Source organism: Hakea prostrata, chromosome 1, assembly GCF_041222555.1.
Source record: "Hakea prostrata isolate BN-2017 chromosome 1, UWA_Hpros_2, whole genome shotgun sequence".
Taxonomy (NCBI): domain Eukaryota; kingdom Viridiplantae; phylum Streptophyta; class Magnoliopsida; order Proteales; family Proteaceae; genus Hakea; species Hakea prostrata.
In genome coordinates this window covers 30,216,826-30,361,004 of record NC_142600.1, presented here as the reverse complement: position 1 = coordinate 30,361,004, position 144,179 = coordinate 30,216,826, and the positions used below count along the sequence as shown (strand labels likewise).

General features: G+C 39.0%; 7 protein-coding genes, 1 long non-coding RNA gene and 1 other non-coding gene across 15 annotated transcripts in view; 2 read left to right on the top strand and 7 right to left on the bottom strand.

Moving 5' to 3' along the window:
• The window catches only part of LOC149028708 (uncharacterized), a 13,835-nt gene extending 13,392 nt beyond the window's left edge, over window positions 1-443 (bottom strand). For all 5 annotated transcript variants that reach the window (XR_016170416.1, XR_016170417.1, XR_016170420.1 and 2 more), the window contains exon 1: window positions 90-443. This is a non-coding gene — a long non-coding RNA (uncharacterized LOC149028708). The remainder of the gene's footprint in view (window positions 1-89) is intronic.
• Window positions 444-8,729: 8,286 nt separating this feature from the next.
• Window positions 8,730-10,214, bottom strand: LOC149028707 (stem-specific protein TSJT1-like). The gene is made up of 5 exons (XM_089138718.1): window positions 9,941-10,214; window positions 9,605-9,845; window positions 9,342-9,462; window positions 9,108-9,217; window positions 8,730-8,994 (listed from the first exon to the last, which is right to left on the bottom strand). Exons 1-5 carry the CDS (start codon window positions 10,141-10,143, stop codon window positions 8,959-8,961), a joined length of 711 nt encoding a protein of 236 aa, XP_088994844.1. The 5' UTR covers window positions 10,144-10,214; the 3' UTR covers window positions 8,730-8,958.
• A 26,258-nt stretch (window positions 10,215-36,472) lies between these two features.
• On the bottom strand, window positions 36,473-48,775 carry CAX11 (cation exchanger 11). The gene is given in 3 exon segments (XM_089138714.1): window positions 36,473-37,882; window positions 47,694-47,741; window positions 47,744-48,775. Coding segments are annotated over 3 exon segments (1,680 nt in total). The 5' UTR covers window positions 48,611-48,775; the 3' UTR covers window positions 36,473-37,117.
• A 2,048-nt stretch (window positions 48,776-50,823) lies between these two features.
• Window positions 50,824-59,481, bottom strand: LOC149028705 (signal peptidase complex subunit 3B-like). Of its 2 annotated transcripts, XM_089138710.1 has the most exons (7): window positions 59,157-59,481; window positions 58,984-59,031; window positions 54,778-54,840; window positions 53,992-54,045; window positions 51,588-51,674; window positions 51,321-51,451; window positions 50,824-51,240 (listed from the first exon to the last, which is right to left on the bottom strand). In XM_089138710.1, exons 1-6 carry the CDS (start codon window positions 59,280-59,282, stop codon window positions 51,326-51,328), a joined length of 504 nt encoding a protein of 167 aa, XP_088994836.1. In that variant the 5' UTR covers window positions 59,283-59,481; the 3' UTR covers window positions 50,824-51,240; window positions 51,321-51,325. The 2 variants fall into 2 exon arrangements, with proteins under 2 accessions (XP_088994836.1, XP_088994834.1); XM_089138708.1 differs by having other exon boundaries at window positions 50,824-51,451.
• Window positions 59,482-60,632: 1,151 nt separating this feature from the next.
• LOC149028704 (uncharacterized) lies at window positions 60,633-61,340 on the top strand. The gene has a single exon (XM_089159349.1). It carries the CDS (start codon window positions 60,633-60,635, stop codon window positions 61,338-61,340), a length of 708 nt encoding a protein of 235 aa, XP_089015475.1.
• Window positions 61,341-74,992: 13,652 nt separating this feature from the next.
• On the bottom strand, window positions 74,993-82,669 carry LOC149028703 (disease resistance protein Roq1-like). Of its 2 annotated transcripts, XM_089138698.1 has the most exons (7): window positions 81,713-82,669; window positions 80,338-81,466; window positions 79,937-80,221; window positions 78,898-79,785; window positions 77,421-78,760; window positions 77,082-77,168; window positions 74,993-75,420 (listed from the first exon to the last, which is right to left on the bottom strand). In XM_089138698.1, the coding sequence occupies exons 1-5, from the start codon at window positions 82,171-82,173 to the stop codon at window positions 78,125-78,127; spliced, it is 3,399 nt and encodes a 1,132-aa protein (XP_088994824.1). In that variant the 5' UTR covers window positions 82,174-82,669; the 3' UTR covers window positions 74,993-75,420; window positions 77,082-77,168; window positions 77,421-78,124. The 2 variants fall into 2 exon arrangements, with proteins under 2 accessions (XP_088994824.1, XP_088994830.1); XM_089138704.1 differs by having other exon boundaries at window positions 77,082-78,760; window positions 78,907-79,785; window positions 81,713-82,668.
• A 31,062-nt stretch (window positions 82,670-113,731) lies between these two features.
• LOC149028702 (uncharacterized) lies at window positions 113,732-115,480 on the top strand. The gene is made up of 2 exons (XM_089159142.1): window positions 113,732-114,037; window positions 115,199-115,480. Exons 1-2 carry the CDS (start codon window positions 113,732-113,734, stop codon window positions 115,478-115,480), a joined length of 588 nt encoding a protein of 195 aa, XP_089015268.1.
• Window positions 115,481-125,540: 10,060 nt separating this feature from the next.
• NIP7;1 (NOD26-like intrinsic protein 7;1) lies at window positions 125,541-130,313 on the bottom strand. The gene is made up of 6 exons (XM_089159038.1): window positions 130,006-130,313; window positions 127,122-127,314; window positions 126,789-127,013; window positions 126,499-126,693; window positions 126,295-126,356; window positions 125,541-125,772 (listed from the first exon to the last, which is right to left on the bottom strand). Exons 1-6 carry the CDS (start codon window positions 130,311-130,313, stop codon window positions 125,541-125,543), a joined length of 1,215 nt encoding a protein of 404 aa, XP_089015164.1.
• An 11,583-nt stretch (window positions 130,314-141,896) lies between these two features.
• On the bottom strand, window positions 141,897-141,981 carry TRNAM-CAU (transfer RNA methionine (anticodon CAU)). The gene is given in 2 exon segments: window positions 141,897-141,932; window positions 141,944-141,981. It is a non-coding gene; the product is annotated as a tRNA-Met (tRNA).
• Window positions 141,982-144,179: the final 2,198 nt, after the last annotated feature.

Sequence of the window (144,179 nt, the reverse complement as noted above, 5' to 3'; positions counted from 1 at the left end):
AAAAGAAGTTCAGATCTTCGAATATTCAGAGATAAATAAACAATCAATAAACCGACATAAGAGAAAGAGAAAAAGAGAACGATCGATACCTGATGCAAAAAGGCAGAGAGCGGAGACGACGAACAAGAAACCCTAAATCGCAGAGAGCGAATCCAGAAAATAAATTTGAAGAGAGTAGAAAAGAGAGAAAGAGAGATAAGATAGCTCCATTCGGTGCTAGTCGTCCTGTTTGTCCAGGGAAGAACCTCGGTATGGTCTCTGTAAGCTTGCGAGTGTCGAAGCTGATCCAAAATCTCAAGTGGATTTCTCACTCGGAAAGTCCTATCGATCTCTCTGAGTTCTGAAGCTGTCGTGTGAAATGAAAAACAAACTAACTTGAGAAGCTGAAAATGAAAATCGAAACTGAAAATAGTGAAAAATTGGAGCCGGATTGGACGGGAGGAGTGAGGGAAAAGCCGGCGGTAAAAGGGATGACAAAATCTACGGTTTTTCGGGCGAATTTCGTTCGAATTTTTTTTAATTTCTCCCTCTTCTCTCTCTTCTCCAGAGCTTCTCTCTCATTTTTTGCACTTTTCACTATATTTTCGTCCGATCTTCGACATCTTCGGGTACATCTTGCTTCCTTGTTGCCGGATATCACGTTGTTTCTGTCGATCAGTAGCCGTTTCGCACAGATCTGAGAGTTTTTTCAGGTAACCATTCTTATCCAAGTAATTTTTCACAAAATGCATGCTATATGATGTTGGATGATTTTGAAATTAATATATGTTGAATACCATGTGGCGATCTACGATTTCACGGAGTCGGATTTTTTTTCTTTCTGCAAAGTATTTTATTTTTTTATTTTTGTGGGTAAAAAATGATATTTTGATTATCTTGTATGATTACTTTTTAAGTGATACAGTGGTTGTATGATGATAGAAAAAACATATGTGGAACTCCGTGAGCTGATCTACGGACTCACGGAGTCGAAATATTTTTTGACCCAAAAATAAGTTATTTTATTTTTCAAAAAATATCCTGATATTAATAAAAATATCAATAATTATGAAAAATGCAAAAAATAGGGGGAAATGGGGGGAAATGTTTTGAAAATTATGGAATAATTATATAAGTATTTTTCAACTGTTGGTTGTGTTGCCCATGTGGCTTCATCGTCGGTTTTGATATGGGCAGCTATTTTTATAATTATATCATACATGCAATATTCATAATTTCATATATGATTGTTTATATGTGTATAAACAATTATAATGATGTTGTTATTTGTTAATGTTATTTGAATGCAACAATCATCATGTTTGCCGGTGGGAGTCGAGGGGAACTGGGTCTTCCTGTGGTGGACGGGGACAAGGGACAGGGTGGGACAGGTCGGGGACAACCCGAGAGATCGGCAGAGGAGGGAGGACTCGACCCAAGATGGCAATATTGTACGGCTATTGATGGAGACAAAAATAAACCGAGTGTAATTTTTGTCACAAAAGAATATACTCAGGTGGCATCGAGGGTTCAAGGGTCACATCACTCGGGAGTTCAAAGGATGTGACTAAATGCACAGAGGTCCATCCGGATGTAATCAAGTTACTCGTGGATTTACAAAAACAAAAGGGGAAGAAGAAAGATGATCGGAGGAAAGTCAACAGAGCACTAGATGATGCAAGCATGGGGACCGTCATCATATGTGGATGATTCAGGATGATGATAGGGATGTTGATCCCGTTGATGTGGACAGAGATCGGGGAGGAGAGGGATATGCGGCGGGCCATGGCAGAGAGCAGACGATTGCACCATCAGGAGTAGGATATGGCCGTAGCTAGAGCTACAGAGCTGGTCCATCTAGGCCTACAGGGGCTAGACCTTCCGATTCTGGGGGAGGGGTGGTGTATTTGGCATGTTTGGCAGACACGTAGTCGGCGGGCCCCTCATACATCAGGTTCGGACCGCTCGGTGCCACTACCACGGCAACCATTTGATTATCCACGCCGTCCAGACCCAACCATGGAGCAGGATCCTGATAAATTTAGGAGAAAAGGGGCCAAGCAGCCCAAGATATCTGATGCATGGAAAGGTATGGCAAAGAAGGTAAAGAAAGCAATGTCAAAGTGGATTTATTACAATCACATCCCAACAAACACAAGACAGGTCCATACTATACGAATATGATTGATACTATTGCAGCGGCAGGCCCTGGATATAGTGGTCCCAACCCTACAAAGTTGATGACCACCCTCCTTCAAGAGGAGAAGCAAGAGCTGCAGGAGTATATTGATAGTATGAAATCCTTTTGGGATACTTATGGATGCACCATCATGTCTGATGGATGGATCAGCCCGACGAGAAAGTCCATCATTAACTTCATGGTATACTGTGATTGGAGAACTGTCTTCTTGAAATTAGTGGATGCTACTGGTCATACGAAAGACCACAGATATATCATGGGTCTCCTGCAGGATGTGATCAACCAGGTTGGTAGGAAAAATGTGGTGCAAATTGTCACCGACAATGGCTCCAACTATAAGAAGGCCGGTGAAGTGTTGATGGCTTCACCTGATTATAACCTTATGTGGACACCTTGTGCCGCACATTCAATTGACCTAATGTCGAAGGACATTGGAAAAATCAGCATTGTCCACAACACCGTTGAGAGTGCAAGACAGGTAACCAACTTCATCTACAATCATAACGTTGCTTTGGCAATGATGCGGAGATCATGTGGAGGTGAGTTGGTGCAACCTGGTCCGACAAGATTTGAGACAAATTTCGTTGCCTTGAGCAGCATGCAAGATAAGAAGTCGGGCCTCGATCCATGTTTGCATCGCAGGAGTGGTTTGATTGGGTCGGATCCAAGTAAGATAACTATCTACTATTTCATCTTATAAATTATTATATTTATATTATGAGTTTATGATTATCTTGTATGATATTTATTGTCTATTGACTTAATGAGTTTGTGATAATTCAAAGACGACCAATGGGCGCCAAGACACAATATCATCCGATGATTTCTGAGATGTGTTACTATAGTGTTGCAATCATAGATCCTATAGTAAAGGTCTTGCGTATGGTGGACTCTTCCTTGAGGGGACCCACTATGCCCCACTTGTATGCATCCCTTGAGCGTATGAAGGATGCTATAAAGGCAGCAAACCCTAGAGGACATCGGGCTTTCTTAGATATTGTCGATGCACGATGGACAGCTCATCTGATGCATCCTCTTCATAGGGCCGGTAAGTAAATATTCTGGGTTGTTGATTTGTAGTTGTAGACTTGTAGTCTTGTAGACTTGTGGGCTTGTAGCATTGTAGGTATTGGTACTTTGGTAGTTGGTACTAATTTTAAGCTTTTTTAATTATGCAGCATATTTTCTAAACCCTAAGTATCAATATAGTCAACATTTAGGGTTGGACACAAACCTATTGGATGCCCTGATACAGGTGATAATGAAGTTGGAGCCAGATGAGATGGTCCAATCATTTTGCCACAATGAGGTGAGACATTGGGAATTTCAAACGATTAGTGAGTTGTATTAATTGTTTAAATAATTTAGATAACCAATCAATACTAATGATTGTATTATTGCAGATCAAATTGTTTAGAGATGCATTTGGGTCTTTTAGTGGAGTCAGAGTGCAAGCGGAGAAACCATGGATCCAGGTTAGATACTTATATAGTTAGATCCTTAGGGCTTAGATGCATAAATGTTTTGAGTCTTTTGACTTTTGAGTTTCTAACTTAATGTTTTTGTGATAATGCAGCTGAATGGTGGTATCTCTATGGCAATAGTGCATCAAACTTGCGAAGATTGGCAATCAAGATCTTGTCTCAGACTTGCTCTGCCTCTGGATGTGAGAGGAATTGAAGTACATTCAGCATGATCCACTCCCAGAGGAGGAACCGGTTGGGAAGCCAGCGTCTAAATGACCTCGTATTTATTCACTATAATATGAGGTTGAAGCTGCAATATGCCAGGGAGCAGGCTCAGAATGAAAGGCAATACATCAATCTCGATGATATATTTGATGTTGCCGAAGATGACCAAGATCCCCTCACTCAGTGGATGTTGGACAGGGGTGAGCCGGTATTGGACCAACCTGGAGGGAGGCCTGACCCAGAACTAGCTCAAGCTGCAGGGGTTAATGTGGGTGAGTATATGGCCATTGAAGAGGGTCAGGCACATGCAGAGGCAGCTGCCACTGCTGATGAGGATTGGATGATGGCACCAGGCACGGAGGAGCCGCAGGACGACAATCCCGATGACACACTCTCGCCTAGTCAGACTGGTGGAGATGATGATGGTGGTGGTGGTGGTGGTGGTGGAGGCGGTGGGGAGAGCGTATACATGTTCCACTACCGGAGACACAAAGCAGCCCCCACCCAGATACACTGGGGAGAGTCATTTTGATCATGCCACTCAGGATTATGATCATGGTGGTGATTATCGATGGTCGTCAATATCCTGATACGAGGCCGAGCCACCATCAGAGGGGAGCTGGCCATGACTATGTTAATCCTTGGGATGCGGCGATTGCGTCAATGGGATCCATGAGCTTGGATGAGTCTGTAGGCTCCACACCAGGTTATTGGCCTACGGGTAATTATGGTGTCCCTCTCCCTCCTTCGGGATGGACGGGATGATATGGGAATTAGTAACCCCTCTAGTTCTTCGGATCATGGGAGCTATGGTGTCCCTCTCCCCTGCTTTCACAATCGAGTCATTCGTACCAACAAGGGCATATGATGGCATGCAAGACGTTCCTTGGCCCTATTCTCACTTCCCTCAAATTGGAATTCTCATGGCAGGGGAAGATGACCGCTATAGAACTGAGCTAATGATTACTTAGACAATTTTCAATATCGTATGAGATGGGATGAGTATGTGAATTTGTTGGGGGGGGGCATCACTGGAGACAGTCTGAGTCAGAGGAGTTCGATCCACCTAGGCACAGTACTTGGTACTGAGAGTTTCAAATTTTATATGGTTGGATGACTTTATGTATTACAGTATTTGTACAATGAATTGTAGACTTTATATGATTTGGTTTTATGAGTTTTTAGGTTTTTAGTTTCGGGGCTTTCGTCCGCGTATAGTAGGACATGGGTCGATTAAGAACATTAGTTTAGGTAATGTTTTAGATCAAAATAACACTACCAATGTGTTTATTGGCCTCAAATTAGGCTACACATCAAATTTCAGGTCAAAATGACCAAAAAAACCCATCGAAACAAGGGTTTGATTTTTCATCGACCCCCTACCAAAAGTCGCCCGACTTTTGGCAAGTGGCGGTGTTTCGTGAACCTCGAACTATGAGTGAACTCTCTTGATATAGTTAAATTCTTCTAGAAAGGTGGGACCTTCAGAGGCTCTCAAAATTGCCATGCATTGATGTTTGCAAACCTAAGGGCATGGAAGCCTTGGTTATACTCTTTTATGACTGGAATAGGGTATTAAGATTAGGGTTTAAGCACAAGGTTAGTTAAAGCATTACACCTTGATTATCTAGTTTAGATTGATAACTATAACATTGTTTCCAGCCAATATTAGTAGACAACACTATGTTTTGCAGTTCATGGACCTTCCCATAAGTTTGGTCACGCCTTTGGATCATAACAATCCAGTATTAGTAGAGACTATTGTGTTAAATTTCAAATCCATTTACACCTTTATGAGGATCAATGGAAGTTTCTTGATTTTTCCACTAAACTTAATGTTAAATAATGGGGTTTCTTCCAAAAAAAATGGAAAGGTTGCCAAAACACAAAATTTTCTTTTGGAGACTGGTAAATGAAGGATTACAAATTAAATCTAGTCTCTAAATGGATGGATATTGATACTAATTGTTATTTCTACAATGCTCATGAAGAGACAATGTGCATGGCATTTGTTGTTCTTGGATAAAATATATTTGGTTTGTAGGACAACTTGGATTACAAAGTAAGTAATTTGCAGCAAACTGAGTGTTGGATCTATATTTGCATATTTGTATCTATATTGTGGGCATTTAATATCTTAATGCTTACTTGTTATTTGGTATGGTTTTCCTGAAACCAAATTATTTTTACCAATCAAAGAACATTGTCACAATTGTTGTTGTCACAATTTAGAAAACAGAAAAACTCACTTCAGTCAACTTATACACTAATGAAATGGTCATGAATCGGCTTCTCTTTGATGTTCTTTTTGTTTTTCAGCAAAAAGAAAAACACACACTACTGTTTTCAATTTTAAAAATAGGCCTAAGTGGATCAACAAATGAACAGAAGAGTGGGTAAAACTCTTAGCATCCATTTCATGGCACCCAAGCTATGAGAAACTACATTTGACACAAGTTCAAATTTTTTTATTAATTAAATTACATATATAATTTAATTTGGAAAAAGGACAGCAATTTCGTTTTGAAAAATCAAAAAGCAATTCACAATACAATAACAAAACAACGGGTTCTATTGCCAGAACATATAATTATGACGGCTCTATGTCATTGAAGCCATTGATTCTGGACGGAAATGACTCTAGTTACTCCAATTCATCTTTCTAGTGCGAACTCCTTTTGTTTATTGCTTTTTTTTTTTTTTTTTGGGGTGTGGTTTGGGGTTTTTGAAGAGGGTAGTTTTCTTTACATGTATGTGTTCATACGTTTATTATTACAGTATGATCTGCTTTCTGAAATCTCTTATGGTCACACATACTAAATAAAAATATGGTCAATGTGTGAAAGTTTTCTGGGTATTGCCGGTTCGCTACCCAGTGAACCATGCGATATGGTGAAATCTAGCCGAAACATCGGCAATATATATGCGAATGGAGGACCTGATGTTCCATGTTCCAGATTTGTTGACTGGTGAGGGCATGAAAGGTGGAGATGTTGTGGTCAACGGAGGAATCATTGGTGTCATTGTTGTTGTTGTTGGAGGGGGAAGAGGAAGAGAAGGACGAGCTGCTAAGGGATGCAGCGTAGGAAAGAATGGAAGCGATGGTAAAGAAGAGGAGAGTGTAGCGGCTGGAGAGGAGGTTCTGGTGCTGCTGCTTGGGGGTGTAAGAGTCCTAGAGAAGAGATGAGGTTGAATCTAGATGGTTGTGAAGTTGAGTAAGGCTTGATAGCATCAGCAATAAAGATGGATCCATCATCCCCTCTCTCTCTCTCTCTCTCTCTCACTCACTCTCTTTCTCCCTGAGTCAATTCAACTCCCAGCGGAGAAATAAATGAACAATGACTCCATCTTGGAGCTTGGAGTTGCAGACAGAAAGAGAAGTGCTTCAAGTTTAAGGAGAGCCCAATTTCCACTTTTAAAGATCGAAGGTCGTCTTTGTTGTTAGCAACGGCGATGCGGCGGTTCTTCTCATGGGATTCGGCTAACCGTGTGAATCAACTGATGATATATTTCTCGAGAAATCGCCGAACATATTGATGGTATCTCGCTAAGGGTGTCAATCGATATGGTTTCGGTAATTCGGTGCGGTATCAACTTTGAATACCGAAAACTAGAACCATACCGTACCGTACCGAATTTACATGATACAGTACGGTTTCAATATTTACAAAAACGGTTTGGTACGGTTTCGGTATTAAATTGGTGTGGGAAAACAATTTAAACACGGTATCTAGTGCGGTACAATTTTGGTACGAATGAACTCACGCCACTTTTGTTATTAGTTCATTATGATCCTAATGAAATTGCAATCAACTAATCGATAGAATTTGATATTGATAGAAATAAAGCAAGTAAATCTAATTAATAGAGACAAAATAAGTAAATCTAAGAAGATGAATGATGAAATGAAAAACTGAAATAGGGAATTAGGAATAAGGTAAAGGTAAAGTGTTTTAATTATAAAATTACAATTTATATCTCTTAATTTGGTACAGTACCAATTCGGTATGGTTTTGGTACATACCGACGGTATGAATACATAAAACCAGAACCGTACCGAATAAATTCGGTTTCGATATGTATCATACTAAATTTCGTTACGGTGCAGGGCGTTTTAGACCGCGAGTGCGTTACGATTAAAGGGTTTCGGTACACAATTGACACCCTTATATCTCGCCAGTTTGCGTTTTGGTCTCGGTTTTGGTTTGCAATGAACCGATCGATGCGAACTGAAACTACCAAAATTCGACAATATTGCTTACCATGAATATAGTACATGGCGTTTTCTATCCCTGATAAATGCCATTATGTCTTTTTTTTTTTGGATTGAAAAAGGTGCCAATATGTCAATATCTGAGTTCACATCCTCTACAATTCTTAATTTCGTCTTTCTTATTTTTTTGAAGCTTAATTTTATAAATTTATTAGATTTAATTCTTAATTGAGTTCTAATCTTGACCTTTGAATAATTAAGTGTCACGTTTCGCAATCCTATATGGAATAAATTATAGAGATGTAAACCCTTGGATCAATCCATCTTTGTTGTTGGTTGAAAAGGCCATAAACCTTATCTTTAGTTATTTTGCTAAAAAGGACAAACCTTTCGTGGTGCAAATTCTCTCAACCCCCAAATTTCCTGTCCTTCCATTTCCCTGTCTCTCACAGCTGGGAGTTAGATCTTCTCCAAGTAGCTTGTCAATATATTCATTCATACATGAGTGTAAAACCCACCTATGCAAGGCCTGTCTGTCTGTCTGTCTGTCTGTTACAGAGCTTCCTTTAAACCTCTTGTATAGCAGATGCATCTGGAATTCTTATTAGGTATATGGGGCTTTAAATTTAATAGGTTCCATCTAAAGCAGGCAAAGGATTTGCTTTATTATCCAAAGCAAGAAATTTACAAACGATGGAAGCAACAAGATGTGAGAGCCTAAGACATGCACTGACATCTATTGATTCTCTACCAAATTAATACAAATTTTGCTGCTACTTGGGAAGTTGTTATGGAGAGGAGTTGTTCGTTATCCGCAGCCAACATCAATCAATCAAGGCTCGCTCTTCCATATTTACAATCCAAAACAGCAATCTTTACTTCATGGCTGCAAGAACTGTTGGGCCTTGGACCTGAAATGTTTTACATACACACAAAACAAAACAGAGCATGAGAACAGGGCCACAGAGAGAAAGAAATCACCCAGATTTTGTCAGAATTTTTTATATCGATTGTTTCGTTTTACCATGAACTTGGCTCCCCAGATCTCTTCTTCACTGGCAGGAATGGCAGTTACCACATTCTTAGGGTGCTCGTAGCTTCTCAGACCACCAGTTGAAGTGGAGAAGAAGCATCCTGTAATCCAAACGATGACATGATGAGATCAAGGAGACCAAACCAGGAATAAAAAGAGCTCTAATTCCAATTTCGAATTTCCAAAGCAAGCTCATAAAAGAGGGCTGAGAAAGATGGTGATTACCGTGAGGGAAAGATGCAAGAGACTTCCCACAAGCACCTTTCAGCAATTCGGCATCGTCGGCAAAGGCGACGTATCCGTCGGCAGTAATTCCCCAAAACAGAGGAACCTTCCCCAATTGGTCCTGTTTGATTTACTCAGAAATCAAATTTTTGTTATCGCTTATTAGCAATAGAAGAAGACAAGAGGTGTTTGTTAAAAAGCCTAAAAGAAGGGGGTGGTGTGGCCTGTGGCCTGTGGCCGATGGCCTATCGGTTATGACTTACAGAGGCGGCGAACAAGGTGGAGGTGCTCTTGTCGAAGAGGATGAAAGCAAAGTTGCCTTCAAGGTGACTGACGACATGGCTGGGTGGGTAAGGAGCTCGATCACGAAGCGTCTTGTAGGCCTCTATCACCAGTACTGATTCGTTAGCTGACTTGGCCAGTCCATATTCTTGCCTCAAGCTTCCCAGGTTATCCAGAACCCCTTCGAACAAGCAGAAGATATCATCCTTCACCGCAAACGATCTGCAATTCCATGACCCACAACCACCGTTATTCCCAAACCCACTCCTCAAATTTTCTACCTAAACCACCAATACATCAATATTAGTATATCATACCTGGGTTGCTGAGCAGACTCGCAGTGGTGAGTGTAAGCTAATTTGACAAGGTCTCCGATCTGTATAGACACACCACTGTTGTTGTTTTCCAAGAAACGGTTCACCAAAGCCTCCGAGGTTATCTTAGGCGATGGTGTCCTGCAACCGGCAGCCACCAACTCATCCGGCGGCGTTACTACGGTGCTGCTGAAGACTCCCAACATGCTTGCTTGCTGATTCAACCTCTGCAACTCTCTAGAAACTGGATATGAGAATGGGATTTGATTCAAAGGCATGAGCCCTTCTACTTATAGGTAAGAAAGCGTATGGCCTACACACATGGGGGACCCATCAGTGTGTCCAGAGGTAATTTCTGAATCTTCCACGACTCCATTTTCTACATTTGTTGGTTACTGGGAAGATAGGAATTTCTCACTGTAGTAGTGTGTGGAGGAGTCCACAAGTTTCCAAGGCATGAATCATGAATCGAGTTGAATCTCCAGTCTTCATTCTTCTTCAGCCTCAACCAAGTTAGATACTTGTGTAGTTTTCTGAGTTTTTCATGTTATTCTCAGGTGATCGATTGGGGGAATGTAGACCTCAATGTCCCTAATCTTGTTAATTAACGCAATGAATCATGCATGCCATATGGTTTTCAAGTGGGGTTGATTAAATGATTATTTTCAAATGGCTTGTACTGTATTTAATTCTCAATCATTGATGTGGAGTGCTTTCGTGAAAAGAAAAAACTAATACCTCATACCATGAAATCAAGAATTTAAAATAAATTCTTTGAAACTAACTGGAAGCGAAATACTATTAAATCAAAAGAGCATCCTTATAATTTTTGCTCATTACTACTAGACAAAATTTTAAGCTGTTTTCTAAAATTTTTACTTGTGCATTTCAAGTATTTTATTAACTACTTATGTTTGAAATATTAATATAAATGGTTAACGTCATTTTTGTAATATTGATTGCAGTTTCCAAATTCCGATTTAATCTTAAAATTATTGCGCAATATTATTTTCATTGGAAGGACATAAACATGAAAAAAAAGTTGGAAAAATTATTTATTAGTCAATACTACGATTGCGTTTACAAAATTAGGAATCCGGATCCTCACACTATCGGGATAGCACAGAGTGCTCCCCGATGGGTTCCCAACCACACAAAACAGTGGGGTCCATGGATGAAATTTTAAATTTTTTTTTGTTTTTTCCAAAAAGTGTTTTTCATCGTGGGTCCCACTGTTTTGTGTGGTCGGGAACCCGTCGAGGTGCACCCGATCGGATCCGGACTCTAATCGCCACCAATTCTTTCAATAATAAAAAATGACTTGTTTTATTGATTAACAAAATCATCCAAAAGAGTGTTCACTGGACATTTTTTATTGTTCAACTCCTGTTTCTCCTCCTTTCCTGGTTATGGTCACATCAGTCACACCTTTGCACCAAGTCGCGTCTTTGTATTCCTTTCCTCTTTGTCCTTTGACAACCACCCATCCCTAACGCGAGACCAACTCCCATGTGATTCCCCAACAATTCACCCCATAGGCCCATATATCCGTATTTCTCGTGACTCCCATGCCCTTACATTCTCCTGTAATGAGAGCATCTGACCCTTTTTGACTACAAAAATAACAAGACTTAATTAAAAACATTATTAAAAGAATTTAGAGATGAGACCTACAGTATGTCTTCCGTAGACCTCCTATTTTTGTGGTTATAAAACGCCCCTGTTAGGAGAGGTGATCCAGATTCTTGTAATTTTATTTCCACCTTACAAATGCCTCTTCACCCTACCCCCCGGCCGGGCAACTTGTCTACTCCTCTCCAAGTTCTTGACAATAGACTCCTTCCTCTTTTTCTTCTTGTGACTGCACCTATCCTTGCCCATTGACAACAATTGAGTCGTCGTGTATTTTGAACAAAGCAATTTGAGCTCATCGATTGAAAAATCGATCAATTGTTTCTCTGTCGATTGTATGGGGTTCAGAACCAAATCTTCCACTTTTTGGAACTGCATTCCTTTGCACCCTCTAGTTCAACCGTGCAAGAGTTTCAGGCAATGGTCCCTTGAGGAGAAGAGATGGCAGTTGGAGAGAGAAAACAAAAGGAAAGTTGGGCAAAATGTCAAATAACTAATGTGAGAAGAGGAGAGAGAAACTATTTAGAGTACTAGTTTTGTAATACCCAAACTCAATTTAGCCAACTCAGTCAAGTTAAAGATTAGTAGCTGTTAAAGGCCCAACCTCCCTAGGGGAATGAAAGAACGTTAAAAAGTAGGGATAATTACTATTGGCCCCCTGTACTTTGATTTTATTACTATTGTATCCCCTGTACTTTTCAAAATTACTAATCCAACCTTCAACTTTGTCTATAATTACTATTGCCCCCCTACCGTTAAGTTCCGTTAGTTAACTGATGATGTGGCATCTTTATATTTTCTCAAAAACCCCAAAATACCCTTATACTTATCTCTTTATTTATTTACCTTTTTGTCAAGTTAGAGTAGTACCCTTAATTCACTGTGGGGAAAACTATAATCCAAATAAAGTTTCTTTAATAAAAATAAATAAAAATTAAAAAAACAAAAAATACCAAATAAAGAAATAATGATTGAATAAAACTCAATAGAACCAGAGGAAGGAAATCATTCAACTCAAATTGACTGAATATCACCTAAAAAATTCAAAATAATGAAGTTTAGTGAAGGTGGGAAACCAAATCGGATTTGAATTTTGTCCATTTCATTAATTCAAAATAAATGAAGTTTAGGGTAAAATTGACATTTAATATGGTTTTATAAATAGGATAGAATCGTCTTTTAGTTTCTTAATTTTAATGAAGGGAAAATTAGACATTAAATATTCAAACTTAACGGCAACTTAACACCGTTATAAGGAAGGGGGACGTTTTCGTAAGCGGGTTTATTGTATAATCACTACAGCAACAGGTATTCCTCATTCCATCACCAAATGCGCCCTTAGTACTACCTTTAGAGGGTTTGACCATATAGGATAGGATCACATCATTTCGTTCGCTAAGTCAACACATGATAACACAACTATTATTTTTTATTTTTCACTCTTTCTTCTCCCCTTCCATGTTTTTGACTGAGCCAAGTTTGTAAAACCAAACTTGAAGAAGCGCTTCTAAGTTGCAGTGGTGTGTTCAAGTGTTGCAATCATACAACGAACCTAGCTATAACCTAAAGTTCAGTTACGGGTTTTGAGGTAATCCCAAATCCTTTTCTTCATTGCATGATATTTGATTCTGAGGATAATATAATTTTTCTTTCCTCCATATCCCTCCACACCAATGGTGGTAGCTAGAGAGATCGATATTATTCTCATGTTCCTCACCTTGTCAAAGTTAAAACTGTAAGATCACATCAAATTGAAATTAAAAAACATCATGCAAGAACTATGAAGGCACTTCAAATCATAAATTTATTCAAATTGAAGATTTTAATTCCTTCTCCTTGGAGAAAGAGGCAACAAGCAATCCATTTGGTCTACTGAGAGCGTCAGATGAGGTGAATAGTAGAGTTTTTGCTGGGAAGTGAAGTTCAATGAATCTTCAAAACTGTGGATGGGAGACATTAGTTTCCTGTGTGCTGACATTAGCATGAAACCTCTTTTTCTGTCAAAGAGACAAATGGACAGGCCTTTTAGGAGGCATGTGCCATTCCATTCATGAGAATCCAAAGTTTGCAACTTGGTATTTATTTTCTATGGTTGCAGAATTTATTTCATGAAATTTTAATATATACTTTTAACCCTAAATCCTTTGAATGATTCATTGTTGAATTCACCACCACTTCACCAAAGATAAGGGAAAAAAAGAAAAGAAAAATAGTGATGTAATGGAAAAGGTTAGATTTAAAATAGCCTCAACCTCTGAATCTTTAGTGCCACTGTGTTTGTTTCTCAGATGGAGTGGGACTCACCGGACGCCCATGGTTTTGGAAGTGGCCCACGGTTTAAGGAACCCTGGTTATAGGAAATCTAAAAGCATCTGCGCCCATGGTTTTGGAGTTCATCACATGTATTAAGCATAAAATCTTAACACCCATAAGAAAATTAGGAAAATGATTCCTAATACAGAAGTTTAGCTGATAATCTAAAGAGGAAATAGGTCAAGGAGTTCAAGGAGGAATGGTAGTTGTTCTTTTAATGGGTTCAGCACCTAACGAGTGTTTGACAATTGTCCTGAGAGAACCAAACTGATAACATTACTGACTTGTCGTTATGTTGTGAGGGACAAAGGTTTGTCACTTGCCCTCTCAAGTGCAAACCCAAAAATTTAAGCTTCTCCTATGATGATTTATATCTTTCTTTTCCTTTTTTTTTTTGAGTGGACATGATGTTGATTTATGATGGATCAGTTTCTCAGGTTCACAAGTAAGCTTCAAGTCACAACCACTGACAACCACAATCTTCTCTATTAGTGTGCTGGTCTGGGCCAGTATCTCAACAAACATATGACAAACACTTGGTGGGAGGGAAAGGGCAATCCTTGTCCTCTCGACCTTGAATATTATATGTGGCTCATGATGTCAATAACAATTATTCTAATAGCAAATTCATATATCTGGTTCACACAACATCGGCACCAAACTTTGACAATCCACACTTTTGATGTGAATGGCCAGAATCTCACTCAAGGGATGAAGTTTATTTGGTGGTTTTGTTGTTGAAATCTGAAAGAAAATGTGCAAAACAAGAACCGAGACTGAGCAAGGAAATACTCCAAGAAGGTGGGGGAAGAGAGTGGGTGGGGACCTTTTTGGTGCTTGAAAGAAAAATCCAACCAACGGTGCTAAAATAACTTATGTGAGCTGAAGAGAGTAACTGTATATGTATGATATATCAGAAAAGTACGATTTCCTCAATACCACTGATATGTGTGGTTTCCTTTACAACATGGTTGGCTCCAATCATGCCAGCGTGTGGTTTCCTTTACAACATGGTTGGCTCCAATCATGCCAGCGAGTAGCCTATTCAGGCTTTACTGTTGGTGATGAGTGTTAGAAAATATGTACTCAAAATGGCACAAAAAGATGGGATGTTGGCACTTTTCCTGGAGACTATACTTGCCCCCACCACTATGTGCAAATGTGCAATTAATGTGTTATATTTTGCTGCTGTAGCTGTTATAGTCTTTGTTCTAAAGTTTCTTTGGGCTTGTCCCAACCCTTAGTCTGGATGACCCTGTCGATTGCATGTACGACAGTTTGGTCACTTTCCGCTCCTTGGTTCGATTCGAACCTTGTGTATTCATGTAAATATGTGTACTTTCTTTAGTTTACTGAATGAAGCATTGTTTACCAAAAAAAAAAAAACAATAGTCTAGCCAAGTAGAAAATTGTTATCAGATTTGTCATATGCTTATAAACTTGAACCAAAGAATACTCATGGAAAACAAAATTTCATTTTGTGTATCAGGGGGTACTTAATTGTTGGCAGAGAGGTATCTATTATGTATATTCATGACTATACATATAGGTACCTTTTTGTAGAGTCACATTCATATACGATCAAAATTGAGGCGTTGGATTGTTTGGCTGCATGAGCTGATGATCCAAATTGATTCGATGTGATTAAATATGCAAAGTGCCAAGTGTGTGCGCAAAAAACACTTAAATAACCAACTGCCAACGCCTCACGCAGCAATAGACTATCCTCACTCGTACATTGCATACACACATTAATGTATCCTATTATCATAAAGTGAGAGACCATACTTGGAGAGTGGAAGAATTAAAGCTTCGATGGATCCTAATAGAGATTCATGAATGTCATTAAAGTAAGCAAATATTTAGAAACTGGGAGAGCCAGAATGGGGGGTTGTCATCTCCCCCTTTCCCACCCTGAACCTATCCTCCTCTCCTGTTCCATGTGACCATGGAAGAACCAGCAATATAACAACTGAAATAAAGGGGAAGAAGAGTGTCAATACCAGTGGTTGAATCCAAAAACATTTGAATCACTTTCCAATTAAGATTTTTGTTATTAATAAAATAAGATACTTCTTTTATTGTCAAAAAGCAACTTAGATTAGGCTCTCCAGATTAAACCATCTGGAGGCAGTAACTGATGATTCTACAATAAAAGGAGCTGGGGTGGACCATCAAGACCAACAAAGAGAGTGCTTCAAAGCACCCTTGGCTAAAATATCCGCATACAGGTAGTTTGATCTATGCACAAAACCAAAAGAGACAAATTAAAAACTATAAACAAACTTTAAGGACTCTTTGTGTCACATCCACCCAGCCGATACCCTATTTGGCATACCCGGGATGTGATCCACAGCCCCGAAGATCCATAGTCCAGGGACCACATCATCCACATCAATGATAACACAATTATGAACAATCAATATTAAACTAACAATTGATAATAAAGAATTCAGAAATGAGTTACCAAAGATAATCAGAGTGCTGAAGTAAATATCTTATCAGATAAGTTAAGAAGGCAGTGGGCGGAATCCACTCCTTCAATCAAGCGGAAAGTGAGGTCAAAATTGGTAAATTACAAATCCCAAGTTATGAAAATAAATATAAAGTTATTACAATTCCTCCAAGTTTAACTTGTCACAAAAGAAGGGGGTGGGTAGCTACGCATAAGTCTCCTCCACAATAAATAAATTTTCTTCAAAAGTGAAGACCTTAGAGATCCAACATGGCTGCTCCCAAACTATCCCAGGGCTAACCCTGATACGCCGAAGGATTTGCTTCGGTACCGTCACTGAAGTCTTCATTGTAGCTAGCCTCCGAATAGTAGTATGAGGTATCCGGGTCCGCCTCAGGGAACATACTATCAGAGTAATCACCTGTAGAGTAATCTAGCAAATATTGCAACAGAAAAGGAATGAGTTCAAAAGAACTCAGCAAGGTAGTTATTCCACAACACATAAGCCACAAGATAATCATAAAATGATGCAGATGATATAAGACATATGATGTGATATGATTCTAACTCTAAGTATGTTGGTCATCTAGGGTAGACATGCTTTAAGCCGTAGCACCATACTTCTTTAGGTAGTCTCAGTCACTCATCACCAGGGGGAATTGGGTCCTGCATCCCTCTAGGACAAATCCATGGTTGGGGTTTCAGTCACCACTCTCTCACATCACCATTTGGTCCAAGTATTGGCGCATGTCAAGGTAAAGCCTAGCCCAATGCAAGTCATCTACTTAATCATACCATGTCAGTTCCAGATACGTCCATTCCTCCCCTCTCGGGACCCTTTCCGGTATCCTTCACACTAGAGTCCCGGATATTACTCACCGGACTCATCAACCCTATTGGTCATTCACAAATAGTAGACGGGAAGCTCTCACGTCCCCCTCACGGATCATTTCACCAGTCTTGAGTGCCCGTGAGCCCAAGTCTAGCCATTTGCAACCCTACCAATAAATAGCCCCTTTGGGTAACCGCAATGCAATTTATGTCCTCTCACGGGGTGGTTATCGGTCTTAAGCGCCCACAAATCCACACTACTACCACGGGTTGTTCGGTCTCAATGCCCTTCCGATTTGGGTCTGATATGATAGGGACATCCTAGCCAAACGCCACTAGACAAGTCCTATGTATGTCATCCAATAACCCGGGAAGGCGTCGATGAACATCTTCGGAGAACATCCCATACTATTCCCTCCGATGTCCAAGGACAGAAGCACCAGTAGGATACTCCTCAATTCACAAGATATAACATCATAATAAACATTCGATTCATGACATTGACGTAATTCATCATATATTGAAATTAATAAACATAATAAGACATTGAAATAAAACTAATGTAAACACAAAGCTAATGTTGAAAGACATATGTAACAAATCTAACATGATAAGAATATGAGATAGAGACTATGTTCATTAGGTTAGAAACACCAAGTCAAAATTTCACATCCTATGTAATTATGTCGATAATTATCCTTACCTTGAATTGGAGAAGAGGATGGTCCAAGGTCACAAGCAAGTGGCCCAAATAGTCTTAAAACCCTAAACAAGCATATATGAAGGGTTAGAGAAGAAATTAGAACAATCGGAGATCGAACGAATCAAAACTAGGCAAAAGTTGCTGACAGCAACTCTGTTGATCGATACATTGGGTCGATAGTATCGACCAACAAGCATCGACCAGAAGAATTTCGGACAGCAAGCTGACTTTTTGGGTTTTGGCCCAAATTTGGTCTTCCGGGTCTTGAATTGATACGAAACTTGGGGAACAGTCTAAGCACAATATAGAGACACTAATTATCAAGGAATTAACATAATCCAATGGTCCATTTAGAAACCCCCAAATTGGCATATCAAGGTCAAGAGTTGTTAATCATGGCATTGGCTATATCTTAATGCAAATTGGGGGAAAAACATAGTGGATTAGGTAGGGAATCACTTAGGAGCAATATTGAAATCATATGCAAGGTATAGATTAGGTTAATCATAGGCTTCATCTCAGTTTCAGTAAATAAAGCAAGTTGGTGAGTAATAAATCATGAAAATGCATGGTTAATGATCAAGAGGTAAGTAAATCATAGCAAGATCGGAGAAAACATCAATGTATAAGGTATATAAGACTCATGGCAAGGTGTTTGCAAGGTTGCAACACCTTGGCCATGGTCCCAACAGTAAAATAAGAGAAAAGATGAGTGAAAAAGTGACTAGGAGAGAGAGTCATACCTTGAGAGTAGAGCAAGAGAGTGGAAGTGAGTGGTTGGCAATGATTAATGGGGAAGATGCTTCACCATTACCAAGGAGGAGTTCTTAAGAGGCTCTTCCACGCTCTCAGATGTTGCAATCGTTGGAATAGGGCTCCAGTCTCGAGGAATAAATAAATAGAATGAAGAATATTCCAGAGAATCTTTAAACCTAGGTTTAGCAACACTGTTGGTCGATACATTGGGTCGATAGTATCGACCAATTCATGTTTCTGCAGAATTTTTCAGAATAGTTCAGCAACTTTAGGTGTGGACTTGGAGGGCTATACAAGGTCAAATTGCATGGGGTTTTCTCTTATAGTTCACTCAAGAGGTCTAGTTTCAGGGAGTACCTTCAGATTTTGCATAGGAGTCCGTTTGATACCTCAACTGTCTCACTCTTCATCAGCGCGCAGATTCTAACTTAACATTGATAATGTGCTCAAGGAAGGAGCAGCATCATCAATGTCCATAGACTAGAGTTCTGACACCACGTCATCAACTAGCAAGACCCATAAGTCCCTTCTACCACCACTTCGGGTCTTCGGACCTACAAACACAACAATGTCCGGGTCGGGTCAAGGCTAGGTAAAAGCTGGATTTTACACTTTGGATATGCTACGAGAAGCCCAATCAAGTGAGCATGACCACTTTTTGAGTGCTAAAATTGCAGACTTGCAATCTCAAATGAGCTGAATCAAGCTTCAGGTGCAACCATTGCTTATTTCCAACATTCCTTTAAAGCTCGCATCAACTACAATTCCTTTCCTTGTCTTCTTACTAGGAGTGGCTCTTGGGTCTATGACCCCCTAGTATCAAACATGAAGTTATCTCTTTCTTCTTTAGTCTCTTCTCTCCGCCTCTTCCCTCCCGCCCCTCTCTCCCCCTACTATCCTTAACAAATTTGTAATATTCCTCTTTCTTAGATCCTCTTCGTTCCATCCCCTCCTCGGGTGAAATCCTCACTGCCATCCAATCTCACAAAGCCGATCGAGGCCCTAGCTTGGATGGCTTTAGTATGAGTTTCTTCCTTGCAGCCTGGGATCTCATTGTGGAAGATCTTGTTTGTGTTATTCGCAATTTTATCCTTAACCCTTCCCAACTCTCTTCCATTAACCAAACTTTCCTTTGTCTTATCCCCAAAAAGCCCATGGCCTTCTCTCTCTCTAACTTCGTCTTTTCTCCCTCTACAACCTTCTTTACAAATTCATCTCTAAGGTCCTCGCTAACCGAATTAAGCTGGTTATGCTCTCGTTGTTGAGTGCCAACAAGTCTGATTTCATCTATGCCGCAGCATCTCGGATAACATCCTCCTTTGTACGGAGATTGTTAGAGGTTTTCATAGAATTACCCATTCTCCGGATGCCCTCTTGAAAGTTGACCTCCACAAAGCCTTCGATTCTATCCATTGGGACTTTATTAGTGAGGTTGTCTCTGCTATGGGTTTCCACCCCTCCTCCTTTGTCCATTGGATCGAAATCTACATCTATACCCCTCACTTCTCCATTATCACCAATTGCTCCCTTGCTAGCTACTTTCCTTATAGGGTAGATATCCGTCAAGGTTGTCCGCTCTCCCCCTATCTTTTCTTCTTGGATCTGGAAGTCCTTTCCCATCTCCTACAATTCAAAATTGATCAACTCCTTATATCCCCCATTTTAAGTGCAAATCTCTTAAGCCTACCCATCTTGCTTTTGTAGATGATCTCATGATTTTCTCCAAGGCTGATTACTCCTCTATCTCATCTATCCTTGCCTCTTTCTCCACCTTTGAGTCCCTCTTTAGTCTTTGGGTTAATCTTGAGAAATCTACCATCTTCCTTTAGGGTGTCTCTGATTTTGTTTGCTCCTCTCTCTTGCAGCTCTTTGGGTTTAAGCTTTTTTCCTGTGGCCTACCTTGGCCTCCCCCTTATTCCTAGCTGACTCACCTACCACCGATGTCACACGCGCCAGTATCGGTCTTTCCCGACAACCTGTGGGTGTGATCTACAGTCGCAAGATCCACAATTTACCCATCAATGACAATAAATACACATAATAATAATTCAAGAGCATGAATAATTCAAATAATTAAATAAAAGGGAATTACATGAGTCCAACTTCCAACAAGGAAATAAATAAGAGTAAAGAATAAAGCAAGGGTGTCCAAAATAGAATCTCAGCGGAAGCAAATAAAATCGAGCTTGATTGTTTCTCTGTTCTCTTTCAAAATCGACGGTCTTTTCCTCTAACTTCTCGATGAATGGGGTCATCCAACCCTCCTTCGTCGACCTCTCAAAATGACGAGCTACCTGAATCCTCCTGCCATCAATAGGAGTTGTAAGCACACTCCAAGCACCCACAAGTGGCTTTGTGGTATACATCGCTACCTCCCACTGGCGTCTCCAAAGTTTCTTCATAGGAGTTATCCCAGTCTTGTGGAAGTTCTCCCGATCCAAAATCATCATCTGCTTAGTTTAACAATAATCCACAAAAGGAATGAGTTCTGGTGAACTCAGTAAAGAAACATATCTCATATACATGTCAACATTATATGGTAAGTAACATATGTAAATGATGATATGCTTAAGTATGGAATGCATCTAGTAACTAACTAAGTCCATAAAGAGCTTTTTTAAGTTTGAAGACATGATTGGGATAGGTAGGGTCTTCAAAGCCCGGAGGTTGTGCAACATACACTTCCTCCATAATGAATCCATTCAAGAATGCACTTTTCACATCCATTTGATACAACTTGAAGTTCTTATGGCATGCAAATGCCAATAACATTCTTATGGATTCTAATCGGGCTATGGGTGCATATGTCTCATCAAAATCAATTCCCTCTTGTTGAGTATATCCTTGGGCAACCAACCTTGCCTTGTTTCTAACAACTTGACCATTTTCATCAAGCTTATTTCTAAATACCCATTTGGTACCTATGATGGTATGGTCTCGAGGTCTTTGGATGAGTTGCCAAACATCATTTCTTTTGAATTGATTTAACTCTTCTTGCATAACCATGATCCAATAATTGTCAGTTAGGGCCTCTTTGGCATTCTTGGGTTCTATAGTTGACAAGAATGCAACATAGTTGCAAAAGTTTTGAGTTCTTAATCTAGTTTGGATTTCTTGACCTAAGTCACCTATGACTTGTTCAAAGGGATGGTCTTTCCAAAGGACTACCTCCTTAGGTAATTCTTGAGAGGGGGTCCCACTATCTTTGGGATCATTTCTAGGTTCTTCTAGGGATATGTTATCCACTTTTTCCCTAATGACTTGTTCAGTTCTCCCATCATCTTCCTCATCAATTAGAGGTTTATATTTGTCCTTAGGTGGAGATACATCACATGTGACATTCATTGATTCTTCCACGACAAAAGTTCTTCTATTTAGCACTCTATATGCTCTACTATTTTGAGAATATCCCAAGAAAACTCCCTCATCAACTTTTTCTTCAAAATTTCCTTTAGAGTCTCTAGTGTTCAATATAGTGCATTTACATCCAAATATTTGGAAGTGATCAACCCTAAGAACTTTGTTGTGATAGAGTTCATATGGTGTCTTGTTTAGGAATTTTCTAATTAAGACATGATTCAATACATAACAAGCGGTGCTTGTGGCTTCCACCCAAAGATACTTAGGCATTGAGAATTCACTAATCATGGTTCTAGCCATTTCTTGGAGTGATCTATTCTTTCTTTCTACTACTCCATTTGATTGGGGAGTTCTAGGAGCGGAGAAGTTATGAGTAATGCCTTCTTTATCACAAAATTCTCCAAAGTAGTTGTTGTCAAATTCCCTTCCATGGTCACTTTGAATGGTGGTTAAGAGGTATCCTTTATGATTTAAAAATTTTCTAACTGGAATAATGAATTCCTCAAAAGCATCATCTTTATGCTTTATAAACAATGTCCATGTATACTTTAAGTAATCATCAACAATGACAAAGGTATAGTATTTGCCACCACGACTAGCTGTGGAAATAGGTCCAAATAAGTCAATATGTAAAAGTTATAGTGGTCTACTAGTGGAGACTATGTTCTTGGACTTATGAGACACTCTAGTTTGTTTTCCCTTTTGGCATGCATCACCAAAATAGTTTTTATCAAACTTTATTTTTGGAAGATTTCTAACTAGATTCTTTGATGCAATGGTTTCAATTTGCTTCATATTTATGTGACCTAGTTTTCTATGCCAAACTAGAGTTTCTTCATGTGACATAAGACAAGTCAATTAAGAGATGATTCATTGAACACACAAGTATAAATGTTGTCTCTCATAATACCTTTAATGATTAGTTTTTCATTCACATCTTTCACATAGCAACAAGAAACATCAAATGTGACTTTATAGCCTATGCTACATAATTGACTTACACTAAGTAAATTATATGATAGTTTATCAACTAGATATACATTAGAAATAGAGGTACCTCCAATATTAACTTAACCAATGCCAACTATCTTTCTTTTGCTATTATCTCCATAGGTGACGCATCCTCCATCATATGATCTAAGCTTTGTGAAGAGCTTTGGATTTGACGTCATATGCTTGGAACAACCACTATCAATGTATCATTCACTTCTTTGAATTGGGTGTTCATCAAGCAAACCTATATAAGAAAGAAGAGATGTGCATTGGTCCCCATGTCTACATGGGTCCAAATTGGTTAGTTCTTATTGGTTCCATGTTGAACCAACTAGGTTGATATCCCTTTGGTCTTTGAAATCTTAGATTACAAATGTCAAATGGTTCTTGGACATGAGGTTTTTGTTTCCTTGTTCCATTGAAGTTTTGACTTCTTTGCCCATTCATCTTGTTTGTATTTTAAAGAAGTTTTCGCTTCTTTTAGGTCTTTGATGATTTGGCATATGTGGCCTAAATGGAAGTTGAGAGATATGCTCATAGGGTGCAAAATAGGGATATGGTCAATTATAACCAAACATCATTTGATTTTAGTTTGGCCAAAATTGATGATGTTGTTGGCTTTGGACATTTTGGTAGTTTTGAGATTTTTGCCACCCATGGTCATAGCGGTTTTGGTTTCCACCATTCCTCTTGAATAAATTTGATTATAATGGTTTGGTCATTTTGTTCCTTTGTTATTCTTTGGTCCATTCTTTTGATTTCCATTTTGCCCTTTTCTTTGAGAATAGTAATTTCCCTTTCCAATCTTCCGTTTGATTGTTTGAGGTTGAGTCTTGTTTCCACATTGAATGTTTCCTGAACATTTGTAGGTGTTGGTGAGGGATTCTTACTAGATATTCCTTTTTCAAATCAAACTTCCTTCCCTTTTCTAGGAGAGGAGGTCTCACCATTGAATCCAAGTCCTTCTTTATCTTGTGGACTCTTTTGGGGGGGGTTTCTAGAAAGATTATCTAGGTTCTTTTGCCCATTTGTGAATTTCACAAGGACATTGTTTAGGTCAATATTTTCCTTATCTATTTTCTTAATGTATTCCCGTAAGTCATTTACTGTGTCATTAAGAGAGGACACTTCACCTTTCAAAACCTTGTTTTTCTTTTCAAGTTTCTTGCTTAAATCATATAAGGTTTGAAAGCTGCTAACTAAGTCTTCCTCATCACTATCATCTATCTCATTTTCATCATGAATAGAGTCAAGACTATCATATATAGAATTTACCTCATGGTCTTGGTCTTCATCCGATTTGGCCATCAAGGCTAAATTGATTTTTTCTTCATCGGATTCCTCCTTTTCTTCCTCGTTGTCTCTTGTAGTATAGGTCACTTCGGCTTTATAAGCTTTCTTCTTTCCTTTGTTAAGACATTCAATTTTGAAGTGCCCCGGTTTCCTACACTCAAAACAAATGACATCTTGAATGTTAGAGGGTGAGGTTCTCCCTTTTGAGAAATTTTTACTTTTAGATTCTTTTGACCCTTGTCCTTTAGGTGGAAATCTTCATTTTCTTCCCTTAAGAAACTTCTTGAACTTTCTTGTGATAAGTGCAATATCACTATCAAAGTCACTTTCATCATCCTTCTTGATGGAGTTTTTGAGAGCGATTGATTTCTTCTTTGGCTTTTTTGAATGAATTTCTTCATATCTCTTATCTTTTTCAAGTTCTGCCTCATGTGCAAGAAGAGATCCCATTAACTCATCAAGGGTGATATTATCTAGATTTCTCACTTCTTGTATTGCAGTTTTCTTGGGTCTCCATGAAGGTGGAAGAGCTCGTATGATTTTTCTTGTCACCAAACCCTTCTCCATCAAAGTATGGAGGCCTAGAGGTATTAAGTCCTTCGGGTCTTGAAGAGAATTGGTTGGATGATGATGCCATGATCTTTCACTCTTCTAGAGATTGATTTCAATCTCAATTACAGCTCCCGCTCTGATACCAATTGTTAATACAACCTAGAGGGAGTTGATTAGGTTGTATCTAGTTGATTATCCCAAATTCTCGATTTAATTACAATTTCAAAGTAAATTAAAGATTTAAATGAAATTTGATACTATCAAACAATTATAATACAAGAATTTAAAGTGGTTCGACTTTACAAGTTTACCTCCACTCATCTCTTGGCCTCAAGAGAGTATTCCACTAATGATTCTTTTTGAATACAATGGGTAGAGAATCAAACCCTTACACTCTTTGTTCCGAGGCAAGAGTACCCTTTACAATCTTTGTTAATCAAATAGGGCAAAAGCACCATTTGCAATCTTTGTTCATGGGTAAGAGCACCCAATGCAAATCCTAATCAACCTAGACTAGGATTAAACAATCAATACAAGTATAAGAGGTGATGGATATTACCTAATAAGGAGTTTGACACTTTACCCCTTGTGTGAGTGTGATGCAATGAATGAATGCTTCAATAAAGACAATGCATCAATGAGAAGTCCCTATAGCCTTCAATAACTCCAAGCTTGACTCCAAGAAGTTTGCTTGATAACTTTGGAATGATCTTCAAAGTTGGGTGGAGTTGGTAAGCTAGTAATCAAGGCAATATCACTTGTGTAATTGCTTTTTCACTTAAGAAGGAGTAGTAGCTTTGTTGGCAAGATTAAAAACCTAAAGTGGGGGTGGTTGGGCTTATAAAGAAGTCCTACAATTGATTGGCCCAACCTCCCAACGGATATAAAAATTTCAGTGAAATTTTACTCTAGACGGTCGTCTGTCTGTCCGACAGTCATCCGTCTCAACAAAACTAGCTGTTAAACTAGCCGTTTGAATTAAGTCAGGGCCAGACGGTTATTCGTTTAGCTTAAGTAGCCCAGATGGAATTCTGTTTGGCCTACTGTGTTATAAAAACAGATAATAAACTAGACGGTCAACCGTCTGGTGCATTTTTGCTTAATCCTATGGGGGCTTGGACTTGGCTTGGGTTTTTGGACTTTTTGGTCAACCCTAAGCTTCATACACCTCACTAACATGTCCTAGGTCAGTCTAGTGACATGAGTTACATATTATACATGAATTTACATATGCGTGTATGCGAGAGTGTCCTAAGCCCTAATTTAACCTAAGTCTTGATCTTCGATTTGATCTTTGACTTGATCTTGTGCAACGGTCTTTGACTTGATCTTGACTTTGGTTCTTAGTCCAAGATAGCTTGACTTGACTGGAGCTTGAGTATCCAGTAAATCTTTGGTCCGGTTGCATTGCATCGAGATCCGCTTAAGTGATGAGTTGGATAATTCACAACTTAAGGGAATCATTAGTACATTGTGTTTGTCATCATCAAAACTGATTGGAGGCCGATGTGGCAAATTCTGACATGGCATTTCCCAACACTTGGTTTGACTAATGAAGATACCATTTTCATTTTGTTTAATTTGCAAACCAAGAAAGAAACTTAATTCACCCATCATACTCATTTCAAACTCATTTCTCATACAAGTACTAAACTCATGACATAAAGATTCATTTGTAACACAAAAAATGATATCACCCACACATATTTGTACAATGATAATGTCGGTTTTCTTATACTTCACAAATAATGTGGTGTCTACCTTACCCATCAAGAATCCCTTTTGGACTAGAAATTTGCTTAATCTTTCATACCAAGCTCATGGAGCTTGTTTAAGTCCATAAAGAACCTTTTTAAGTTTGAAGACATGGTTGTGGTAGATAGGGTCTTCAAAGCCCGGAGGTTGTGCAACATACACTTCCTCCATAATGAATCCATAAAGAATACACTTTTTACATACATTTGATATAACTTGAAATTCTTATGGCATGCAAATGCCAATAGCATTCTTATGGATTCAAATCAAGCTACAAGTGCATAGGTCTCATCAAAGTCAATTCCCTCTTGTTGATTGTACCCTTGGGCAACCAACCTTGCCTTGTTTCTAACTACTTGACCATTCTCATTAAGTTTGTTTCTAAATACCCATTTGGTGCCTATGATGGTATAGTCTCGGGGTCTTTGAATGAGTTCTCAAACATCATTTCTTTCGAATTGATTTAACTCTTCTTGCATGGCCATGATCCAATAACTATCGATTAGGGTCTTTTTTGCATTTTTGGGTTCTATAGTTGACAAGAATGCAACATAATAGTAGAAATTTTGAGTTCTTGATCTAGTTTTGGATTCCTTAACCTAAGTCACCTATGACTTGTTCAAGGGATGGTCTTTCCATGGGACTACCTCCTTAGGTAATTCTTGAAAGGGGTCCCACCATCTTTGGAATGATTTCTAGGTTCTTCTAGAGATAAATTATCCATTTTTTCTCTAATGACATGTTCAATCATCCCATCATCATTCCTCATCAACTAGAATTTTATATTTATCCTTAGGTGGAGATACATCACATGTAACATTCATTGATTCTTCCACAACTAAGGTTCTTTTATTTAACGCTCTATATGCTCTACTATTTTGGGAATATCTTAAGAAAACTCCATCATCAATTTTTTCTTCAAATTTTCCCTTAAGGTCTCTAGTGTTTAATATAGTGCATTTATATCCAAATATTTGGAAGTGATCAACCCTAGGTACTTTGTTGTGATAAAGTTCATATGGTGTCTTATTTAGGGATTTTCTAATTAAAACATGATTCAAGACATAACAAGTGGTGCTTGTGGCTTTTGCCCAAAGATACTTTGGCATTAAAAATTCACTAATCATGGTTCTAGCCATTTCTTAGAGTGATCTATTCTTTCTTTTTACCACTCCATTTGATTGGGGGGGTCTTAAGGGCGGAGAAATTATGAGTTATGCCTTATTTATCACAAAACTCTCCAAAGTAGTTGTTGTTATCAAATTCCCTCCCATGGTCACTTTGAATGGTGGTTATGAGGTATTCTTTCTTGTTTTGAATTTTCCTAACAAGAATGATGAATTCCTCAAAAACATCATCTTTATGCTTTAAAAATAAAGTCCATGTATACCTTGAGTAGTCATCAACAATGACAAAAGTAATAATGTTTACCACCAAGGCTAGCTATGGAAATAGGTCCAAATATGTCCATATGAAGAAGTTCTAGTGGTCTACTAGTGGAAACTATGTTATTGGACTTATGAGAAATTTTGGTTTGTTTTCCCCTTTGGCATGCATCACAAAAATAGTTTTTATCAAACTTTATTTTTGTAAGATTTCTAACTAAATTCTTTGATGCAATGGTCTCAATTAACTTTATATTGATGTAACCTAGTTTTTTATGCCAAATAAGATTTTCTTCATGTGACATAAGACAAGTCATATTAAGAGATGATTCATTGAACACACAAGTATAAATGTTGTCTCTCATAATACCTTTAATGATTAGTTTTTCATTCACATCTTTCACATAGCAACAAGAAACATCAAATGTAACTTTGTAGCCTATATGACATAATTGACTTACGCTAAGCAAGTTATATGATAGTTTATCAACTAAATATACATTAGAGATAGAAGTACCTCTAATGTTAACTTGACCAAAGTCAACTATCTTTCCTTTGCTATTGTCTCCATAGGTGACGCATCCTCCATCATATGATCTAAGCTTTGTAAAGAGCTTTAGATTTGACATCATGTGCTTGGAACAACCGCTATCAACGTACCATTCACTTTTTTAGGTGTTCATCAAACAAACCTATATAAGAAAGAAAAGATATGCATTGGTCCCCACGTCTACATGGGATCCAACTTGGTTAAATCCTATTGGTTCTATGTTGAACCAACTAGGTTGATATCCCTTAGATCTTTGAAATCTTGGATCACAAATGTCAAAAAGTTCTTGGACTTGAGGTTTTTGTTATCTCAGTCCACTGAAGTTTTGATTTCTTTGCTCATTCATTTTGTTTGTGTTTTTATAGAAGTTTTTTGCTTCTTCTAGGTCTTTGATGGTTTAGCATATATGGCATAAATGGAGATTGAGGGATATGCTCATAGGGTGCATAGTAGGGATATGGCCAATTATAACCAAACATCATTTGATTTTGGTTTGGCCAAAATTGATGATATTGTTGACTTTGGACATTTTTGTAATTTTGATGTTTTTGCCACCTATTGTCATAGGGGTGTCAATTTTCAACCTGAATCGTTAAAACCGGACCGAACTGGCCTGTTATAGCCCGAACCAATCCTTAATGGGCCGTGTGGGGGTCCTGTTTCGGTCGTGTGCTTTCAGCCCGTTAGTCTTTTACATAAATAAAATTAAAATATTAAATGTAATTAAATTTTTTTTGTATTGTTTAAATGTAATTAATGATCAATGAATTTCGGTGTTTGAGACGTTGAGACTCGAGTTTGAGTAGTTGAGAGTTGAGAGTTAACACGTTTAACGGTTTAAGTTTTAACATTTTAATTTTCAAATTTCATTTAGTTTTATTATTTTAAAATTTAAAATTCTTAATTGATAACTCTTAACTCTTAAGTCTTAATCTTAATCGTTAACTTTTTAATTTTCAAATTTCATTTAGTTTTATTATTTTAAAATTTAAAAGTCTTAATTGATAACTCTTAACTCTTACAAATTCAATTTCATTGGGTGAAAATTGTGAGGTTGGTCTACACATGATAGAAAATCTAAATTCTTTATTTTTTGAGGGTGGAGGGTGGTTTGGTTCAAGCTAATGCCATCACTTATCGTTCCATCTACTTGGAGTCTTCATCCTCTATCTTTTGTAGTTTTGTGTGTGAGAAACTAGGATTTGGAGTTGAGGAAAAAATAAATTTCAATATTGATTTTTAATTTAGTCCAAACTGAATCCAAACCATTAGGCCAAACCGTTAGTCAACCCGAACCCAAACCGCATCAAACCGAAACCACACCGAAACCGTTATCTTTTAAATGGGCTGGTTTGGGCTGCGGGTTTTTCAGCCCGAACCCGTTAGGCCCGGCCTAAAACCGCTCCAAACCGCACCATTGACACCCCTATATTGTCATAATGGTTTTGGTATCCTCCATTACCTCTTGAATAACCTTGATTTGAATAATTTGGTCCTTTTGTTCTTTGGTTATTCTATGGTCCATTCTTTTGATTCCCATTCTGCCCTTTCCTTTAGGAATAGTAATTTCCTCTTCCAATTTTTCCTCTATTGGTTTGAGGTTGAGTCTTGTTCCCACTTTGAATGTTTCCTTAAACATTTGTGGGTTTTGGTGAGGGATTCTTGCTAAGATGTTTCTTTTTCAAATCTAACTTCCTTCCCCTTTCTAGGAATGGAGGTTTCAACATTGAATCCGAGTCTTTCTTTATATTGTGGACTCTTTTGGAGGGTTCCTTAGAAAATTATCTAGGTTCTTTTGCCCATTTGTTAATGTCACAAGGGCATTGTTAGGTCAATATTTTCCTTTTCTATTTTCTTAATGTAATCTCGTAGGTCATTTAGGGTGTCATTAAGAGAGGACACTTCACCTTTCAAGACATTGTTTTTCTTTTCAAGTTTCTTGCTTAAATTATATGAGTTTTGAAAGCCACTAACTAAGTCTTCCTCATCTATGTGATCTATTTCATTTTCATCATGAATGGAATCAAAACTATCATATATAAAGTTTACATCATGGTCTTGAGCTTCATCCGATTTATCCATCAAGGCTAAGTTGATATTTTCTTCATCGGATTCATCATTTTCTTCCTCATCATCACTTATAGATTCTTTCGAATGACACAGAGAAGAGGGGTGGTAATCTTCAACAAGTTCTTCTAGTGCCTGCACTTCAAAATCACTCGGAATGAACCACACAATAACAAGGGATAAAGAAAAGCAAATAATGGTGGAAGATAGTGCCCTTGTAGTTATTCATGATGTCCAGGATAACTTTTCTAAGAAATGTCATGATAAATCATCCAATGGAACTAACACACACTCGGGCAGTGGCGACATTCCAAGTAGCTTGGATCATGTGGCTCTCTTAAATGATCCGACAGCCCTCTCGTTCCTTGATCAAATCAAAGGGAAAGGAGTATTGCACCCATCCAAGCAACAAATCTTCAACATCCAATCAGTACAAATCTTCAATGGTAGCAAAACCAAAGTGATGGGGAAAGCTCCCAACTCGAGCAGAATTGTCGATGGGAGGTGTAAGTATGGGGGGTGGTGATGAGGAAACTACTAAGGGGTTGGATGAGGGTCGATTTCATGGTTGTAAACACCAGCGCAAGGAGCTCACTGAGGAGCCTCTGTCTCCTCTTGAATCTTTCGTGTGTCCCTCAAATCTCTATTGTTAACTTCATCGGACCTAATTGCTCTCTTTGCGGTTCTCTGGGAAGAAATGAAAGGCTCGATACATTTCCATCTTTGGGTATCTAGAGAACGATCCCTTTGTAATACCAACATCTACTACCCCTCAGGTCTTTCCTTTTCACCATTGCGGTGATTTCTTCGATAGTTGCATTGTTTATTTCATTACTCTTTGGGCAGTGATATATTGTTTATGCAGAAAATATGTTCATCATTTCTCTACTTAGTTTAACTTGAGTTCATGTTTCTTTGCTAATTTTTCTTTACCCACTTTATCACTTTAATTTTAGGCTATTCTACTTGTGTCTTTTGCTCTTCTGGCTTGTTGCCTTTGGATTCTATTGTTTTTATCAGAGGCATGTTGCCCTCTGTTGTTTATTTTCAATTGCAAACTTTATTTCTCTGTTACTTTAATTATTGCAAATTTTATTTTTTTTACTCTCTTGCCTTCTGCCTTTTGGGCCTTTTGCCCTATTATTTGGTTTACTCTATGACTAACACTAACATTTTTCCCTTATCTATCCACTGCCCTTGTTCATTACAATATTTTTAACAATGAAAATTTGCTTGTGGAATATTAGAGGTATCAATGGTAAATTCAAACTCCTATGCCTTAAGAAAACTCTAGAAAAACACAAGCTTGATCTCTTGTTTCTTTGTGAAACCAAGTGTGCCAACCATCAAAATCTGAAGGACTAATAAAAGCATGTTTTTAAAAAGTTCTCTTCTATGAGTTGTTACAATAGTGAGGGCTCTAAAGGCCTCATGGGAGGCATCTGGGTCCTCTTAATTGATTCTATCCACTCTTCCCTCCTTCATATTGATCCCCATTTCATTGCAATTTCTCTCAATACACCAACTCCTTGGATTGTAATTTTCCTGTATGCCCCACCCAATTACTTAGATAGAAAAAGTTTTTTGGGAACAACTTTCCACTTTCTTATCTTTTGTTGATAAACCCTTCATCCTTATTAGTGATTTCAATGAAGTAATCTTTGCAGAAGGAAAAATTGGAGAACATTTTAAACCATCACCCGCTCTCTTAAGTTTCCAAAACATGTGTGTTGATTTCTCCCTTTCTAAACTTGCTGCTCATGGCTCATACTTTACCTGGACTAATAGCAAAGACCACCCCACCTTATCAAGGAAAAAATTGACTTTGTTTTTGCCACACCCTATTGGACAGCCTTATTCCCCTCCTCTAAAGTCACCAAACTCCCTACTAGTTGCTTATATCACAATCCTCTGTTGTCCACTATTGCACCCTCACACACTGGACACAAACTTTTCCACACTTACCAAATTGATTGGCATCTTCACCCAACTTTCACCATTGACATCACGCTTGCTTGGAAAGAATCCAGAAGTGAAAACTTGGGATGTAAACTAGCCAACCTTTCAAGATACCTCTCTTTTTGGAATAGGTCTACCTTTGGCAATGTCTCTAACCTTTTTGATCAGTTAACAACTGTTCTTGATTTACTGGAAGCTGGTCCTATCCCTAATTGGAATTCAATTCATGAGAAGCGAAGCATCCTGTCTTGGGCCCTGTAGGATGAGGAATATTTTTTGTTCCAAAAGTCTAGATCTAAGTATATCTTTGAAGGAGATAGAAACACTCAGTTTTATCATTTGACTACCAAGATCAATTATCACAAAAAAAAGAATTGATTTCGTTGAACACAATGGTCAAAGACTTATAAAACCTCAAGATATTGCCTCAACCTTTGTTGATTTCATGCAAAACCTTTTCTTGTCCTCTAACCCCTTGGACTCATCTTTTATTGAAAACCTATTCCCCCCCCCCCCCCCCACCCACCCTTTGTTGATCTTTCTTCTCTTGATAACCTCACAACCATTCCCTCACTAGAAGAAATAAAAAAAAGGTGGTTTTCTCATTGGGACCTTACAAAGCACCTAAGGCTAATGGTTTCAACGTTTTTTTTTTTTTTCCAACAAAATTGGGACATGATTCACCTAGATCTGTTGAATTTTGTCTCTTCCTTCTTTTCTTCTGCTACTCTACATTGGGGTAAAACTACATCTTACTGGCCTTTATTCCCAAGAAAGACAATGCAACCTTTGTATTTGATTACAGACCTATTAGTCTGTGCAATGTGTCTTACCAAATCCTTGCAAAAATTCTCGCTCTGAGACTTAAACCAATCCTTCCCATCATTATTTCCCCCCTTCAAGGAGCCTTCATCCCCACTCGGCAAATGACAAAAAATATTTTCTTGGCTCATGAAATTTTTCACTCTATGAGCAAAACTAGGGGTAAACTTGGCTATGTGGCTCTCAAATTGGATATGCCAAAAGCCTATGACACGGTGGAATGAAGCATCATAAATGTCCTATTCTTGTTCTTAGGCTTTAATCAACAATGGTGCAAGCTTATTAGTGAACTCATGAGTACTATATCTTGTTCTATCAAACTGAATGGATGCCCATACAATTGGTTCAGTGTTACTAGGGGACTGAAACAAGGCTGCCCTCTTAGCCCCTACCTTTTCCTGCTGATCATGGAAATCCCTTCTAGACTTCTCAATGAATATAGATCCATGAACATGTTCAAAGGAATTAAAATTGCTAGGGTAGCACCGGAAATCTCACATTTGTTTTTTGTTGATGATAGCCGAGCTAACAAAGAGGATATACTAACCATCAAAGCTTCCATTGAACTATTCTCGGATTTAAGAGGGCAACAAATCAATTATGAGAAGAGCAAAGTGTTCTTTAGCCACAATGTGAATAACCAATTGAAGTTGCAAATCCTCTCAACTCTGGGTATACCTGAGATGAAGAAAGATGCAATGTATCTTGGGACCACAATTTTTCAAGGCAGGGCAAGAAAAAAAAAAAATCTTAGCTTCCTTTTAAATAAAATCAAGACTCGCTTTGCCAATTGGAAAGCTTCAAACCTTTCTTTTGTTGGACGAGAAGTTCTTATTAAATCTATTCTTCAGCCCATGTCCCTTTTTCAAATGTAGTGCTTCAAATTCCCTCTCACCTTGTGCAAACAAATTGATTCTCTTTGCCAAAATTTTAGGCTTGGAAATCCGGTCAAAAAGAAGATGGCCCTCATTTCCTACGATAAGTGTCGTAGACCAAAACATCAAGGTGGTCTAGGGTTTCGGAAAATAGAGGATATCAACATAGCTCTCCTACTCAAATAATGCTAGAGGCTAATTAGCAACCTGAATTCTCTGTGGGGTTGATGCGTCCAAGATTTGCTCAGCCGTTAGATCTTCGATGGATGACCCGCAAAGACAATCGTCAGATGTGGCCCGACCGCTGGGGTCGGGAGTCCACCTCCGAAGGCTAAGTCAACGTGACTTAATCACAAAGGCCCCGCTGTGTATAAGCAAGTATATAACCGAATGATGGTCGTTCGTCCTCTCCAGTGGTTGTGCCTTATATAGTGTTTATCGTCGAATCTCCTTCGTTGGATTTACTCGAGCCTTCTTCGGGTGGCCGTTCAATCGTGTTTCTTCGATCGATTGTGCGGGGCGTTATCGAGAAACCGTCCTTTGCTCCCGCGTGTTGCTAACCGTCCGCTGCGTTCGTCCCTCCGGTTTCACGGGTTCGGGAGTTACCGGTAGATACTTCTTTGCAGTTTATCTTTTAAACCCGGCCCGCCGGTGCGTCGGTTTGTTTCTTCCGCCGGGGTCAAGGGTTGAACCAAGGGCAGACCCGGTCCGATTGTGATTTCTCCCATATTAGGGGTAAAACCCGATAGCCAAATACTTCCCACATTGCAGTATTTTTAACCCCAAAGTGAGAAAAAAGGAGGATCTTGGCCCTGGAGAAGCTTATGTAGTATTATCCCAAGTTTGGAAAGTATGGTAAGAAAACAAGTAGGTAATGGTAAGAATACCTCTTTCTGGTTTGACCCCTAGTTGCCCAATACAAAAAGTGTTATCAAAGAACATCCCAACACTGAGATTTGGGCCCTAGACACTACGGTGGCAAAGATGGTAATCAACATTCAAACCAACAGGGAGTATCTTTCCAAGTTTAACCTCTCAAATTCCTTGTGTCATCACTTAGTACTTAACAATTCTAATGATATCTGGGTGTCTCTTCTTTCAACAAATGGCGAGTTCTCTGCCACATTGGTGGGGCTGATAAAAAACAAATACCCCACAACTTAACAACACTTTCACACCTTGGTGGAATTTTTTTTGAAACTACCACTCCATTCGAAATTTAAACATTTCTTTTGGCATCTCGTGAATGTAGGGTTATGAGTTAAATCTATTTTATCTCAATGGATGGAGGTGCACAATATTTGTGAACTGTGCAGAGATAAGGCAGAGATTCTCTGGCATGTATTCATATCATGCAAATGGACAAAGAGAATTTTGGCGGCGGAACCACTAGGACTCAGAACATATTTTTTTTCCCAAGAGTCAATCTTGGATCTGTGCAACACCTTTCTCTTTAACTTTGGTCTTGATGGACAAACAACCCAATGGTTTTTTTTTTATGTATTTGTCATTAGATGTTATTTTATTTGAGGGAAAGGAACTTTGGGTGATGTTCACCAAACATTAACCCAACCCACACTTGGTGTTAATTAATATCAATAAATGGCATAAGGAACTTAACAAAACACCTAAGAAAATTCATACCTTCAATCCACCTCATGCATTACCAAAAGTATGTTTCCATAAATTTCGACATTACTTAACCACAAACCACTCACCCTTACTATTATGTGCAAGGGATTATAACAAAATCATAAATAGTACATGTTGGAGTGTGGGGCTAATAGAAGATGAAAATGTTGAGTTTATTCTTACAGGTACACTAGATTATGGCAAGACCACAAAAACAATGCTAATGACAATCTTGGTAAGAGTTCACCAATGCACAAAGAAGAACCAACATCCCCAGGCAGCTTGGCGCATAGAACCGGAACCTACAATCCAATTAACAACATCATATTGGCCACTTCATTTAATTCTAACACTAGTGGATCTCAAGACTAAATTAACATCCATCACCTTTGTAATATTGAATCCCCAACTCTCCTTAGTATCTTTACCAAGGTTTTAAGTATCGGTATCGAATATCGTATCGGTCAAATGATTTTAAGAGACGTATTGTCCTATATCGAGTATTGTATCACTCTAGCTAATGCATTTTAGTGTAATTCAATGGAGAGATGCATCAAGATGTATCATATCTGTTAAGTCAAATATGGATATGTATCGGCAGGTATCGTATAGTATTGTAGGATACTTTAAACTTTGATCTTTACTAATTTTGCTTTAGAAGCAACCTATAACTATGGACCTAGTAGGACTCTTAACTGTAAGTAACTATTCTACTAGTTATGTAGACATGGACATCCGATGTATTTGTTCCGATAGCTATTAATATCTATTTTCTTTTTCCTATCAACCAAAAGAAAAACCCTACGTAACTCATCTGCACAGACTTGCTTGGACGCTTCATTCATTCTTCCTTTAAAACAATAAGGTCAAATACTAACTTTCAGTATAGTTGAGAACCAAAAAATGTTTTTATAATACATATTATAAAGAATCAAAACTTTTCTTCTTCACTATCAGTCAAAAAAATTTCTAAGAAATGGTTGGCAGAGTATCACCACTAACCCAGAGGGAAGCCACTGAAATTCCATGATCTGCAGAGAGTTCCCCTTCAATTGGACACCTACTTGTCTTAGATATGTATTTACATATCTTCAGTTCACGGATGCAACAGTAACTTTTAGCTCTCTAACCAACATCTATAGCTTTAGTTTCTTGAGGATGTAGGTTTATAGCAACTCAAACTCAATTGTATGCATCAGCATTTCTAGCTTCACTGTACTGGTCACTGTAAAATGGCTTCATCTAATTCATCCTGTAACTTTAGCAATTATCAAGCTAACAAAAATGAAAAGACAGTAGAGTCCAACAAGAAAGAATCCCCAGAACCTTGGCACTCGGAACCTGAAGAACGTGACCACCAACAGAGATCCCATTAGGCTCAGCAGCAAAAACACAAAAGCGATCACAATACTCAAGTGGAACTGGAGCTCATATGCTGTTGGATAGATATTCATTGTTTGCATCACCAGTGCGGTACCCAATCCAACAAGCATGTTAAACATGGGCCCTGCAAAGCACCCAGCCATTGCCATCGCAGGTTGGCCTGCCTTCGCAACCGCCACATCTGCAACGAGGTCTCCCACTGAATTTCCCCAAGCAAGTACTGTAAGTCCAAGAAGTGTTGGAGGCAATTCAAGAATGATTCCCACTGCTGCCAGACAATCAAGAAGTTGCCCTGCTACAGTGGATATCCAAAACACGCTCATCACAAAAGATATTATAACCACTGGCAGCTGCTCAGCTTTTGGGGGTTCCTTTTCCACTGCATAATGCAGTACTGCAAGAGAAGAGCTAGAGAAGAGTACAACAGACCAGAGAGGCAAATGAGTGTTTGGCAGGAGGAATGCAATTTTATGGTCAAGTGGGATGAATGAACTGCAAGTATATAAGATGGCTAATGGACAGAGAGCAATGTTCGCTGAAATGTAGAACCGACTCCATTCTGAAGGTTCTGTCTGTGGGATTGTGAGTTTAAGAAGAACTGAGACTGGAATTTCCCACACACTTGATATCTGCATAAGGATCAAAACAACCGGTAAGGCCATCATTACCAGGTCAGGCATAATAAATAGCAAAGACACTGCAACACAGTAGCACAATTAGGTGTCAATAACATAATCCTAAGCCTATTGTTTCTTCCAGCAAATATTGATAACTAGCATTCCAACATCAGATCATAATTAGTAATAAGCACTGTGTTTAGCAAAACAAAGTAATTTCAGCCCACATACAGAGGAACTGATTGGAAACAAATACCCTCATGGTTTGATGCCCAGAACCCAAGCATGTCCATGCAGTTCATTTTCAGGGAGAGTCCAGAGGAAGTGATTTTTTTTGCCATGTGTTGGTTGAGTTCTACTAGGAGTTCAAACTCTAATGGAGCTTTTTGTTCATGTAATTTTATATTTCTTGTTACCCAAGTAAGGGTATTTATGTAGTAGTGTTCTTCCACTTTATTATAAATAGAGGGTTTGAGATCACACTGATCTATTCAAGCCATTCTACCATAATCTTCTTTCTCAACACCATGTCCTATCGTTCAGTTTCAGCTCAACATCTGTAACTATAATTGCTGTAGTAATGAGCTGCCTCCCTGTGATTAGCAATATATCATAGTTCGAGGTCTCGCCAGATCTCGGCCGAGATTGCATTTTTCTGAGACCTCGAGATGAGATATCATGCAAAACAAGGTCTTGGTTCAGCCCACAAATAATATATATCTTATCTCGGTCAAGATTGAGTTGAAATCGAGCTCAACAGTAATTCTTCCCCCTTTGCTGGTTTTGTTGTTTAGGCCAGATTTTTCAATGGAAAGTTGGTCGGAACTCTACCTAGACTGCATCAAAACAAGCTTTTTTTAGCTCATCTACAACAAAGATCTACCTATTTTGAAGCAAAGTGGGTGTTTCTACCAAACTTTTTTTTTAACTGCTGGTGGTGGTGGGAGGTGGTGCTAGTGGAGCAAGAGCTTGAGAAGCTGCTTGGTCATTGATTTTAATCTTGTACTCTCATAGTGTAACTTCAAATATACCTCAATCGTAATGCCAAATTGTGAACAACTAAACATGTTTGATGTATTTTGACTTAAAACCCTTGTGTTTTCATTTCTACCCAGCAATGGTTGTGTATTTCATGATTTATAAGTCTCCATGTTCATTCCTTCAACATATAAGCTTCAAAGTTAGGGTTGAGTTGGAACTCACATATACGCTATGTAAAGCCACCACTATGTTTAGAAGGCCTAAAACATGGTGCACACCAAATTCCAGCCCAATCTGAGCCCTAATACCCACCGGAGTTGGGTTGAGTTGACCAAGTATTTTATGCTAGATTTTGGCTGAAATCTCGCGCAATCTCAGTTTTTCGAGGGACCAAGATCTCAAACCATGAAAATAATTCCAAGTCCATGAGTGCAAAAGAGCTTGTGCTTGGTGGTTTGTCAATACTCTATAGCATCAGGAAGACCAATAGTGTTCTAAGCGGATTCTCAAACAAAATCTTGAAGAGGTCAAACATAGGGGTGGCAACCCATCACATGATTGACTTCACTCCACACAAAAATGCCCATGTAATCTGAAACCTACCCCATTCTTCATCAAATGCAAGCATTAAACAGTCTGTTTTCCATCCGAGCGATCAATTCTTATCCTAATAGATGTACCCAAGGATTGACACGAATAGATAATGTATATTGTGATCTCTGACAATAAGTATTTAGGCATTTGCATTCAATACTTACCACCATTACAGCTTTACATAAGAGACACAAAATTTACTGTTAGACTAGAATGGAAAGGCCTAACCCAATCCCTAACCTATCAGGTAACTTAAACAAACTAGAAAACTGAAATAGAGTCCAAACAGAGTTCTAATCCAGCACCCTAAACACTAAGAAGAAATCATTTAAATGAACATTGGTTGAACCAATTCAACTTATTAAAAAATAATAATAATAATACCACTAAGTATGAAGCTAAAACCCCTTATCCCATATCAAGCTACAAACCCATAGTTTAGGCGCATAAAAGTAGCCTACCATATTCACTTTGAAAACCTATGTGGGGACTACAAGCTCCCTCGTGTACATCCCTCATGACTTTCTTAGCTTCCTTGGCATCAACACACTTCAAAAGGAAATGATTCTATGGCTTCTGCCGCATTGACGAAGAATTGCATGGCTAATCTCTGGATGGTTCTTCGGTCTGTGGCCGTGGCGTCAGGAGGAAAGGTTCTCTCTTCAAGGTACATCTTGATGTCTTGAAACCATGGCTTACCTTTCCACTTCTCCTTCTTCAATTGCCAAATGGTATGCAGGATCCTCTATCACTTCGAACAAAGACCCAACATAAATAAAACTTGGGACTTATTCCCAAGTAAAGAATCAGTTTTGTGATAATCTGCATCATAAACAACAACAACAACAACAATAAGCCTTGTCCCAACTAAATGGGGTAGACTACATGGATACTTGCCTTCCAATCAGTTTTGTTTGAGGCCATGCTAGATACAAGATCTAAGTTATGCAAATCCTTTCTCACCACTTCTCTTAGGATTATCTTAGGTCTACCCCTAGTTCTTCTAGTTCCTTCAAACTGGATTATATCACTTCTCTGTACAAGGGCATTTATAAGTTTTCATTGAACATGGTCATGCCACCTCAAACGACTTTCCCAAAGCTAATGATTTATGGGAACAACTCCCAGACCAACTCTAATATGATCATTCATTATCGTATCCTTCTTAGTTTTGCCACTCATCCATCTTAGCATCATACTTTCACATAAAGCGCATAACATGGAGACATCTATCGTTATACCCCCTAGATTAAGTGAAACAAGGATGAAGCTAGTTAAGAGTTTTTAGTTGTTGAAATTTTGGAAACCAAGTCTATCCCCATCTGTCATTAATTCTTCTTTCTTTCTTCATTTATCTATTGTTTACGGGTACTTCTTGCAGGCCTAGCTCCCATAGTTTCCTTTTCCTCAAATACATCCTTAACCACAACTTTGGAATTCTATATCAACCTTTCCCCATTTGTCACTGGTCATTATGAACTTGTATAGCCTATGATTGCAGCAATAAATTCCTTCAAACTTCTGTTGCAGTAATGATACATGTGTATCAATGGCATCAAATTCTTCATCTCATCTAAAGGAGGAAGAAGTCTGCGATAGGGTCTCTGAGTTAGGTTACAACGTACAAATAAGAAAATGAAAAAGAACAGCAGTAAGAAAGTAATTTCCTAATCCAACTCTCCAACTAAATAGAATTCAAATGACATAATCAGTCAATTCAAGTTGTATCCTATCTAAGAAAAGAAAGCAAATTGATGTGAACCCAATTTTAAGGTTAGGGTTTCTTGGAAGAATTCCCTAAAATTTAGGGTCTCACCAAAATCCACCAGCAACTAATCTCCAAAGTCAATGGGATGGACCTAAGGTACCAAGGATGCTCCTAAAATTATTATGGGAAGGTTTGGGTAAGATTTGGTATAACAAAACTAAATCGGTTGTAGAATTTGGTTAACAGAGAAATGTGGGATGGGTTTATTAGAACAAACACCACAAAATAGCGAATCGTAAAAGAAACAAAAAAGAAAACACATAGAGATTTAACGTGGTTTACACACCGATGTGGTATGCTACGTCCACAGTGAAGAAGAAGTGTTTTTCCACTATGTAGAAGAAGAACAGAAGGAATTATCACAACCAATCGCCAAGAACGGTGTTACAAGAACTCTCACCCAAAACCCTAATTGAAAATCTCAAATCTCAAAATAATGTGGTAGGGCGAACATAAGATACATATATATAGACTCCAATCGGGTAAACGGGTCAACCTATCGGCCTAAGCCCTTCGCTTCCATTACAGATCCCCGCAAACGGGTCATTCGGGTCACCCACCAAAATATGTCGGTGCGGGTCCATCTTCCAAATCGGGTACAAGAATTCGGGTCAAAACATAACATATGGGGTTAGGGTTTCAAAATAGCATAGGAAGATGAAGGGAAACCTAAACTCAACAAAAAGTGCCCAAGGAAGTATGCGACTGGATCGGAGAGATTTAGATATGATTTTGGGGTGGTTCTAGGTTTAATATCTGAGGGAGGGAAAGATCTTGGGCAATCTTGAACTCTCTTTCATATTCTTTCTTTTCTTTTCTTATTTCTTTCTTTTCTTTCCTTCTCTCTTTTTCTTTCTTGTTTAAGATCTGCCGCAAGTCAGAACAAGGGGAAGGGAGCGTTGCGAGAAGAAATGAGAAGGGTAGAGGAGAGGTGGAGGAGGGGCAGGGAAGGATCGCAGGGGTAGTGGGAGGGTTTTAAGGGCTGTTGGGGGTTGGCAGAGTAGCTGCCAGGGGTGCAACAGAAAGGGTGGGAGGAGGGATTCAGGTGCACGGGCAGGGGAAGGGGACTGGGGTAGGAGTGATGGGTCTAGGAGGGTGTGGAAGGAGGTGGGGGTCTGCTCTACTTATGTGGGGATAGTTGTGATTGTTGATGGCTGCTGGAAATTGGAAGAAGAAGGCTGCAAGTCTTGTTGGAGATGCTGATCTTTGAAGAAGACTCTCAATTCTGACTAAAATGTGGCCCCCTCAACAAAGCCATGAACCTTAACAAATTCGTTTTCAAATAATCAGACTTCCAAAAAAAAAAAAAACAATGACAGACTAGGCTTATTTATAGCCTACTAAAGACTCCAACCTAAGTGGGATTCCTTTATAGGTTAGAATAGGATCTCCCTTACAATTAATCTCAGCAAATCCAAATAAAGACTTAAAACATCTAACATAATCTCCTTGAAAACAGATTCCTCCTAAGACTCTTAAGACTCTAACAATAAGAAAAGGAACTCTTCTCGTAAATAAAGACTTGTAAGAGTCCATCTTTAAAGCAGACTCCTAAGGACTCAAGAATTCATCTTTAAATTAAACAAGACTTCTGACTAATCAAGACTCTTTGAAAACTAAGAAATGAAGTTTCTGAAAATTAATTCCAGCATGTAATTTGGGCTAGAAAGGACCAAACTATCCCTCTGGGAGAATTCGACCAGCCCAATGCTCCACCTTAGAGTAGCCTTGGGGCCCACTCTACGGTTTTGGCCAGGGGGTGAACCCTTGTTCACATCACAACAACTAAAATAGAATTCAAATGACATAATCAGTCAATTCAAGTTGTATTCTATCTTAGAATATAAAAATAGCATCCCAGTACACGAGGGTTTCCCCTACTGCAGGGTCTAGAAGGGGAATGTGTAATTAGCCTTACTCATATCACAGAGACATTGTTTGCATATTTTAAACCCACAATCTAATGTGTGCAATAGTGTAACTTAAATGTTGTCTGAAGGCCCGTCCACCATCTAGGCATATACAAATATAAAAATAACTAACTATTTCCAACCTTATCATGATCAAACACTATGTTGGACTGATTCTGATTAAGTTTGGGTTTCCAAAATCCAGACTCAGTCATGTTGGTCCAACCAGTCAATTGCTATTACATCAACTCCCCACGGTAAAGAACCAAATTCCATTTAGTTAGGAAAAGGACCAAGGAGGGCATCTGAATCAACATGCTACAGAAGGAACGATCTGGCTATTTTCTGAGCTTTATGTTTTGGAAGGTCTTTAGTATGAAGAAAAACCATGGCTCTGTTGCCATGCTTGAAAAAGTAGGCATTCACAGTTCACACACACCTACAATCATGGCTCAGAGTATCTTTCTGAATCCATAGATACCAACTGATACTTATCTTTTTGAAGTGCTGAAACCATATGATATTGATCCAATACCTAAAAAATCGCTATTCATACATGCAAGAATCTTCACCAATTATATATTATCTCAAGAGAATTTGCATCTTTTGATATGATACATATCTTAATATCACTCTTCTGATATGATACCTTATGTCGATGCTTTGAACATTGCCTAAAATGTAATACCTTTTTATCGAACAGCCACACTCAACCAAGAACATCACACATATTCAACAGGAGGATGTCATGTTGTATTGTATCCACAAATCCATAACCAGACTAGGAGAGAAAATACCTATTAGCAACCTTGAGATTAGTGTTATACATCATGCAATTTTGAGGGTGGTTGGTTGTGGCTGTCTGCAATCTCAGCTAAGGAACATAGTCTTCGAGAATAATAGTACAAGTGTACAACTACCTCCACTAATACGTGACTACATAATTGATCACCACATCTTAAGTCTGGAAGATACTGTTATGGTCCCAACCCTTGTCCTCATCCTCATTCTCAATGACTGAAAGTGATCAAAACAAGACGAAAAACAGGCATGGATATCACTGTTAGTTGTCACTGACTTAACCCTGCTCATGCTCTTAGTTTCAAAATTACCTATCTCAAAACCCAGGTGCTATTCTATAATGCACAAAAGAATCCTTAATAATGTAAGTCAGCAAAAAATGTTGGGACACTGATTACTAATATAACTGTATCCTTTGCATGTAAAACACTAAATGGCAGCTCTTTTGCATAACAGGATGTCTATCAGAACAATGTCAAGGTGGAGAATATGGTAGATTAGGTCATGATGACACCATAATAAATCACTAACCTGTGGATTGCTAAATGACCTTTTCTTAAGGAATTGTCACCCCCAGTGGAAAAAGTCTGTAAAAATCCACTGAATGTATGGCCATGACACAGATTCATCACGAAATTGAACTTCTTTTCTTAGGAATCAGTCTAGGGTTGGTTATACATGTGGTGTGCCTCTCCCCTTTGGTTCCATTGGTTTTCTGTGTAATAGATCACTTTTATGAGCTTAAACTACGGTTAATTAGGCTGTATGAATAGATTTGACTGGTTTGAACTAGTGGTTCAATTTAAGCTAATTCACAATATTCTGTTTCTGGATAAAGATTGCACTGTTTTGAGTTGAACTTGGATCTGTTTTGGTAAAGTTCAGTGTCCTAATCAGTTTAAGTTACCTAAGAGGTTAAGGATTGGGTTGGGTGTTTCCTTTCCCCTCACAAGGACCTCAGTTTTCCCTCCTTTGATTTTGAAGAGACCCTTGTAGGTGACCCAATTTAGTTGAGATAAGGCGAAGATATACAAGGTTGTGATAGGGTAAGCATTGAAAAATGACAGAATTTAGCATTTTGTAAACTGCTACCAGTGGAGACAAGGATACCATTGTTGTGTGATCATCTTCTTCTTACCTCATGGGATTTCTTCGAGTTGCTGAAATTTCCTGCAAGTTCAAGAAGATTCTCCATTAATCAAACGGCCTCCAACGTATTTCTGCCATTTCAGCAAGCAAGACACCTGCCCAAAGTTCTTCTAACCTCTCATCTGGCCCGACTCTCCCCTTTGTTTGTTTCCTGCCTCCCGCGCGCCCCTCATCAAACTTCCCCAAATCAGGCTCAAATAACCATCTCCATCCCATGACCTTCGATAAAATGTTGGTCCGATTCTGTCCAGAAAAAACCCTGAAGTTCCTATTCCACCTCTAACCATCTACTTCTATAACTCCAGAACTATTCTAATCAAGCTATCAGAGTTGTACCAAACTTTGACAACATCATTACCTAGCCATAAGTTTACATGATGCAGTTTTATATTTTGGTAGATCAACTAGAAACCAAAATTCAGGATCTGGGAAGAATTGGTAAGTTACAAAGTTGGGTCAAGTCAAGAAATGGTTTCAGGTCAAAAATGAGCATAAAGTTTGATACAACCTATATTTTTAACCTACATTCTTCTCTTGTACTTAATTGTAATTTCAATTTTGAAATCCTATTAGTGTCATAGAAGGTTCCCCCACCCATGATATTTTAAAGCGTATTCAAATTCTCTCTAATTGAGGGGTGCCATTCTCTCCAGTCTCCAGTATCTATTTTGTCCTCTTTCTCTCCTCTTCAATTTGCACTATTGTTCGTCCTTTCTTACAAGTGCAGGGACTGATTTGAAGTTCTAATACTGTCACAAGTTCGAGCTCTCACATCCTAGTTGCTGACAATGGTTACCAGACATTAACTTTAACTTTCCAACCAGATCAGTCCTGCAATGAGCCAATATCCTAGTTGCTGACAATGACTACTAGACATTAACTTCAACATTCCAACCAAATCGGTCCTGCAATGAGCCGAATCTGGTTTCGAATTAATGCTTTTTTAAGTGATATTTCCTTCTTGTTAGCATCTGAATTCATTACTTGAGATAGGGGGTCCATTTTTTTTTGTGGAATTGGATTTACTAGCCATAGGATCAACCAAGCCAACACACAGTCACTTAAAGCTGATGGTCTCCTTTGAGGGTTTTAAAGCAAAAGAAGCATATTGCTTATTCATAAAAAAAAACAATAAAACAAGATTCAAAGTAAAAGGAGAAGACTTGAATGGCATTTCATGATAGGCAATATTTGAATCTTTGATAGACAAGCATGGAAGCAGAAGAGAACTTGGAGAGGTACTATAGAGGAGGATCAAGACAGTGTTGTAGAATGCGAACTTTTAGTGTCAAGACTGGTAACACAACTGAAGACCGTCAATTTGCAGGAGAAGAAAGGATGGGTAAATTAAAAGTGTGGAATCCATGTGAAGTGGGGTGAGGAGACAGAAAATTAAAGTGAGGGAAAATAAAACATGTGGACTCCACAATCCTAGTTTAGGTTTTTCACACAATTCCACTCAAAATGGTGGGATTTTTTTAGGCATGAAGTGGGAAAAGGTGGGTACCAGCAGACAGGCTGCTTAATTTAAGAAGCTTGTCTAGTCATTCTCCCAACCCATTACCAAACAAACTCAACTTTTAGAATTTCATTGGAATAGTACATTTTTTCCACACATTTTTGTCCAGCCCATTTCAGTCCATCAAACAAACAGTCTCTTTGTAATCCTTTCTAGCAAGAATACATGCACTGCACATTCGTAGGTCGCAAAGCTCTAGGTAATAGTCGGCAAATCTTTCACTGGCATCTGATAATGATTACAGATGGCTTCCATCCTCTGATCTAAGGTATCTTAGTTCAGTAAGTGTTGTATCATTCAAGCACAATGAGTGGGGAAAATCTATGCTACTGTAGAAAGTACAGGTCCTAACTTTGTCAGGCACTAAACAGGGATCCATCGTCCATCCACAGGGTGTTGGGGCATTGCAGAATAAGATTGTCAGCTCCCTGGATGCCACTTAAATTATGAATATTCTGCACCATCCTATCAAAATACAGGTTGCAAATAGTTTAGAAGTTTCAATGCGCACTCATTGGTCTTGTGTAATTGTGGTTTATTAAAAAGTACAATATCAAAAGTGAAAAGGAGAACGTCTCTTGTCCTCCAGAGTAGTGAAACTATCATGAAGACATAGTCATGTGCATTACCTCCAAAAAAAATATGCAATATCAAAGAGTATCCTACATCCAACATCTGATCAGACTAAAACTTCAAAAAGTGTAGAATAAGCTTCCATTAAGATCACCAATATGATGACTCTACAATCAATGATCAGATGTCACAATCAAACTATAAAATTACCATTTAAACATTACAAATCCAAGCTCTTTCAGCAGAAATTCTGGGGAAAGAAAAAGGTAAGCCATACATATGAATTATCCAACGAATTCAGCATTTCCATATTTGACGGAGTTCGACAAAACATTACATATCATTATTCGCAAAGCAACAAAAAATAGCAGAAGAGAGCACACAATGATGGAATTCCCAATTTCCAGGAAGGCGGATTCCACAAGAACATTATGACAACATTATAGTGTTAAAAATCAATATAACATTAGACTTGATTCACCATATACGACAGTAGGATGACAAACCCAGCTTTGATCTAAAACATACCTTCCCAAGAGTGGCACAACATCCGAATTCCGTTTTTCGTTCCTCCACATAATTCCCAAATCTTCGCCGCTCTCGCAATCCATCACCTTCGAATTTGGACCCTTCCGAAGCTCACCAAACGCCGTCGCAGGCTCATCATCCTTCCCCTTTGCTTTCACTTGCATATCCATCCAAAACACAAAAGCAACAAAAAACACATAAAACCCAACGAACCCAATTGCCTGCCAAAGGAATATCTCTGCACTGAGATATACATAAAACAAGGACAGCGCCGCAATCAAATAAAAGAAGACGTCCCTCACGAAGGACGCCGGATCGACGGAGAAAGGTGCAGCGTAAATCGCTACAAAACCAACAACCAAAGCCGATACAAAAGTGCCAGCCGACAGAATAGCGCCGAGACCGGTCCTCGGATGACCACCGCGCACCGCAGCTACGGATGCGAACACATCCGGAGCGCCATTACCTAGGGCAAGGAGGGTGACAGCGCCCATACTAGGTGAAAGATTGAGATGGGTGGCTAGCTTTGTAACGACGACGGAGAATCGATCTTGCGCCGTCTTGACCAGGGTATAGAACTGCAACAGGAGGATAAGGCAGAGTGACGGAATTGAGAGTAGAAAATTTTGGCGGAAGAAGCAGAAATGGAGAGAAGCGTAGTTGAAGAGGCCATTGGAGTCACCAGAACAGTGTGAAGCGGAGAAGGAGCAGCGCTGCTGAGATGGGATTTGAAGGATGGACGAGCAAGGAAGTGGGAGCGAAGTGTTGTGGAGGAGAATCCTCCGGGAATGATTCGACGTCGAGAAGGGATGATTGGGTTTTGGTTGGGAGGAAGGAGAGAAGTAGAGGAAGAAGAAGAGCGAGGAGAGGAGCACTAGTGAGGTAGCCAAGGTTTTGATAGAGGACGAGAAGGCCATGCCATTCCAACGGACGAACCTATGTTGAGTTGAGTTGGCTGCGTGGGAGTGTGTCAGTGACTACTTGGGGCCGGGGGAGACTGTATCTCGAAGAGTTCCTGCCTTCCTAGTCCCCCCAGCTTTGCTGCCGCTGTGAGATCAGAGATTCAAAAGGTGAGAGAGAGAGTCTGGGGAAGGCAAAGTTTTTTTGTTTTTTTTGGAGAAAAGGAGACTTTATATTAATAGAATAAATAGAATAAAAACACAGGATTAGGTTCTAAAGAACTTACAACCCTGTCGCTCTTCTACAACATATTGAGAGAGCTGAGCAGGCAAAGAGAGAGAATCCAACAAAATTTCTTGGTCCGACGTTGCCAATCCGGCTAAAAAATCCGCGCACCTATTAGTCTCCCTAACACCATGCACCAAAATATACTCTTGAAACAAATATCTCAAGTGAAGAATATTCTCAACAATGTGTAGTATCCCCCAATGTGGGCAATAAGTACCCAGTAAAGGGGAAGACAAAGTTTTGACTCTCGGTGCCAGAGCTTATCTAGCCCGAGTCCAGATCCTTTTCACTCGGGCACTCCGTCTCCCCATCCCATTGTCCCCACTGCCCAATGGTTGGGCGACGTGACCTGCCCGTGTACCACGGGAAGCTCAACCCAGAGAGTGCCAAAGTGGGGTAGGGGATCAATATCATGTCCATTCCTTACGAGGAAATGGACCTGATAAATGTCCGTGGGGGACGGGAGCCAAGCGGGTGGAAAGGATTTGGTTATCTCCTGCCATCCGTCCTCCTCTTGCCACTATGACCATCTTCTTTCGGACTCATCAAAAGGTTGAGGTATGTTTACAAGTCACATCATTTTTTTTTAATTTAATTACAATTTTTTGATGTGACTTATAAATAAATTTCAACCATTTGATGTGAAGTTGTGACACATATCATACATTTACAAGGAAATAGACTGGATAAATTTCCATCTTCTTTCCCACTCTTACTCGTTGTAGACTTACCATCTCCCATTCTATTATCATGACCATCTTGCTCTACATGTACCATTCAATGCATGTAAAAATGCCCAACTCAATTTCTCTTTCTTTTAATTATGGATCTCATACATTTAGAAAGAAAATTCACCTATAAACACTAACAAGATGAACTTCCTCTCTTGAATCTTCCAAATAGTACTTTTTTTTTTTTGGTTGCCAACCCCGGTTTCCAAGGCTTTGCTCTGACTAATCCGGTGTTCGACCCGGTCGCACACCTGTTGTGGTGGGTGAGTCTTCCAGCGGGAATTTTTTGCAAATTGTACTTCTTTCCCAAACTCTTTAATAATTTCCCTCGAACTTTAAAATCATTGTAAAAAGTATTACTTAATATTTGCATTGCTCTTAGGGGTGATCCATTTGGTAAGATATGATCACCTAAGGAATTGTGAGAACCCCTAAATTCAATTATGCATACCCATGGGGCCACTCACATTGGTGCTCTTATCAACATTTGATGGGAATTGAAATTGAATAGGATTCTTTTAATCTCAATATGACTTAGCATAATATGAACTAACGAGAATAATTGGACCAAGGGCCTGGACATCTTCATTAAAAAAAGCAAAAGATGGGGAAGGGGTGGGGGGTGGGGTTGAGACCTATTATTTGCTCCCTACTAGGCTATCATCAATATTGCATTTAGGTGGATGTTGATGACGACCATTCCCATGACGTGCACTATAATCACAATCTTTAATGTATTTTTTCTTCATTTCCAGAGAAAAGAAAACATTACCAACGGGGATTGGTCCAAGTGGTAAGCATCTTGGTCCGCTTAAGCAAGGTTCTGATATTGAAACCTTGTGGATGCAAAAAATCCCCACTGGAAAACTCACCCACCACAACCCGGGTCGAACACCAGATTAGTCAAGGCAAAACCTTGGAAACCGGGGTTGGCAACCAAAAAAAAATAAAAAACATTTATTAAATTAAAATAAATCAATACATGATTTGCATTTTGTGGTACTTCCTACCATCAGCATCATCTCAAATAACGTAAGATAATGTGGACGATAGGTCAACTGTAAATTGTACTTCCCGAGGAGCTTGCGTGAACCCCCGTAAGAAAATCAGCGCAAAGTCAATCTCTCACAAACCATACACAAATTCTTTAGCTCCCTAATCTCAGCTACTAAGTCACCAGCTCTCAAAGGAATAGAGTAATAGTTTACCAAAAAAAAAAAAAGAATAGAGTAATACTCCATGATCCTAAATGTTAGTTTTAAGTAGAAACCAATCTAATCTAGATGAAGCAAATGTCAAATATTAATTGCTCTCTCCTCCTTGCAACTTTTTTCTAGAGAGAGAGGGGGAAAAGAAGATTTGAAGTAAATTTTGCATTTTCAAGTAAATTCTTTTCGTCTTACCTATGGTGGAAAGCACCAAACAGTACACTGACCCTAATGTCATGCAAATAGAAAAATCTAAGAGATAAAAGGTTAAACCTAGAATTGTTCCCTCCTCCATGTCCTCAGTCCTCACCCATGATACCAAGGATCCGGTCTTCTAAAAAGCAAAATCAGCCATGTAGTAAGCACAAAAGATTCTATAGCTCACAAAGGAAGCCTTCCATTTTCCGCACTTATCCTGACCTGAAAATTTCCTTGATCTTCAATGTTCTGTTATCTTATAAGAGAATTCATGAAGTCACAGCAAATCATAGCATAAATACCCTTATCATCTGTATTCCTCAGGCAGATGGTATCCGCTCATCACTATTTTGTCAGCAAACATCTTCCCAGTCTTGGGCATGACATGCCAGTGCAGCGTCAAGTTAAACTCTTTTCCCTTAAGATTGCTTCCCTACATGAGAGATGAAAATATAAGTTTGTGCCCGGTGAAAAATTAAAAGACTAGCTTACTATAATGCCAAAATTTCTGTCAATTTACAGTAAATAGGGAGAGGGATGAGAAGAACAGTTTAGTGGAGGTGCCTTGCCTGATCGGTGAAACGATATTTGTTTGTTGTGTGAATCCAGATCTTTGCATGCTCTTTAGATGTTATAATAGCATCCCATAGCGAAATCTGTTCAAAGAAAATGTTAATATTCCACAAAAGATATAGCAAATTGTTCCTCTGCAGCAAAACTGAGAAAGAAAAAAACCATTCTCATCTGCAAACTATCAGTGTTAAATATCTACCAAAACTAACATTGTTTACCAAAGTTGACTTAGATTTTTCTTTTGGTAAGATCACAGTAGACTTAGATGATTGCGTAAATTCCCATTATTGGAGAAAGTCCTACATATTTAAACTTCCTACTTCAAAAGTTAGTTGACACTGGGGTCGGAATTCACGAAAGAACCTAAGATTTTATCTCTTGTAGTAAGTATATAATCCACAAAAAGTATCAACCCAGTAGTATTTATGCAATAATCCAATGGAATTTGATTAATGCGGTATTATTACGCTTCAAGATCCTAATAATATGCTAAAATGTTTGTCAGTATCTCCACCAAATGCTAGCAACCACAGATAAAGAACATGCTTTGTCTACCAAAGCACAACCAAAAACTCCAAAAGTCAAAATCATATGACAAGTGTTTGCCATTGAAATCAGCAGTCGTTAGTCAAACCATTCAGCCAGCTGAATCAGTTCTCTTCTATGTTCCTTGCCATGGTAGAAGCGAGATCTCGCCACCTTGAAAAACTGAGATCTTGACCATCTCGGCAAGTCTCAATCGAGATATAAAATTTTTTTGCGTCAACTTGGTGGCCCATCTCGGTGGGTTTTAGGGTCCCAATTGGGTTGAAGCTTCGTATTTAGCCTATTTAAGGCCTTTTGAACATATTGAAGGCTTTGGATTTGTCAGAACACAACTCTATGTATGATTTATAAATCTATCCATAGTGTGAAACCGAAATGTTGTAGGATTAGGGAATGCAAGGTTATACAACATGTAATATAGATCCTTTAAGGCATATAAATAAAAAGTAAGTGTATCAAATGCATCAAGTAACCTAAATGTCACAAAATTCCATCCATATGAGTATCACAATCTCAATTTTCAAGAATAGATTAATAAAATTATATAACAAGCAGAGAATGATTGATCTTCCTTCGATGTTGTAGATGTGCAAAGAGTAGTTGCATGTGAAAATTTAGCTAAAATCCACAAAAAAAAGGGAAATATTGATAGTTCCAGCAAGATCTAGGACGACATATAGCGAGATCTCAAGCGAGATATCCCAACTCTCTGCTCTCGACCTCCATCTTGTCTTGCCTATGTGAAAAAACGAGATATGTTGCGAGATCTCCCACCATATTCCTAGCAAGGTCGTCAAGGCGGTAAGACGACCAAAGCGATTGAGGCTCTGACTAGGCAATTAGACAACAAAGCGGTGCCTCGGCAGCAATAAGGTGACAGAAGCAATCGGGTCAAAAAATTTCAACACAACTACTTTTAAATTATTTATCAACATAACTACTTTATACAATAAGCTAAACAAATATTTAGTAGTCACATCCATCCAAAAAAAAAAAAATCATTCAAGAATCATAATTATGAAAAATTATTCAAAAAAATAACACAAACATAAGTTCATCTCATCAAACCAAGGTTGTCAAAGCGTCCGCCGAGGCATTTACTAATTCATTCATTCTTAATGTTGAGTATGGCTCATGCTTCACATTTTGTTGCCGATGGGCACTGGGTCTTGCTCCCCGGTGAAAGGGCCAGGGTGTGGGGGCAGCGCCCCCGGAGCAAAAAATAGGTCCTTTGTCACTTTGGATCTTGGAGTTCCTTTGCAGTTTGGGTGTAAATTAAGCAGTTCAAAACAAGGCGGTTGAAAAACTGCCTTGCCGCCTAGGCGGACGCTTTGACAACCATGGTTCCTAGAAATAAGCACTATTCTACTTGTCTTTTCTGGCTCCACATTAAACAGCAACAATGCACCACAAAACAATTTTGATGGTGCAACCAAAATTTCGAAGGCAAGAAAGGTAAAACAAGACAACCATTTACTGACATGAAGATCCTGACATCTCTTAAGTCTATACTTCACCGCCAGAAGTACAACACTTAAAAGGTAAGTTGCTTCTGAAGATCATGATCATCAATGGATCAAAATATTTGGTTGCACACAAAAATGAAAAACAACTAATGCTGGTATACAAATAACAACTATTTAAACACCCCCCCCCCCCCAAAAAAAAAAAAAAAACCCACCTGGAAAAAAAAAACTTAAGGATATAATATGTCAATGAAAGCCCAACTCTAGAATTAATGGAACAAAAAGGGGAACTAAGGTCCCATAGTTTTCTAACAAAAATCAAAGCAAGTCAAAACTTGAATAACAGCATCCTATGGAACCCCAAAAACAAAAATGATGCAGGGCTTACTTGATTCAGGGCATTCTGTGAGGTTCCATATTCAGCCGCCAAAAATGCAAAAACCTGCAGTTATAGATATGACCAATCAGATTCTATGTATTAGGTAACTGAAAATCCTTTTCCAGGGCCATGAAAAATGTATCCAGAATGCTCAGTTTGATACCTAATATATAGCACAAGCAACAGATCAGCAACTTCTAGTTTCTTTCAAGAAATACTCATTGAGAAAAGGCTTCCAGACCAACTTACAAAATTAACATTTCAAAAAATAAAATGAATATTAAACTTTTGGAGAGCATAACAACCAATGTACTTCCTTTACAAGAACTGAAAGTAGAAAGACCATGGCTAGCAGATCTTACTCTTGCTTGCCTGTTGGTAATCATAACTACTAAGTTTGGCCTATGTCAAGTATATCATAGAAAAGCACAAAACTACGCAAGTAGAATTCTTTCAGTGAATCCAGAGGATGATCCATCCTCCACACAGAATAATTGGTAACTCTGTGTGTTTAATAAATCATATGTTTCATGGGAGCAATCCGGGAAAATAATTATATATGATTACAGGATAAGTAATTCACCAAGGAAATCTCCCAAGTATTACCAATTGCACAGGAGGAACAGAGTCCTACACACATAGACCAATATGCCGGAATGTGGGGTAGTACAGCATCCAGAGCAGCGATTTGTTAATAAACAAATAGAAAGACATTGACAAACCACATGATCACATACATATTTTTTACCAAAAAAAAAAAAAAAGAACACATACATATTTTATTTAAAGGCTAACCTGTTTTGTATTCCAAGTAAACATTGACTGTAAATTAGCAGAGATGTTCAATGTCAAGCTGACCTGCATCAGAATAAAAAGGTAAAATATAACTTTATAAGCCCATAATCATCAGCAAGACTCCATAATCAGGTACCATCAAATCACAACTGGGGTCTATCATGCTTTTTTTCTCATTGAAGCCAGATTAGGTCACTCAAATTTTGGCACAATAATTTGCTAGGACTACATGGACTCCATAGCAGGAAATTACATGGACTTTATGTGGTAATCTCTCAATGGATGTAGTTATGTAGTTGTTTAAAGTAGAAATCATGTAGTGGGTGCAGTTACATAGGAGTTATTAAAAATTACACACAAAGTAGCAGTAGTAGTGCAACCTTCAATAACTAAGCCTTTTTATGGGAAGATAACATGAGAATCCAGATTTTGAATTGTTTTACTCAAAGACAAACTCTTGGAATTCTCTAAGAGTTGAGATGGAATGCAACTTTTTTAATTAATTTTCTCTTCCTTTCCTCTTCTCCCATGTAAGCACCTTCTCTCCCATCTTTCCTATTCTACGTTATACATATGTATCAAGTGGTATCAGAACCAGACGTTGCAAAGGCTTGTAAGTTGGAGGCAAAGTTGGAATCCCTCATCATCAGGCATAAGTATATACAAGGCAATATTAACCTACCTTTGACCATTTGCTGGCAGGTGACAATAGAAGAATTGAGTCTATCCAGCCCAAGCACTCCATTTCATTGCTTCCAAAACCAGAAAGCTTGAGCCTACCATTTATACCGACTATGATAAACTAGTCATTCTTCATGTTGTAGCTAAGAGTTTCAAGGATGACCATTTTATTCAAAATCACAAGTTCACTTCCCTGATGGCCCATCTGATGTAGGTCACCAGACCTACCCTAGCAGAGCCCCAAAGCCCAAATAAAGTCCTAGGATTGCTGCCAGCAGCATAACAAGCACACTTCGACATCAGGGGTAGTTTGGTAATTTCAGCAGTCCTACTCAAGCCCAGCTGGGCAAATATGTAATTAGGAATTATAAGAAGTTCAATTTTACGCACTATTTGAGTCAGTTTAAGTTGAGGTAAGAAATCTTAGAGATTAGAAGTAGAAGTCCTATTTGAATTCTAATTGGATGTTGAGTACTATTGGGAATCATTGTTAAGGCCATAAATAGAAGCTTATAACAAACACAGATTGGAGAATACAATTAATAGATTTTGTTTCAGCATGATATCAAGGTGTGGTAGCTTTTTGTCAACGGTAAAGGGATCTCCAGGTATAGAGCAAGCAGACCAGGGTTTCAAATTTGAGGGTTTTCTCCTTCAGCAGAGCTTTTGTCTGTCTACGTCACTCCATCTCCGTCCCAGCCCATTGGACTTGGTTACATGCAAGTAACAAGTTAGTGTTGTTCCTTTGCTCCAAACTGCTGTTTCTTCATCCCCTACCCCATTTGACCCTCCCTTCTTCCCCATAGCCCCAACGCTTATATCTCTTAAACCCTCCATCAGAATCCCCCCCCCTCCTTGTAGATCCACAACCCCCCCCTGGCGGGGGCCAACCAACAACACTTGATCCCAACCTCAGCCCTGTCCACTTCCTTAAAACCTTGATGCACTAAATTGCCAAACCCTAACCCCAAAATCTTACATCTGAATCTGAAAACAATAAAAGATTCAGATCTTCTAAACCTATAGCCCTAAATCAGACACTGTACACCCACCCAAGAAGCCCTAAAACCCTATACAGCCCTGAATCAGTTGGCCAAAGGCTTTGGAACTCTATTTATTCTGCTTATCATCTACGAATCTTGGTTTTCTGGTCCTCATCCTACTGAGGCTACATCACCATCATTAGAAGTGACTTCAAGAATTAAGTCTTCTTCCCAAATTTTAATGGTTGAGTCACCATTGCATTACTACCACAAGAGTAGTTCCAGTATAATACTTGGGAAGAGATCCTTTGATTGATCGGGGCAGATTTATAATCCAGGCTCTAACAGTAAAAATCATCATTACTTTGTGGTTCTGATGTTGGAAATCCATTCATTCTGACATTCAGAAAGTGGCAAAGTTTCAGCAAAACTAGGAAGGATAAAATAAGGAATGATCATATTAGAGTTGATCTGGGAGTTACTCCCATAAGTGATAAGCTTTGGAAAAGTCGTTTGAGGTGGCACAACCATGTTCAATGAAGACCTGTAAATGCCCCTGCACGGAAAAGTGATATTATCCAGATTGAAGGAACTAGAAGAACTAGGGGTGGACCTAAGATAACCTTAAGAGAAGTGATGAGAAATGTTATGCATAGCTTAGGCCTTGTATCTAGCATGACCTCAAACAGAACTGATTGAAAGGCAAGAATCCATGTAGCCAACCCCATTTAGTTGGGACAAAGCTTATTGTTGTTTGTTGTTGTTGTTGTTAATGTTGTAGGTTTTTAATAATGAAGGCCAGTTTTGTTTTGCCTTAAATGAAAGGACAGTCAAAATGGGAATGAATGTTATGTCTACATGAGGAGAGGTAGTTACATAGTGGACTATATTTATTTCTTAGTGGAAGAAGTAGCGTGGTTGATCAAAGTATGAAGAATCTTATTCATGGAGAGAGTGTAGTTTATGTAGTAGATTAGTAGTAGTTGTAGGGGATAGGTAAGAAGAACCCTAGGTTCAGGCTAAACTTCTCACATACAAGAGCGAAGGAGCCAACTAATTTGAAAAAGTCAACCTTCTCAAAAAAAGATCAACTTTGACAATCAATCACAAATGATTATTACTGAGGTACTTTAGAAGATAGTAATGATCCAACAGTCAGTTCAATCTGAAAATGAATTCCTAGAAGATTTCGAATTCAAAGAAATCAGGAACTCATGCCAAGGTGAAACAAATTGAGCTTAACCTTAGGAGGTTTAAAATTATATATATAAACCATATCTACAGGCTGAATTAGAAGTAATTTGAAGAACTGAAGTCTGAACTATGAAATAACACAGACACAAGAGAGAAGCACTAGCAGAAAATCAGAAATTGAGATCCCTCCAAATTCCGGTCAAAGGGAAGTCCGAGGGTGGCCTTGAATTCCTCCAACTCTTCTCTGAAACTGATGGGTAAATCAGAATAAATCCATTTAAAGTGATTAAAGTAATCAGACTACAAATTGGGAGGGTCAAACAGGTGCCGTGGGAAGTAATTCAAGGTCCTAATAATGCTGCACTGGTAAACATGGATGATTCATTGCAAATATCAGAGAAGAAAACTTAAGAACAGTAATGCCAATCAATGGGGAACTAAATCAGTACTTTGTAGTAAACATCATATGAAAGAGATAAAGAAGATAAATAAGGATTCCAACCGACTGGACTACAATCCCATTGTCGAGGCTTCCCACCCTAGACAGAATTGCACAGCTCCATTGGAGAATTCTCAACTTTATTAATCTTAAACCTCAACAGTTAAGGATTATTGGAGTGTTAGGATTATCTTTATTGCATGTGTTACAGTTTCACTAATGCCCCGAAGAAAGAGTCTTCCCAATGATATTTTTCTTAATTTTTACAGGAGGGATGACAAAATGATGTAGAACTTGGATTTTAATTGAAAGAGGCTGACCAATACTTTAATAGAAGAGTTTGCATGGTTGGGAAACATATGGTTGTTTGACGGGGTAATTGATAATTGAATGAATGGGTATGATTGTAACGTGGGATATCCATCAAAGGAGGGACTTGATATTGTTCGAGTTCTGATGGAGTTCGGTAATTGGTTTAGTCACGTCTTTGAAGAACTTACTGATGACTTTTTCCTAGTTGTTTCTCATCTAAAAAGAACCAGCTCTTATAGTAATCACCATCAAATAACCCACTTGCCTCCAAATTCAAATCTACCTGCGGATCAGCATCCGTTTTGATGTGAGATTCAGCAAGCTGCAAATTTGGGAGCCCAACTAGCTGAATACTATTCCTAAGAGTCACTTAATCCCCTTAAAACTAGAAAAGTATTAAACCCATTTACTTTCATATCAAGAGATCAAGAGATAAAGTACAAAATTGAGACTTTGCACCAATCTGAAGCATAATGATTACGTATCAAAGCAAATACTAGTCCTGATTAATCCTATAGAGAATTCCTAAAGCCTAAGAAGTCTCTTCATTAAAAAGGTAAAAAGGTAACAAGATAAAGGAGAAGGGGAAAGAACTACCTCGTCGTTACCGTTTGGCTGCTTCTGAAACCAATTCATGTTGAGCACCTGTACAAATCAATATGCTTTATTTCAATAAGACCCTTGAATTCAAACGAGACGAAATTGAGAGAAGCGGGTGCAGATCTAAGTAGAATGAACGGAGAGAGAGAGAGAGAGAAAGAAATGGGTACCTGGACTTCGGCTGTGGGAGCAGGGACGTTGAGATTGTCAGAAAGAGAGGCCATTGCGCAAATCACTGCCAGTATCGTCACCGCAAAAGTTAGCAAGGCATTTGCTCGGTAACCGAAAGAATGCATTCTGTTTTTGCTCTCTCCTGCTGTTATATCTTTCCTTGCGTCCGTTCCCCGTCTGGTTTCTCACCGGAAGATAGAAACTTGAAGTCGATCAGTTTGATCTTCCTATGGAGTCTGGACTCTGGACTACGGACATACGAGCTCTTGGGGACGAGCGCCGAATTTCATTCGCTACGGATTAAGTTTTTGGTGAAATTTTTCAGAAACGGAAATCACTGTAGGGACAGCGTACTGCCCACGCCGAGAAATAGAGGGGTCAAAAGACCAACCTACCCCTATGATGTCAACACGTGTTAATTTTCTCTTTTCTTCTATTTATTTATTTTTATGATCTATGATGATAGAGGGAAATATCATTAAAATTACTTTTTTTATCTGATAAATTTTAAAAAAAATAAAATTGTACAATAGAGCTTTTTTATATATGGCGTTTCCTGAGATTAGGGCTTTGATTTCCCTGCGATTCGGGTTTTGGTTTCCTTGCGATTCGAGATCCGATCTTTGAAATCTGAGATTTCTTCCTTTTGCATCGAGCTGTTGCTTCTGATTAACCTTTCTGGGTTAAAAATATTACCTCCATCTTCCGGTGTGAGGTTTGTTGGTGTTTTTTTACTATAGGGTTTCAATTTTTTGTATTCTGGTCTTTCTCCTGTTGGAGGCTTCCTCTTGCGGTTTGGTTGCTGACGGTAAGTTTTCTCTTGCCATCACCTTTGGTCTGCTACTGCCGGTGAGTCTTGTATCCTCCGCCGTTGGTCTAATCTAGCGTCTGCACCCGCTCACTGGTATGTTCATATAACTACTCTGTTTCATATATTTTCTTCCCTTCTCTGGCTGCGTGAATATTGTGCTTAGCCCCTATACATGTTTTTTCTTTTTTAGCTCTATCTTACCCTTCTGTAGATAATCTGTTTCATATGTTTTTTATTATTGTGTTTTCGTTTAATGCGTGGCTTTTCCGTTCTTCTCGGGTAGCAACTGGTATGATTCTGTTTTGTAAAATGCCATGATCTTTGTCTTCTTATTCTGCTTTTAGATTTTCTGCCTTCCACAGTTGTTTGTTTTCACCTGTTTGTTTGGTTTTTTTCTTTAAGTTAAAGGCTATAAGGGTTAGCAAGTTAAATTTAAATTGGGTGTTATTTTTTTTAAGGATTATCTTATCTGTGGATGGTGAGTTTCTTTTAGCAAGTTGTGGGTGCCATATTTTGGTTTTTTCCAACTTTCAACATGAGGCTCTTAATGTGGAACTATCAGGGATGTCGTCAGTCTTTGAGGGTTTCCTATCTATGTTAGTTATGTAGACGCTCTCAACCAAGCTTACTCCTACTTTTGTAAATAAAACAATCTGCCAAATACATGGAATTGCTCAAGCTCAAATTGGGTTTTTCGGATATGTTACGTGTTGCTCCACAAGGCAAATCTGAGGGCATTGTGGTGATGTGGAATATGAATTGTTTTGTTCTCCCTTTATCTCTCTCACATTCTATTGTTGATTTCATGGTTTCTTGGAATGTTATAGATGCAAATATTCGGGTGACTTTGTTATATGGAGCGCCTACGCAATCAGGGCGTGGAAGGATCTGGCAAGAATTGCGACAACTGGGTCACTCTGTTCACGGTGCTTGGTTGGTCTTAGGGGACTTTAATGAAATCCTAACTCATCAGGATAAAAGGGGTGGCAGAAGGAAACCTCAATCTCATCTAGATGCTTTGAATTCTGCAATTACTAGTTGTGGATTGGTAGCTTTGCCTAGTTCTGGTAGTCGATTTTCATGGTCCAATAAACGGAAAGGGTATGCTCACATTCAAGAGGATATTGACTTGGTCTTTTATAATTTTGACTTGTTACATATGTTTCCTGATATTCATGCTTTCAAACATGTTAGACTTGGCTCTGACCACACTCCAATGGAAATAGAGTTGCTCAAAGGAGTTAAGAAACCACAAAAATTTTATTATGAAGTTAAATGGGAAGAGTATCTAGAGCTCAAGGATAACATTTTACAAGGATGGACCACGTCGAAGCAGGGTTCAAATGCTTACAAACTTCAACATAAGATCTAGAATTGTGCGAAGACCTTGCGATTATGGAGCAAGGCAAATACAAAAGTGGCTTCCATTGAAATTCTTAAAGTTCAACAACAATTGGCTGATTTACAAGCTTCCAATTCAGCAGAAGATATAACCGTTCAAGAGGCTGCGTTGTCAAAGAAATTGGCTTCTTTGATACGCGAAGAAGAGAGATTCTGGCAGCAACGGGCGAGGGTGCAGTGGTTGAAGGCAGGAGATCAAAATACTTATTTTTTCCATCAAGTCACCTCACAAAAACGACAGAGAAATCATATCTCCAAGCTCAAATCGAGTACTGGACATTGGTTGTCTGCGAAGTCCTATATCATGTCAGAGATATGGACTTATTTCAGTAACCTCTTCACCACTTCTCAACCCCAATCCCCTCGATATTTCTTATCAAGCTTTGCATATTGCGTGTCTTATGATGATAATGTTAGATTATGTAAAGACTTTTCTAGGGATGAGATTAAATATGCTTTGTTTCAAATAAAAGGGAAAAAGTCTCCTGGAATGGATGGGTTTCCCACCTCGGTTTATCAAAAAAACTGGGATATTATAAGGGAGGATTTTGTCAAGGGCATTCAACATTTTTTTAATAGGGGTTTTTTATTAAAAAGTTTAAACAATACCATCATTTCTCTTATTCCCAAGAGGAAACACCCTCAAGAAGTTGGCCATCTACAGCCAATTAGTCTTTGTATAGTTCCTAATCGAGTTATTGATAAATGTTTAACAAACCGTTTGAAAGTCATTTTGCCCAACATTATTAGTGAAACCCAGAGTGCTTTTGTCGTTGGTCGATCCATTTCTGATATTGTATATTTGGCACATGAAGAAATCTACATCCAAACGTGGATATTTTGCTTTGAAACTAGACCTGTGTAAAGCATATGACAAGTCAGAATGGAGTTTTATTGAGGGCTGTTTAAACTTTTCTTTTTGGGCTTTCAAGCAAAATGGGTGAGGTGGATCATGCAATGCATTACCGCTGTCACTGTCACACCCCGCCCGCCGGGCCCGGTTAACTGCCCGACAACCCGTGGGTGCGAACCGTCACAGGATCCATGGTTTTAGTCTATCAACAATAATAAATACAAATACAGATAATCAAGAGCAAGAATAGTGCAATAATTAATAAAAAGGTTACAGAAGTCCAAATACTCCAAGAAATAATCAAAGGAAAGAATCAAGAATCAAATGTAATATCGAGTTCAGCGGAAGCAAAATAAATAACTAAATAATCTTCTCTCAGGTTTTCTTTTGTAAATCTAAAAACGGGTTATCTAAATTAACAAGTAAAGATGTCCTCCAATCTTTCTCCATACGATCATCAAAGTCCTGGTAATCTGCCTTCGTCGGCCATCAATGGTTGCTAAAGGTGCACCCAAGCATCTTCAGAAGGCCTCATGCTCTGCAAGTTCATGTATCACTGTCTGTGTCAACATCAGCTTCATACGAGAAGGTTCTTTCATACGAATCATCTCCAACGTCCGACGTTGTGCAACTATCTGTACAGTTTATATAATATATACAATGAAAGGAATGAGTTCCAACGAACTCAGTAAAGAACAAGCAATTCTCATATATATGTCAATACAATCCACGAATGCACAGATGAAATGATATGGATGGTATGCAAAAATATGAATGCTACTAAGATCTAACTATGCAAGTCTCTAACAGCTGACATGCTTTAAGATATACACCAGCCCTCCTTTGGGTAAGTCTCATCACTCTGATCCGGCAAGGACTGGTTACCTCTCAGTAGGGATCCCGGGCAAAGGGGTAAGTCCACACTGGCTCTCAAACCATGGCTAGGGGTTAAGTCAACACTCTCTCACCACAACCATTGGCAATGAGTACTGGCGCATGTCGGGGTTTTTAATCCAATGCAAGTCATAATGGTAACATACTATATGAAGTCCAGATACTTCCCCTATGGCACCAACCAACTCGGTTCAATATCCTTCGCAACCTAGGAGTGAGAATCCTCACGGACTGGATACCTCTGTTGGACTCCACTCCTTAACCCTATGGTCATCCACATATTATTGGGGCGGATGCTCTCATGACTCCTCGCGACACCTAGTCCGCTCCTTGGACGTCCATGAGCCCAACCCTAACATATGCAACCCTACCATTACATGACCAATAGTGGACCACTGAGTCTCCGCACGGACTGGTTACCGCTGTTGGATGAAACATAGTCACGTCACCATTGTCACGGGTCACCCGGCTTCAATTCCCCTGCCGAAAGGGTAATAGCATGTGGGGTACCTAGCCATGCAATTCTAGACTCCCTAAGTATGTCATCAAGTAATCATGATAGTGCTGGAGACATCAGCAGGCATGTGTCCCATTCCACAGCCTTCTGATATCCCAAGCCAAGATATCCCAATGGAATACCCCTTCCATCACAATCACACTACATCACTCTTTATCATATCATGAACAGTTGTGCAATATCATAAAAGATGAAGTACATCAAGGAATACCACAAACAGCGAGTATACAATAAGATTCACATGCTTTATACAATTACAACAAGATACATGATCAAAGAATAGTAAATAGAACAACTGAATCATCATGTATATGTAATTGCATATAAATAAGAATGCATGTCCTTACCTTTAATTATGTAAAATTCCTCTAACTTGAATTCCAGAAACTATTATAAGACTTTTACTTGAAACAGAGAACACCTAGGCATAAAGTTACAAGAATATATAAGAGTCAAGAGTCAAAACAAATCCAAAATCAAACTTACACAGACACTGGAAACCGGCCGGTCGCTTGAGCCGGCCGCTTAGGTTGAGCGACCGCCACTAGTGACCGCCCCAAAATCAAAGAGTTTCAATCCAAAACTCAGGCTTCTGATCCTCCGTTTTCAATCCGGATTTCGAGTGATCATGGCCAAAGTCTCGAATCTAACACTCCAAGAGATACTAGGTGAAAAGAAACCTAACAATTATCATAAATGGATTACCCAGAAACTCTCCCCTTGACTAGATCTATCCATTAACAAATGCAGGGATTCGTTTCTGGACAAGATCTCATCAAGAACATTGGAAAGGGAGTACAACAAATCAATTGGGTAACCACCAACAAAAAGGGGATGGGTTCATATCAATCAGAGGTTAAAAAGAAGAGAATTGCAGATGGAGATTCATTACCTTAATCAGAATCACCAATAATAGAAAAGAAAATGTTTCATATCATTAACAGCACTTCAGACCTGAATTCCGCACGTTTCCACAGCCGCCTAATCGCCCAAAATAGCAATCCCGAACATAATAATGCGTTAATAGGGCGAGGGATGCTATTTATAACGAATAGGGGGCAAAATAGGGCAAAACCCCGAAAATAGACCGGGTGGTCGCTTGGTTCAATCGATCGCCACTAGCAACCGCCCCCATGTATATTGCTATACAAGGGTGCTTTGCTCATGGGGTTGAAGACCAAGTACAACCTAACCCAAATGAAGACATGGGGGAGATCTTAGTCCGAAAATGAATCTCAATAGGTTTGTAACAAAGAGGTTAGGGTTTCATCATAACATATGGCTCATGAAAAGGTTATGATCACGGAAAGAGAGGGAATGATTGTTATCAAGAAAATAACAAGAAATCATAGGAAATCTAGTTTAGGTTAATAGAAACATTACCCATGAGGTTTCCCTCACATGGAAGGTTACAAAAGGTTTCCAGAAAGATCATTCAAAGGTTAGGGTTAAGGTTTCAAGAATCTATTGGCTAGGGTTAAGATCATGATGATGATCATAGATCTCAAAGAATAGAATGAGATCATGGAATAGATGGTTGCAAGGATGCATCATCTTTTTCCTGATCTCAAACAAGAACAAGAACGAAGAAAGAATAATTAGAAATCCTAATTAGGTTAAACATGGATCATGAAGAAAATATAGCGATCAAGTTTAGGTTAACACAAATATCACCCAAGGGAAAGAGAAACAAAGAATCAAGATTCACCCAAGGGAAAGAGAAACAAAGAATGCACAATCTGAAAAGGTGTTGGGGAGTTTCCAATAGATAAAAGAACATTAGAGTCTCATATATGGTTACCTCTCATGAGAGTTGGTTACCTCCCATGAGAGTTACCCATAAATAACTCTCACAAAAACAACCCAAGATAGATAAAGGAACATCTCATTAGTATTTCAAAATAAAGAATGGAATTAGGAAGGGTCTACCAATGAGAGAAAAATAAGGTTCACAATTAAAGTGAAGGGAAAGAAATTCAAATCATACAATTAGGGATTTACTAACAAGAATCCGTGTATCCCACGGAAAGACTAAGGAGAATAAAGATTCACCCTTAGGACAAAGAATTTACAATCAAGAAAGGTTTTGGGGAGAGTCCAAAGAATTAATAGAAAATAGAAGGGTTGCCAATTGGTTACCCTCTCATGAGAGTTACCCAAGAATTTCCCTTCAAAATCTCACCCTTTTGGTTTCCAATGGTCCAAGGAATAACAAGGATCAACCCCTCAATCATGAGGACACAAGGGAAGGTCATGGTAATAATATGAGACCTTCCCCACAATCATAAAGATAGGTAGAAAATTAGGGAAAGTATCATTAAGAGCTTTGGTGGAATCAAATTCAAGAATCATCGCCATATGGCTTTCAAGAACATAGAGTGAATTGTGGAATTCACTCTAGGGATAAAAGAATTAAAGAAGAGGTCATTACAACAGTGTAATACCCTTCTCAAAATCAGAATATCAGAAGTAGAGAAGAAAGAATGAATTAAAGAAGCAACGAATTGAATACTAACCTTTTAGAAGAGGAACCGATGAAGAAATTTGAAGAGATGCTTGAGGATCTTCCTTGACTTCGAAGGAGAGGATCGGGCTTATCCCACGTTCTCCAAAGACTTAGAACAAAATGAGAGTGAAAAACATGGAGTTCCCCCTTTTACATATCACAAAGAGTCTAAGAATTACTAGGGTTTCACCAAACTGACCAAACTGCCCCCGGTGGTTGATTGATTGCCAAAGAGGAAGTTCAAAGGTCGATCCCACACTATCTAGAGGTTTAGAAACATAATGGGAATAGTTTACCACGAAATTAAAAGAAATAAAGCTTTTGAAAACCTTCAAAACAGATATTTACCAAAATGCCACTGCCTGGACAGCTTATTCAAAACAAAGGATTTAATGGGCCTAACTTCAATATTTTTGGATGGGCTTCTTTCAACACATCATACTACTTACCTAGTATGGAGGGAAGTCTTCAAACCAGGTCCAACTAAGCTTTAGGTCCATCAACCAAGTTCTTCTTCACAAATGAGTAGTTCAACTCCAAATCAAATAAGCTTTCCATAAGGAAACACCATCATCAATATCCATGGGTTTTGGGTCAAACACCATATCTTCTACTGAGATGGCCCACAAAGACATCTTCCTTCATTTTGGGACATTGGATCAATTCTAAGGGAAAGGTCTGACATGGCTTCCTAAGATTTTAAAAGATAGTAAAACTGAAATCACGGTCAAACTTCAAAGTCAACATTAAACAAACCCTACTTGACCCAAAACAGATCGGGTCTTCGGGCTAGATTTGGGGTGGGTGTCACAGTCACTTTTCAAATTAAAGTTAATGGTCAATTATCGGAGAAGGTGGTTCCAACTAGGGGTATTAGATAGGGTTGCCCACCTAGTCCATATATTTTCATTCTCTGTCATGAGGCTTTATCTCAGAGATTAAGTGCAAATATGGGTATCCCTAGGTTGCTAGGATTGCGAATTTCTGCAATAGTCATGATATTAACCATATTTTCTTGATGATGATTGTATGATTTTTTGTCCTGCAAGTGAATCAAATGCTCATCATATCAATTTTATTCTTCAGGAATATATGCATGTTTCCGGCCAACATATTAATTATGCTAAATCATCTGTGGTGTTTAGTAAAGGTACAGTTTTGACTGTTTCGAAGAGCTATCACTTCTATTTTGCAGATTGATGACGTAAGTTCCCATGGTACATATCTGGGTTTACCTTCTACTTTTGGTAAAACTAAAAGTCAACTGTTTGCCTATTTTCGTGATAGAATGGCTAACAAGTTGGCTTATTAGAAGAGTAAGTTATTGTCAAGTGCGGGCAAGGAAATATTAATTAAAGTAGTTGCTCAAGCTCTTCCAACCTATGCGATGTCTATCTTTTTATTACCGAAACACGTAACAGATGGGTTATCTCAACAAAAAGTTTTAACAGATGGACAATGAGGATAAGTTGACAAATGTATTTTGGGCTGATCCACAGATGCAATGTGATTATCAACTATTTGGTGATGTGGTTGTGTTTGATACTACTTTCTGCACAAACAAAGAAAATAGACCGTTAGCTGTGTTTGTGGGATTTAATCATCATAGGACTATGGTTATCTTTGGAGTTACCTTGCTTTATGATGAGACAACTGAGTCATTTGAATGGTTATTTCAAACTTTCTTTGGAGTTAATGGTGACAAGAAGCCAAAGACAATTTTCACTGACCAGGACGTTGCAATGTCAAGGGCACTAATTGAGGTTGCACCTAATACACTTCATGCATTGTGCACTTGGCATTTCTGGCAAAATGCAAAGAAACACCATGGATATTTGATGAGTGAGAAGTCACAATTCTCCAGAATTTTGTTAAATGCATCTACAATTATACAGAAGTTGAGGAATTTGAATATGCATGGAGGAATTTAAGAGAAAATCATGGGGTTGTAAACACTGGTTGGCCAGATTGAACATATGAAATAAAGAAAAAATGGGCTTGTTGTTACATGAAGGACTGTTTCACACTAGGTGTGAGGAGCACACATTAACTGAAAGTTTGAATGCTGATTTGAAACAATGTCTTGGATGCAAACTAGATCTTGTAAGGTTTATGAGACATTTCAAGGATGTTGTGGAGGCAAAACGTGCAAATGAAATGAAAAAAGAATTTGATGCACAAAATGAGGTTCTTGGAGGTGCACATAGGTTTAAACCTATGTTGATTCAAGCTTACCAATTATATACTCCAACTATATTCAAACAATTTTTGAATGAGTTTGAATTGGTGGATAGTCACGGTATCAACAGCCAGAATGTCTCAAGTAATTATGTTGAATATGTGATTTTGAAGGTAGATGAGACTGGTTCCTATACAGGTAAGGCATACACAGTAATTAGTAATACAGTAGAAGAAAGCCTAACATGTAGTTGTAAGAAATTTGAGACTGTTGGGATCCTTTGTGTCCATATCTTAAGGGTGCTCAATTTTCACCAACTCATGTGCATCCCGAACAAATATTTTTTGATGAGATGGAGAAGATCAGTCCGAGAATTAACACAACTTGTCAGAACAGGAAGAGAAGGGGAGGCAAAGAATGACGTTGATGGGAAATTAAGTTGCTTACAGCGAAGTAAGCTGATTACTCCAACATGTTTGAAAGTCATTAACCAAGCCTGTGAAACGGAAGTTGGTTATAACATACTATGTAAGCATGTAAATGGGATTCTCAAAGAGCTCGAAGATGTAGACGTTGTGCAACCTACTGAGCATCCCTCGGAAGAAAATGGTGAAGCCTACCAAAATTTACAGTTAAAACCAAAAGAGTCTCACAAAAGGGGATCAGGAAAAAGAATGAAGCCTTGGCATGAAAAAACACAAAATAAGAGGTCTGTCAGGCTAGTGGAAGGACAGGGCTCCATTGACGTAACCTTGCCAGAGTCTGATTATTTGTCAATGTTTGAGGGTTTTAATACATGGTCAACTCAGGTAAATGCATTTACACACCTTTTGTATTGTACATCTATTTTACCTCATTTCACAATTAATCTTAGGCCTGTTTGTTGTTCAATTATACAGCATGTACCTTCCTCCCAAAATTCAGTACAAAATGGTGTAACTACTGATCATTCTTCAACTAAGGTAAATGCATGTAGGGATCTCTTTTTGTATTGCTCATTTATTTATATTTCAAAGTTATTCTTACCTATTTGTTGTTGGATTATACAGCATGTACCTTCCTCCCAAAATTCAGTGCATATTGGTCAGGGTGCTGATCATTGATCAACTAAGCTATATGCATGTATGGATCTCTTTCTGTATTGCTCATTTATTTTAATTTAAGAGTGATTCTTATAATATTTGTTTTTTGATTATATAGGAAGTAAGTGACTTACAAGGCCCACCACTCATGATTGGAATAGAATGTTGTCAGCGTTCCGAGCATGTGCGGTTGGTCAGGAATAGAATGTTGCGCTCATACATGAGCCACTATACTTCCCATTTTTTTAATGCACATTGAATTTGTATATGGATGGTGGTACTAGTTTGAATAAAACAATGAGGGACATATGTTTCCTTGGTCACAATGAATGTAACTCTTCATTTTAAAATTTCAGTGAGCATTACAGTGGTTGGTTGCTCAAATTGACTGAGCATATGAGTGAATAGTAAATGTGTACACTATATGTCATGGAAATTTTTTTCTATTTTAATTCTTTTGTTGTTGAGGGTTATGGGTGGTTAGGAGTTCCATGGACAAAGCAGGAGCACAAAACTTTTCTTGCTGGGGTACATAAGCATGGTAAAGGTGACTGCAGAGGGATCTCAAGGAATTCTTCTCACCACAAGAAAGCAAAATAACCCAAACACATAAGAACAATACTAGATTATGCGATAAGACCTTCCAAGAACGAGATTGCCTAAGCTCCTAAAGTCACCTCAACTACAGCTCACTCTTGCTATCACAAGGTCGATCGATCAAAATAAATCATCGGCAACCTCACTATCAGTTGGACCCATTAGTGTGATATGATGACTATCAGTAGCCATTAGTCTGTATTCTCTCAATGTTCGTAAGCTTCCATACAGTAAGGAACAGCCAAATAAAGGAATCAACAAACAAGCAGAATGAGCCTTATATCCGAATGACACTAAAATTGGTGCCTTACATTAAGGACATTGGTTGTCTAACAAAATTTAATTCTTGTATGTCTAAACTGGATACGGTACATAACAATAAATATGTAATACCCAACCACTTGACCATTGTCCTCTTGTCTAGCTTACAGTACTGACACAAAAGAACGCCCTTTACATGTTTGCTGAATAAAGTACATAACAAGAAACTAAAAAAACCCAAACACATAAGAACAATACTATATGATACAACATTGTGATTTGGGCCAACACTGATTGATTGTGCACTTGATGAGTAGGGGCTCGCCATGCAGCACCGAAATTCAGCTGATTGCCTAGTGGGTCGTCATATATTATTGGCGATCTCACATCCTTCTTACTATTCACATTGTCATACGACGTTGAAGCTCTAGAATGTGCGTATGTTGCTGCTACTTCACTACCACACATCTTATCTACCCAAAGAAAAGAATGTGGATGCTTTTCACTATTTGGGCACCTATAAAATCTGCGACCAGGATTTTTTGTTGTGTTTGAAGTCAGTAGCAACATTCTGCTTTGCCCGCAGTAGCATAATGGAGTGGGTTGCTCCATTAACATGGAAGACTGCTCTTCACAATTGCATCCGCCTACGATTTAAACAAAGGATAACACAACTGCACCAAATTGACAACTCATCAAGCATAACGGTGACTCAAATATGGAGATCTACAATACTAACCCCTTTCTTAAGTCAAAGTTTGATGATCAAGTATGTCAAAATAAAACAAAACAAATATGATCAAACAATACAAACTGCCAAACATCATCGAAAGTCTTCAACAAATATCCTTAAATCAATGCAATGATACAGAAAATATAATGCCTCCCTTCCCCACCACAAGTCACAAAATACTAATCCATACATGCTTATAGGAACTTATATTTTTAATTCAAAAATCATTCCCCACCACAAGTCTGTACAAACCATAGAATCATAGTATATATATCATATGGAACCGCCCCTATAGCCACATAGGCCTGACCAACTTTGGATTTAACATAAAGCTCCAATTATTATAAGAACATTATCTCTTGACTGTGCACGAAACCATTTAATTTAAACATGGACGAAATGTTTTAATAAGCCAATGCTAAAACAGCACCATATTAAATGCAAAAAAACATGTCATAGGAAACCAACAAATTAGAACCGATAAATATTTCAATTGTAAAAAGAATGAAGCTTTTGTCAGATAATACTGCACTCATGATAGAGCAAATAGCCACAGCAACAAAAGTATTATCCCACTGTTCTCCAACATATTTTACCTGAAAGTAGAAATCAAATTCCAATTTCAAAGTACAATGTCAGGCTTATAATCTGAGAGCGCATTTCAACTTTTCATTCACATGACTCGAGCCCTTGGAGCTTACAAAAGACACCAAAAAAATGTAAGGTTTCAAAGAGAGAGTGCTCAACCATAGTTTTGAACACTACTACCAAAATATCACACTACTTGGAACTAGTTTACTAAAATCCAAATTATAGGATAGAATAGTAGAACTAGTGGCAGAAATAATATTCCATCTATTTGATTATTTAATTTCTTCCTCAATCGATATCTTCTCAACCTATCAGCCTCTTCCTCTAACAAAACTTGCATTTCAAATTTTAATACATATCTAGGAGGAAGAGCATGTCTGTAATTACACTCTTTACCACCATTAGGACAAACCTACAACCAATCATATTGTTTCTTGTCCACTACTTCCAGAAAGTTTATACAAACTATGCATATAACCATGACTTTGAGAATAGAGATAATGCTTTCTACTTACAACCAACTACTATCACCATTGAAAGAACTACTAATAATGGGGAAAAAATAAAATATCAAAAGCCTGAAATGTTGAACAAGTATATGACAACTTGTTAAAGCATGCTTTAGGAGGTTATAGGCTCAACTAAAAAGAAGGAAACTGACGAATGATGTATAACATATTAATAAACAAACAATGGTGCTGATTACTCACCTCTTATTGTTGTACAATGGAACTGCTTCAAACAAATTTTCTTCTCACTTATGTTTTGGTTGTTTAACAATATCATAGAAATCCAACTGAGAGCACAAGTCTGAGAGATGAAATCAAAATGGACTATGCCATAGAATTTGAGCAACATACGAAATTCAGATAAGGCAAGCAAGGTTTTTTTTTTTTTTTTTTAATCAAGGAGATCATGAAATGCAAAGTTTGTCTTTGAAGATGCATAGGTTTAGGAAAAATGGAAACGTCATTAATTTCCAAAAATATGAAACAACGTATTCTCTATTAGTAAAATAAAAAGCCCGAGTGAAGCTATTGTGTTCAACAAAACCAACCTGTACAACAGACTTTGGGAACAAATCCAATCACCTTTGCCAAAAAATCTGTACCCAATCTAATCAGAAACCGAATGGAAAGCTATAAATTCAACACTTAAGCAAATAATAAAATAATGATTTCAACAGAAATATTAAAAATCAGATGTCATTATAGAAAACCCACCGGTAAATCTTACTTTCACAGAGTCCAAAAGCAGAAGCTCCCCACTCAGTGAAAACTCAACCGCGTACGGCTCGATTCCAACCTTACTCCCATCGTTGTCTTCCTCTTCTTCTTCACCTTCACAGCGTCTCCTGAAATTAGGGTAAATGACAAAATGAGCAAGAAGTGATGTGAATAATGTAAACCAGGAGCATTTTAGGAGAGAATAATGGCACCATTTCGTGTTTCTTCTTTAAGAGCAGAACGCTGGAACGAGAACCCAAACTACGGCTTCTTCTTCTTCAAGCCACTGCTTCAACCTACTTCTTCTTCTGCTGAAGCTTTAAGGTTTGCTTCTTCTTCTTCAAAAACGCTGTAACCAAACTGGGAAATGCTCCTCCGCAACTTCTTCTTCAACAACGCTGGAACCTCTCAAACTGGGAAATGCTCCTCTGCAACTTCTTCTTCAACAACGCTGGAACCTTCCAATTCGTCTTCCTCTTCTAATTCTCCTCTGCTATACGAAAAATGGATTTGGGGCTTTTGATTTTGAAATGAAACACGAGATGTAGAAAACAAACGCTTTTGTGATTCAAATTTGAAAACGTATTTGTCGCGCATTTTGAAATCATATCGTATCGTATACAATTGTATTTTGTTAAAGGTATAAAACAATTGTATGTATGTTCGTATTTATAACATATACTACAACTCAAATGAGAAAGTCGAACCGCCCAACTCTAACCGGTTTAGCGTCATTAGACCGAATCGTTCCCAAAAAGCTGCTTTAACAAGTTGTTTACCTTATTTTAATGGAAGGATGATGCGAGCCGTCCGATATAATCGGACGGCTCGCTTGACGGTCCTGCGCATTAATTACGCAGGACCTCAGCAAAATTGGGGGGTTTGGGGTTGGTATAGAGTAATGACAGACACATCTCCCACGCCCAGCCACCAAAAGGCTAGAAGCAAGAGACTGGCAGGAAACGTATTCACTGTTAACAATTATATATATATATATATATATATAAAATCTGAAGCCCCCCTTCCAATTTATGATGGGTCATTAAAGGGGGGGGGGGGGAAGAAGAAAAGGAAATGGTTATTGCTATTAATCTTGAAATTTTGAATCCTTCAAGGTAAATAGTCCAAGTAATTATCAATGTTGCCTCCTTTGACTCCCCAACCTGCAGAAGCTGTCACCAAACATATATATTTTGAATCTCTGAAAGAAGGAAATCATTGTTCACAGACAAATTATAGTGATAAAGGCAATACGGCAACAATAGTTATCAGAAATACCTTAGTCCAATGGCAGGCTGTAAAGTCCAACAAGGGAGGAGAGCTTCTTTCTTAATATTGGGACAAGAATGGACCAGATAACCATTGCACTAACCTGTTAAAGACAGAGATGGAACCGAGGTGTGATACTGATGAAGAAACCTACATATAAACATTGGACTAGCAGTGATACCACCTCACAATATATAGCAGCATCCTTGGATCACATCACCAGATCATTGTCTCAGACCTCTCATTATATTTCTCTTTATCATGCCTCGCTCTGGAAAAAGACAAATGTTGGGTGACTTCGGTCTGAAGAAAGAAAGCCTTAGAGGCAAATGCAACAACATTGCCTTTTTTTGCAACTTGAGTAAGATTTCCCGTGTTGGGCATTCGACGTGGAATTGAATTAAAGCAGGGGGCAGCTTTGGTATGCATTGAAGCTTATACATACTAAGTTCAAGGTTAAGCAAGGAAGTCATATTCTCCATTGACCTAGGCATATATTTAAGATCATCCCACTATGAAAGATGCAATGCCTCTAGCTTTTTTAGCTGTCCAAGATCATTAGGCAGTGCTTCAATACTTGTCTTGTCCAAGAAAAGTGCAACCAAAGATTCTTTTAGGTGTCCAATGGATTCAGGCAGCTTATTGAGTAACACCTCTATAATAATGAGCTAGCCAGAAAAGCAAAATGTCAGAATCCCTGATGGCTTTGGTATTCATAGTCTTAACTCATACAGCAGAAATGAACAATCCAATTTCTCTTTTTGATGGAATAATTAGACATTGCTTAGGACCAACGGGTCACACGACAGTGCACTTGTCACACCCCACCCGCCGGTCTCGGTTATACCCGACAACCCGTGGGTGCGATCCGGCACAGAATCCACGGTCTTACCATCAATAATAATAAATGCAAGAAATAGATAATCAAGAGCAAGAGGAAGTTCAAATAATTAATCAAAAAGGATTACAGGAGTCCAAATACTCCAATGAATGAATCAAAGAAAAAATCAAATCAAAGAAATCAAGTTTCAAGAATTAACGAGTTCAGCCGAAGCAAAATAAAATAAACTAAATCAGTATCTTTCTAGTAGCTTTCTCTAAAATTATAGTCTTCTCTTCTAAAATAGCAAGAAAAGGGGTTCTTCAGTTCTTTTTCAAAAAGACTTCACAAAATGCCTGACAATTTGCCTCCTTCTGCTGTCAATGTGTACTGTAAGCACACTCCAAGCATCCGCAGGAGGTTTCGTGGAATACACCTCCGTCTCCCACTGACGGTACCACATCTTCTTCATAGAAGTTGCTCCGGTCACATGGAACTTCTCCTAATTCCGTCGCACTACCATCTGTACAATATATTATAACATACAAAGAAACGAATGAGTTCTAACGAACTCAATAAGGATAACACATTTATCATGCATATGACCACATATCCAGATAAGCATATATGAAATGAATGATATGCAAGAATATGAATACTACTAAGATCTAACTATGCAAGTCTTTAGACAGTTGACATGCGTTAGGATATAACATCAACCCTCCTCTGGGTAGGTCTAGTCATTTTGATCTCTCACGGACTAGTTACCTCTATTGGGATCCCGGGTAAAGGGGTTCAGTCCTCATCAGTCAACCATGGTTGGGGTTTAAGTCAACACTCTCTTACAACGACCATTGACATGAGTATTGGCGCATGTCGGGGTCTCTAATCCAATGCAAAGTCATACAATAACATACTACATGAAGTCCAGATACTTCCCCTATGACACCAACCAACTCGGTTCCGTATCCTTCTCTACCTAAGAATGAGAATCCTCACGGATTGACTACTGCTGTTGGACTCCATTCCCTAACCCTATGGTCATCCAATATTGTTGGGGCAAATGCTCTCATGACCCCTCACAACTCCCTGATTGCTCCTTGAATGTCCATGAGCCCAAACCCTAACATATGTAACCCTACCATTGTATGATTAATAGTGAACCACTGAGTCTCTGCACAGACTGGTTACAGCTGTAGAATACAACAGAGTCACATCCCCATTATCACAGGTCATCCGGTTTCAATTCCCCTACCGAAAGGGTAGTAGCATGTAAGGATACCTAGCCATGCAATCTAGACTTCCTAGGTATGTCATCCAGCAGTTATGATAATGCTAGAGGCATCAGTGAGGATATGTCCCATACCATAGCCCTCTGATATCCCAAGCAATGGATACCCAATAAGATACCCTTCCATCACAACTACATCACATCATCTATCATTATAACATAATCAAGCAATCTATATCACAAAGTGATAGAGTATATAAACACATCATTTACAACATACAATCAACATTAATTCAATGATTTATACAACTACAAAGAAATTACATGAACAATGAAGAGGGTAAGAAATATATCATTTATCATATAGCATGTCATTACATATAAATAATAAAGTGTGCCCTTACATGTAATTATGTAAAAAGTTTACTAAAGTGCTAATAATTTCACCAACAACACTTCCAGCAAACTATATAGGTCACCTAAACATAAGGTTGTAAAAATACATAGAAGACATGAGTCAAATCAAAGCAAAGACAAACTTCACAGAGCTACTGTGACTCAACCGGTTGTTTGCGGCGGTTAGTTGGGTCAAGTGACCCCCCTGAGCTACCGCCCCTGTTACAGATAGTTTGTAAGTCCGAAATTCTAACTTTTGATCATCCAATTTTAATCCGATTTCGGGATGATTTAAGTCCGAATTTCATTCTTAAGAAGTCTGTAACAAATGTGCGAATCAGCAACCTAAAATTCAAAAGATTCATAATTCAATTCATCTCCTTTGATTAAATCCATCATTTATTCGAATGCAATGATCCATTTTCGGATAAGATCTTCTAAAATTCATTGACAATGAATAGAACCAATACAATTTAGTCACTACAAACAAAAAGGGAATAGATCTACTCCATTCCAAAAGATGAAGGAAGAGTATGGAGTGAATGAAGATCACTTACCTCTTCAAGATTCGCAAAATAAACGAAGGATTGGCTCTATTTCGCAATCCACGCTTCTCTCACCTTCCAGCGCGTGTTCTCTGCCTCCTAACCTTCCACAACAGCAATCCCAAGTAAAATAATGAGTAAAAAGGTCGGGGTTTGCTATATATAGGGAACAAGGGGTAAATTAGGGCAACACCACACAAGCAGACTTGGTGGTCGCTTGGGGCGGTTGATTGGCCAATCAACCGCCTTAAGCAACCGCCCCCTAGTACCTTTCAGTACTTGAGGGTTTTGCTCAAGGGGTTGATCCCCAACTCCAACCTAACCCTAAACAACATGTAGGAGAGGTCTTACCTTCAATCCGGACATCTTCAAATACCTCTTGGCTCTGACTGAAAGTCCATTTTCCCAGTAAGGCAGGTTCTTCATCTAGAGAATTCAGATCCATGGACTCAGGATATAGATCATGGACTTCAATCCGGATTCCACAACTTATTTCAGCTTGACCTTCAAGTTATCGGTCCTGCAATACGAATTCCAGGTTAAAAATACGGGGGTTGTTACATGCACAATCGACTTTGCACACTCCATCCTTCAGCCCTTCGCCTATCTGGTTGGTAGGCAAGCTACCTTGATCCATCTTTGGTTTCGATTCTTGGTTCTGCAAACATATCCTTCCTATTTTTTTGGTTTTCAGGAACATTTTTGCCACTAGGTAGCAGCAAAAAGAGGTTCTTCACCAAAAAAGATCAAAGGCAGCAGCAAAATTTAGTCTTATGATCACCAGCATCATCATCCTCATATTGAGTAATTATGTTCTCCATCACACCCGTTTCATGAGTTGATCACCAGCATCATCATTGAGTAATTATGTTCTCCATCACCCCCGTTTCATGATTTTTCATTAGTCATCTCCTCTACTTTGAATCTGTTCTACGTCTTAAACTCCATCCACCAAAAGTAGCTGCCCCTAGAATATCTCCAATGTTTGCAGTAACTCTGTTCTGCATCTGACCTATATCATAAGTCATCTCCTCTTCACCCTCTGAAATAGGTTCTCAAATGTTTTCATCCTCTGTCGTCCTCGGATATCTTACAACCCGAAGAAACTTGACACGATCACCATATGCAAGGCATTCATCGTCAGACATCGTTGACCCCTCTTTAATCAAGTATAAACTCACTGCTCCCAGGCTGTACTGATTCAAATTATGTATGTCTTCCGTAAAATCCCACAATGGACGATCTGACTGAGCATTTACATGTGTTACCTCAACAGTATCTCCACCCTCCAGCAAAAACCCAAACCAATCAAACCCTTGGAATTCATGAATGAATTCTATGTCACCACCTGGGCAGCCAGAGTTGATGGTGCCGTGAATTGCCAGGCTGACTTTATACTTGGTTTCGTTATCTTTCCTGTGGATACAACTTGTAACGTCCATAGAGATACATCTTGGCAGCTTACGTCCTGAATCGGAATACAGTGGGTCCCTACTGTTGTAGACTCTGAGAGAAACATGCATAACCAACTTGCTACCGCTATCGTTAGGGATCTTGAAATAGCTATGATCTGTTACCCAGCTACATCTACAGAAATTGTTACCGACCTCCAAAGTACAATTACATGTCTTTTGTCGCAAAGGTAACCAAATCTGCCTCCTAATTTCAGTATTATCTCTGAGAATTGTTTCCTGTAACTTAGAGGAAAAGAAACAACTACTGTGTGTTAGTTGTCATCAATCTGAAAATAATAAACTATATCATTAATTAGTATGGCTAGCTATAAGGAGAAGAGAAGTAAATTAAGGACCTGGTGGACCTGGTGGACCTGGTGGACCTGGTGGACATGTGTCAGCCTCGAATGATTTGGTACTGCTACTACACAGCAGCTTCTACCCAAATCATAGATTAGTTCACTGAATTCATTGCCGATCTTGCTATTCTCAGCATATCCTCTAAATTTCTGTGCCGTTACATTATAAGCTCCAAGCTCAATGAACCTCAAGTTTTTCATATTCTGTATGCATGGTATGCCCACTAGTATACTTCTTCCAAAACAAAATCTAATTAAATTAGAGGGCATCCTTGGTATGCAAAATAGCTTGCTGCATCCAGAAAGATCTAAGTCACGCAAAGACGTCATAGTCACCATTGAACTCGGAAGACGCAGTAGTTGATGGTTATCGGAAAGAACCAACACCTCCAAATTCTTTAACAGTACAACATCATCAGGCAGTGCTTTAATCTTCGTCCATCCCAAGGAAAGCTCAGTCAAATATTCTTGTAGGTCACTGATGGAACTAGGCAACTCTTCCAAATTGTAGCAATTAGAAATTTTAAGTTTCTTGAGAGAATGTAGAGCACCAATGGAACCAGGCAACTCTTTTAGTGAGCGGCAATAAGTAAGATCAAGTTTCTGGAGAGAACTCAACCTGCCTATACTGTCTGGGAGTTCCTCAAGTGAACCGCAACCCAGAAGAATGAACTTCTGGAGAGAACTCAACCTACATTTACTGTTTGGGAGTTCTCTAAGAGATTCGCAAGATGTCAAGTCCAAGAAAAGAAGCTGCTTTAACTCCCCAATGGATTCATGCAAATTAACCAATTTTAAGCAATAAGAAAGATTTAAATTCTCCAACCTAGGAAATCCCGAGAAGTTAGGAGACTCAGACAGCTTACAACGTTCAAGTTGAAGAACTTTCAATTGTTGAAACAGCTGTCAAACACACACAAAAAGATGAATGAAGATATTACTAATTGATGACAGCCAATAATATTCTCAAATGCAAAGCAAATTTATTCCCCCCCTTTTGGTAAGAGAAAGCAAAATTCTTGCAAAGAATAAAACACAAATACCACTAGCTCACCTTATTTTGAGGCCACTTATTCCAAGCTTGTCTAAATCTTCCATTAGTTAACTCAAGTACAACTAGTTCTTCATGATAGAAATCAGCAGGCAATTTTACCAAAGGACAATGGTGCCAACATAGCCACCTTAACCGAGAAGGAAGACAGTGAAAGTTTCCCTTCAAGAATGCTCCATTAACTTGTAGTAATCTTAGTTCATGCATCTTCTCAAAGTCTTTGATACTTAAACATGCTTCTTCAAAACACCCAGAGCTAGAGATGATACCTTCAATAATTTCATTCCCCTACATGAAAGAAAAAGTAGCATGAATGATTATACAAAAAAAAATTGTAGAGTTAATTAATCCAGTTGTGTACTTAGTGCATTTTTCAGCATTTCGTCAGTTTGAGTAGGTATTACCTTACATCCCTTCATGATCATATCAGGGGACCATATTCGGCTATGGTAATTAGGACTCTCAAGCCTTTGATTGTAGGCAATTCTCCTTCCCATATCTCTAACTTGATCATGTATCCACAAAGTCTCATTTTTCCGGCCATAATTTGACATTTGAATCCTTAAAAGGGATTTTCTCTTCAGAACTTCCAAACGGTATGCAGGCTCAAAGCCACAAGCTTCCCATATGGAAATTACTATTTTCACCTTCCATCCTATGAAAAAACATGTGGCATCGAGAAACATGGATTTCTCGATATCATGTAAACTATCATAGGTTGTCTTCAACTTTTCATAAACAGTATCATCAGGAAGTTGTTTTAACATCCGAATTTTAGATTCCCATACTTCTTTATCTTCTACCATAGATAAATCACAACCCAAAACCTCCAAGGCTAAAGGCAACCCTCCTGTAGTGGCTACTATGTTAACTGAAAGATTTTTATAACCGTTAGGAGGTTTGTCCATTGAAAATGCATTCAAAGTGAAGAGTTGAAGACTCTCTTCTGCATTCAATTCCCTAGGCTCAAATATCTTTCTACAATTTTTAGGAATTCTGCCGAGAACACTTTGATCTCTTGTTGTTACTATTATCCTACTTCCGGAGCCAAACCAACTGAGATCACGAGCCAAAGCATCTAGTTGTGTACGATCACCCACATCATCAAGAATGAGAAGAGTTTTCATATTCTGAAGCCTTGCTTTAATCAATCCCAATCCTTCTTGAGAGCTGCATATTTTTGTTTCCATGCGAGACATACCATAAAGAAGTTCCTCTTGCAAACAAACGATGCCCTTGCTTCGCGATGCTTTCTCTCTAACGTCTCCAATAAAACAACTCCTCCTAAAATTTTCAGAGATGCAATTGTATACTATTGTTGCAATGGTTGTTTTTCCTATGCCACCTTGACCACATATTCCTATAAATTGAACATCCCTAGAGCCAACATTTGATGCGTTTGATAAAAGAGATAACACGGATTCTACTCGGGATTCTAATCCAACAGGGTTTTTAATATCAATTAAAGGAACAATGTTGACTCGAATCCAAGTTTTTTGAACGACATCCTCAACCAACTTTGATTCATCGTCCCTGCAATTGATAGAAAGGGAAATCCAAACTCACAACACAGCTAGAAGTGAAATTTCAATCCTAAAGTAACATTTGAAATAGATAAAGTTTCTTGGAGTTAGAAATTTTCATCAAGGTATGCTTCTATTCACTGATACGAAACTAGAAACCTGTGAATGATTAAAAAATGACCTTAATATACGAGATGAAACATATACATTGTTATGCTAGCTTTTTAATTTTTTTTTTCAGACAAATTGGACTAACCCGTTGTTGAAGACCCATCCACTCTTATCTCCAATCACTCGCAAAGTTTGTTTCCATCTCTGTAGAGTTTCGGACTCCTCCTTTGTATTTCTTTGAGGTGAAATCTCAAAATACCCTGTTTGATTTTTAACACTGGATGTCTTAACCTTGAAGAAAATGGGGAAAATGATTTGACCATCAGTTCTATGGCATTCCAAAATCTGAGTGAGCTCCCTGAGGCACCAGCTGCTTTCTGTGTATCTTTCACTCAGGACAACAATGGAAAGCTTGGAGTTTTTAATTGCTGAAAGCAGTCCTGCTCCAATATCTTCTCCTTTCCACAGATCCTCGCTGTCAATGAAAGCATGGATTCCACGATACTTTAAAGCCTTATGAAGGTGTCCAACGATGGAATTACGCGTGTCTTCACCTCTGAAGTTGATAAACACATCATAATTTGAAGATCCAACCTGAAGCTCCATAAAATTTGCAGGTGCGGATAGATGAGATTCTGAATCGATTAAAGAAAGGAAGAAGCTCTCTCAGTGTGAGAATTGAGTTACGTTGTTTTGAAGAAGAAAGACGATTGATGCGAGAGCAGAGGAATACCGCTTCTTTATCCTGCTTCCGCTTCCGGAACTACCGCCTGCGCGTCTGTAAAATGAAATGAGAAAAGGAGACTTCTCAAATCCGAATCTTATTTTTTGTTAAATTCAAATCCGGTTCTTCGTCGTCAATTTTCTTCTTTCCGCGCGTGTTCCTACTTTCCTGGGGCGCACCCGGGTATTGATTTTCATGGAAAGTGAAAATTACGTGGCACTCACTTTATCTTTAAAATTTAATTGACACTCACATGTATAATTGCAAGATACCTGCGGTTAAAATTTATTATTAAATAATTAATACAATTATTTAAATATTTTTATTTTTATTTAATTTATTTAAAATTTAAATTTTAAATTACTCAAATATCCTCTAGTCTTCTAGGTAGAGAAATGACAATATTACTTTCAGTTTGATATCCTCTCATACCCAACTTGGTGAGTCCGGATCAGTGACCCCGACGAGGAGCACTTTGTGCTCCCCGACGCTTCCTAACCACAAAGATCAGTGGGGCCCACGGTGAAAAACACTTTTTGAAAAAAATAAAAATAAAAAACTTTTTTCCACCAGTGGAACCCACTAGTTTTTGTGGTCAGGAAGCCATGTTGTGCTCCCCCGACGGGGAGATGATCCAGATCCCAACTTGGTGGAGTGTTTGCTTCACCTATCTTCTACCTACATTATCCTTTCTCTGCAATCTCCAATCTCTGCTTCTTGTTCTTTTAAGGGATTCAACCAAAACAAAAAGAAGGACAAGAAAACTATTTTAATGCAAAGGTCAAGCAATAAAATGCCCACAACACCACCCAAATCAGCCCTTCAAGTTCACAGGATCAACAACACAAACATGATCTCTCACTGGCACGAGCAACCTCAAACCACCACCGCCACAGCCAACGGCGCTGCCATCCACCGCCGTATCATGGATTGTTCTCTAGTTTCCGAACCGGAAACCATCGCACGCCATCACGCCCATATAGTAAGTCCCAACCAGTGTTCATCTGTCGTGGTTCAACCATGGTAAAAATTCGAGGGAAACTCAAGTTTCGATCGGGTGAAAATGGAAAACTTAGGTGGAAACTTGGAAATTTTCGAGGAAACCAAGGACTTTTTTTACAAGTTTCGATAGGTTTTAGAGAATATTTTGGGGGTGGGATTCTATATTTAAGCTAATTAGAGTATAAAGAACACATTGGCACATGCATTTTAGTAAAAATAGCAACGTAGATATATCATTCAAAGTACATAACATTAATGTAAAGATGACCGAGAAGTACACAATAAAGTTAACTATACTTAAGCAAATAAGCATAACATTCAACATATAACTTCTAAGTTCTAAGTTCTAACTTTTAAGTTCAATTCAAAACATCAAATAAACTCTTAAACATCAGATACAATGTAACTAGTAATAAAATTAATATGGGAAGTACAACTCACTAAATCATTGCCAATAGGAATGTCTCGACGGATCCATCCCGTGACTTGAGTAGTACTGTTCCTGTGACATCCTCTCCTCTGACCAACGGACATAGACATCCCATGACATGTGATGCCTATGGTTGTTAAGAGGTAATCGACAACTGCAGCTCTATAGGTCTGGTCGTCAACATGCATAAGATATCCGATCTGAGGGAATGCACAATAAGGATAGGGAGGTCCTTCTTGATGAATCTCAGGAGGTATGGGTTGGGGTTGCACGCCGAAGATCTGCTCCACAAACATCTGTGCCCCCGAATCAGCATCCGTATAAGTTGCACCCCTACGCACATATACCGTCCTCCCATCAGACGCCTGGATAATACATCCTACTCTGTTCCACTTCCACTACTCTATGTCCCTCATAATCCTGAGGAAACCCCTGACCATAAGATTCACTACTATAAGCCCCAGAAGAAGATGCAGCACCGCTCTCGTACGAGTGGGGATCAATTGTTGCCGGTATTCAGTATCAGGCAGTGGAGCCTCTTGACTCATCTAGACTCATAGATCCCATGGAGCTTGCCAAGCTATTCACATCAGTGGGATTGTAAGACCCGTACGATGAAGTGTCATCCTCATACCCATGTCCATGGTGCTTCCCTTTCCCTTTCCCCTTCTGGCTGTAAGTGGAACTACGACCTGCACCATGGTCGACATCCTAGGTAGCGTGGGTGAACTGACTCTCCCCTGTGAACCTTAATGGCCCTCCCTGTCCCTGACTCTCAACTGCTGGCTATGGTGGTGGTGGTGGTGGTCTCTCCCGTGGTTCAACTGAATCCTGATCAGCTGGCCCATCACCATCATCATCATCATCACCACCACCACCACCACCACCACCATCATCATCAACATCATCATCATCATTCCCATTGTCATCCCCACTACCAAGTCCATCATCATCATCATCATTGCCTACATCATCCTGTGCCTGACTAGCAGGTGGCTGAGTAACATCATCATCATCATCATCTGACCATTAAATATTATCCTCACTGACACTGGATGCATCGGGGTGTGGTACAAAGGGATGGGTAGGCTCGGTGTGCACTCTCTCCTCTGTGGCCAAGAACTCATCCACATTAGCTCCCATCTCTCGTGCAATTTGACTGCTGGGTCGACCTCCCGCGTCATCCAACAATGGCTCTCTAACCCATTCAAATAGGGGGTACTCCTCCTCATCATCATCTATGGCAAAGATGTCAGCCAACTCAATTTTGTCCCCATTACCTTGCTCTTGACCTAACCTAATGTGCTCCTCTCTCAACCTCATATTATAGTGAACATATACAAGATCCTCCAGCCGCTTCACCCCCAAACGGTTTCACCCCTTAGAATGTGTCAAATTGAATGTGCTCCAGTTACGCTCACAGTCGGTGGCAGAAGATGTCTAGGAGAGCACTCTAACTACAATTTTAATCAGTGCTCCGAGTCTAACCCGTACTGCAGCCACCACTCAGCTGCAAGAAACATAACCAACCAAATTAATAATAGTAAAAATAAATTGTGTCAAAAACTCAAATTGAGTATCTAAGACTTAAACTAACTGACTAAGTGACTAACCAGGAGTGGTATTCTCCCTAGCCTGAATAGCGACTGAGCGACCATAGCTACCAGTAGCATCTCTAAAAGCCTTTAACTGCAATAAATATTTACAAAGTTAGTATAAAAAACAAGTATTTATCTTAATTCTTAAGTACTAGACTACTAGTCATCTCACAAGTCACAACTCACAATCTTACCTCATTATTAATTAATGTTTGTTTTGTCGCATCCGGTTCCAACCTTTCCACTACTTCATGGACTGCCCGAATCAAATCTATCCTCATCCCAAGTTCTCTACTGTAGTGGTACATGGGATTCAAAATAATAGGCTATGAAACAAGCCAACAAATGAGATGGTAAGAAACTATAAAACTACATAATAAGTATTACGTTATTAACAATTAAGTATTTAAGTAATAACTTGAAACTTTTAATATCTTTCAACTCACCAGCCAAATGCAATTGATGTTTCAATTGCTTTTCCCACCTTTCTTGGATGATGTCAAGGAATTTATGATTGCCCTTAGGATAGACTTTCCTAACCATCTCCTTCATCATCTCAATTGCAACCCATATATGTGGTAAAGTTGGTTTCCTTTGTTGATCTACCAACTTCAAAACTGTCACCACAGGGTCTAGAAGCTTTATAACAACTCTTAGATTTCCCCAGAAGGTATCATTGGATATGGTAGCCCATGCTGCTCTCCTTGCCGGTGATTCTGATTGAGGCCAAGCAAACCACTCTTCAAATGCAAACATCACACGTAGTTGGATTTTCTTCTTCTAAAAACTCTTCAAGGAAATCCAAACCCCAGGCCTCACCAAGTCACCACCACATGTCCTCCTCAACATATCCAAAGCAAATCCATGGTTATATATGAATGTGGTCACATTTCAAGCCCGCTGAACAACGTTCTTCACAAATTTGACTTGCCCCATGTCTTTTAGCATCAAATCAATACAATGTGCTGCACAAGGAGTCCAAAAGAGCCTATACCTAGGATCCTCCATCAACTTCATCCCAGCCTCTTCTTGAAATTGGCGCCATTATCAGTCACAACTTGCACCACGTGCTCGACTCCAACCTCTTTCACCACACTCTTCAACAACCCATATATGTATTTTGCATCCTTCTTGTGACCGGATGCATCAACAGACTTGAGGAACACCGTCCTCCCATCACAATTCAACATAAAATTGATGATAGGACTGTCTAGTGGGACCAGTCCAACCATCACAAATCACTGTCACCCCATAGTGCATCCACATCGGCTTAAGGCCATCAATGTAGGCTTTCAAGTCTTCCTTATGTCGTGGGAGATATACATTATATATCTCATATGGGGTTGGCCCAACCACCCCACGTCCAGCACCACTGATCTCATCCACCATCGCCGCATAATAAGGCCCATGTGCAGCATTTGTAGGAACACTGTGATATAATGCCTACTTAGAAAAGGCCATCCCCACCTTCTCCTTCACATTACCCCACATATGTTTTAATTTCTTCTGTTTTGACTGTGGCCTCGCAAACAAGTCAAGATCAGTGCGTAGTATCTGCACATCAGGATCGGCCTCAATGGGTCAAGAAGCAACAGATGTGGCGCTAGGTCGTGATCGTGGGGCCCATGGTAATGGAACTGACTCTCTGCCACTCTGGCTCCTCCTCATACTGGAGCTGCCTCCACTTGCCCTCCCAACATCTAGATCTCTAGATGACCCTGCACCCACGACCCTCTGTGTCCTCTTGATCTCATCGAGTTTATAAGACTCCCTACTCATCCTGAGTACTCTCTCCATCTTTGCATCTAGGGATGATGCATCACCTGGATCTGGATCCACTTTTTTCTCTCCCCCTCCACCTCCACCTCCTCTACGCATGCTGCCTCGAACTGATCCCTCTTTGCTTTCTTCTGTGCTCTCTTCTCTTGCCCTCCTGTCACATATTTTGCCATCGCCACTTTAACTTCATAAGGGACATTGGGGCATCAACCACATTGCGGTCCCCTCCCGCTAGATGGATCTTTAGTCTAGTGGTCCCACCTGATCCAATATTTTTCAAACAATATTTACACTCTGACTTTTTCCTATCATCTGTCAGAGGCTTACCATGCTGCCAAGCTATGTCGGACATCGTGTTTCTATTTGAGTCTCCAACTCAAAACTCAAAAGTTTGTGCCTGAATCTGAATTCCTGAATCTTGATACAAACATACATAATAATCACCATTAAAATATAAACCTAACACTTTAATTTTAACCTAAGGCCCTAAAGACACTAAAGTGTAAACACATAGTCACAGTGTCACACATTACTTGAAAGTTGAAACCAAAAATAGGCAATAGGCAAAGCATTAGAAAGTCCATAGCAATTTCTATGGAATAGAATCTAAAATTCACTTGTCTAAAGTTTGAATCGATGAACAAAAGAAAATGATAGCCATTATAGAAATGCATGATAGCTTCAGCAACTTAATCAGGCAACAACCAGTAAAATTTGACAAGGACATTTTATTTAGGGGATCAAAGAGCCTGAAAAAATAATCCAAAAAATTGCTATGTTGGCAAAATTACAAATCAAAACCAGTAGGAATGTAGGATAATACTTAGAAATTCAAACACTACGTTTAACAAAAAACAACTCCCAAACCAAAGCATTGATACTTTAACATCTAAATACATAAAGTAACAATTTATCACCTTCAACTATGGCCTGTAACATATACATTAGTTGTTTTTTTTTTTTTTTTTTTTTTTGGATAAACAACGTTTTCAATTCACTAAAGTAACCACAAGTAAGATCAGTTATAAATGCCAGAATTACACAAAGGGTTTGTTCAAGGCTTGAGGACGAAGGATTTCTAGCATAATCGTCTCACTGTGATATTCCAAACCATTCCAAGATCAGTTTTTTTCCGCTTGAGAATATTTAGAATGGACAAATAAGGGGGTTAACAGTGTATTTCAGAAGACCCATCTCTGTTATTCAACTAAACTCATCAGAAATCCAATAACAAATCAAAGAAGATACATAAGAAATGATAAGATACAATAAGTAATCCTACTCAAATATCAGAAACACCAACAACAAAGACGACAGTTATAGGTAGACAAATTTGATCTAACATATGCGTCAGTTTAATTGGAATTTTTGTTCTGAAACACTATCTTAGATTTCATTTGCAACAATAATAGAGCAAACAAACATTTTCCTCCAATTTCAGCAGCAAGAAATGAGAAAAGTTGTCATCCCAATAGCTGAAAACACAAGAAAGATATGGAAATGAAGAGTTTAAAGGGGAAAGAAGAGAAGCAAGGAAATGAAGCTAAAAGCCCAACCCAATGAAGCTAAAAGCCTAAAACCACCAAGTCACCAACGAATTTACTGTTCACTAAACCATTCAAACTTAGGTTACCTTCCAAGAGAGCTTCAAAGTGTGAAAAAATCCACCAAAAACTGCCGATTTCAGTGAAGGAGTGCTTTAATCAACTTGAAATCATGCAAAATCATGGGAAAATGTCGAAATTAGGTCGAAAAATCAAGTTTCCCACTCCTTGCTTCCACCTCTGTTTCACGATCGAAACTCTGGGGAATATGGTGACTTTTTATATAAATTCTAAACCCGGTTTCAAGGTTTCGATCGAAATCCTCGAAATTTTGGAAGTTTCCCCATCCGGTTCAAGATGGGTCACCCAGGTTTCGACCCATTGTCAAAATTTCAGTGGTTTCGATCGAAATTTCGATTGTACAATTGTGTTGTTTTCCAGGTTTTAAGCTCTATTGTACAATTGTGTTGTTTCCCATTGTCGAAGCTTCCCACCCTAGACAGAATTGCACAGCTCCATTGGAGAATTCTCAACTTTATTAATCTTAAACCTCAACAGTTAAGGATTATTGGAGTGTTAGGATTATCTTTATTGCATGTGTTACAGTTTCACTAATGCCCCGAAGAAAGAGTCTTCCCAATGATATTTTTCTTAATTTTTACAGGAGGGAGGACAAAATGATGTAGAACTTGGATTTTAATTGAAAGAAGCTGACCAATACTTTAATAAAAGAGTTTGCATGGTTGGGACACATATGGTTGTTTGACGGGGTAATTGTTAATTGAATGAATGGGTATGATTGTAATGTGGGGTATCCATCAAAGGAGGGACTTGATATTGTTCGAGTTCTGATGGAGTTCGGTAATTGGTTTAGTCACTTCTTTGAAGAACTTATTGATGACTTTTTCCTAGTTGTTTCTCATCTGAAAAGAACCAGCTCTTATAGCAATCACCATCAAATAACCCACTTGCCTCCAAATTCAAATCTACCTGCGGATCAGCATCGGTTTTGATGTGAGATTCAGCAAGCTGCAAAATTTGGGAGCCCAACTAGCTGAATACTATTCCTAAGAGTCACTTAATCCCCTTAAAACTAGAAAAGTATTAAACCCATTTACTTTCATATTAAGAGATCAAGAGATAAAGTACAAAATTGAGACTTTGCACCAATCTGAAGCATAATGATTACGTATCAAAGCAAATACTAGTCATGATTAATCCTATAGAGAATTCCTAAAGCCTAAGAAGTCTCTTCATTAAAAAGGTAAAAAGGTAACAAGATAAAGGAGAAGGGGAAAGAACTACCTCGTCGTTACCGTTTGGCTGCTTCTGAAACCAATTTATGTTGAGCACCTGTAAAAATCAATATGCTTTATTTCAATAAGACCCCTGAATTCAAACGAGACGAAATTGAGAGAAGCGGGTGAAGATCTAAGTAGAATGAATGGAGAGAGAGAGAGGCTATTTTATTCCAGCCGGACAGGGTACCGGCAGGGTCCATTTCCAAACCAAAACGGCTGTGTGGGTGATTGTTGATAGGTTGACCAAATCAGCCATTTTATTCCTATGAAGATCACTTACACCTTGGATAAGCTAGCTAGACTTTATGTGGACAATGTAGTTCATCTACACGGAGTGCCAGTGAGTATTGTTTCTGACCGTGATCCTAGGTTCACCTCAAGGTTTTGGAATGGTTTGTAGAAAGCCTTGGGAACCCAATTGAATCTGAGTATAGCTCATCACCCACAGTTCGATGGACAATTTGAGCGGACAATTCATATTCTTGAAGACATGCTTAGGTCTTATGTGGTTGACATGGGTGGAAATTGGGATGAACACTTAGCCTTAGTTGAGTTTGCCTATAACAACAGTTACCAAGCAACAACAGGCATGGCTCCATTTAAGGCTTTGTATGGTAATACTTGTAGAACGCCTTTGTATTGGACTGAGACTGGTGAAAGAAAAGTCTTAGGTCCAAAGATAATTGAAGCTACAAGTGATATGGTTGACATGATTAGGGAAAGAATCAGGTCTGCTCAATCTAGACAGAAGTCGTATGCCGACAAGAGAAAAACCGACTTAGAATTTCCAATTGGAGAGAAAGTTTTCCTTAAAGTATCACCTATGAAAGGGGTGACGAGATTCAATGTGAAAGGAAAGCTTAGCCCCCGCTTCATTGGACCTTTTGAGATTTTGGAAAGGGTTGGACCTGTAGCATACCGCTTGGCCTTGCCTCCATCACTTGCTGGAGTTCACAATGTGTTCCATGTTTCAATGCTTCGGAAATACATAGAAAACCCGGAGCACATACTACAGCAAGCACCCGAAGGACTTAGTGCCGATCTTTCTTACGATGAAGGACCAGCTGAGATCCTAGATAGAAAGGACAAGCAGTTGCAGAATCGCACTATCCCTCTGGTGAAGATTCGATGGAAAAACCATACCCCTGAAGAAGCTTCATGGGAGAAAGAAGAAGACATGAAAGAGAAGTTTCCTCATCTTTTTGGAAGCACAGGTACGTTTTCAATTTCAAGGACGAAATTTCTTTTAAGGGGGGGGGGAGAATGTAATATCCAGCCCTGTTCTAACCTTGACCCTGACCCGGATCCACTGTTGTATTCAGGTCCGAAGACCCGAAGCGGTGGAAGAAGAGATTTATGGACCATTCTGATTGATGATCATGATTCAGAGATTGAGCCCATGGACATTGACAATGATACCCCTTGCTTAGATGCATTGTTAGTGTTTAAGGAAAGTCTGCGCATCAGAGAAGATTAACATAGTTGATGTACCAAATGACCTCTTGTGCACAATCCGAAGGTATTCCCCGAAACTAGACTTCTTGATTGAATTGTAGAAGAAAACCTCACTCAAATTGACCTTGTGTAGCCTTTCAAAACCCTATTTGAAGTTGTTGTTCTAAACCTTAGTTTTCTGCTGGAAATATTTTGGTCGATCCTTTTGGTCGATACCATCAACCAAGGACCATCGACCAAAATATCCCAGTCTGCCAAGTTAATGATTCCAATCGAATTTCTATTAGTTCCTCTAACTATTACATGCCATTCCTCATCAATGCAATCAATTCCAACTCATGCCATGATGTTTATCACTTGAACTTGATAGCTCAAATTGGGGCTTTTTGTTTAGACCATTGGATTGGGTTAATTTCTTGATTTATAGTGTCCTACTACTATTGTTAAGTATACCTCCAAGTTTCAGATTGATCCGAACACCGAAAAACTCATTTCAGATGAAAACTCCCAAAATCCACATTTCTGTCTCGAAGGAAATTTTGGTCGATCCTTTTGGTCGATACCATCGACCAAAGACCATCGACCAAAATGTTGGCAGACAACAACCTTGGCCAATTTTGATCCAATTAACATCCGATCTTCCCGACTTCTTTTCTAACTTATTATTGATGCTTGTTTAGGGCCTTAACAATTCTATTGGACTATTCTTGGTATTCTCAATTCATCATCAATTCATCCAAGGTAAGGATGGTTATCTCCATAAACATATAAGTCATCAAATTTTGAATTGTGTTTTATTTAAAGAATGAAATCTCTTGATTTTCTTTTAATCATTATAAGACTGTTACATATGTGTTAGAACAGTAGCATTTAAATCTTTATACTCTTGTTGTGTTACTTTATCATTTTGATTTGCTTATGTTTATAATGATTCGTTTCAATATCATGATTTGAGAACTATTATGGATATGCATTGGATGCATGAGAAATGATGAGATTGAATATGTGATTGCTTACGTACGACTTGGGATTGGGGGGGGGGGTGTGTCCTACTGACACTTTTGTCCTTGGGCATCGGAGGGAATAGTATGGGATGTTCTCCGATGGTGCCTATCGACACTCTCCCGGGTTATTGGATGACATACATAGGACTGTCTAGTTGGGTGGCTAGGTTTATCCTTGTCGTGTCAGACCCGAATCGGAAGGGCATTGAGACCGAACAACCCGTGGTAGTGTATGGTTGGATGGGCGCTCTAGGGCCGGTAACCAATCCGGTAGGGGACATAAACCATGCTACGGATACCTGAAAGGGGCCATTTATTGGTAGAGTTGCATATGGATAGACTTGGGCTCACGGGCGCTCAAGACCGGTAACCAATCCGTGAGAGGACGTGAGAGCTTCCCGTTTACTATATGTGGATGACCAATAGGGTTGATGAGTCCGAATTCCGGGATTTCGCTGACTCTAGTGTGAAGGATACCGGGAAGCTCTGATACCAATCAGTCACATCCACCCAGCCGGTACCCCATTTGGAATACCCGGGATGTGATCCACAGTCCAAGGATCAATGATCTGAGGTCCATGCCTCCCACATACACGGTAACATAATCATGAACAGTAATAATCAATGGTAAAAACAATTAATACTAAACAATATGTATAAGATAGGATTAAATATATATATCAGAGTGCGGAAGATAGATAATATCAGAATGTGGTCAAAATCATATCAGTGAGAGAAGGTGTGGTAGCCACCCTCTCAAAGCAGCAGAAAGTAAAAGTAGTTAAGTACTTGTCCAGGTATCACTAGAAGAATCCAAATACATGTTAATTACAGGCCCGTATACTCCATAAACACACCGGGGAAATGGGGCACTACGCTAGGGTTTCTTCTATACTAATAGTAATCTCCTCAACAGTACGGATGAAGTAAATCCAACGCTGCCACTCCCGCACAACTGTGGGGCTAACCCTGGTGCGGATGGTAATCCTCCTCGGCTCCAATATACGGATCCTCACCGATGCCACTACCCAGAGGGTAGTATGTGGAATCATAGTCCGCCTCAAGGGAGGTGCCATCGTAGTCCTCGATACCTGTAATATAATCTAAAAACATTTGCACAAAAGGAATGAGTTCGAAGAACTCAGCAAGGAAGTTATTCCATAATTAGAAATCATACACATTCAGAACATATTATAATGCAATGCGATATGGAACATATGATGCAAATATGAGTCTAACTCTATGAATGCTAGTCTCTAGGGTAGACATGCTTTAAGTCATAGCACCGTACTTCTCTGGGTCGTCAGTCACTCTCCCATTTTCATATCTTGGGAATGCCCGGGGAAGATCGGTAAAGTCATCAAAAAAACCGTGGTAAGGGGATCGGTCACCGCTCTCTCACATCACCATTTGGTCAAGTACTGGCGCATGTCATAGTAAAGCCTAGCCCAATGCAAGTCATCTACTCAGTCGGTCAAGTCAGATTCAGATACGTCCATTCCTCACCCCCGGCTATCCTTTCCGGTATCCTTCACACTAGAGTCAGCGAAATCCCAGATTTCGGACTCATCAACCCTATTGGTCATCCACATCTAGTAAACGGGAAGCTCTCACGTCCTCTCACGGATTGGTTACCGGTCTTGAGCGCCCGTGAGCCCAAGTCTATCCATATGCAACTCTACCAATAAATGGCCCCTTTCAGGTATCCGTAGCATGGTTTATGTCCCCTACCGAATTGGTTACCGGCCTAGAGCGCCCATCCAACCATACACTACCACGGGTTGTTTGGTCTCAATGCCCTTCCGATTCAGGTCTGACACGACAAGGATAAACCTAGCCACCCAACTAGACAGTCCTATGTATGTCATCCAATAACTTGGGAGAGTGTCGATAGGCACCATCGGAAAACATCTCTTACTATTCCCTCCGATGCCCAAGGACAGAAGTGTCAGTAGGACACCCCCCAATCCCAAGTCGTACGTAAGCAATCACATATTCAATCTCATCATTTCTCATGCATCCAATGCATATCCATAATAGTAATCAAATCATGCTATTGAAACGAATCATTATAAACATAAGCAAATCAAAATGATAAAGTAACACAACAAGAGTATAAAGATTTAAATACTAATGTTCTAACACATATGTAACAGTCTTATAATTATTGAAAGAAAATCAAGAGATTTCATTCTTTAAATAAAACACAATTCAATATTTGATGACTTATATGTTTATGGAGATAACCATCCTTAACTTGGATGAATTGATGATGAATTGAGAATACCAAGAATAGTCCAATGGAATTGTTATGGCCCTAAACAAGCATCAATAATAAGTTAGAAAAGAAGTTGGGAAGATCGGATGTTAATTGGATCAAAATTGGCCAAGGTTGCTGTCTGCCAACATTTTGGTCGATGGTCTTTGGTTGATGGTATCAACTAAAAGGATCGACCAAAATTTCCTTCGAGACAGAAATGTGGATTTTGGGGGTTTTCATCCGAAATGAGTTTTCCGGTGTTCGGATCAATCTGAAACTTGGAGGCATACTTAACAATAGTAGTAGGACACTATAAATCAAGAAATTAACCCAATCCAATGGTCTAAACAAAAAGCCCCAATTTGAGCTATCAAGTTCAAGTGATAAACATCATGGCATGAGTTGGAATTGATTGCATTGATGAGGAATGATATGTAATAGTTAGAGGAACTAATAGAAATTCGATTGGAATCATATGGCAATGTTAAACATGAACATAATACATCCTATAACTCAGTTTGGTACCAAATGGCATGATGTTAATAGATAAATCATAGAATACATATGCTAGGCATGAGATAGAAGCATAGCATCAATGAATAGTTAAGGAAATCATGGATTGAACATGAGTAGACATTTGGAGTGGTGGTTGCAAGGTTGCAGCACCATTCCCAATGTCTCATCAGCAAGATGGCAATAGAAAAGAGTAGAAAATGGTAGGGTAGAGAGTGGAATGATGATTCATACCTTAGTGTGGAAGATGAAGACAAGAATCAATGATAAACAAAGAGTTTTTGATGAGGTGCCCTTCACATTAGCCAATGAGCTGCTTTGGGAAGCTCTCCCCACGTTTTCAGGTGAGAAAATGATTGCAATGGGGCTCAAGGCTCGAGGTTATAATAAATAGAAAAGGAATATTCCATGGAATCATTAACTTGGCAGACTGGGATATTTTGGTCGATGGTATCGACCAAAAGGATCGACCAAAATATTTCTAGCAGAAAACTAAGGTTTAGAACAGAAACTTCAAGTAGGGTTTTGAAAGGCTACACAAGGTCAATTTGAGTGAAATTTTCTTCTACAATTCAATCAAGAAGTCTAGTTTCGGGGAATACCCTCGGATTGTGCACAGGAGGTCATTTGGCACATCAACTATATTAATCTTCTCCGATGCGCAGACTTTCCTTAAACACTGACAATGCATCTAAGCAAGGGGTATCATTGTCAATGTCCATGGGCTCAGTCTCCGAATCATGATTATTAATCAGAATGGTCCATAAATCTCTTCTTCCACCACTTCGGGTCTTCGGACCTGAATACAAAAGTGGATCCGGGTCAGGGTCAAGGTTAGAATAGGGCTGGATATTACATTCTTCCCCCCTTAAAAGAAATTTCGTCCTTGAAATTGAAAACGTACCTGTGCTTCCAAAAAGATGAGGAAACTTCTCCTTCATGTCTTCTTCTTTCTCCCATGAAGCTTCTTCAGGGGTATGGTTTTTCCATCGAATCTTCACCAGAGGGATGGTGCGATTCCGCAACTGCTTGTCCTTTCTATCAAGGATCTCGGCTGGTCCTTCATCGTAAGAAAGATCGGCACTAAGTCCTTCGGGTGCTTGCTGTAGTATGTGCTCCGGGTTTTCTATGTATTTCCGAAGCATTGAAACATGGAACACATTGTGAACTTCAGCAAGTGATGGAGGCAAGGCCAAGCGGTATGCTACAGGTCCAACCCTTTCCAAAATCTCAAAAGGTCCAATGAAGCGGGGGCTAAGCTTTCCTTTCACATTGAATCTCGTCACCCCTTTCATAGGTGATACTTTAAGGAAAACTTTCTCTCCAATTGGAAATTCTAAGTCGGCTTTTCTCTTGTTGGCATACGACTTCTGTCTAGATTGAGCAGACCTGATTCTTTCCCTAATCATGTCAACCATATCACTTGTAGCTTCAATCATCTTTGGACCTAAGACTTTTCTTTCACCAGTCTCAGTCCAATACAAAGGCGTTCTACAAGTATTACCATACAAAGCCTTAAATGGAGCCATGCCTATTGTTGCTTGGTAACTGTTGTTATAGGCAAACTCAACTAAGGCTAAGTGTTCATCCCAATCTCCACCCATGTCAACCACATAAGACCTAAGCATGTCTTCAAGAATATGAATTGTCCGCTCAGATTGTCCATCAGACTGTGGGTGATGAGCTGTACTCAGATTCAATTGGGTTCCCAAGGCTTTCTGCAAACCATTCCAAAACCTTGAGATGAACCTAGGATCACGGTCAGAAACAATACTCACTGGCACTCCGTGTAGACGAACTACATTGTCCACATAAAGTCTAGCTAGCTTATCCAAGGTGGAAGTGATCTTCATAGGAATAAAATGGGCTGATTTGGTCAACCTATCAACAATCACCCACACAGTGTCATTTCCCTTACTCGTCCGCGGCAAGCTAGTCACGAAGTCCATTGAGATATCTTCCCACTTCCAACTAGGAATAGGAAGGGGCTGAAGTAATCCAGATGGGGGTTGACGAACGGCTTTCACACGTTGGCAAGTTTCACACCTGGCAACGAAGTCTTCAACGTCTGCTTTCAAACCATTCCACAAAAAATGTTCCCTTAAGTCCTTGTACATTTTGGTACTTCCAGGGTGTACTGTAAAGATGGACTGGTGTGCTTCTTTCAATATTTCCTTCTTGATTTCATCAACAGCGGGCACACAGAGTCTACCTCTAAACAATAAAGTACCATCCATAGATGTACTAAAAGTAGGGTCCATTTCTGAATTCGAGGCAATTTTATCAATCTTCTCTTTCAACTCTAGATCAGAACTTTGCAAGGCAACAATTCTATCTCTAAGGGAGGATCTTGCAGTCATGGCATAGAGAATGCAATCCGAACCCTTAGGGACCATTTCCAAACCAAAACGAGCTAGCTAGAGATTGTTGATAGGTTTAGGGATTTCCATACCGCTTGGCCTTGCCTCTATCAATAACTTCCTTAGCTAGAGATTGTTGATAGAAAAATGTTCCCTAAACGAGCTAACTAGAAAACGAGCTACATCCCCTGATCAAGTAACCATCATGCTAAAGAGACTTAGACTTGAAGAGGACAGAGATTTTCTCCCATTTCTGATTCTAGGGGACAAGGCGTGAATGCTTTTGCACGTCGAGCTGGTGGGAGATCGGCTAGGTTTTTTCCGGCTGCCATGAGGGCCAGGGGCTACCCCCCCCCTCTTATTGCTGCAAGGGAGAGGCAGGCTGCCCTAAATCAGCCTCCACAGGCTCCATGAAGCTCCTTTCTTGGAACTGTCAGGGGCTTGGCCCGCCCCTGACTTAGCAATACCTGCAAAAAGTTTGCAGGAAAGGGAGGCCCAGCATCATCTTTCTTATGGAAACTAAACAACAAAATGTTGCAATAAGAAGACTGTCACAAAAGCTTCATTTCAATGATTTTTTCTTCGTAAATCCAGTAGGACTTTCAGGTGGTATTGGTATATTATGGAATGGTAATGTCTCGATCGCTATCCTCTCTTCGTCTTCTCATGTTGTTGATTTACTAATTAAAGTTCCCTCTTCTGGTGCAGAGTTTAGAGCAACCTTAGTGTATGGACATCCCCAAGTTGAGCAAAGGGCTCGTATCTAGTATGAATTAGCTCATTTGGGTTTATCTGTAAGTACCCCTTGGATTGTCTTTGGTGATTTTAATGAAATCTTGTGTAATGAGGATAAGTTTGGTGGACCCCCAAAACCTCAACTTCAAATGGATGCCTTTAAGGAGGCTATTGAGTCTTGCAATCTCTTTGAGGTGAAGTGTAGTGGGCCCAAATTCTCTTGGTCCAATAAAAGACATGGTAGAGACCTAGTCAAGGAGTGTCTGGATAGAGCTTTTGTAAATGTTGAATTCCTAGACTTATTTGGGAGTGTACAGGGTCATAGATGGGCTATGGTGGGTTCTAATCACACCCCGCTCGAAATCTCTCTCCATCCTAACCATAAAAGGCCAATGAGGTTTCACTATGAGACCAAATGGGAAGACCATCCAGACCTATCTCATCAAATCACCATTGGTTGGAATGCTCCTGGATTTGGTTCTTTTTCTTACCAACTTCATCAGAAAATAAAAAACTGTACCAAATCCCTTAGATCTTGGAGTAAGGCAACTTTTCATAATGCTTCTATGGAAATTGCAAATCTAACCCAATTATTGGAAGCTTGCCAACAACAGCCCCATCTGATTCCTCTGCCAAAGAAGAATTGGAACTTAAAAAAGAAATTGAAAAACAACTTTTGGCAGAGGAAAAGTTCTGGTGTCAAAGATCCAGGGTGCTTTGGCTTTCAGAGGGGGATAGAAATACCAAGTTCTTCCATGCTTCCACCACTCAAAGAAGACAAGAAAATTCAATTACCAAAATAAAAGATCAATTTGGGAGATGGTTGACTAAGGAGTCCCAAATCCACTCTGAAATCTATTCACACTTTACATCCACCTTCTCTTCCTCATCCCCCATCTCTCCTCAGGAGTTTCTATCTAGCACCCCATCTTGCATTACAGCTTCAGACAATTCTTCTCTCTGCTCTCCTTTTTCTGTTGAGGAAATCAAAAAAGCCCTCTTCCAAATGAAAGGCACCAAGGCCCCTGGTTTTGATGGTCTCCCTGCTCGATTCTATCAAAAACATTAGGACATAATTGGCCCTGATCTAGTCCATGGTGTGCAACACTTTTTCAATGGGGGACACATGCTTAAGAGTCTCAACAAAACCATCATATCTCTCATCCCCAAAAGAGCTCATCCTCAGGATGTTTCTCATTTTCGTCCTATCAGTCTATGCACCACTCCTTATAAAGTCATAGCTAAATGTTTGGCTAATCGTCTCAAACCCATGTTGGGGTCCATCATTAGCCAGATGCAAAGTGCTTTTGTACCAGGTAGAGCTATTTCTGATAATATTTATCTAGCCCATGAATATCTTCACTTTATGAAGAAATCTAAATCAAATTCTGGGTTTATGGCTCTCAAACTTGATCTGTGCAAAGCCTATGACAAATTAGAGTGGTCATATATTGAGCATACTTTGAAGCACCTAGGATTTGCTGACCGATAGATCCAGTGGGTCATGCAGTGTATCACCACAGTGAGTTATCAGATTAAGATTAATGGGGTCCTCTCTAGGAAGTTGGTGCCACATAGAGGTATTCGGCAAGGTTGTCCCTTGAGTCCCTATATCTTTATTCTTTGTTTAGAAACCTTCTCCCAGCGCATCACATCCAATAGAGGTATTCCTCGATTACCTGGTGTTAAAATTTCCCAAAGGGGTCCTGAGATTAATCATCTTCTCTTTGCTGATGATTGCATGTTATTTTCCCCAGCCACTATTTCAAATGTTGTGCAGGTTAATACGTTACTTCAAGATTTTGAGTTGGTTTCGGGATTGCATATTAATCCTGATAAGTCAGCTGTCTTATTTAGTGCCAGGACCCCTATCCAGGTCAGGAGTGATATTACTTCCACTTTTGACATTAAAGAGGCTCAGTCACATGGGGTTTACCTTGGTCTTCCCTCTTCTATTGGAAGGTCTAAGGTCCAAACTTTCTCATTTGTTCTTGAGAGGCTGACTTCTAAGTTATCTGGTTGGAAGGGGAAATTGTTAACTCCGGCTGGTAAGGAAATTTTGATTAAAGCTATGGCTTTTGCACTCCCCGTTTATGCTATGTCTTGTTTCCTCATTCCAAAGGCATTATGCCAAGCCATGAACCAGAAAACTCGTCAGTTTTGGTGGAAGGATGACCAAGGGAAAGGTGTTTATTGGGTTAAATGGGAGACTTTGTGTAGGGGTAAGAGGGAGGGGGGATTGGGCTTCCGTGATGTCCATTGTTTTAATAAAGCTTTGCTGGCCAAGCAAAGCTGGAGACTGTTGACCAACCCTAATTCATTATGGGCCCAAGTTATGTATGCAAAATACATCAAAGATACACCTCTCCTAGATTGTATAGCTCCATCTTACAGCTCTTGGGGTTGGAAGAGTATACTTATTGGTAGGGATATACTCAATCAGGGTTTGATTAGACAAATTGGGAATGGGACGTTAGTTAATATTTATAAGGACACTTGGATCCCTTCTTTACCTTTCAAAGGTATTTGTAGCCCTCCTCTTAATCATAGCCCTACTTGGGTGAAGGATCTCATTAATTGGCAGGATTCACAATGGGATGTCCCTCTTCTTCAATCCCTTTTCTCTCCTATTGAAGTGGACGCCATTCGTACCATCCCCATACTTAGTAGTGATACTCAAGATAAATGGATTTGGTATAAAACCTCTACTGGAAAATTCGCTGTTAAATCTGCTTATTCTCAGTGCCTTGCTATGGTAGATTCACAAGGTAATACTGCTTCATCTTCTTCCATATCATTGCTTTGGAAACAAATTTGGCAGTTTCATACTCTCCCTAAAATTAAACATTTTCTTTGGAGATCAGCTCATGAGGCTATTGCAACTTCAAATTCTTTATTTGTTTGACATATTGCTTTAGCACCTCTATGCTTAATTTGCGGTTGTGGTAGGGAAACTGTTACCCATGCTCTTTTTTTTTGTCAGCATGCAAAGATGTGTTGGGAACTTTCTCCCCTACGCATCAATATGTCAGATTTTCGAGGGATTGACATTCATGATTGGATGGAGTTTATTCAGACAAAATTCAAGGGATGTGGAGATATGGATAGGGTGAATCAAATTTGGAGCGCTATGGCTTGGTGTATTTGGAATACTCGGAACTCATCTATTTTTCCTAGCCTTGATATCTCAGTTAGATCTACTATGTCACATTTTTCTTTCATTTGTGCTGACATTCATAATTTGTTAACTGGGTTATCTTTGGCAGGGGATTTTGCTTCTCCTAGTCTACCAAGACCATCAGAGGATATTGAATGCTGTCAAGTGTTTGTAGACGGTGCATGGGATAACCATACAAACAAGGGAGGCAGGAGTTGTATTTTGTGGGATCATCGAGGTTCATTTATAGCTGCTCAGTGTAAGGACTGTTTGGGCTGGTTTGCTACAGCAATGGAACTTCTTGCCATTCGAGATGGTTTACTTTTAGGAAGGTCTTTGGGGGTGGAGCAAATCCAAGTCAACTCTGACTGTATGCCAGCAATTCTCTCCTTGCAGGGCCTTCCTTCTTATTTGGACTGGATAAGTCTTCGTTTAGTTTCAGATATTTTGAGAATTTCTTCTACTTTTAGTTGGGTGTTTTTTAATTATATTTCTAGATCTTCTAATGTTTTTGCTGATTTTCTTGCTAAGGGAGCTCGTCGTCTCTCTTTATCTAGGTCATGGTGGACTATTCCACCAATGTTTATGATTGATTAGTCTGTATTGTCCAGGTCTCCTGGCTTTAACTCTTTTTTATAATTAAGTTTTCAGTTTCTTGACCAAAAAAAAAGAACAGAGAGAGAGAGAGAGAGAGAGAGAGAGAGAGAGAGAGAGAGAGAGAGAGAGAGAAAGAAATGGGTACCTGGACTTCGGCTGTGGGAGCAGGGACGTTGAGATTGTCAGAAAGAGAGGCCATTGCGCAAATCACTGCCAGTATCGTCACCGCAAAAGTTAGCAAGGCATTTGCTCGGTAACCAAAAGAATGCATTCTGTTTTTGCTCTCTCCTGCTGTTATATCTTTCCTTGCGTCCGTTCCTCGTCTGGTTTCTCACCGGAAGACAGAAACTTGAAGTCGATCAGTTTGATCTTCCTATGGAGTCTGGACTCTGGACGAGTGTCGAATTTCATACGAGCTCTTGGGGACGAGCGCCGAATTTCATTCGCTACGGATTTAGTTTTGGGTGAAATTTTTCAGAAACGGAAATCACTGTAGGGACAGCAATCGCCCACGCCTCGTGAAATAGAGGGGTCAAAAGACCAACATACCCCTATGATGTCAACACGTGTTAATTTTCTCTTTTCTTCTATTTATTTATTTTTATGATCTATGATGAAAGAGGGAAATATCATTAAAATTACTTTTTTTATCTGATAAATTTAAAAAAAAAAAATTGTACAATAGAGCTTTTTATATATAGCGTTTCCCTGCGATTCGGGTTTTGGTTTCCTTGCGATTTGGGTTCCGATCTTTGAAATCTAAGATTTCTTCCTTTTGCATCGAGCTGTTGCTTCTGATTAACCTTTCTGAGTTTAAAATATTACCTCCATCTTCCGGTGTAAGGTTTGTTGGTGTTTTTTTACTACAGGGTTTCAATTTTTTGTATTCTGGTCTTTCTCCTGTTGGAGGCTTCCTCTTGCGGTTTGGTTGCTGACGGTAAGTTTTCTCTCGCCGTCGCCTTTGGTCTGCTACTGCCGGTGAGTCTTGTATCCTCCGCCGTTGGTCTAATCTAGCGTCTGCACTTGCTCACTGGTATGTTCATATAATTTGTGAAATCCCCCAGATTTCTACCCCTTTAACCCGTGGTTTTAAGACCGAGAACCTAGGCCTTGATTCGGCGACAATTGTGGACCATTCAATTCGAGCCCGAAGGATTGGAAATTAAACAAATGTTGGTAGATGACCCTTATAATGACTCAAAAACTCTCCTAGAGTTTAAGTGAAGAGAGAAGATTAGTCTCGATAGTGTAAAAAGGGTAATTTTGGAATATTTTTAGATCAGTGATGGAGAATCCAGTTGACGTAAATAAGATATCAAATCAAAGATCGTCGAAAGACCTTTCCAACGAGCCAAAAATCATCAAAATCGGAGTTCGTTTGGGGGTCCAACCATGAGCCAGAAGTTTGAGCCGTTTAGGTGAACCAACCCCCACCCTATTTTCTATTTAGGGGCAAAATTGGAAATTCGGATTTTTAAACCCTATTTATGTTTTATCTCATCCGTAAACGCATTTTTGGAGGCTAGAAAGAGGCAGAGGCTTTGGAGAAAAGGAGAAACGAAAGAGAGGAGCGATTTCCATTCTTCCGAAGGTGTCTGTGATCCGAATCCTTGCAGAATCATTACGAAAGGTTAATTTTCTTTAATGCTTCTCTTACTCACAATTTTGTGAGTATTTTCTCTCCTTTTCTTTTGAGGAATCTTGAAAGGGAAGGTTGTTAGGCATCTTGGTTGCTTTCCTTTATTGTTTTAATGTCCCTTCCTAGTTTGTGGGAGTGATATCTTTTCTCTTCTATTGAGGGATCTGTGAAAGGGAATAATGATAGGTACCCTAGATGCTTATATTTTCTTATATTAATGTTTCCCTTGAGTTTGGGAGTATTGGTTTATCCTCTTGCAAAAGATTTTAGAATTTTGATTCTCTAGGTCACCCACGGGTGATTTATGAGAGCCAAATTTGGGGCTTCTTGATTTTGGTCAAATTGGATAAAATTGAAGGTACCCGTAAGATCCTTTTGTTGTCAATTAGCTTTCCCCAAAATTTCGTTTCGTTTAGACTTCGAATTGGTGACGAATTAGTGACCATTCACTAGTGAGGTTGAGAACTACCCTTTTTAACCTAGTTTTCAGATTTGGGTTTTTGTGGGAAGATTTTAGGATATCCTTTGAAACCCAAATTGGCTCTAATTTGTGATAATTATTTCTTTTGCATGAATAGGTTAATATATCTTAGTCACTAATTTGTGAGAAGGAATTATTGATCATTGGAGGAAGAACAAAGTAAAAGGTGAGGAATATACTTAACTTTATATTACATGTGTAATGATGTCAGTTACTTTTCATTATTGATATCTTGTATTGCTTTAGTATTATCTTGTGGTTATTTTATGTCTTTTGTTAAATATGAATTGCTATGATTTATGTTTATTATTACTTCTGATGTTGCTCCTTGCTTTGAAATCTATTATTGTTGTTATGAAATGGAATGTGATTGTATGAGAGGAGAAATATTATTATTTCTTCTACCTTGTATTTTCTACTAGGGTTGTGGGTTCACCCATTGCCCTAGTGATATTATATGATTGCTTATATTGTGGTTGGGAATGGGGAATGTCCTTTTGGCATTTCTGCCATAGGATACCAAAGGAGGCGGTATGGGACGCATTCCTATGGTGCCCTTGGCTCTTTCCCGATTACCAATTTACATATTTAGGGCATGTCTAGAAGTGTTTGGTTAGGTGACCTCATGAGTATTACTACCCTTTCGGCAGGGGTATTGAAGCCGGTTAACCCGTGATGTTAGTGGTCGGGTCCCGTATGTCAAGCGGTGCCCACTATCATCATAGAGAGGTAGGGTTGCATATAATAGATAAGGGCTCATGGACGCTCAAGACCGGTGAAATGACCCGTGAGAGGACATGGAGATCATCCTGTCCATTATATGTGGATGACCACTGGGTTAATGAATGGGGTCCAACAGATGCCTCCATTGAGGATTCCATTCATAGGTGGGAAGGTATTGAACCAACAGAGCACTAGGCGTGAGGGGAGATATCCGGACCATATGTAGTACGAGACCATATGACTTTGCATTGGGCCTAAGATTATCCTTGACACGCGCCAGATCTTATACCAATGGTGATGTGAGAGAGTGGTGACCTAATCCTCAACCATGGCTTGACAAGACTTTACACAACAACCGCGGAGAACCCAACAGACGTGCTTGAGTGCCGTGAGGGAAGAGTGATGAGACCGCCCAAAGAAGACTGGTGTGTGACTTAATGCGTGTCTACCATAGAGACTTCATGATAGAGTTAGGAGCATAATCATTCACATATCATATCATTGTCATTAATTACATTATTGATATTCATCTTATATGTGTGGTGTGAAATCTTGAGAATAAATGTGTGATATGATGTTGAGTTGACCTCACTGAGTTCTGTTGAACTCATTCCTTTTATATGTCTTTTTTCTATTAGATTATGCTGCAGGTTATGAGGACTTCTTCCAAATGGAGGATGCGTTACCAATATGTCTTCTTGAAGGAGTGATCGAAGAAGAAGTGGACGCACATGGAGCTTCATGCCAGTATCAAGACTGTTCTTTTGGATTGGATTCCATTAGAGAACAAGTTTAGTTTATTTTTCCGCTACGAATAAAACTACTCTCTTTTCTTTTCAAAACTCTGATGTTAGATTTTTATTTTGAAGTAATGGATGATTGTAATCATTATTTCGGTTTTGATAACTTAGTATGATAAACTTGATTTATTCTTGTCCATTTAATTATGCTATATCATGTTTTGTATGGATTTGTCACTGAACCTAGATCTTGCGATGTATCACCCCCACGGGCATTCGGGTATGACCGGATCCGGCTGGGTGGGGTGTGACATAATTACTCTGTTTCATATATTTTCTTCCCTTCTCTGGCTGCTTGAATATTGTGCTTAGCCCCTGTACATGTTTTTTTTTTTTTTTTTTTTTTTTTAGCTCTATCTTACCCTTCTGTAGATAATCTGTTTCATATGTTTTTTATTATTGTGTTTTCATTTAATGCGTGGCTTTTCCGTTCTTCTCGGGTAGCAACTGGTATGATTCTGTTTTGTAAATGCCATGATCTTCTGTCTTCTTATTCCACTTTTAGATTTTCTGCCTTACACAGTTGTTTGTTTTCACCTGTTTGTTTGGTTTTTATCTTTAAGTTAAAGGCTATAAGGGTTAGCAGGTTAAATTTAAATTGGGTGTTTTTTTTTTTTTTTTTTTTTTTTTTTTAAAGGATTATCTTATCTGTGGATGGTGAGTTTCTTTTAGCAAGTTGTGGGTGCCATATTTTGGTTGTCGTCAGTCTTTGAGGGTTTCCTATCTATGTTAGTTATGTAGACGCTCTCAACCAAGCTTACTCCTACTTTTGGAAACAAAACAATCTGCCAAATACATGGAATTGCTCAAGCTCAAATTGGGTTTTTCGGATATGTTACTTGTTGCTCCACAAGGCAAATCTGGGGGCATTGTGGTGATGTGGAATATGAATTGTTCTGTTCTCCCTTTATCTCTCTCACATTCTATTGTTGATTTCATGGTTTCTTGGAATGTTATAGATGCAGATATTCATGTGACTTTGTTATATGGAGCGCCTACGCAATCAGGGCGTGGAAGGGTCTAGCAAGAACTGCGACAACTGGGTCACTCTGTTCATGGTGCTTGATTGGTCTTAGGGGACTTTAATGAAATCCTAACTCATCAAGATAAAAGGGGTGGCAGAAGGAAACCTCAATCTTATCTAGATGCTTTGAATTCTGCAATTACCAGTTGTGGATTGGTAGCTTTGCCTAGTTCTGGTAGTCGATTTTCATGGTCCAATAAACGGAAAGGGTATGCTCACATTCAAGAGGATATTGACTTGGGCTTTTATAATTTTGACTTGTTACATATGTTTCCTAATATTCATGCTTTCAAACATGTTAGACTTGGCTCTGACCACATCCAATGGAAATAGAGCTGCTCAAAGGAGTTAAGAAACCACAAAAAATTTATTATGAAGTTAAATGGGAAGAGTATCCAGAGCTCAGGGATAACATTTTATAGGGATGGACCACGTCGAAGTAGGGTTCAAATGCTTACAAACTTCAACATAAGATCTAGAATTGTGCGAAGACCTTGCGATTATGGAGCAAGGCAAATACAAAAGTGGCTTTCATTGGAATTCTTAAAGTTCAACAACAATTGGCTGATTTACAAGCTTCCAATTCAGCAAAAGATATAACCGTTCAAGAGGCTGTGTTGTCAAAGAAATTGGCTTCTTTGATATGCGAAGAAGAGAAGTTTTGACAGCAACGGGCGAGGGTGCAGTGGTTGAAGGCAAGAGATCAAAATACTTATTTTTTCCATCAAGTTACCTCACAAAAACATCAGAGAAATCATATCTCCAAGCTCAAATCGAGTACTGGACATTGGCTGTCCTGGAGTCCTATATCATGTCAGAGATATGGACTTATTTCAATAACCTCTTCACCACTTCTCAGCCCCAATCCCCTCTATATTTCTTATCAAGCTTTGCATATTGCGTGTCTTATGATGATAATGTTAGATTATGTAGAGACTTTTCTAGGGATGAGATTAAATATGCTTTGTTTCAAATGAAAGGGAAAAGTCTCCTGGAATGTATGGGTTTCCAGCTCAATTTTATCAAAAAAACTGGGATATTATAGGGGAGGATTTTGTCAAGGGCATTCAACATTTGTTTAACCGGGGTTTTTTATTAAAAAGTTTAAACAATACCATCATTTCTTTTATTCCCAAGAGGAAACACCCTCAAGAAGTTGGCCATCTACGGCCAATTAGTCTTTGTACAATTCCTAATCGAGTTATTGCTAAATGTTTAACAAACCGTTTGAAAGTCATTTTGCCCAACATTATTAGTGAAACCCAGAGTGCTTTTGTCGCTGGTCGATCCATTTCTGATAATGTATATTTGGCACATGAATGTCTTCATTTCATGAAGAAATCTACATCCAAGCGTGGATATTTTGTTTTGAAACTAAACCTGTGTAAAGCATATGACAAGTTAGAATGGGGTTTTATTGAGGGACTATTTAAACTTTTCTTTTTGGGGTTTCAGGCAAAATGGGTGAGGTGGATCATGCAATGCATTACCGCTGTCACTTTTCAAATTAAAGTTAATGGTCAATTATCGGAGAAGGTGGTTCCAACTAGGGGTATTAGATAGGGTTGCCCACCTAGTCCATATATTTTCATTCTCTATCATGAGGTTTTATCTCGGAGATTAAGTGCAAATATGGGTATCCCTAGGTTGCCAGGATTGCGAATTTCTCGCAATAGTCCTGATATTAACCATATTTTCTTTGATGATGATTGTATGATTTTTTGTCCTACAAGTGAATCAAATGCTCATCATATCAATTTTATTCTTCAGGAATATATGCATGTTTCCGACCAACATATTAATTCTGCTAAATCATCTGTGGTGTTTAGTAAAGGTACAGTTTCGACTATTTCGAAGAGCTATCACTTATATTCTGCAGATTGATGACGTAAGTTCCCATGGTACATATCTTGGTTTACCTTCTACTTTTGGTAAAACTAAAAGTCAACTGTTTGCCTATTTTCATGATAGAATGGCTAACAAGTTGGCTTATTAGAAGAGTAAGTTATTGTCAAGTGCGGGCAAGGAAATATTAATTAAAGTAGTTGCTCAAGCTCTTCCAACCTATGCGATGTCTATCTTTTTATTACCGAAAGAGATAATAGATGGGTTATCTCAACAAATTTGAACTTTTTGGTGGGGAAGAGGTTCTCAGACAGGTATTTCCTGGGTTTCATGGGAGAAGTTATGTGCATCAAAAAAGCATGGGGGTTTAGGATTTCGTGATCTCTACATTTTCAACAAAGCCTTATTAGCTAAACAAGCTTGGCAAATGTTGCAAAACCCCAATTCCTTGTGGGCACGAGTTATTAAATCCAAATATTTTCCTAATGATGATTTTCTTGATGCCAAATGTTCATGGGGATGTTCCTGGGGATGGAGGAGTTTACATGAGGGGAAAGAAGTTCTTTAAAAGGGTTTGATTCGAAACATAGGTAATGGTCATCAAACAAAGGTATTCTCTAACCCTTGGATTCCTGAATTTTCCTTTAAACCGTATTTGGAGAGATCCATCTCCTGGCAGTCCTTTATGGGTGGCTGAATTAATCCATTGGCCCTCAAGGTCCTGGGACTATTCTAAATTGCAGCGATGGTTTTCATCTCATGAGATTAGTGCAATTATTAAAATTCCGGTTTTATCTGAGATAATGCCAGATAGATGGATGTGGAAACATACTCGAACAAGGGAATTTTACTGTTAGATCTGCTTATTTTATGGAGTTACATGGCTTTTTAGGCTTATCTTCCAGAGGAACCAACTCAGACTTTTTATCCTTTTAGACTTCCCTGTGGAAAGTTCATACATTGCCAAAGATTAAGCTGTTTATTTGGAAATTGGGACATAATGCTCTTCCTACAAATTTAAATTTGTTTTTAAGAGGTGGTTGCTACACTCCTTTGTGTTTTTATTGCAAATGTGCCCATGAATCGATTGTTCATCTTTTATTTCATTGTCCTTTTGCAAAACTTTGTTGGAAGGTCTCTCCTCTTCATTTGGATACAGATATATTTCACGGCCATGACATTGTGGACTGGTGGAATTTTATTGAATCCTACTATCAGACTAATGGTAATTTAGATTGGGTGCATACTATTTGGAGTGCAGTAGCTTGGTTAATTTGGAAGGCAAGAAACGTTTATTGGTTTGAAGGGCTTGCACCTAACTTAAGTATGTTTTTATGGTCACAAAATGGTTTGTTGCAGCATATTCATGGCCATTTTTTTGAGACTATTTCTTCATTGGCCACAACAAGAGTGATTGAATCTCATATGCTGCATGCTTCAAGTCTTTTATTTAATCCTTTGAATACGCAAATGATAGATATTGATGACACAAATTTTTTTCATATTTTCTCCGATGGTTCCTGGGATTCATCAACTTCTCGTAGTGGTCGTGGAGGGATTATAAAGACTTCCTCTGGGTCTTTTATAGCTGCTCGCATAAAAGCAAGTTGGGCTTTATCTGCACAACAAATGGAGCTGGAAGCGATATATGACATCATTCAAGTGGCCTCTACTATAGGGATCACGAATATCAAGCTCTTCTTTGATTGTCAAGCCGTTGTCTCTAGTCTACATGATCATTCTAGTACTTTAGATTGGTATTGTTCTAACTTACTTCAGCTTACTAAGACCTCTTTGTTGAGGTTTGACAACTGTGTTGTCTTGCATATTTCTAGAACAGAGAATACTGAGGCTGATTTCTTGGCTAGGGGAGCCCGTTATTTAGGTATGTCTAAAGTTTGGTGGATGCAACCACCTAGAGGTCTTGATCCTTTGTACTATGTTCCTGTTGGGAGGATTTCCCCAGACTTGTTTCTTTGAATGCATTTCCTTTTCTGTGTTTGGCCAAAAAAAAAAAATCACATATGCCATCAACAATAGTCGAACCCACAACCTCTTCATTAAGAGGTGTTGGTCTTTCCAATCAAGTAACTCCGCATTGAATATATACAACAAGTAAGAGTGTCAATTCGATACAATAGTGGTATTTAATATGGTATCGGTACATTACCTTTTTTTGATAATAAGTAAATATCACATACCTCACACATTATGCATTGTATTGAATACCAAACAGTTCAAGTATGTCATATTAATCTATTATTATAATATCATATATTATTTTGTATAATACAAGTGATTCAAATTGATATGATACCATACTTATTCGGTTGGTACTGTATGACATAAGTGGCATGGTTTTGGTTCAATAAATTGGAAGCATTTGAAGCCAACTAAAGGAGTATCTCTACAAAAATAAGGTTTCTAGTAAACTTTATGACATCACATTAAGGGCATTAGTCAATCATTTCAATTTCCTCAACTTGAATGTATTTATTAGGAAACTTGAAACCGTTGTGGGAATTTTTGGTTTTGCATTGTTTTGTGATGGCTTTGATTTGGTTTATATTAATAGACTTGTAATGGTTTTGTATCAATTTTTTGTTGTTAGGTATATTTCAGTTCATGGCAGTTTTTCTCCGCTGTATGCGTGTTCTTTCTCCATTGTATGCATGATTCTCAAGTAATAGTAGGAAAACTCCATGACACCATTTGTTCACCCACCACATCCTCCACTCCAAAGGAAAAACTCTCTCATGCTTCCCTCCCCAAGCATGAACCCAAGCTCCTCTCATCCCCCACCCACCATTAATGAGCATACCGTGGTTGCTAATTTTTCAAATGAAGATGATGGATCCAATGATGAGGTTGTTCCACAAGCTAAAGGTGGTACTCAAAGTCAAGTTAAGAAGGAAACCATCGTTAGTGGGTCTTGTTCTAGAAGGGAAACAATATCGAAAACAGGCTGTGGAAGAAGGGTTAATAAAAGCCTGTAGTCCTTGTTACCCAGTGAAGATAGATCTCATGTAGGAACATCAATACATGTTCAATTCCAGCATGAGATGGACATGAGGAACGTCTTAATGGAAGGCCCGTGGATTGTGTTTGGAAACCTGCTGATTTTGGAGAAATGGAATGATGAGAAGAAGTGGTCTTTTGAGAAAAGGGAGTTTTGGTTGCAATTGCACAATATCCCAAGAGCCATAAATGAACATACCACATTCATATCTATAGCAAGGAAGGTTGGTGAACCATTGAAGTTTATGGTCATTGAAGGCATGCAGTTTGGAAAACAACTCCACTATTTAAGGGTGAGAGTTAAGGCTAATGTGCGGAAGCCTCTGAGGTTTATATTGAGTGTCAGAAGAGAGTCTGAAGACCTTGTGCAAGTCAAGGTTCAAGTTGAGAGATTGCCTTTATTTTTTTATTACTGTGCAATGTTGGGTCATGAAGAAGAGAGGTGCAGGAAATACTTTAAGGATATGAAAGATCATCAACTTATGGTTGCAAAATTCCAGAGGAATGTTCGTTAGTAAATGGGGACCATACTAGAAAGGAATAGCCCGAATAGTTGTCTGAATCACAAAGCGGCAGTAGTGTTGGTGTCGAACATTGCTGGAGAGAACAAGGTGATGGAAACTGAAAATCCAGTTAATTCCAGGGAGATTAGAGATGAATGCCCTACTGGAAGTAGAGAAGATGGAGAGATCATCAAAAGGTACAGTGTACCAGTAGAGGAGACAAGTGCGGTGCTGACTTTTCAAATGTCAAAGGTGAATTCAGAGACAACTAGTCAAAACAAGGTTGATGGAAACTTCCTTAATGGTGAATCTATGATGAACACTCTCTCAACCCTGCCCAACATATCCCCTTTGCCCCCATTATATCAAGAGATCAAACTCTAAACTTCCTTGCTCCCATACAAAACTATTTAATTCAAAGCCCCCAAAATTCAAAAGCCCTCCTTACAATGCTGCAACAGTTGGCGCATTTCTCTCTATCGAGAGGAAACCACCTCAATACCACCAGATTCCCATTTGTACTATCCAGCTGTCAACCTTAGTACGATGTTATCGTTACAAATGGCCCATCCTACCAACCTTTATGACCAGAACAAAATTAATCAATGCTTGACTGAACCAACCCAAACTAAACCTACCCCTACTAACCAATTGAACCAAACCATCAAACCCATGGGCCCATAAATGCTGTCAACATCACCTAGGCCTTGAACACTTTAAGCATTTCCTCAACCCATAATTTAAGTAATTTTTCTTCGACCCAAAACACCTTTAACTTCGCATCAACTCAGAATGCGCCTAATATATATTACTATGGCCCACACGGAGGTTGGGAAGAGTACCCACTTAGAGAGCAGGGAAGTTACAAACTTAGCCCAAATTCCTTCAACTGAACCTACCTCTGAAACAAATTTGACCATCTTCCTTACCTGAGACCTGAATGTAGCCTTACTTCACTTCCATCCCAGAAGAGGGGTCACAAAGGGAGCAAGCCACAACACAACTTGACCACTTCTGAAACTTCTAGTCCTTCAAAAAAGGCTAAGAGGGGCAGACTGAGGTAAAAAATTACAAATGCTTTGATCAAAGAGCTCTATGAGGTTGGAGTTGCTCAAATGAATCAAGAGGGGCATTTTTTAGCTCTTGCACCTGTGGTGACTGGGGAGGAATAGTTCACGGGCAAAAATGTAGATTCTCAGTTGGAATTGTCATGGGTTGGGGAACCCACGCACAGTACGCGTCTTGAGGTTCTTGTTGAGGACTGATAACCCAAATGTAGCTTTTCTGATGGAGACGAAATGTTGCAAGAGGGAGGTTGATAGAGTTCAAAGATCTTTGAATTGGGATAACAATGTGGCAGTTGACCCATTTGAGAAATTAGGTGGGCTAGCATTATCTTGGCAGAACTCTGTGTCAATCTCAATACTACAGATGGATTAGAATATTGTCAACTATAAAGTGTTGCTTCAAAATGGTAAAGGCTTCTTTCTAACTTGTGTGTATGGAGATCTAGTTAAGGAGCAAAGACAAAAAGTGTGGACAAACTTATTGATTTGGGAGACAATGGAAATGAAAATTGGTGTTGTATCGGTGATTTCAACTTCCATGTAAGCTAGTTTGAGAAGTTAGGGGTAAAGAAGGTAGAAGAGATATGCACTCATTTCAAGAGATGATGGATGCTTGTAGGTTGTTGGACTTAGGTGCAAATGGTCCAGTTTATACATGGAGCAATCTTAAAAAGGGGGAAGCAAATATTAAGGTTAGATTGGATGGAGCCATGGAAAACATGGCTTGGAGAGCTTCTTTTGAGAATGTTCTTGTGTTTGTGAACTCTACCATTGCTTCCGATCATAATCCCATTGTGATGGACATAGTTGGAGGTTCTTCAAGTGGGCCAAGGCCTTTCAAATTTGAAGCCGCATGGTTGAGGCATCCTCAATGCAAGGAGGTGGTGAGAAATGCGTGGGAGTGCAGACAGGTTGGTGATTCTAGTTTGGTTCTGCAAAAGAAATTAGAAAGGTGTAAAAAAATTCTGATCCAATAAATAGGGAGTCATTTTGGCACATACAAAAGAAGATTGCTAGATTAAAACAAGATTTGCTTGACTTGCAAGCCCTTCCATATGCTCAGGTCTTACAACAAAGAGAAAAAGAGGTGCAAGCAGCTTTAGAAGAAGAGTTAGAGAGGGAGGAAGTGTTGTGGCGGCAAAAATCTCGTGTGGATTGGATTCGAGAAGGAGATCATAACTTGGCCTTCTTTCATGCAACTACCATCTAGAGAAGACAACAGAATAGGAACTTAAAATTAAGGCTTGCTAAGAGTGAGTGGTCCCAATCGATAGAGGAGGTGTTTAGTGAGCTTCTGCATCATTTTGAAGAAGTTGTCACTACTAAAGGGGTGTCACAGGAGGCTTTGGAGAGGGTTTTCTCATGTGTGGAGGTGGTTCTTGAAGATATCAATAGTTTGTTGGAGGCTCATCCTCAGATGAGGAGCTACTTGCATCATTAAAAGAGATGGGTCCGCTCAAATCCCCAAGACTAAACGGCTCTCCTCCTACATTTTTCCAAAAATTTTGGGACACAACCAAAGTGGAGATCAATGAATTTGTGAAGGACTACTTCAACATAGGGGTTCTTAAACCGACTCTCAACCAAACCTTCATCTGCCTTATTCCGAAGAAATTAGGACTGGAGCTAGCAGAACATTTCAGACCCATCAGTTTGTGTTGAGTGGTTGTCAAGTTGATTTCTAAAGTCATGGCCAATGGACTTAAAGACACATTGAGAGGTATCATATCCCCATCCCAATCTACTTTTGTATCTTGATCGAATAATTTATGATAATATATTTGTGGTTCATGAGCTTTTTCATTATATTAAGCATAGTAAGAGGGGTAAGAAAAAAAAATTTGGCCCTTAAAATTGACAAGAAAAAAAGCAAATGACCTCTTAGAATGGCCTTTTATGAAGGCTACCCTCCTCAAGATGTTTTCACAAAAGTAGACTGACTTGGTTATGGGATGTAAATCTGTTTCATACTCTCGGCTTGTAATGGCTCGGATAGGGGTTCCTTTAAGCCGACTAGGGGTATCAAACAAGGGGACCCTCTTTCCCCATATTTGTTTATTCTTTGCTCACAGGTACTCTCAGCTATTATTCAAAAGGCAGAATTAGAAAAATTGGTGAAAGGTATCAATATCAGTATCAAGAATCAAACAAAGGCCACTTCGCATCTTCTATTTGCCGATGACTGCATTCCTTTTTCAGAGGTCAAGTTAGATAAGGTTTGCATGCTAAAACAGTGCTTGGAGTACTATTGTCAAGCAAGTGGCCAAGCTCTTAGTTTGAAGAAGTCAAATCTTACGTTTAGCCCCAATACCCCAAGGAGATTCTGTGACATCCCTAAAAATCCTAACTGGTAACCCAATTTTTAGGTTCGAAAACCCGGAGTACTGATAGAAGACAGACCATCCGAGTTGAGCCCGAAAGTTTGGAAAACCAAACCTATGGACTTGGATGATCAAGAAGAAGACTCGACCCACTAATTGATTTCAAGAGGAGAGAGAAAACCAGACCGAAAGGCATAAAATGGAGATTTTGGCATGCACGGAAACCTATGTTAGAGGACTTCAATGCCAAAATAAAGTATGGCATTAAGTGGAAAATGTTTTGAGGTTCCTACCCTTCGAAACCCATAGCAATCAACATTCATATGAAGAAGATATAGGGCCGGTTGATTGGGGCGATTGGTTAGTATCTGACCCCCTTTCCTTGCCAAAATCGGGGTAATTTAGAAAATTCAAAACTTTATATCTTTGCTCTCTAACCTCATAAACGATATTTTTGGTGTGTTTGGAGGATGAGCTAGTGGGAGAGGATAAGAAGAAGGATTTTGGAGAGATTCTTGCACGATTGAAGGTGTTGAAGCACGAATCGAAAGGGTAATCGCGTGTTAAGGTAAGAGTGCTATAGAAACCCCTCTTTCAAGCTTTCTTCTTGGTATTTTGATGGATTGATGGCTTTATAAATGATATTGGTGAGTTTGGGTTGAATGGAATTTGTATTCTTACTCCCTATAGTGTTTCCCAACCCTATTAAGCGATGAAAATCATGCTATCCCTTCATTTTTAGACCGATTCATCCTCTTTGAGATGCTTGTGAGCGATTCTTTGAGAACCAAATTGGGGCTTTTGTGTTGGAGATTGATTGAGGTGTTTGGAAGGTGTTTTTAGGACATTAATGGCGTCCTATTGAAGCTCCAAAAGTCCCCAAAAGTTTGGGTTTCGAAAGAGGGCAAGAAGAGGTCTTTTAGGTTTGGAGCCAATGGGCAGTCGACTAGGTGAGTGACTGGCACTATCCAACAGGTCCCTTTTTCAGGTGAGGTGAATTTGATTCCTATGATGCTTAGTCTTGTTCCCAAACTTAAATTTAATTTAACCATTTTGTTTTTTTAGATTATTTGTGAGTTGTTTACACTTTAATTGTGGAATTCTTGAGCATTGGTGATTAAAGTTTCGATTAGCAGGTGATGAAATACATCACCATATTTTATGTATTTGACTTGTTTCTAAATTCTCATTTATATTAATATTGGATATTTATTATGAATTGCGTGGGGCTTTGCATGAACGGAAGGTAATGTGATGTTTATATTTATTTACTATTGAAATTACTTGAATGATGATTGTAGAAATGATGTGATTGGATTGGATGGTTGGAAATTGTCCACTTATATTTATATACGACTAGGGTTGTGGGTTTTCCCATTACCCTGGTGACTATATTCACTTAGACCTACAAGGTGCATGCTCAATAAGTATCTAGATGTGTTGGATAGGAAACCCTTGAGTACTACCCTTTTGGCAGGGGTATTGAAGTCGAGTGACCCGTGGCAACAGTGGCTAGGTCTTGTGAGCATCACGCATACCCATTGTTATTATGTAATGGTAGGGTTGCATATGTTAGGGTTGGGCTCAAGGGGTGTCTAATAGATGGTTTGAGTGCCGTGAAAGACATGAGACGCATCCGCCCCAACATATGTGGATGACCATAGGGTTGAGGAATTGGGTCTAACAGATGCCTCCCATTGACGATACCATTCCTAGGTGGAGAAGGATATTGGATCAACATGGCACTAGGCATGAGGAAAGATATCTGGACCACATGTAGTACGAGACTTTATGACTTTACATTTGGCTTGGGGTTATCCCTAACACGCGTCAATTCTCGGACCAATGGTGATGTGAGAGAGTTGTGACCTAATCCCCAACCACTTTTTGATGTGACTTGACCCAACTACCGCAGAGAACCCAAAAGACGTCTCATGTTGAGGGAAGAGTGATGAGACTACCCAAAGGAGGCTGGTGTGTATCTTAATGTGTGTCTACCATAGAGACTTCATGGTTAGAGTTAGAAGTATACTTGCATACTCATTCATTTATTCATCTCATTATACACATATACATCTATTGATTATTGGAATGTGTATTGGATACATGATATATGGTCATGTTGACCTGAGTTCTGTTGAACTCATTCCTTTCTACTTTTTAGATCTTAGAGTTTTTTAAGTGTGGACCACAAACTAATGTTGGGTCCCCTTAGTGCAATACATTACGTGTGGGTCCTAACAGACTAACACCGTTAGTCGCCATTAAATATATTCAAATTAATCATATATGGTATAATATATATAAGAACAATTATCTCTTTTTAAAACCATATATTAACACAATGTGTTAAATAACATAACCCGAGGGGCACTTTAGTCCCTTCACATTTGAAATTTGAATATACTGAATGATGAATAATGGTGTTAGTAGTTTGGGACCCACATGTAATATATTGCATTAAGGGGATCCAACATTAGTTTATAGTCACAAAAGGGATCCACACATAAAAATTTTTAGATCTTATTACAGGATATGAGGATTCCGTCATTCCGGAGTATGCCCCATCCGACCGAGCTATATGATGCCCTAGCAGGTGAAGATGTGAAAACCCATAGAGACTCATGTCAATGTTCAACCCTTGTGATTGCCATTTGATTATTTGAGGAGTGATAGGGTTTAACCAAAATTGCCAAACTCTCTTGAAGGGTTAAACTAATTTCTCTTAAACCTTTCTTGTTAATTTTGAGACTTCCATTGTTTGAAATTCACATCTACCTTAACTCTGATTTTACCTTTGTTCATCTTTCGGATGACTATAATAAATTTGTTGAATGCTACCTTTCTATTCCTTTGCTCTTTGGATTATGCTATATTTTATTGTACTTATGGATTGGCTTGCAAACCTCGATCCTATAGTAAGCATCACACCCATGGGCATTCGGGCGTGTCCGGAACCGGTTGGGTGGGGTATGATAGATTAAAGCTTGGTTATCTAGAGTTCTTAAGGTCTAGTATGGTGAAGGGCCAGGGAAGTATCTGGGGTTGCCGACAGAGTTTGGTGTTTATAAGAAGAAGGTTTTTAAGGAGTTGACTGAGAAAACCTGCAAGAGAATCAAAGGGTGGAAGAGCAATCTCCTCTTAGCGGAGGGCAGGGTCACAATGGTGAAATCGGTTGCTGGAGCCCTTTCTACTTATGCAACTTCTCACTTTTCTCTCCCTAGCTTCCCATCATGATGAAGTTAGGAGAGCGACGACTAATTGTGTTTGGGGACAAAAAGAGATGGGCATAAAATTCAGTGGGTGTCATGGTCAAGAATGTGTAGGCCTAAAACTAAAGGGGGCTTGGGGTTGTGTGATCCTCAACTTCACAATAGAGCATTATTAAGTAAGTGGCATGGGCGGTTATGGTCAAATCATGATTCAATATGGGCAAAGTTCATGAAGGATATCTATTTTCCTAAATGCTCTTTTTTGGAAGCTAAGGCAAGGAAAGATGGTTTGGTGTGGCAAGTCAGGAAAGAAGATAAGATTCCAATTTGGGGAGTGAACTGGGTACAATCTCTGCCGAGGTTCAAGTTAGCATCTCCAAAGCCTGTTGGATGTGGGTTGAGTATGGTCAAAGAGCTGATCGATACTAGTAACATTTTGGCAAATGTCTTTATTGAGGGAATTACTTAGTGCTGGTGAGGTGTTGGCCATTAAGAAGATTCCAATTAGGGTGAGTGAAGTCAGAAGTGGGTACCATTTTTGTCGAGGTTCAAGTTAGTGTCGCCGAAGTGAGTTGGATGTGGGTTGAGTATTGTTGTGAAAAAGTACAACGCAAGTGTACGCTGTCGTAACAAGTAATATAATGATAAAAGATCGATCCCTCGAAGACTATAGATTAAGTATCAAATTAATAATACCAATTTTATTTGAACAAATAATAAGGAAGATAATTATTCTAGACTATATTGCAAATTGAAAGTTAAATTGAGATTATTAATTGCTAAAGACCTAGGGGTCAGATTTCACCATAACTAAGCCTTCCCACCCTCTTATCCCTCTTTATAATTTGAGAAATATTTTCCTGATTGATAGTTGAGATTCCCTTCCCTATCTACTAGTCTCTCTCGAGTACTAATAGAAATTCCCTCAATTGCTAACCCACTATATTTCTATGTGGATTACAACAACGGAGAAATCATTAAATTCTATGGATTCCCATGTAACAACTACACAAACCATGTAAGTATATCTCTATCCTACATGTAATTCATGGCTTTTACTCCAATGAACTAAACACATAAATCCCCTCTCAGTTCATTATGATTAACAAATCAGTTGATTAGTGGCCAATTAATCAAAAGCATGAAGAATAGAAGTAAAAACTCAATCAAAGGAAACAATATTCAAAATTATATTGATGAATTCAAGAGTGGGAATTCAAAGATAGGCTACATCTGATCCCTAGAAAAACTAAATTAGTTCATACTAGAAACTAAAAACATTACAGAGGAGTTCAAGAACATTGAAAGAAGATCAAGAAAAACTTATTCCCAAGCTTCAGATCTCCAAAGCCAACCAACGTCTCCTGGTTTGATCTCTCCGCTCCTCCAAAGCTCCCAAAAACGTCCTCCCCTCCTGCTGGAGTTTGCTCTCCTTTTATAGATTAATTAAACTCAGAGTTTGAAACAAACTCAGAGTTCTTATCTGACTTAACCAAGGAATGTTTTGATGTATAAATCGGATTAACTTAGAGATCTCCAATGCATAATCCCACCGTTGGATTTCAAGACCAAGACGTTGTGAAACTCTCCTCCAAAAATCGGCTCGATCGGACACGATATGACCATCCGATGAAGATCTTGATCAAAACTGGACAGAGACACTTAAAAACGGGATTCTTCTATCTTTCTTATTTGAATTGGATTCTTCTTCCTCTTTTCCCTTCTTTGATCAAATCCTAAATAGGAAATAAAACATAGAAGCATGCAAGGACTCATTCTCTCTATGTTTTTGACTTGAGGTAGGACTCTTGCAATAATACTCAGATTTGATTGATAATTTCCTATACGTAAAAGTAATAAATCTTGATTAGAATTTGTTAGGAAATATATAAAATCACCAAAATTATAGAAATTAAAGGAAAGGGTGCAACATATTCATTTTCATATCATATTAGGGTAAATTGATATAAAACAATTGTAAATACATGGAAATATAGTTAATTAATCATATAAAATAATATGCATGAAATCAACTTATCAAGTATGGTCAATGAGCTGATCGATCTTGGTAACATTTTGGAAGGTGTTTTTACTAAGGGACTTACTTAGTGCTGATGAGGTGTTGGCCATTAAGAAGATCATTCTACCCATCCATAGTGCTGAAGACAAGTTGTCTTGGGGGGCTGCTGCAAATGGGGTATTCTCCACACAATTAGCTTACAATCTTCTTTTGAACCAAAGAGATCTACTTATGGAAAGGAGACCCTTTACATCAAAGAGGCATAGGTGGGAGGAGATGAGGGAAAAGGACTAGAAGAGGTTGTGGGGTTGCAAGACTTTGACTAAAATTTGCAACTTCATGTGGCATGTTTGTGCAGAGGGTGTAGCTTTAGTAGATAACTTGTTGAGAAGGTAAATTAGGGTGGACCCTCTTTGTAAATGGTGTGGTTTGGCAGAGGAATCGAGCAACCATATCCTGTTGCAGACTTGCAATGTCATTTGTCTAAAGCAATGTGGTTTTGTAGTGTGCTAGAGTTCCTGATTCAAAGTGTGGCTGAACCATCTCTTCTTGGGATCCTTGAGCTTTGGAAGTCATTTAAATTCCCCACCAAAATACGTAGTAGAGAACTTCTCTGTCAATTCTCTTTTATTTGTTAGCATCTATGGCTTCATAGGAATGAAGTCTAGTTTAAAGGTGTTAAAAGGTTTGCTTTAGAGGTGGCGCAGAAGGCTGATGCAGCGTTTCGTGAATTCTTGTTGTGCATGGTTGAGTGCAGTGCTGATGGAGGGGAGGCATGTAACCAAATCCAACCGCGAAATCATTTAAGGGGGGGTGTTTGTTGTACTGTGTTGCATATTTAAATTATGAGACTAGTGAAGGGGGCATCGGATACACAATGTGGCATCTTGGTCAGGTAGTTGTGGCATGTTCCATTCTGGTGGCTTTGGTCTCTGTGTTTGCAGGAGAAGTTTTGGCAATTAGCTAAGGCATGCAATGGGTAAAGGAGCATGGCATTGCTTGTGAAATCCAGCCCTATCCTAACCCTGACCCTGATCCGGATTTGTTGGTGTTTGTAGGTCCAAAGACCCGGAGTAGTGGAAGAAGAGTCTTGTGGGTCCTCATAGTTGAAGATTCGGTGTATAACTCAGAGCCTATGGATATTGACAGTGATGCCCCTTACTTGGATACACTGTCAGTGTTCAGTGAGAAACTGCACCTAGAAGGGGGGAGCGTAGTTGAAGTACGTGATGCACTTCCGATCTCGTTCCGAAGGTATTTATCTAATCTAGACTTGTTGATTGACTTGTATAAGAAAACCCAACTCAATTTGGATCAGTCTGGCCTTCCAATTCCCTGTCTGAAGTTGCTGTTCAGGCTTGGTTGACTGACCAGTTGACCAGCAGATTAATAAATTCGAAAATCACAAAATTCTCTATTATTTTAAGCCTACTTTATGGGAACTCGTGAATAGAAGCCTAACCTAATCATTGGCACTCCAGAGCACGAGGAGTGAGCTTCCCTAGGGCATTCCTTGAAGTTGGTGAAGGATCTTGATCTCAATCATTGCCTTCCATCTTCATTGCTTCCTCAAGGTATGATTTCTCTCTCTCATTCTCTATTCTACTTATTCCTCTACTCTTTCTTGCTATTGATACCATGGCTAAAGTGTTGCAACCTTGCAAACACTTGGTCATGTGTTTTCCCTTTCATTTCCATTGTTTTTCTTTCATTCTTGCTATGCTATGCTTCCAATACAATCAATAGCATTGCATTTCTATGATTCTTGTCATTCCAACTTGTCTTATTGATCTAAATTGATGTGTAGATGTATGCTAGGTCTGATTTACTATTGGTTTATGATTCTCATTTAGTTCTTATCACTTCCTTAGCTGATTCCCCATCATTCCTTGCCATTGTAACAAATTCCATTTCAATTCTTGATGTTTAGCATATAGAACATAGGGTTTCAATTTGGGTATTCCTAATTGGACCATTGGATCATGATAATATTCATTGTATAGTGTTTTTATATTGCTATGATCAATCCCTCCAAGTTTCGGATCGATCGGAGCCCCGGAAGATCGATTTCGGGCTCAATTTCACTATGCTGCCCGTTACTGTTCATCTTGGTCGACTGAGTCAGTTGACCAGTCAGTCGACCAAAGGAGGACAACAACTCAACACTTGCTTGTTTCGCTTCGTTTGATCTCCGATTTGATTGCTTCCTTCTCTAATGTTGCATATATGTTGTCTAGGGTTCAAGCACTAAGTTGGGGACTATTTTAAGTGGTACTTGCTATATTTCCCGATTCGATTAAGGTAAGGACGGTTATACCCATATGACATGGACTATGTGTTTACTCAATGATGATTGACAACTTGATATGCTTTGCTTATCAATTTTATTTAGACATCATATGACTACTATAGTTGTCTTTAAAAGTAGTAACATGTTTAATTACTCTTGTATATCATGTCTATTTAATTATTGTTATTTACATATACAATTGAATCATGCGATGTTATGATATGACTTTCAATATGATGATGTATCATGTATGTGTGATATGATGAATTGAGAATGTGATTGGATAAGTATAATTTGGGATTGAGGAATGTCCTATTGACATTTGTGTCCTTGGACATCAAAGGGAATAGTATGGGATGTTCTCCGAAGGTGTCCATCGACGCTTTCCCGAATTATTGGATGACATATATAGGACTTGTCTAGATGTATGGCTAGGATGTCATTTCATATCAAACCCGAATCGGAAGGGTATTGAGACCAAACGACCCATGGTAGTAGTATGGTTTGATGGGCGCTCAAGATTGGTAACCAACCCGTGAGAGGACATAGATCATATTATAGATACCCGAAAGGGGCCATTGTTGGTAGGGTTGCAAATAGTCAGACTTGGGCTCACGGGCGCTTGAAGATCGGTGGGTCATATCCGTGAGAGGACGTGAGAGCTTCCCGTCTACTATTTGTGGATGACCAATGGGATTGATGAGGCCGGTGAGTAATATCCATGACTCTAGTGTGAAGGATACCGGAAAGGATCGCCCGGGGCGAGGAATGGATGTATCTGGATCTGACATGGTATGACTGAGTAGATGACTTGCATTGGGCTAGGCTTTACCATGACATGCGCCAAGACTTATACCAATGGTGATGTGAGAGAGTGGTGACCGAAACCCCAGCCATGGAATTGTCCAAGAGGGATGCAAGACCCAAGTCCCACCGGAGAACCCAAGATATCTGGATGGTTGAGGGAAGAGTGATTTGAGACCTACCCAAGGAAGTATGGTGCTATGACTTAAAGCATGTCTACCATAGAGACTAGTATTTGTAGAGTTAAAATCATATTTGCATAATCTGTCTCATATCATTCGCATCATGTTATGACTTGTATCATATGGTTTATGTATTATGGATTAACTGCCTTGCTGAGTTCCTTTGAACTCATTCCTTTTTGTGCAATTGTTTTGTTAGACTATCCTACAAGTTTTGAAGAGACCAATGGCATGTCCTTTGAATCACCCTATGATGAGCCATACTACTCTCAGGGTAGTGGCTACTATGAAGATTATTGTGAGGGTACCGAAGACGACTATGCTACGCACCAGGATTAGCCCAACACTGGTGTTGAAGCAGCTGTGCTGGACTTTGGATTTCTATAGTTATGAGGATGTGTTTTATGTGACTGAGGAAACAATTGTTTAATGTTATATTTTGGATTCTTCTTTTAGACCGGATCTGTAACTTAACTTTCTTGATATACTCTTTAGAAGTTGGTTTTGTAACCTTAACTTGAATGATCTACTTTCCGCTGCCATGTGAGGAAGTGACTTCTGATCACTCTCCCTCCCTTTTGAATTATATCTATACACTTGGTATCATCTTTATTCCGCACTTTGTTTATCTGTTTTATCTTATTCATGATTCTTTATTATATGTTTTTACCTTGATTTTTATTGTCCATGATTGTGTTATCGCGTATGTGGGAGGCATGGTTGCTCGATACTTGATCTTCGGGACTGGTGGATCACATACCCGGTATGCCCAATGGGGTACCGGCTGGGTGGATGTGACATTGCTGTTGTCAAGATATTCACAAATTGCTTGGGTCTCCAAGAAGAATTGCTAAGGCCGATCCCTCTTCCTCCATTGGAGGCCTCGGTAGTCTTTAATGATGTCTTGGATTTAAAATCGAGTTTTACCTCATTTATTTTCTATTTTTTTTCTCGAGAAGGGAATGAATGTGCCCATTCTCTGGCTTGGAGGCTAGGGCTTTGGTCGTTCCAAGTGGGACCTATTAGGCTGTTTCCTCTCTAGAAGCTGGGGTTCCTCATGTCCAGCCTTTTGTGTAGTTTGCTTGGCCTTCTGCCAAATGAAACTTTTATTACCAAAAAAATATATTTCAGTTTGTGTCTGTTTTCATATGTTTAATTTCATATCGTTGTTAAAGCCATAGGATCAAGTACAACTACATGAAAATTGGATTCTGTTTTGGCAAACTTTTGTTTCTTTTGAAGAGGCCAAAGGTTCAATTCTCTATCGTGGTATATGTAATAATCCCCCCATATGTAAAAGCTCCTTTATTTATACCAAACAACAAAAAATGAATTAATATACATTGAAATGGATTATTGTAATATTACATCCATCTCACTCGGAATAATATGTGAGAGAAAGTTGATCGATAATGTTAGACATAGGTCAATTAAATTATCATCAAGCCTATATATAGAATAACATAATCTCTCACATAATTACTCATTAATATGTAATAATGAGAAATAATCTTCTTGAAATGAAATTATGAGTCAGTAGAGAATTATGATATATAATTCAATGAAAAAACAATGCTCTTCTCTCCTAATCAACCAAAGGATTAGCAGAATCACATAAAGGAGTAGTGGTGGTGGTGGTGGAGGGAGAAGAAGAACGGCAGCCGCGTTCATTAGATCGAAGGAACCAGAATAGAAGACTTGCTGCCAATGCTCCAAGAGTTGGGGCAACGAGATATAACCATAAGTCTTGAAACTTCCATGAAATAAGAGCAGGTCCAAATGATCTGGCTGGATTCAATGAGCCTCCAGAGATAGGCCTGTTATTCATCAAATTGATTTTACCAAAAGCAAAAAAAAAACCATTAAATTCAATATAAATATCAACCTGAAGAAGAATTTTGTCTGTGTAAAGAAAAAGAAAGTTACTTTTCATGGGAGTTCAATGAATCTTCATGAATGTATGTGAGGCGTTTAAATGGAATCTCTCTTCTAGATTCCACTTCTGATGGACTCCTTTTTTTTGTCCTAATCTGATGGACTCCGTTTACATGTATCACACGTTTTCACATGTTATAGATACTCTTTGTCTCGCATTGCTCTCCCTCCTCTCATCATCCGATTAGGCAATGCGTGGACTGGTTTAATTGCAACTATTATGAAGAGCTTTCTAGAGCGAATTTCAGACTTTTCATCCGGCTGTTGCAATTAAAACACATCGCCCGTCTAACAGTCTAATGGATAAGACAGAGGTCAACGTGGGACTGGGAGGAACCATGATCGTTTTCACATACATTCAGGTGACTTGTAATTGACATATGTAATTTGTAGTATACACCTACCCTGTGATCAAAATAGCAAGTGTAATTGCAATCCCAACAACAAGACCAGCCAAAGGAGCTAGCTACAGAAGGAACAAAAGCCACATAAGTTTAAAATATGATGCCCAGATATATATATATATGTTACGTTAAGTCCTTAATTTTCTTGACAGTTAAGGAGTTAAGACATATATTAGAGTTGTTAGTTATTGTTTTAGTTCTTACAGCTTGAGGATGGCTAGACAGTGATGCCGCAAGGAAGACGACGATGAAAGAAGAAATCAGCTCCGCCCAGAAAGCTGTTGAACGCCCTTGAAGTGGCCGTGTCATGATCATCTCTGCGTTCATGCCATACACTGATTTCCCCACGTACGTTCCAATGGTAGATCCTGCAATCTGTGCTGAAATGTACACCGGAACCTGTAGATACTAAGCTTGTAAATCAATGGCTCTTGGCTCTTGCATATATCAAGATCAGATACTAGAAGAAAGTTATAAAATGGTGGCAGTGTTACCTTGGACCATTGGAATTCACCTAAGCATGCAAAGGCTATGGTGACCGAGGGATTAACGTGAGCACCTGAGATTGAACCGACACTGTAAATGACTATTGTTATTGACAAACCACCTGTGGCTGCGTATTCCAAGAGACCCGCTTCTCCATTCATGATCTGTGTCACTGATATGATCCCACAGACGCTGAACATCAGAATGAATGTCCCAACCATCTCTGCAATCACCTGCACCACCAACACCACCAGTATCTCACTACATATTAGCTAATCATGCAACTTCCATTAATGTCCGTACGTATAACAGGGTAATCAAAATCTTAATTATCGTCTCACCATGCGAACCAACTGAGTTGGACTAATGTTCCCACATATAATTCTTCCACTGGTGGCACTGATCGTGGCACTGTCTATGGTCACTTCTCCATTCATTGTGTTTCTATGAAGTCCGACCTCTTCGTCTCCTTGGGATTCTCTGCTGGAAGAGGGTTCCTCCAGTACTGGAGTTGGTTCTTTGAAAACTGGAGATCTGATCATATGGTCAAAGTATGAGCAGGGAGTTAGATTAGCTAGGTGCTTAGGTTGAGTGATGTGATTGGAAGTTGGGATGAAGAGAGAAGATAGATAATGAGAGGGATGATTAATGGGGAGGTTCACACAATGTTGGCCGTTAAATGGGAAGAACAGAGGTAGGTTATGATGGTCACCCGATTTTCATGTCAGCTCCAACTGGGAACAGAAGGGTTCATGCTTCTCTAGTGTACCAAACCATTTCCCTCCTACAAATTGTAGAAGACTTACACCTGCCATGGTTGTTTTTGTTTAGCCTTGAATGTTGTTGGGATCAAACTTACATGATACCGGAAATTTGGTTGACGCCATTCATGAGGGCATGCAGTACTGTTCCAACAACTGCTCCCAAGCTTTTACAACTCAACCCCAGTAGAATTGCACAGCCAATTAGGAAGCTTCGAAGAAATAAGTGGACATGGATAGGGTAGGCTACGTGGGCAGCGCACCAATTTATGTGAGGAAGAGGATATATACATATAGATATATATGATGGAAATATAAAACCATGGAGGGGTTGTATTAGACATTTCAGAGAGGTGTTGGATCCAGGAAAAGGAAGAAATTGAAGAGCAACCATAGCCCACCAACGGGTGGAAAGCCCAGCCCAGGCCTTTGAACAACATTGAATATTGATTTTCATGAGAGCAAATTACACGGCACCCACTATATTTGGGGTGAAACTAGTGACCACTAACTATTGTCTCATAAATTACATAGTACCCACATGCATAATTACAAGTTATCCACATTTAAATTCGTTGTTAAATGATAAGTAAAATTAACTAAATACAATAGTATACCTTTACATCTCTCACTCTCTCTCTTGCTGATGACGACCGCCCCCACCTAACCAATTCCCCTCTCGGAAACCACCAAAAGTCAAACAACACAAAGCGTAGATTTAAGGTAGAAAGCCAACCAAAACCTAAGAATACAATCGATGGAGCGATTTGAATTCTTTTGATCTCATCTTGTTGAATTCTGAGATGTTGAGAGGGGGGGGGGGGGGGGGGGGGGGGGGGGGGGGGGGGGGAAAAAAAAAAAAAAAAAAAGGGGGGGGGGGGGGGGGGGGGGGGGGGGGGGGGGGGGGGGGGGGGGGGGGGGGGGGGGGGGGGGGGGGGGTGATGTGAAGCAGGGGATTCTCATCTTTGTTTACAAGTAGCGGGCGGTTTAGTACTCCTGTTATGGGATTATCCGATTATAGGTCTTCATCAAATGAGCTGTCTATCCGATCTCCATACTCTTTGCTACTTATCACATTATCCTGGAACGAACATAGCAGGCAGAGCATCAAATTTGAGAAAATTAGGATTGCATGGCTCTCGATTTGGCTAGAAGAAAAAGAATCTATCTTTAAACTGCACTGTCTTGAAACTCTAAAGTTCATAAGGGAATCCCTCTTCTATATGCAGATGAAACTGCCAGAATCCATCGCCAGGATTACCGTAAAGGAGACGGAACTGGAAGTTGAAACAGTCATGTTGTTTGGAAAGCTAGCTAATCTTAAGATACTGAAATTAGAAGAAACATGTTTTGAAGATGATGCATTAGAATTTAAAGACGACTGGTTTCCAGAACTGCAGACACTAAAGACTAAAAGTTCAAGCATAAGGAGCTGGACATGAATTACTTGACTCTAATAACCAATTTCTCCCATGTCGGGTAATTAATACCCACCGGATAGGGTAATCAACAAATAAAAGAAACACAAAAGTTTATGTGGAAAACCCTCAATGGGAAAAACCACGGGCAAGAGAGAAACTCCAATATTTAAATAATAAATACAAGAAGGAGAATATTTCTTTTCCAAATAAGATATTTCCTTTTGTTTTGGTGTGTTTTACAAGAGGAGGGGAGGCTTACTTTATAGCCTCCTCCTCTCCCTTCTAGTCCCACATCAGGCGCCGCGTGGGACTAAATTTGTCAAACATTTCAACATCTCACCATAGATCGAATCAACCTCTCCCTTCTTCTCCATCAAACTATTCTATTCTGCTTCCCAACATCGGCAAAAGCCCTAATTTCCCAAAACATAGTCTAGATGCCTATGTTTTGCTGTATAATAATCAAACCACAACCCTCAAGAAAATCGAACACCCAACTAGTGTTATTGACTTTACAAGTCCAAGATTCAATAGTTCCATTAATCACAGAATGTATCTGAATTTTAGATAACTTTACAAATCCAAAATTCATCATTACAGGTGAATTTGTTTCATTGTTCATGAGATTCCAGATTTGTTTCCTTTGAATTCGTTTCGTTAAGTTCATCAAATGAACTCACCATTGGTGAGCTTTGTTTCTTAATTGGAGCTCTCATGGTGAGTAAGAGCTAGAGAGACGGCAAGGGAAGGAGTACGAAGAAGAGGGTGAAGGGACCTTAGGATGCAAACATGGATCAAGGCCCAACTTCTTCTCCGGAGCTAGGCACTTCCTTGTCTCTGGTCGGTCGCCCTCCCTCCCTGTCTCCTCATCTGGCTAGGTGTGTTGTGTTGATTGTTACCCATTTGCCCTTTCAATTTCGTTGTTCATCTGAACTCACCATTGGTGAGCTTTGTTTCTTAATTGGAGCTCTCATGGTAAGAGCTAGAGAGATGGCAAGGGAAGGAGTACGAAGAAGAGGGTGAAGGGACCCTAGGATGCAAACATGGATCTGAGGCCCAACTTCTTCTCCTGCGTATTGCTTAAGGCAAAGAAATTCGTCTTGAATCTTATGGGATCAGGTCGCACCACCTCACCTCCACATGATCTCCTCATCATGGCTAGAGCAGTGTTATGAATGTAAATGAAATTAGTTACCCATTTAGCCCTTTCAATTGTGTTGTAGACAATGCTAACTTTTTCATTGTCCTTCAACATGAGATTGATAGAATGAGTTGCACAAGGTGTCCTAAAAAGATGATAGTCTCGCGAACTCATCAACATTTCATCAACCTTCTTAAAGTTGGAAGCCATTCTCGGTAACAGTTTACACAACATTCTTCTTCCCAACTTCATCTATCACATCCTATATGAGACTATCTATGGTCTTTTGTATGACCAGTAGTATCCATAGATTTCAAGAAAATGGTCCTTCTATCACAGTACACTATAAAGTTGATAATTGACTTTTTCGTCAGGTTGGTTCGTCCATCAAACATGATGGTGCATCCATATGTATCCTAGAAGGGTCTGATATTGTCTATATACTATTACAACTCCTCCTTCTCCTACTGAAGGAAGGTGGTCATCAATTCTATAGGGGTGGGACTCTTATATCAAAGACCTACATCTGCAATAGTATCAATCATGCGCCTATAGTATGGACCTTGCGCTTTGTTTATTGAAATCAAATTGTGATACATCCACTTTGACATTGCCTTTTTAACCTTTTTAGCATGCCCCAAAAATCTTGAGCTGCTTGGCCCCCTTCCAATTGAAAACTTTAGGATCCTACTTTAGGATTAAGTCTACATGGCGTCTATAATAAGATGGTGATGTGTAACAACCCCCGTATTTCTAACCCGAGATCCGTATTGCAGGTCCGAGAACCCGAAGGTCTAGTCGGGTAAATTTGTGGAGTGTCCATATAGAAGTCCATGATCCATACCCTGAACCCATGGATTTGGATCCTCTATCTGAAGAGCTTGCCTTGCTTGTTAGTTGGACTTCTGGAAGTCAAGTGATGTCTGGAGATGTTCGGAATGAAGGTAAGATCTCCCCCATCTCTTCTTTAGGGCTAGGTTGTACTTGGACATCAACCCCCTAGCAAAAGCACTATTGTATGGCAAAATATATGGGGGCGGTTACTAGTGGCAGTCGATTGAACCAAACGACCACCTGATTCTGGTTGCAAGGTTTTGCCCTATTTTTCTCCCCGACTTCTATAAATAGTAACCCTCGACTAATTTATGAATATTTTATTCGTGGTTACCGTTTTTGGAGGTTAGACGGCTGCAGAGAAGTGCCGAAAGCATATCTGATGTGTTGTTGGAGTCCTAGAAGGTTATATTGACTTCCATAATTGATCTGGTGAAGGTAAGTGATTCCCTGTTCACTTATGCTCCACCACTTGCTATGATTAAAGTAGATTAGTATTCATCTTTGGTTGTTCATGATCCTTCCATTGCATTGTCTATTCTTTTGATGATCTTGGTTAGATCAGATCTGAAAACGAAACCCTGCTTTCATAAAAAGAGCTGATCTGAACAAGGGAAGGTTTCTGGATAATCCAATTATGATGATTATTAGGTTTCTTGTCACCCAATGGTTATGGGAGTAATAGATTTGAGATTCGGACTATGATCATCCAAAATTCGGATTGAAAACGGATGATCAGAAGCTTGAGTTTCGGATTGAAACTCTTTGTTTTGGGGGATGTCGCTCAACCTAAGCGACCGGCACGAGCGACCGGCTGGTACACAGTGACCAAATGGCTTTTGGTTTTGATTCGATTTGATTCAATTGACTTATACCTTATTGTAACCCTGTGTATAGGTGTTCTCTGTTTGAAGAGAAAGTTTTATAATTGTTTACGGATTTCTTTTTATGGACGATTACTTATATGCAGGTAAGGGCATACAATCCTATCTTTATGAATAGACTTGAACATGCTAGTCCAGTGTCTGTTAGTATTAGCCTTTCATTTTATATGTTGCTGTAATCACATCTCACATGCTGATCTTGTTATGTTGCTGCTGTTTATCTTGTTTACATATATACTTTGTTGGTTATGAATGTTATATACGGATGATAGTTAGTATGAGGTTCTGATGGATGAGGTATTCCTTTGGGATATCTTAGCTTAGGATATTAGAAGACTGTGGTATGGGACACATGCCTGCTGATGTCTCCAGGCCTGTGCCATAACTATTGAATGACATTCTTAGGTAGAGTCTAGAGTTGCATGGCTAGGTACTCCACAAGCTACTACCCTTTTGGTAGGGGAATTGAAACCGAATGACCTGTGATGACAGTGATGTGACGTTGGTCCACTGTTGGTCATGTAAATGATAAGGTTGCATATGTTGGGGTTGGGCTCATGGACGTCCAAGGAACGGACCGGGTGTCGTGAGGAGTCATGAGAGCATTCCGCCCCAACAATATGTGGATGACCATAGGGTTATGGAATGAAGTCCAATAGTGGTAGCCAGTCCATGAGGATTCTCATTCCTAAGTTGCAAAGGATACTGAACCGAGTTGGTTGGTGCCATAGGGGATGTATTTGGACTTTATGTAGACATGTTACCTGTATGACCTTGCATTGGATTAGAAACCCCAACATGCACCAGTACTCATTGCCAATGGTCGTGGTGAGAGAGTGTTGACTTAACCCCAGCCATGGTTTGAGAGCCAAGTGTGGACCTTCCATTTTACCCAGGATCCCTACAGAGATAACCAGTCCTTGCCGGATCAGAGTGACTAGACTTACCTAGAGGAGGGTTGGTGTATATCTTAAAGCATGTTAGCTTTTAGAGACTTGCATAGTTAGATCTAGTAGCATTCATACTTTGCCCTCATACATATCATCTATGCATTTATGATTTGTTGGATATATGGATGGGAATTGTTATTGTTCTTACTGAGTTCTCCAGAACTCACTCCTTTATTTGTATATGTTTTATTAGCCTACGTAGATGGATGAAATGTGTCGGAAGATGGACTGGTTTCCTATGAAGGAACCTTCCCGTATGAAGAAGATGTGGCACCGACAATGGGAAATGGAGATAGCTTGTGCGGGAGCTCCTACGAGTGCATGGAATGCGCTTATCGCACCCATTGATGGACAGAGAAGAAGAGTGGTTAGATAGTTCGCTCAATGAATGGAGAAGAACTGGAGGACCCCCTTTCTAGAGATTCATGAGAAACATTACTTAGCCTTAGAAAAGGAAACTGGAAAGAAAATAATTTAACTCTTTTGATTGCTTCCGCTGAACTCGTATTCCTCCCCTTCCCGAGATGCTCCAGCCCTTGTAGGCCTAAAGGAACCAACTTTTGAAGCTCTAGCTTTGGCCCTATCTTGCTCCAGATAGTGCATCCGCTTGTTCTCTACCATGGCCCGGCACATGTCCCTCTCCTCCTGATTTTTCTCCACATCAAGAGGATCAACATTCTGATCATCATCTGAATCATCTCCGTATGATGAGGGTTCTCGCTGTGCATCATCTAGCGCTTTTGTTTGCTCTCCTCTTATCCTGTTTCTTCTTCCCCTTTGCTTTCTGTAAATCCCTAAGTGCCTTCACTACATCTAGCCTCCTTGCATGTGGTCACATCCTTCGAACTCCTAGTGATGTGACCCTTAAACCTATTGATGCCACTTGAGTAGATTCTCTTCCCAAAAAAATTATATTATGTTTTATTCTTATCTCCATCAATAGCGACACAATACTGCCATGTTAGGTCATCTTTCCCTGTTGTTTCCGGTCTCTGAGGCTCTCCCTGTGGCTGTGGCTATCCTTGTCCACACTATGAACCAGCTCCCCTCTGACTCTCATTAGCAATCATGACAACTGTTGAATTCAAAGTGATTGTATAAGTCACTGAACGATACCAAAATAATTTTCTCTACAAAAAGAAACAATCATGTACCTAAGTACTTAACTAGCAATTTTTTCTTTATTTTTTAAATATAAAATGGATTTTTATATTTTTTTTTGCAAAAAAAAAAAAAAAAAGCTGCCCATATTAAAACTGGTGATGAATGGGCGGAACTTGAAAAATACATACATAGCTATTCCATAAGTTTCAAAACCTTTTTCCCTATTTTCCCCCTTTTTTCATAATTATTTATATTTTTATTAATATTTTAATTTTTTTTGAAAAATAAAATAATTGTTTATTGTGTGAAAAAAAATATTTCGACTTTGTGAGTCCACAGATCGGCCCATGAACTCCACATATATATATTTTTATATATATTATTTTATTTTTATCACTATGCAACAGATTGTTATCACTTAAAAGTAAGCATTTTTTGTGTAAAAAATATAATTTTTATTTAAAAAAAAAATAAATTACTTTGCGAAAAAAATTCCAACTTTGTGAACTCATAGATCGGTTCACGATGTTTAACATACTTTAATTTCATAACCAACTAACAACATTATCGCATGCATTTTGTCAAAAATCAGGTGGAGAAGAATGGTTACTTGTGAGATGAAAAAAATCGTTGATCTGTGTGAAGTTTCAGTTGATCGATAAACAATGTGATAGCCGACAACAATGAAGCAGAATGTACTCGTAGATGTCGAAGATCGGAGCAAAATAATGTTAAAATGCAAAGAAATAGGAGAGAAGCTCTTGGAAGCATTGGAGAGGAGAGAGAAAATGGGCAGAAATTCAGTCAAAAATTCTACCGACACTAGCAATATATTTACAACTGTCGATTTTTCAAAAGTTGACCATATATCGCCAATTTCTTGGGGATATACTGTCTACTTTTTGTCAATATGGCGTCGCCAATCAGGGACATGGCGATATATCATTGACATTTGGAACAATGAGCACATCATCAAGATGAAATAGAAGCACTTTAATTTGGAGTAGTGATGGCATTCCTATTAATTTGCAACGTTAACCTATCCAATTTCCAACACAAAGAAAAGCCGACTCCAACTCATAATCACCCTTGTGTTCTCTTGCAAAGTTGCTAATCTAGATACGCTTTGTAAAGAGTAGTAGATAAGATTTTTTTTTTCGGAAATGAGGTTCATCCGGGCCAGCTTGCGCGTACCACGACTACATCCTCAAGGCGCTTTTTATATATTAATATAGGCAAGGCTTCTGCCCTTGGCCCCGAGGGATTCGAACTTTGACCTCCTATGTGGAAGCGTTGGGCTTTGCCAACTGAGCCACCCCACGGGGTTAGTAGATAAGATTTTTCCAAGTTGACTATACAAGCAAGGAAAATGAATTGTTTAAAACGAACCCAACTAAACCGTTTAAAATGAATCCAATTTGATCTCTAAGCCGGGAACCACAACCGTTATCGATCACGGATTTTTGTTTGCGCCTGCGCGGATATCCTCCGCGCAGGCATTGAATGGTGACACATGAAATAAAAAAATCCAACAGTTTAAAAACTGAGGGTAAAATCGGAAACATAATTTCTTGATATTCCAATTTTTCAAATTTGCATAATAAGTCCTAATTAACTTATCTAATTCACCCAAGAAATCATATTTTATAATTTGGGGGAAAATCACCGTAAACCTAAAATCTCTCATTCCTCTCATTCCTCATCGGCGACGACGAACGTTCTAGAATCTAAACAGAACTCAACCATTTCCATCGTCTACATTTGGTCTTGGCCTTCCCTTCTTCCTTCACCTCATTTTCGCTCTCTCTCACGTTCATATCTAACACTTCGAAGCTTCCGGAGGCCCACACATTCTATCCCTTCAAATCCCAGTAGTCTTTCGAGACTCCTTCATCTGCTCTCTCTTTCTTGTACTCTTCCTCTCTTTCATATTCTAAACCCACAATTATCAGATTTTGTTGAGTCTTTATCCATCTTTTTATTGTTCTTCCTCTTTTTCTTTTTCATCGTTAATACCTAAAATCGCAAAATGTTCGCAAAAACAAAAAAAATTTGTTGCAATTAAGGATTTGATAGACCAAGACAAGGGCGCCAACGAAGATGAAGTGGTTGATGGGTTGCCGGAGATAAAGGCGAACAGAACAGCTGCTAGGGTTAGGTTTAGAACAAAAAATCTCATACGAGAGAATGTTGGGCTTGTTTCGTAAATTTAATGTTTTCTAAGAGTTTGTTAAGAAAAGAAAAATATTTTCTAGAGAGGTGTAACTATAATTTAAAAAACTTTTTCAACTTAAAAAGCTAGGATATAAAATCTAACCTTTGAATTTTCAAATGACACGTGTCACCATTCAACACCATTCAACGTCTGCGCGGAGGATATCCGCGAACAAAAATCCTATCGATCACATCATCATCGTCATTGACAACATTACAAATGGAGGTATCTATAGCCAATAGAATCATAACTAGGTTTTGGCAGCGGCAAAAGATATTGAGTAGAGAAATCTTGAATCCCAGGGAACCCGACGAAGTCCCACACTATACCTTCATCCGATCCCATAGATGTCGACAGGTCAAAGAAGGACCAATCCATGACACATCACTCTTTGTTTGATACAGCAGAGTTTGCGTGGACTACGGCGTGGCATACTCAGAGAGCAATGACGGTGGCTGTCGTTTGCGAATCGAACAATTGCTTATTAAATGTTTACTTGTGAGAGTGACTCAGCACCGATGATTTGAGGTGCTTATTAGGGAAATTAAATTTGGCATTGCGATCTTGCAAGCAGAACACTGTAGTGTCGAATGGAGCTTTCATGGTTGCAGATCCCGTTGATAAACGTATTTATAATTCTGAAAAAATAGAACTTTGTTCGGTCTCTTCGTCATTGCATTCATTCGCTGGAGTCTTCATCGACTCTAGCGACGAGTGCAACATCATGGGAAGAGGTAGAGATGAGAGTCATTGAAAGGACTTTGTTCAGTTTAAGAGTATAGTTGTTTTGTTGGTTTAATCCAGTTCGGTTTGGAAATGAACACGGTTCAACAAAAAATCAAGATTGAAAGCAGCCAACGGCCACAAGTTTTTGGCTGCCATGCAACGCTCATCAGTAGCGGCCGCTATGAATGGTGCTGCCAAGGATTTCAACCATGGAAGGACATTTCTGAATTTCGTCAGAAAAATAGCAAAATTCACCTAGTTCGGTGAGGAGCAAAATGAAAAGGGGGCGAAAATGATATATGCTAAAAGTCGCCAGAAAATCCTTGATTTTCTAGCAAACTAGTGAAATACAGGCAAAAATCCTTGATACTTCACGGAACTCGGTTCTCCTCTGCCTCTACGAGACCTCCTCTCCCACGTCCGAGTCACAACCACCTAAATCTCTGTTCTAAGTGTTACAGAGATGTTTGCTTGAAGGAGGAGCTTATTTGCTATCTATGTAAGAGCATCTGATCTGCTGGAGTTCTTCCAAACCTCACAAACCCCTCCATCCCAAACCTGACGAATGCACTAGGAACCACCCTGCACCTTATCTGCTATCTATGTAATTGCGTAAGACTGTAAGAGCTCGGACCAAAGCATGTCGAAACTCCACTTAGAAGTGTCAGCAAAATATGCTAGGGCGTACCTCACACCTTGATTTCAACCCTGAATTGGCAACCTAGCTTAATAAATCAATTTCATCTTAGTTTAAATCAATCATGGCTATATGTAATCCATTTTCTCAATGTAAACAACATTATCTATTGGGTTTAACAAGTTAGAAGGTCAAGCTGTGGAAGTAAAGTTGAAGTTGGAACAAGCAGTTTGATGGCTGAATAGAGAATTACTAAATCCAAGCTTGGAGGTGTTGCATGATCGAACTGTAGCAGATTATCCTCTAGCTGATGTCCACCTATCTCTATAGATGTCCTTGGATTGGAGCCTCCATCCAGGGACCCAAGACAGATCACATCTTTCCTCACTGGAACCATGGAGTTAGCCCCATATATTCTCCACGAAACGCTCTTGGTCTCCATCACCAGCTTGATCGTTGGCACCGAAGCTCCTAGTTGGGTACCATAGATATTCTTGGAGCTGAAGCAAACCCCAAAAGTGACACATCAACATCTCTGAATTTGAATGACTTACTGCTCGTCCTTGCCAATGTAACCGTAAATAACGAAGTTCCTTTTGGATCAAATCAATTTAATGCAGAATTCCATTTGGGTTTGTCGCTTCTTGTACTCATTTGGAAATCCCTTTTCATTTTCCGATTTCTGGGGCTTGATAGAAAGGGGTTTAGAAATTAGGTTTGGAGCGAAATCCCAGAGGTTCTCTTGGGAAGGGAAGAACGTTTGGATGCCCCAATGTTTACAAGTACAGGAGAAGTGGAGGGAATATTGAAGATTTGTAGAGAGCTAGGGCTTGGTGATTGTGGAACCATGAGGAAACGATGGCCTGGATTGGGTGGTGGTTGTCCGCAAAACAGGGTTTCCAGGGAGGCTTGCAAGTGAAGACGAGTGAAGACAGGGACTATTGGAGGGACATGAATTAGAGGGCATATACTTTCAAAATTTAGCCATCTAAGGGGTATTTTGATCCATTGAGCTTTAAAATCTTTAAAAAATAAAGATCAAGGATGGAAAAATTAACAGTGGATTTTTTGATATTTTGTAAAAAAGTCAATAAATAGGCGGCCATATATTTAGAATATTTTAGTAAACAACCAAGAACTTAGGCCCAACTGTAAAAAAGGAGCGCCATGAAAAACACACTTAAAAGTATTCAGTAGTCAAGAACTTCGGCCCAATCCGAGGGATTTCAACTAGGGGTGCAAGTTTGGCCCCACAAGCCCTGAGCCCGAATAGAGCTTGGGCTCAAGATTTTGGCTCTAAGGGTGGGTTAGGGCCAAAATATTCTAGCCCTGAACTAGGGCCAAGGCAGGCCTATGATTACTCTCTGGCCCGCCCAACCCATCCCAACTCGTCCCTGATTTTGGCCCTGATGTTGGCCTTGATTCTAGCCTGATTTTGGCCTTGATTCTGGCCCTAATTTTGGCCCTGATTTTGGCCCTGATTTTGGCCTTGTTCTTGGCCCTGATCCTGACCCTGATCTTGACCTTAACCTAGGCATATGATTTTGGCTTTGATTTGAGTCTGGACCCTCTACCAATATAAAGAGGAATTATTTTTAATCCACATGGGTGAATGAATACTTGACACGTGTCAAATTTTCAAAACATGATAATGTTTTGTAGAAAATTAATAAAAACAAATTATATCCTCATTACTAATGTGATAAGCATCTATCTGATTTTGATTCGATCCTGACCCTAATTTTGGCTCTAGTTTTAATGTTAATTTGACCCGATCATGTACTAGATTTTTACCATAATTTTCATATTAACATGAACAAATTGCACTGGCACCCCAAATTGGAGGCTTTAAAACACTGACACCCCACTTTATGTTTGAAAACACAAACACCCTATTTATTAAACATAGTAGTCCATTCTGTTAGTGAAATCATTAACCCAGTGTTTATTTTTCTTAAATTCCAAAAATGCCCTCATCAAAATTTAAGGAAAAAAAGAGTCAAATTTATTCTCTCTCCCCGCTACTTCATCCTCTCCACCTTCAGCTCCGGCAGCCCTAGCAACGCCCCACCACCATTACCGCCTCCAGCACCCTCTTCACCCTAGATTACAGAGAGAGGAAAGCAAGCACCTTCGGTTCCCCGACAAAGACAAGTGAGTTGATGGTGGAGGGGAGGCGGTGGAACCGAGTCTCCCGCCTCCTGCTGAGAAATTCCTCTGCTGACCGAGCTCCCGCATCGACCAGATTTTCCGAACTGGGACTCGCTCTTCTCAGACCTAGATTGATTAGAGGACATAAATCTAAACCCTTGTTCCTCCTCTGCTATTATCTGCATCAAACAACCACAACCCCTTCTGAACTAGGACTCGCTCTTCTTAGACCTGGATTGATTAGAGGACATAAATCCGAACCCTTGTCCTCTGCTATTCTCTGCAACAAACAACCGCAAACCCAAGCCAAGACGATCCACTGATCAAACTCATAAAACTAACCCAACCAAATCCCCAACCAAAAAGTAAAATAAAATCTAGCATTGCAAACAACCAAAATCCAAGACATCGGCGGCACGAGAGAGAGAGAGAGAGAGAGAGAGAGAGAGAGAGAGAGATTTAATCACAGGTTTGCACTACAAGCTTTAATCGGAGAGAGAGAGATTTAATCAGAGGCTTGCAGCATGCAAGCTTTAATTGGTGAGAGAGAGATTTAATCAGAGACTTGCACAATTGCACTGCAAGCTTTAATCGGTGGCTTGCACTGCAAGATTGTTGGGTCAAACCAAATCCAAGTTAGATTGAAAAATCTTATTAATATTTGCCATGATTTTGGAATTTGAAGTTTCAACCTTCCCGATTGACTGAGCTTCCAGGTTGAAGACTTCTTCGGCATCAAACCACAATGGTTGTGGCCATTACCGTTGCATACTGGTGTAATGAATCTATTGTTCCTAGTATTTAAAACTCGTAAGGCTCTACAATCTTCCCGTCTGGGACTCGGAGGCGGTAATGGTGGTAGTGTTGCTGGGGCTGCCGGAGCCGAAGGTGGAGAGGGTGAAGTAGCAGGGAGCTAAAAGAGGAGAGAAAATAGATTTGACCCATTTTTTTCACAGATTTTGGTAAGGGCATTTTTGAAATTTTAAAAAATTAAACACTGGATTAATAGTTTTACTAACAGAATGGACTACCATGTTTAATGAATGGGGTGTTTGTGTTTTTCAAATATAAAATGGGGTGTCAGTGCTTTAAAGCCTCCATTTGGGGGTGCCAGTGCAATTTGCTCTATTAACATTGATATAATTGTAAGTCTCCATTTTGACCTTCAGTCATTTTGATCATATTAGATTATGAGTTTACTTTTTATATTATTTTTAAGATAATTTTTATTTTTTTAACTAAATCATTTTTAGTTCCCAAAAATCATTAATTTTTTTTTCCAACTAAAGCGAGATAATATATTATAAATAATAAAAGCTAGTATATAGAGAATTAATATCTAACGAATCTATACCCAACTTCTCATCATGAATATTGACATATTTCTTTTGCCTCCAATGTGTATTTTAGAAGAAAAAAAAACTTATTAAGGATAGATAACTATTTTTATAACTAAATATAATTTTCTTTAAGTACGAAAAAAACATCAATATTAAACTGTCGAATATGGATTTTTTTGTTGCATAAGGATACCAATGGGAGAGTTTTCAATTTTCATCACTAAAGTAATGGAGAGATTTTCAATTTCTATCACCAAAGCAATGGGAAACTTTCAAAGCTCAATATAGAATTATGGAGTATGAATTTATTTATGTTTAAAACAACACTATCAACTTATTGATTATTTTATCATTTTGTATGAGCTTGAATCATCTTATATTTCTATGAATTTTATTTTTAGTTTACTTGTGATACTTTTTTCTTTTATTTATTTATGAATTTACATTTGATAGTTTAGGTCCAAAGATAAGACCAATTAAGGCTAGGGCCAAGATATGGTCAGTGCTAGGGAAATGGCCAATCAGGATCAGGGCCAACCCATCTTGACCCGGTCCAATTAGGTCCAATTAGGTCCAATCAGGATCAACTCATCCCGACCCGGTCCAATTATGGCCAATTAGGGTGGGAATGTGCTTGGTTTGGCCTTGTAGAGGTTAGGGCCAAGGATAAAAATCCTTAGCCCTGACTAGGGTTAGGGCGAGAATGAGCTCCGATTAGAACATATAGGGCTGGACTTGAGATTGCAAAAGCCCGGCCAGTTGCTACCCTAATTTCACCTTTTTTGCTAAAGACATGAATTAAGTCATTCTTGGGTGCTAGATGAAATTCATGGATTACACACACCTAAGTATAAAACTAATAAAATTTGTGGATTCACATAGAGTAAACAAAACTTCATGAATTTTGATTTCATTTCAAACACCTGAATTCATGTAACAAAAAATTAAAACATGGGGTGAGAGAGGCTCGAACTCTCGACCTCAGGATCACTCTTTAGCTATGAGACCTACGCGCTAGCCAACTGCGCCACCACCCCATTCTTGAACTTCACTTTCTCAAATAATTACAAATACTAGGAAAGATGCCTTCTCCACCCAAATATTTTCATCTCCATCAGGGATTGTCTGTCATGGTTCACCGGACTCTTGAATGTGAGTACGCATCCATTTCACATAAGCAAAGGTTCGTCAAACCTTTCTATTCTTTCGCATGTCTACAGGTACTTGGTTCTCTCTTCAAGACATTACATTACTTGCAATGCTTTGACGGATTTGCTGCTCCACGATCTAACAACCCTCTTCCTTGTTTTATTGAAGCTTGGGGTCGAATGGGAGGATACAGGATCTCAAGTGTAGCAGCATAGATTGTTGGGGGCTCTAGCAGCCAGCAGCCCCGAAACAGATTGCAGTTTGAGCGGGAGGGCTTGAGATTCTTCAGGGTGCTTTGAAGAGTGTATCAGATTTCTTGAAGCTGTTCATGTCTCATGCCTGAACACTTCTCATACGTTGTTCTAGAGAGGCCTAATCTGTCTTGGAGTCCTCCACCGAAATTGAATTCTTATGCAGCTATTAGAGACAATAAATGATGTCTTGGCTACAGGGTGGAACCAGGATTCAATAGTGGGGGGAGGGTAAATAATAAAAGTTCAGATTGGGAGAAGCACTAATATTTTTTCGCCACACGTATTGTGTGGGCCCTTATAAAACCCATTAGGGTCCCACCTATGAATTATTTTATTATATTAAAAAATATACCTACATATATTTTGTGGGGCCCACATATATTTGACAAAAATTGGTAAATTATTAATAATGATATTTTTTTACAAGGTAAATTAAAGCATCAGTTAAAAAAAATACACGTGACTTTAACCCTACAAAATTTGCGAACAAAAAAAAAGAGGATAAATATCACTTACCTCCCTTCTTAGCTAGACAAATAGAACTTAGACCCCCTCTTAGTTGGATAATATCACTTACCTCCCCTCTTACCTAGCAAATATATCAAACACCTCCCCTCTGTTAACTTTATCGATTAAATTTAACTTTTAGAATTAAATATTTTTCTAAAACCCCAAACTACCCTTGGTCAAAAATATTTTTTATTTCAAACATTAAATTATGAAAATCACCCTAAAGTTAAATACTAAATTACCTTCAATTAAAATAATTGTTAGAAAACCAAAACAGCATAATTAAAACCCAAATTATCTTTAATTATTAAAAGCCCAACATACTTTTTTTTTTTTTTAATTTATCAACCAATTAAAAAAACCCAAAATAGTAGTATGTGTTTAATTTTATCAAAATACCCTTTTTTTTTTTAACTGCATTTCCAATTTTACTTGATAGTAGTCCGTATTTTTTTTTTAATTGTTTCATCAAAATTTTAAAAAAAAAAAGGTATGTTGGGCTTTTAATAATTAAAGATAATTTGGCTTTTAACTATGGTGTTTTGGTTTATAATAATTATTTTAATTGAGGGTAATTTAGTATTTTAACTGTTAGGGTGATTACGATAATTTAGGATTTAAAATAAAAAATATTTTCAGCCTAGGGTAATTTGGGGTTTTAGAAAAATATTTAACGGTGAAAGTTAAATTTAACCGATAAAGTTAATAGATGGGAGGTGTTTGATATATTTACTAGGTAAGAGGGGAGGTAAGTGATATTATCCAACTAAGAGGGGGTCTAAGTGCTATTTGTCCAGCTAAGAGGGGAGGTAAGTGATATTTACCCAAAAAAAAATTTTAGGTAAGAAATGCAAACCAATTGTAGTTAGTTACCTTACAATTATAGACATGTTATTTACAATATAAAATCAAATAATAAAGATTGCAAAAGAAATACAAAAACAAAGAATATAAAATCAAATAAAGAATAACATAAAAAATAAATAAAAGAGAAAAAAATAAATAAATTGAAAAAGAGAAAGAGAACCTAATTGTGCAGAAGATTTTTTCCAAAATTTTCCTTAATCCGCACTTATAGAATAAATAAAAAGAAAGAAACTGAAGAGAATAAATAGGAAGAAAAGAATAGGGAGAAAAGAAGAGATATGAAAGAATAAATAAGGATTGAGAAGTTAATTTCCATTATAAATGACATTTTGAATATTTAATAATATATTTTTTTCAAAAATTTCCCTTAACCCACGTTTGTAGAAGAAGAATATATAGGAAGAAAAGATGTGAGAGAGAAGAATTAATAGGAATTGAGGAGTTAGTAATTGAGG

Bases quoted from the DNA above. Each gene is read 5' to 3' on its own strand.
- LOC149028707 (XM_089138718.1), bottom strand. From the start codon at position 10,143: ATGTTGGGAGTCTTCAGCAGCACCGTAGTAACGCCGCCGGATGAGTTG. The intron at 9,846-9,940 runs GTATGATATACT...ATGGAATTGCAG, and splicing joins GAGTCTGCTCAGCAACCCAG to ATCGTTTGCGGTGAAGGATG. The intron at 9,218-9,341 runs GTAATCACCATC...TTTGGATTACAG, and splicing joins TCTTGCATCTTTCCCTCACG to GATGCTTCTTCTCCACTTCA.
- LOC149028705 (XM_089138708.1), bottom strand. From the start codon at position 59,282: ATGCATTCTTTCGGTTACCGAGCAAATGCCTTGCTAACTTTTGCGGTG. The intron at 59,032-59,156 runs GTACCCATTTCT...TGATTTGTACAG, and splicing joins CTCCCACAGCCGAAGTCCAG to GTGCTCAACATGAATTGGTT. The intron at 51,675-53,991 runs GTAAGCCCTGCA...TTCTTTGAACAG, and splicing joins CACAGAATGCCCTGAATCAA to ATTTCGCTATGGGATGCTAT.
- LOC149028704 (XM_089159349.1), top strand. From the start codon at position 60,633: ATGGAATTGCTCAAGCTCAAATTGGGTTTTTCGGATATGTTACGTGTT.
- LOC149028703 (XM_089138698.1), bottom strand. From the start codon at position 82,173: ATGGAGCTTCAGGTTGGATCTTCAAATTATGATGTGTTTATCAACTTC. The intron at 81,467-81,712 runs GTTAGTCCAATT...TATCAATTGCAG, and splicing joins GGATGGGTCTTCAACAACGG to GGACGATGAATCAAAGTTGG. The intron at 80,222-80,337 runs GTAATACCTACT...TCTTTCATGTAG, and splicing joins TGATCATGAAGGGATGTAAG to GGGAATGAAATTATTGAAGG.
- LOC149028702 (XM_089159142.1), top strand. From the start codon at position 113,732: ATGGATGCTTGTAGGTTGTTGGACTTAGGTGCAAATGGTCCAGTTTAT. The intron at 114,038-115,198 runs GTTGGTGATTCT...CTTTGCTCACAG, and splicing joins ATGCGTGGGAGTGCAGACAG to GTACTCTCAGCTATTATTCA.